Genomic DNA, 144,179 nt, shown 5'->3' with positions numbered 1-144,179 from the left:
TAAAGGGACAGTTTATTTTAACAAATTGCTACACGCCAACAGTGATTGGGATCCCATTCTCCGAACTTCCCTGATACTGTGTGAAGAACATTGTGCCCCTTGAACACTGTGATGTCCCAAGCTGCTTGTAGTACCTTATTGCATGTAACCAGATGTGCAATTTTTTTATTATGGATACTTACTGACACTAGAAGGCATCTGTATTTTTTTTAAATAATATAGGAAAATTACAGGTCCCAACATTATATAAAGCTTATAAAGTAAAATCAGGTGGTTCTGACTGTTGATTTTCAAAACTACTTTTTGATTTATCAGTTTCCTAAATTAGCCAGTGAATGATACTACTTCTTACTGGATAATATGGCTCGGGGTAGGATGGCTTTTAATATCTACACCAGTCATTGTAATTTTTGTATTACATTAATGGGTGCATTTTAGACTTATTTCTGAAACAGGTTATTTTCCCAAGGGAATGGTTATATTTCATTTGATTATTATTCTGTGTATCCCTTTGAAAATTCGGTGTCTTGGCAAATCACTTATTCTGAATGTAAAACTCTTAAAACATTAATGTGCAACTAGCTGAACGCTATATCAGGGTTTTCTTGGCCAAATATGAGCTGCTGCTTTTGAAGAAATGATGCGATATGCGTAGGGCTTCTCAGAAGCTGTTAATGAAACAAGAAATATCTCCATCTTGCTGCCCATCTGATATTGAGAGGTTACTAGTTAAATCTATACTATGCAATATCAAAACATATTTTTTTCAGTTTTGGATTGTTATACTTACTGTTTAAACAAGTTGCTGGTTTATGGAAATCCCCCATGAAAGCTACCAATTTGTGTCGGATCTGTATGTAATTCTAGACAGGAAACACTAGAATATCCAGATTTGCGTGAGCATCGCAAAAAAGCCTAAAACCATTTTTTTAGACTGATGGAATGAGACCTAGAACTATGCCTGAGGCCATTTTTGTTTTAGAAATTGTACATCTAAATAAGTTTGGGCATTTCATGAAATATCTAAATAACTGCAAATTTTGTTGTAGGAATGTGAAGCAAGGAGGGATCCACAAAGATAAAGTCAGTCGGCATAGAGATCTGTCTCCTTTTCAGTTCCGTACAAACGATGCCCTTTTTCTTTATTTTATTTATTGTAAAGAGCATTCCTAGAAACTTAGACGATAAATACCTCATTCATAAATTCATTCTTACAACAGATCTATATGTTCACCTGTTTAAAGCAGACATATAATTATCCGTCATGCCCCCAAAGCTGTGGCTAGTAGGGGAAGAAGAGCTGGCAGGCCCCCTTCGACAACTCTGCAATAGCTCTTTCTGACCCCGCTGACCTGACTAATTTCAGACCTATTTCCCTTCTTCCTTTCCCTATAAAAATCTAGGAAAGGCACATAAGCTCACTACTGTCACAACATCTTGAAGACTCTGCATGGCTTGAGGAGGAGCAATTCGGATTCCATCCTGGTCATGGAACAGAAACCACCCTTATCTGCGCAGCTGATGAGCTAAGGAGGACAATTGACAATGGACAATTGTCTGTCCTTGTCCTCCTGGACCTATCAGCTGCGTCCTATACTGTCAACCATCACATCCTCACATCCAGGTTCTCAGCAGCGGGTGTTGGGGCACCATTGCTAAATTGTTAAAATCATATTTGCACAATCGATATCAAGTCGAATCTCTCCCTCCGTTATGTTCCAAATTCAGAAAAAACAACTTATGGTGTCCCCCAGGGCTCTTCCCTCAGCCCTATTTTGTTTAATATTTACATTAAACTTTTTTTATTACACTCATAAAAACCTCTAACATCAAACTAATCAACTATGTGAATGACACCCAATTAATTTTGTCATTTAATAATAACCAGGAAGATACTATCAGAAACTTTCAAGTATGCATTTTTGATATCCTTGATTGGATGAACTCCAATTCACTGAGATGAATGGAAATAAAACAGAATTTCTTTGCTGTTCCCGAACCAAAATCCCCATGTCCCTACCAGCAAATTTCGGGCCGCTGCCCACGGAAAAGCCTTTGAGCAATTCTGTGATAGTAAGAAACTTGGGAGTGACCATCGACGAGGGTTTGTTATTAGAAAACCAAGTCAATTAAACTACAGGAACATGTTTAGCTTTGATCTGCGCTCTCGGGAAGCTATACCCTCTGCTCGATATACCTGTTAGGTCATTGATCTCCAAAGGGCTAATACTAAGCAGGCTGGACTACTGCAATGCTTTATTGCTAGGAGCTCCCAGCTACCTTTTAAAAAAGTTAGAGTGTATTCAGACCATTATTGCCAAGTTGACACTTAATACACCCCAACAATCATCCGCTACAGAAGCCTTGAAGGAGCTTCATTTACTACCTGTATTGCTAATAGGGTATTACACAATAAAGGGCTAATACCCCTTCAAAACAAGATAAAAAAGTATACCCCCGACAGGAACCTCCGTTCTGCTAATGGTAACTATGCCCAGGAGACCAGGTACAGGAAAATTAGACAAGGGGGACGCACCTTCATCGTGAACGCAGCCCGCTATGGAACATACTTCCAGCCTCTTTGCGATCACATACTGACCTACAAAAATTCAGGAAGGCACTGAAGACCTGGCTATTTCTCCACTAGTGGCCACTGTTTACTTTTCCATCTGCTACATCTTACAAAATAGTTAGCGTCAGGATATCATTTTGGTCACAGTGTGCTCTATAATTAACCCCTACAATACAATATAATACAATTATAGCAAAATATCTCTTTTGTTTTAGAAGTCATGAATTCTGGGTTAGCAATTAAAGAAGAAGAAACGTTTCGGTTTTCCAAATGTTGGTGTTCTTGGTTAGTGTTTTAGTGCTTTATTGCTGATTCAATAGTTGCAATGGCTGTATAATAAGAAAAACAATTTTGAAAGACTATCACAGAAAATATCGACAACCTAACTAGTGCTACCATATAAATAATGAAGAAAAATATTATATTCAACAACAACAATACTGAAAAGAAGAACAAAGAAATACAAATATCAGGACTACATTAACAGTGATGAAACATAACAATATCTATGAAACAAACATATATAAAATCAAAAAATTGACATAATTAAATTACATTCAAAACAACATAAAATATGTGTACACATGCAAAATTAAAACAAAAAACATAAACACATATTGAATTCAAAATGAGCTACTAGCCCTGATAACATTCCCAATGATCTTTACAGGGAAGATCTATCTGCCTGGGGTTTGTACATTAACAAGTTAACATGTTAAATTAGCTGAAATAGTGCTGATCTACAAGAAGGGTGATGGAGCTGAACCTGTTAACTGTTAACTATAGATGCATAAGTCTCATTGACTCTCTACAGAACTTTTTTTTGCATGCTGGTCCTGGCACAAATCCAGGGTTAGAGCACACAGTCCAGTATCTTAAGTGACTGCCAAGCTTGTTTCCTTGCTAATATTAGCACAGTGGACCAGGCTTTTCGCTTCCTCTGCTTATATTGGAAGGAAGTGAGTATCAAAGGTGGGAAATTATATGTGGCCTTTGTTGACCTGCGGACTGCATTCAACCTAGTTCCCCGAGCTACTCTCTTGAGAGTGTTGAAAGAAATGTGCTTACCACACAACCTCCTGAATATCCTACTTAGATTCCATCCTTCTAATGCAGTCCAAGTGAAATGGGGTATGAACAGCCAACTAACAAAGACATTCCCAATCAAACGCGGTGTGAGTCAGTGGTGGGTGCTCAAACCCATTCTTTTCTCACTTTTTATCATTGGGGTGGTTGATTTCTTGGATAGGGACTGGTGTGATGCCCCTAAAATAGCGGAGAAAAGAGTTTCAGTGCTCCTTTTTACAAATTATACTTTATTAATTTCCAAATCCCCCAAAGGCCTCCAATCATTGTTAAATGACTTTGTTAAATTTCTGAAACGATCAGGGTTTGGTGTTAAACAAGGCCAAAACCAAATATATGTAAAATGTAAAACCTAATTTAAAAAAAGTCTGTTTTTAGGAAGCACCTCTTTGCTGCGAGTATCATCTTTCAACTACCTGAGTATCCACCTCACTCCTAGCCTAAATTGGGCACCTCATATTGACAAAGTAAAGCTGGTGTTAATCCAGCAGACTGCCCATATTTCCAAAATACAGAAAAAACTGTGTCAAGGAAAGTGGCCCATCCACTAGAAATCCATTACATCAAAACTCTGGGAGGGCTCTATAAGGGTTGGAACTGTGGGGTAGTGGGAACATAAATTGTCTTATTGCTGTAGGAAATAGCTTTTTAAGATCTCCTTTAAACTTACCCCCCTAGCACCCCTTTGACCCCTTTATACCTGACTTTGCAGGGTATGCCGCCAAATATGGTAACATGGACTGAATTTTAACTGGGGTAGAAGCCTTTTGGGACAAGAGGTGGAATGGCCCCTCTGCCTCTCTGCCCCCTTCCCTGGTCTCCATGGTGATGATTGGGGAAGCACTAAAATATGGAGTGTCTACCCCCGTACTGAGCACACTTGTGCTTGAATTTGCAGAATTGCCTGACACAGGCACCCTGGTTGAAGCTCCAACACGCACCCATGGCAGGCAACTGTGCTCTTCCCATTCCACCCACCCCCATTGGAGCGGGACGCTGGAGAAAGGGCAATATGTTATAGGGAGTCCACTTGCCGTATGGATAGTCGCTGATGACTGATGTACTGACATCCATTGAAGCCATAACTCCTGGTCCACTTCCCCCATGGCTTGTCGTTGAAAAGACTCACTCTGGCCCTAAACTCCTCATCGTAGTTAAGCCAGGCATAGCCCCCCACCTGCAAGTGTGCCCTCCTAATGATATCAATGTATTAAACATCGCCACCGCCCTGTCTGGATACCGTTCACAGTAAACACTAGCATAAATTATAAAAGCGGCCGTCCAGTTTTCTATGGTCTTAGGAACTTTAGGGCGGCGGGTCAACTCCATCTCTTCTTCTTTCGATCCCTCTCTAGCCTGCAGGTCCCTATGTAATAATCGGAACACATCCACATAATCATGGCTCCAAATTCTTTGTCTCGTCCTTTCTGACAAGTGTGTGCCCAAGGTCATGGCCACTCCCATATAGGGTAATTTTGTCCGACCACACCCTTGAACCCCTCTTTGTAAAGTACTAACTACAGACGAAACAGAACTTTCCCCCCATCCACCTCTTGTTGACCACAGGACCCCGTACCCGACCTAGGCATTTCCTGTTGAACCTGGTTTACCTCCAATGGAACATTTGCAGTCCCATCAGCATCACCCTCCCCTGGCACCACACTTGAGCCGCTCACCAAAGGCTGCGTCCACGCAGCCCACCAGTCCTTCTTACCTGAAGGCAGCTGCGTAGCCCTTTGCTGAAATTCCTTGAGACCATCACACTTCTGATGTCCGCCACGCCGCCCCCGATCCGCAGGAAAAGCCGCTCCAGCTCTCTGAAACACATTACAAGACGTGAAATGTCCCCTACCCCCATCTCCAACTCTTGACCGCCTAAGCCAGGAGCCGCATCACTCGACAATCATTCCACTGAAGTATTCACATTTTCTTTATCACCACCATCATATTCACCAATATAGACATCATGTACCATACTATTCTCAACACTGGTGCCTGGCATTGCACCATCCCCAATACCACCATCATTTGTCCCCCAACTGGACACAGGCCGCTGTTTAGCGCGCCGGGCCGATGACCCAAAATCCGCACCAGATCCGCCTCGGGTATGCGCCAACCTACCAAAAGCCGCACCATGCTTCGCTGCAAATGGAAAAGAACTCTGAGAGACAGACCTATCACCAGAGTTCGCTACCAAGTTCCAGCCGTTCCGGACAGGAACCGCCTTAAACTTACCCTTTACCTGATCCATATGTACTCCAGCCAACACCTACCAGGGCATTTCAGCATGTTCAACCCATAACCATTGTCCCTGCTGTGGACCCAAATCTGAGTCAAACTCCACCTGTGGGTGACACGGCGGTGGCCGGGACTCCGGAAAAACCGCCACCACCTCACTGTCCAAGTTAGTAGCTCCCCTGAAACAGTGACCCCCAACCCACGAAGAACTTGCCCCACCACCCCTGCCCAAAAACACACCCTCCTCAGGCAGGAAGTCATATATAAAGCAGTCAATGTTGTCGTCATCCTGCATGGCCTCCACTTCAAAATTCTCTCTCTCGGGGGGCCTCTAGTTTGAGGCAGCAAAACCTCCTGAAAATCTGCGCACTCCTGATTCTGAATGCTGTGAGCAGTCAAAGCTGGCTCTCCACGACCAGCACCTCCAGCCACAGCAGATTCCATTGGTGCAACCTCTTCCTCCTCACTGTCAGTTGGGTAATCCACTAGCGAATTCACAGGGCCCCAAACCCACACCTCTGGCAATTCTGGTGTTATCTGGGCGTCTGTCATCGCTCACTGGGGGTAACCTTCCTGAGAATGCTGCTTCTTTCTGTAGCATAAATACCCTTGGTGACTGTACAGACACTCTGTCTCCAGTGGCATAACACTGCAACATAGTCTCCTCTCTTAAATCAACATGCTGCTGACTGTTCACACCAATGTTGCCGGTTTTTTTCACCTCTCTTTCAAGCTCTCTTCTTAGCCTGAGGCACTAGCAGAACCTGATCACCCCTTAACACACTTGGCGCAGATGCTGAGTGCAGCATAACCTTTTTGCCATGAGCACCCCTTTCTGAGGAGCGCGCTCGTCAAGGCCTTAACGCTGCACTTGGGGCTTCTCCCACATTTACTAACTGGCGGCTTGACATGGGCATACAAGCCGCACAGCGCGACTCACCCCTTCCGCCGCCATTCTCCTCGGGCGCTTCACTTCTTCAGAGCAGTGAACAGTAGCTCCCGGCCACAATAGGTCTGAGCGCCCGACTGCCACCAGCGCACGGACCGCTTCCATCGCTATGTCATCGGTGGACATGGTCTCTCCGCTCCTCCGCTCGAAATTGCCTCAAAAGAAATGCGCCGTCAAATACCAGCTAAAACAGCTGACAGGAACGCCACCGCAAAAACAAAGACGCCACAGCTCCTTCACTCTTGCGAGTGACTTCAGCTCTCCCGCTCCCACCTAGAGCCCACCAAGCCCCTCCCTCTCCCCAGGCTGCCCCAATCGCGTTGCGTGGACCATTCCACTGCGCGAATTATCCCGGGGGACACCGGCTCACGCCAAGTCCCCGGGACCCATTCCTGCACAAAAACATTCCTAAGAGGTGTCTCTCTATACATGCAGCAGAATATAGCACACATGGAAGGAGGAAAACAGGAGGAGAATAAACATAATTCTGCTTGTTACACCTCACCTTGGGAGGCATACGGATTTAGTGCTTCCCCAGGTTTACACCACTTTGTAAACCTGCGGAAACCTCCAACTCAATTGGTGTTGCATGGGAAAGCCTACCTCAATGTCCATGAAACGTCTCCTGGGCACCATAGTGATTCGTGCTGCGTCGCCTCACTCATTGTTTATAAGGCCATTGAGAGCCATGCAGAGCAGCTTTGAGTGAATTCATAAAACAAAATTAGAGCCTTGCATCAGTCATGAATCACTTTATGTGGTGCAAAATTGACGCAGGGTTCTCATAAACAAGCCTCTAGGATTACAGTTGATTTCCAAGTCGGAAATTTGCTGTAATTCTGCATCCACAGAAATGCGTATGGAGAAAAAAGGGGACTTATTTATGAGCCACTGCGTCACTTATGCACCACCGATGCATCGCACATGTGGCGTACAACATGCGCCATGTTGCCCCATATTTACGAAGTGACGCATCTGTGGAGGTGCATCACTTCGTAAACCCATGTGCTATATCATACCATTTCGCTGTGCCACTTCAAGGACACCAATGCTTCAAAACCTTACGCCTGCCTCGTGGCAGGCGTATGGGTGACGCTGGCCCTTTTCACATGAGGCAAGCCCCATGTGAAAGTAACATTGTTGGAGTTGCGTCAGGCTTCTGACACAACTCCAGCAATGCGCCACTTTTTGCACTGACAGATACTTCAGTTATACTGACGTATATATCCTTCCTTGTGAATATGATGCATCATATTGTAAATATGATGCATCATTGGTGTCACAATGAGGGTGCACCGCTGCTTTCACGCAGTGATGCACCACTTCTCGTAAAAGAGGCCCAGGGTATTTAAGTGCGTAAGGAATTTAAAACACAGTGATTGTGCCCCCAGGGCCCTTATTACCAACGTCCTCATAATTCCGATGGGTCCAGGAACAGCAGTTACAGACACTTTCAGAATTTTTTATTTTCAACTGAATTTTCAGCTTCTGGAAGCAGGTGAAAGTCTAGTCAAAATGAGGAATTACCAGGTGAATCACGCCAGAGTCATCGATTTCCATGGTAATTCCTAATTTCTTATTGTTTCCCGGGAAAATCCTACATTTTTAGTGGTCGTCTGTGGTCCAACTTCAAAACCTCCAGCAATGCTGGAATTCCTGGTATTGGTAACTCCATAGAAGGGTACAATCTGACCCATTTCCCTGGCAGCTCATATTGGGACCCTAGATAATTCGGGTGACCTTTGAATGATGGTCTAACGATGCTAGCAGATGCATCTCAACCCTAACATGTTTATGAAAAGCTATCATTCACATCTGGATTCCGTTTTCTGGTTTTTTTTCAGACGTAGTTTTTGAAGGGTTGGCTGTGATTCTTAGGAACACATTTAGCAAGGGGACGAGAATGTTGCTGGTCAGGAATTCTACTTTACATCTCCAGCTATTTCAGAGATATATTTTAATTTGCATTGATGATGTTCTGCTTCATTGCATACTTTATAGAAATAATCGTCTGGGAGTTCATTTTCTAGTACATTAGGAACTGAGGCATGCATGACCTGGAAAGATTGGCCCCATCGAAAATCCAAATAGAAACTAAGGAAGTGATTGAGTCACAAAAGAAAGTTGATTCGCTCGTGTTAATATTGTTTCCTCTGGCATTATCACTATTAACATTACCATTTAAAGTGTTTTGCTTTGAAAGGGAAGAAAACAGGCTACCCAGATATGAGATTTTTGAAATGGCAAAGAATCTGCAAGTTATAGGCTCTCCTATTTTAAAGTCTGCAATAACAAGTTTATGCAGTCCCTCTTTGCTATCAAGACTTTCTTCAGCACTGTAACACACTGAGAGGAAGTGACGGAACCAGGCAATTACATATGCTTACTATCATTATCCTCACAAAAATTAAAGAGCCAGATGCACGAATATTTTTTGGCGGTTGAAAAACGGTATTCAATTCTTTTGCGACTGCAGTGGTGGTATGTACCAACGCCAATTTGCGAGTCACAGACTTGCAAAATAGCGTTTGTGGCTCGCTATTAGTAAGGGGCGTGCCAAGGGTCTAGCTTCCTAATAGCGAGTCCAAATGGTATGCACCATTGTTTTGCGACCGCATTTGCGGTTGCAAAACACTCACAGTTTACCACCTACTTCAAGAACGTGGTAAACCACTTGCAGACAGGAAGAGGTCCCCAGGGGACCCCTTCACCTTTGTGAATGGTTTGGCAAATATTTTTTATGTAAAAAGCAGTCCAGACATGGTGGTTTGCTGACCCCAGCAGGCCACCATCCCTGGGAGTGTTAGCCATTCGCAATGGGGTCGCAAATTGCGCTTGCCTCATGAATTTGATGAGGGATGCAATTTGCGACTCCATTGGGAATCGCTAACAGTGTCGGTGACACTATTGTGCATTGCATTTTGCGATTTGCAAATTGCGTGTCGCAAAGCGACACAATTTGCGAGTCGGAAAATGCTAAATTTTTAAATCTGGCCGAATGTGATTATCCTCCAGAAAATGTTGAACATGTCTATATAAGAGATTTCATGGTCCAGCTAAAGAGTGTTCCATCGTTTTATGTTGATACATAACAAAAACATCTGAAAACATAATTAAAGAGTAGTATGGAAACATCCAAAGCAGCATGCAGAAATGGACACTGGAAAAATAAATATACACTGCTGACAAAAAGATCACTGATAAACGTGTGTTGAACAGCAGTTATGATGCTTTAGAGATTATATAAAAACAACTGATTGCAGACCAACAGTACCACTTGTACTGGTGTTGAAAAATAAGTCCTGGTCCCCAAAATGAATGCCAGTGCCCATCACCTGGAGCCACGTGCAAAAATATTATCAATTAATAAAGTATGCAGAAAGGATTGACGTATTCCTTCTTAAAATACTATGAGGCTCAGTAAAGGGTTGGCTTCTTTCTTATTTAGTTCTTAGGTCTAATTCACTCGGTTGCACTACATAAGTGTTAACATGTAAATTTGGCTGATGAAAGGCATGACTGATCCTTTACCTTTTCTGAATCCAAAATGCATGTCTCACTGCTAACGTTTTGCATTTTTGATATACTGAGGGACCCCCAATGCCAACACTACCTATCTTCCCTTTTTAGGGTGCTCTGCTGCTGGAAGGTATGGCCACTGGATCCAGAACTGAAGAAACTGATAGGTCAACATCTGAAGAGTTCATATGGGGAAGCAATACAATGATGCTTGGGCCTGGTTCTTTTCTTTGGTCTTGCTGGAACTCAAAGGGGCAGGTAGCCCATGGTCCTTAGAATACCCAGGTGTCGCTGAGGATGGGACTAGTTGGGGCCTAAGAGCCAGGTTATGAGTGCTGTGCAATGTTTAGATTGGGTGTCTTGTCATAAGGATTGATGCCACAGGGGGAATGTGATGTTCAGGATGCAAAAGAGGGTCCTCATAATGCTTCCACTCAACCCCCCACAAGAGTGCAAGCAGGGTTTGGTGTGCACCCACATAGTCAAAGTAGTTAAAATGTCACTGCTAATGGGTTTATCAGTCTACTGATACTCTAAGGTCCAAAGTATTGTGAGTGACATCAAAGTTGAAGTGACATAAATTGCTCTTTCAGAATCCTGATGGCTTTTTCTGCAGTTTGATTCCATATACACTTCACCCCTATCCGGAGTAAATTTCTTATGGATGTCATTATCTCCTATCTCCTAAAATCCTTGGATGAGGTGATGGTAAATATTAGGAAAGCCTAAAAGTCGCTGGGCATCAGAATCACAATTGTGAGATCTCCAGGTTAGCAAAGCATTGCTTTTCTTGGGGTGCATGCTAAACCGAGTATGAGGAAGGACGGAACCCAGATGTTGAACTTGCATCGTGTTTCAGATAAAGATTATGGGCACATAATTGTTGTAAAATGGCTGTTATGAGTGTCCATCTTCAGGTTGTGAAAAAGAGTATAACATAAATGTGCATAACAGAGCAGATGTCTAAAAAGTACATTAAAATGTATTAATGAAATACTGGAAGGCTGAGAGGGCATTGCAGCATCTATGGGCATGATTTGATATTTATAGAGACCCTACATGCTTTAAAAAGTGTTGTTCCTTGTCCATCGTACAGCCTGGCTAGATGGTAGTGTTGTATGGCGTTTTAGATTCTGAATGGATTTTCCCGATTCATGCCCTTATATATGTACAATTCACGTTGCACTTATATAGGCACAAGACATCAAGCCCCTATTTAGGCATAGCCCATGCTACTCAGGCATAGCTACTTCCATCCCTTCACCAAACATCACAACAATTTCTTGGAAAACCAGCTTAAGCCATTAGGGACTTCCCCTTGCTTGAATATTGATTTCTACAAGAACTCAGTTAGTTTTACAATGAACATCTATTCCTTAAGGGTTCATTCAAGACATTCATATGTCCGACTTTACGTCAAAAATGGCATTCCTAAACACCGTCAAGGTATAAATATACCTTCACTTGCTATGGCAAAGCTCGGTGGTTCGGAGCAGTTCGATGACCTACTTGCCCGACGCAGCTCGCAACAGCAAGTGCCGAAGGAAGCCAACTCTCAAGGTGACGCACTGATCAGGAAGCTGCCCTCCTCTGCTGACAATCTAGCTCCAGTGTTTCTGACTGCCCTTGCGGGGTGTTGGGAAATTGAATCCCGAGACAGAGATACCAGACCTCCTTCATTCTAAGGTATGGAGCTGATTAGAACCTAGAGAAACCTTTAGCAATTCTTGGCAAAACTAAAACTTAGGCTAAATAATACTTACTTCTTCCCTTGTACTAGACCTAGGTTAGGTAGGCGCATTTTAGAAACATCAGTTTAGTATTTTATTCTATTTTATTTATGTATGTATAATTATATGGCTTAGAAACCATACAATGCTATTACAGTATTATTTCATAATACTATTCCAGCTGTACGCATACTACTTTGCATTGTGTTTAACAATTGTAGCAGTTCACCTCTCTTGCATGAGAAAGAAGACGGTTGTCAGAAACTAATCCCTGCTTGTGTATTCGAGAAAGTTTCTAGTGACCTCTGAGCTAGCTGGCGCTCACTATTAAGTTTAGTATATTCAATAGAGACCTATTGATCTAAGTCAGACGATGAATTACTAAGTAATATACAGAATTTACTTGAATTACACAGTTAAAGGTCTTTAATAAAAACACTCCTACTACTTCTAAAAAGAGGTGGGAGAACACCAAGAAATCTTCTAAAGAGAAGCGTTCTCAATCCTGAGGTAGGTCTCCTCAAAAGGATCCCTCGGAAAGGAGGTATAACCTCAGGACTAGGGATAATTTGAGAAAACCTGATAGATATCAAGATACTGATACACGTTCCTTTCGTACCTTTCCGACTTTGTCACAGAAATCCAAAAGACGGTCAGAACACAAGGAAGAATGCGTGAAGTCCAAAGACGATCAACACATTCAGAAAAGCAAGAAACCTCAATTCACCAAAAAGAAAGTAGCAGGACTAAAATTCAGACATGCCGAGGATCTTGAGGAAACAACTCAAAAATGGGGAATAGGCTCAGACAATGTTGGACAGCGCGCAGAAGTCACCATAGCTCGCAAGAACTTGAAGGATCATCTGGAGACAGTGGACCTGAATGAGTTCATTTAAGTTGAACCTGTAGATACCAGGGTTAGTTGTCCACATAAGTTATATGAAATAACAGTCTGGATGGAGGGGGACATACCAAGAAAGATAAGAACACTCTTTTGGGAGTGACTCTCTAAGGGTTATGATATTCTTCTCACTGAACAAGACTTGACACCACAATGTGTCATGGAGTGTGCCCACATGGCGAAGACATTATTATGCCAGCCTTCTCCAACCACATTCCAATTCATCTAAAATATACTTATGCCAGGAAATGGGCAGTAGCCCAGGCTCCTGCAGTATATAAAAATTATGTAGGATGGCATGAGAATGCTCCTCACTATAAAATCCAATTGAAAAATCAACCAACTGCACAAAGGCAGTACCCAGTTAAGCAAGAAGCTAAAAAACAGGTCAGGGAGATATTAGATCAATTTGAATACCAAGGGGTGATTGAAACATGCACCTCATCAATCATCAATCCTTTGTGTCTTGTCTCCAAACCAGACAATACATATCGTTTAGAATGGGATTATAGACATCTAAACTCTTGTTGCAAAACATTTGCAGTACAAAATGCACACAGTGCAGCAATAATGAATGACATTGTGCGGTAAGAATATAAAACCACATTAGATATTTCTAACGGTTTCTTCTGTCAAAACATTGCACCAGAAAGTAGGTATTTGACCACTTTCTCAATTATGGGGACACAGCGTCACTTCTGTCGTATTCCACAGGGATTCAAGAATAGTCCTGGGTTATTTTCAGCTAGAGTAACAGAGTTACTACAAACGTATGAGATGAAGCATTATCATATGAGGATGACATCTATCAAAGTCAATTAACAAAAATCTAGAATTGCTCACCTCAAAGTCCTATTTTTAGGATAGGAACTTTCACGTGAAGGCAAAAGCTTGGCAGCAAACTTTCTAGCGAAACGTGCACTGCTCTAACCTCCAAAAACACTGAAAAACTTACAGTTGATTCTAGGCTTCCTAAATTTCTGAAGAAAATACATTGTAAACTACACAGAAAGGGTAAACCTCTCTACGACTTATTCAAACCTGATTTTAAAACAGTTAATTGGACACAGAAACACACAGAAATTTAGCAACAAATCATTTACAAACACGCGTACCCGTAGGCAACTTAGTGATCTGAATCATTCCAGGACAATGCAGATCACGTACTTAACTTTTAACAAAGGTAAAAAAAGTACCAATAGCTTACAAATCACATTTGTACACACAAGCAGAAATGAAGTTTACTTCAACAAAAAAAATTCTGACAGCGGTTCAAACTGCAGTAGCAAAAGAGAGAGCCATCACACAGGGTAAGCACATTATGGTCGTTACACCTGTACCTGCCTTAAAGGCAGTGACAAAAGCAAGCATTTCAAATGCTAAAGCTTTACATCCGAGATGGATACAATGGGTTAATACTCTTGCTGCAACAGACATTGAATACGTTTTTGACCCATATTTGAAGACACAAGCATTTCTACGATATGAACAAGAATGTCTTCTGCCTACTGAAATTCTGCCTCTAGAGCAGTATGACTGTATAATTTATACTGACGAATCAGCTCAACCCGCTATGGGGGGTAAACAAGCCTATAGTGCAGCTGCGTGATCGTTAAAGGTCATTGGCGCGATGGCATATTCCGACCAATGGTCACTATAACACAATCTCTAGGAGATTGTACAGCTCAGCGAGCTGAACTACAAGCATTCAAGATGGCACTTGAGAATACGGACCGTGAATTTCTCACACTCATAGTGTGTGATTCGTATTATTGTGTTAAATCTTACAATGAATACTTGCAGAACTGGATTCAAAACGGTTACAAAGATGCAAATGGTGGCACGATCAAGCATAAACTGCTTTGGGAACAAGTAGTTCTGTTACGACAAAGACTACAAAATGCTCATGTGATACATACACTGAGTCATCAACGTGATGGCGTTCACGTTGCAGGGAATTCATTGGCTGATGAAGCAGTGGAGGCAGCTGTGCAAACTGCTTCCGTAGGTGCAACCTCTCGTTCAAAAACGAAAATAGACAGTGAAATAATGCAAGATGTCAATGCTTCAAGCAAAGACAGTGGTAAAATATTACCGAAAGGCTTTCCACTCAAATACTCGTATATAACTGATGCAAACAATGATCTGTTTGCTTGAATCCCTGGAGTAGGGGATAGAGTAATTCCAAACATAGAACATAGATTAGGACTAATCCTAGCAGCAAATGAAGGGCTTGCCTCTGCAAATGCGGGTGTTTCCGCCACAGTGTCATTAATAAAACAGAGATACTGGTGGCTGCACATGAGGAAACAGACCAGAAACTATGTTTTGGAATGTGAAATCTGCCAAAAGATGAAAGTCTCTACAGTAAAACATCCTGCGCAGACGCCCCTGTTAATTTCAGATGAACCATTAGCTTGCATTTTACCTGGACCACTGCTGTCCCTAATGTATAAATATATCATGGTCGAAGTGGATTCGTGTTCAAGGTTCATTTGGATGTGGCCTCATTGCTCGTCTGAGAATAACTGTAGCACAAAATAACAATTGTTGAACACAACCAGTAACCACTGGTAAAAGGTAGGAACACACTACACAATACTATTCGCCTTAGGCATAGGTCACGCAGTGAAACATAAACTAACTAGCATAAACTATACTAGGTAAAACAACCTCCTAATCGTAAAATACATTTAGAGGTATAGAACAGGCATAAAGGCATTACGCAAAAATCACAATAGGCATCAGGTAATTACTAACATAAACAAAAATCACCAATCACCTTGCGCAGAATCACAGTAGGTACTGACCCCAGCGCCTCTCATGGGCCTCAAACGCCCTTTGTCCAACAGTCAGGGCTAGCTGCACAAAGCAGCGACAGCAAAGATGTGCAAGAGTTTGGGGCCTAAACGTGGCAGCTGCTCACTAATTGCTGAGCAGCTGTAAAATGAGCCCTGGCACCACTGTGCCCTCTGAGCCCCTCTCTGGGATTCTAAATGCAATGTAGCAGCTGCCCTCTGCCAGGTGGGGCAGCTGGTGAAAAGAAATGGCACTGATCCTCCTCTGGCCATCAGGGACTGTAAAACCTAAGGCCACTCAGCTGGCCCTCTGACTGCCTTGGCAGCACTCTACTGCCCGTTAATGCCCTGGGGCTTGGGGGAGTGTAACTCACCCCCCTTCTCCAAGCAAAATTCCCCCAAAAGAGCCACGCCAGGCTCTAAGAATAAACAAATGTGCCCCGTGTTGCAGCGGCCCGCAACTGCGGTGCCGCTGTGAGCCCAAAGGGAGAATGGGCACAACTGGGCTTATGAGCCACGCTCGGGGGACTCTAGGAAACCAATGCCCCCAACGTTGAAGCCCGATAGGTTCTAAAAACAAATATGCCACTGGCACCGACAATGTGCCCCCAGCGGCACCAACACCGAGGTGCATTCAGTCCAAAGCAAGGGATGGAGCGCTCTTCTCAGTGAATAAAGGGTAAATCGCTTCTTCCATGTGAAGGCAAAGTTCAGGTAAAGTCTTGGAATGCAGGGGGCAAAGGCTGGGCAGAGGGGTAAGATCACAGGGCCCTCCAGCAGGGAGGCAGTTCCCAGTGGCGGTTCCTCCTGGCGCCCAGCAGCAGCAGGCCCTCCTCAAGTCAGGAGTAAAAGAGAACAACCTTTTACATGGGGTCACAGCCCCTTTTCATATACACATTTCCTTTGTCTCAGGGATGCAGGGCAAGGGGAAAACCAGATGCAACTGGTTCTGGAGCACTTTGTTGTGCTCAGCCCCTCTCCCTATTCACAGGACAGGCTAGGGACATAAGACGCTCCACAGGGGGAGGAGCCAACATTGTGGAGGGAAGGCAAAGCCCTAATCAGGTCCCAGGTGCAACTCCTCCCTCCCATCTACATGCAGATCTCCCTATTCACCACAGGGCAGACCCATCCTGGCTCCTGGAGCCAAGCACACCAGCCAACCCCTGTCACTTACAAGCCAGACAGGCAATTCACATCCACTGAACACAGAAATGCCAACTTCTAAAAGTGGCACTTCCCCACTAGACACATTCACACCATTGCGCAGCATTCATTCTCATGAGTTTGCACATACCAAACTTGCCCCTGCACTCCTCTCACACCAGGAATTACCATGGACACACATATCCCCCATGCATTCCTATGGGAGCGCAGGCCAATCTAACCACACACACTCAGACTGCGCTCGCACTTCACACTGGGACACAGTGCTAAAGTACGCAGAAGCCCAAAACAACTAACATCAGGTCACATTTAAAAGCAACATGTTTAGGGGTGAACCTACCAAAAGGGCCAAGTCCAACAATTAACTTGTAATGCAAAATGACTGAAATTACACCAAATACCCCAAGTCATCATTTTGTACCAAGCGACTGTTGGTCTAGGCGCTTGTGCCTTACTATGATGTTTTTATAACACAAAATGAGTCCTTGTTGTTTAATATGTGTGTGCTAAATTCGAGAACTAAATGATTGATTAGCATTCCATGTATTAAAACTTATTTTGCATAATCATACAAAAGCAAATTACACAAATTGCAGATACAATTATATGCATGAACGTTAGGCACCTCACATAACAAAAACAGGCTCTGGCTCAGTGCTGAGCTAGCCCAACCCATCACGCAATGTCCACAGCGGTTTTCAGCTAATTGTACATGCTTGAACAAAGTTACATGTCAAAATATTATGGGATTTACACAGGGGGTAGGGAACATGGGGGCATATTACCAACAGCAAGCGATAATTTTTGTCTCTAACTTGTTTAGAGACAAAAATTATCGCCGCACATCGGCGATTTTTATCGCAGATAAACCTTGCTATTAACAAGGTTTATCGCAAATGCGATAAAAAACGGCCGAAATGCATGAATATCGCTGAAAAGTCAGCGATATTCATGCATTATCGAGCAAATGCTCTTAGCCATGTTATCCACCTCCCATTGGATAACATGGCTAAGAACTGCTCAGGGCAGGTGTTAGCTTTTGGAGATATTCCCGCTTAGCGCGAATATCTCCAAAAGTTGGTAATAGGAGATAGCGATGTTAGCGACTGTTTTCAGTCTCTAACATCTTGGCACGCCCACTTTGCATCTCATTAGTGATAAATATCACTGACATGCAAAGTGGGGCCCAAGATGGTCGCTATCTCCTACTAGCTGTCGCTAACTGGTGTTAGCGACAGCTTGGTAATAGGGAGATAATTTTATCTCCGCTTTCTTGACTTTTAAAGCCAAAAAAGCGGAGATAAACCCCCTTGATAATATGCCCCATAGTTACTTCTTGCCTTGTGCTTCTACACGTGTTACTGATTGACTTCATGTAAAAGTGAGAACGTTATCAGCACAGACACTAGACGCTGCACCATGCCCCAACATGATAGAGACAGCTTCGTATTTGCCAGCAGGGGGAGCAACACCCCGTCAATAAGTAGTAAAGTCAAGAGATTTTTCAAAACCTATTTTCTCTTTTTAATTTAAAGTGTGATAGTGCCTTATCAGTTTATTTAAGGTTTTTTATTTTTCTCCTTGATCTGGAACTTGAAATTTCTCGCAGAGAAATATTGTTTACGCTGGTTTAATGTCCCTGTCCTGTCCCTTAGTCCAACACTTTCGGAAAGGTGTTTTAAATATTGACTGTTAGAAGATTATGAAAAGAGCATAGTTCAAGTTGTATTACAAGCTTTCAGATCTCTCGGCCTGTCTTCACGTTGGTGTTGCTGTAAACGTGTTATCTAAATAAACTGTTTTTAGTGTACAGAACACACTGCGGAGGTTCAGGTGTTGTGAGACTGCAGAGGTTAATTAACTATTAGAGCCACGGGCAATTTCTGAAAAACAAAACTCGAAATATGTGATACTGGTGAAGTCATCTCAGAATTATGCTCTTATGGGTACACAGGTGCTTGAATGTACGCTAAAATATGAATGATGTGTGTGGCTAGTAGAGTTAAAAAAGATACAACCCATTCTTCTAACCTTCTTAGACAAATTGCAAGACATTTTCAACCCTTTAAAAGTGAACTTCAAATGGCCATCTGATTATTTTTTGTTAGGCCTCTTTCCATTTTGAAGGAAAGGATGTGCTGGTGGATTGAATACTACCACTATGGGGCATTCCACAAAGACATTTCCTCCTGCAATTCTACTTAACATATTTATAAATTTAGTTCTCAAAGCAGAGGCGTCCAGTACACATCTGTGGTGGTAGGATGGAAGGGGGATGAGGGGGTATGGAGGTATATTTATAATTTAAAAAAATAAACATTCACTTACCTCCTCACCGCACTGTTGCAATGTCATCTCTCCTCCACCAAACAGGAAGCAGCCAGGCTCCACTGAGTCAATGTGATTGGCTCCTCTGAACCGATTGCAACGCTGCAATGCTGCATTGTGATTGGTCTGAGGTCCGTAATTTGGTTCTCCTGCAGGGACTGAGGGCCTAGGAATGTTCTCCATACAGGCAGTAATGCTGCCTGCATGAAGAACATGCTAAGCTGCACATGACTGTTTGCCGGCCCGAGAGGGCCTGTCAAAGAATCATGAGCACTTTAGTGCCCACCACTCCTCCCCTGCCCTAACAGCAAAGCAGCCCTGCCCTCATGCTGCCACAGCAGAGAAGAATACAATGATAATAACATCTGGTTATTATCATTTTAATTTTCCTTTCTTTTACACAATGCTCCTCCGCCATATCAGAGGAACGGCCACTGTCTCACAGGTACAGGCATAGATGTCGGGGTTTGGTAGGTTTACCTAGCTGGGCCACCAAGCCCGGGAACAAAAACACAGGTACCCTTCATGTATCCCAAAACAATCTGTTTTTGCAGTGGGGGCACCTGATTTTCTGATCCTGAGCTCCTAAGCCATAAAGGGGAAACCTACCACACCCAGACATCTCTGAAAATTAGACATTGTGCATGGGATCACCACACAGGAACACATTTCCTACCACCCAGTGTTCTCCTTGGTCTCCTGAAAAAAATTATACCACACTTGTGTGGGTGGACCAAGAGCCTGTGACTGGGAAGGGCCAAAAACAGAGAGATTTTGGGAATAGCCTTGAGTGCACTAAGCGATATGTATGTTTTTATATACGTTTTTAGGCTGACTCTGCATTTGACACCCACACAAGCGAGGTATCCTTTTCATCGGGTAATGTAGGGGAATGCTGGGTGGTAGGAAATGTGTGCTGGCGGGGTTATCCCAGCCAGAATTGTTTTATTTTTTTAACTACATTTGAGGTTTGCAGGGGATTCTTGGTTTGAAAACATCAGGGGATCCATGCAAGCCACACCTCTCTGGATTCCCCCAAGAATATAGTTCTCAGAAATGTCTGGGTTTGGTAGGTTTCCCAAGATAGTCGCCTAGCCCAGGATTAAAAAAATTGGGTGCCCCAGTGCAAAACCAGGTGTTTTTGTGATAGATCATTTTAATGTCTCCACAATCCGTTATGGGTCCTTTCCTGTCGCAGGTACTTGGCCCACCCACACAAGTAATATCCAACATTTATCGGGAAAACCTGGGGAAATGCTGGATGGTAGGAATTTTGTGTTATTCAGTGATCCCACAGCTTTCCCACACTGAAGAGTGAGGAAATGTGATTTGTTTAGCTAAATTTGATATGATATTTGCAGGGGATTCTGTATAGGAAAATATTAGGGGATCTATACAAGCCACACATCCCTGCACTCCCCTGGATGTCTAGTTTTCAGAAATGTCTGGGTTTGGTGGGTTTCCCTAGATGGCCGCAAGGCTCGGGACCAAAAACGCAAATGTCCCCTTCCAAAACCAGTTTGTTTTGTGGCAGATCATTATGATGTCTCCACTTTACGTTTTGGGCTCTTCCCTGTTCTGTGTACTTGGCACACCCACACAATTGAGGTACCATTTTTATCAGGAGACCTGGAGGACCACTGGTGGTAGGAAATGTGTGTCAGCCTGGTTCAGTGATCCCACAACTTTCCCACACAGAAATGTGAGGGAAAGTTGACTTTTAGCTAAATTGGAGGTTCGTAGGGGATTTTGGGTGAGAAAACATGAGGCGATCCATGGAAGCTATACCTCTTCCGACTTTCCCAGGTGTCTAGTTTTCAGAAATGCCCAGTTTGGTAGGTTTCCTTAGATGCCCACTGAGCCCGGGATCAAAACCATAGGTGACTCCTTCACAAAAACCAGGTCTTTTGTGATCAATAATTTTGAAGTCTCCACATTAGGTCTTGGACCATTTCCTGTTGCGGACACTTTGCCTACCTACACAAGTAAAGTACCATTTTTACATGGAGACTTGGGGAAAAGCTGGATGGTTGGAAGTTTGTGGATCCCTGCAGATACCTGAACTTTCCATCACAGAAATCTGAAAAAAATTGTTTTGGTTCGCAAAGTTTGCAATTTGCAAGGGATGATGGATAACAGAACCTACTGAGAGCCCCACAAGTCACCCCATCCTTGATTCCCCTGGTTGTCTAGTTTTAAAAAATGTATGAGTTTTCTAAGTTTTCCTAGGTGCCAGCTGATCTAGGGTCCAAAATACACAGCTAGACACAGTGCAAAAAAAGGGGTCAGTTTTCAGAGGAAAAATGTGATGTGTTCACATTGCCTTTTGGACCATTTCCAATCATGGCCAACATACCTGCCCACACAATTGACGTACCATTTTTATTGAGAAACTTGTGGAAATACTGGGTGTGTGGGAGTTTGTGGCTCCCCACCGATACCAGGACTTTTTCTCACAGAAATGCAAGGACATTTTTTTTTCAGAGTCTGAGGTTTGCAAGGGATTCTGAGAAACACAGCCTGGTGAGAGGCCCACAAGTCACCCAATTCTGGATTCCACTGGCGTCTAGTTTTTTAAAATGTATGGATTTGCTAAGTATCCCTAGTTGCTGGCTGAGCTATGGTCCAAAATTCACATCTAGGCAAAATCAAAAAAAAGGCCAATTTTCACTGAGAAAATGTGATTAGTTCATGGTGCGTTTTTGGCCATTTCTTGTTGCAGCCACTGTGCCTACCCACATAAGTGAGGTACCATTTTTATCAGGAGACTTAGGGAAATGCTAAGTTGATGGAATTTTATGGATGCCCACAGATTCCAAAACTATCCATCACAGAAATATAATGAAAGCTTGTTGGTTTTTTACAGAGTTTGAAGTTTGAAGGGATTCTGAGTAACAGAACCTTATGAGAACACCACAATTCACCCCATCCTTGATTACCCTGGGTACCTAGTTTTAAAAAATGTACAGGTTTTCTAGGTTTCCCTATGTTCCGGTTGAGCTAGGGTCCAAAATCCACAGCTAGGTACAATGCAAAATAAAGTCAATTTTCATAGCAAAATGGAAAATGTCCACCTTGCACACAAGTGAGGTACCATTTTTATCAGGAGGCGTAATGGAAAGCTGGGTGTGCATAAGTTTCTGAATCAATAGAGATTCCAAAACTTTCCATAACAGAAATATGATGAAATTATGTTTTTTTTATCAAGGTTTGAGGTTTATAGGGATTCTGGGTAACAGAACCTGGTGGGAGCACCATAAGTCACCCACCCTGGATTCCCCTGGTGCCTTGTTAATTTTTTTTTACAGGTTTGCTAGGTTTCCCTAGGTTCCAGCCGAGCTATGGTCCAAAATTCACAGCTAGGTCCCTTGCACAAAAAGGGTCAGTTTTCACTGCAAAATGAGATATGTACACATTACATTTTGGGCTGATTCCTGTCCCAGCCACTAACTCTCCCACACAAGTAAGGTACAATTTACATCAGGTCGCTAGGTTGGTTCTAAGGCTGTCATTCGTATAGGAACTAATACATCTACTCCTTTCCCGATTACAAGGGGAACAAGGCAAGGATGCTCCTCCTCCCCCCTCTTGTTCGCTCTATATATCGAACCATATTTGAATACTCTAACAAAAGAAACTGGAATTCCCCCTGTAGTGCTGCATCAGTGAGATAAAATTCTCGAATACGCTGATGATGTAGCTATTGTCACTACTGATGTTGCTTTATCTTTACCTAAAATCACAGAATTAGCCAACAAATTTGGCGAATTATCAGGATATAAACTGAATGTTACAAAAACTCAGGTAATCCATTCTTCTGAAGGCAGATCAGAATGTGTTGTATTGGCCTCTACTACTACATATCTTGGTGTTACAATCTCTGCCAAAGTGGAGGATATTGTAGGGCTTAAAGTAGATCCTTTACTACTTTCTACGACCAGTACACTTGACAGACTGAATAATCTGCATCTATCTTTGTGGGGACGTACTAATGTAATTAAAATGATTATTTTTCCTAAATTTATGTATGTATTTCGCACCATTTTTTTTTCTTCGGTTGTTTTTTGCAAATTAGACCAAATTATTTCCAGGTTTTTATGGGGATACCGGAGAACTAAAAGGTCTCTAAAGTGGTGTACTTTACTGAAATTAATGGGAGGTTTGGGGGTTCTGAATTTTCGTTTATATTACTGGGCAATCACATTAAGATTAATGAGTATTTCATTATTTCAAGATTTTAGTTCAGATACAGCCATGACACCATCAATTTACGAAATGCTTATGGGAACAGAAGCCCGACAATGTCTCGTTAAATTTTCAGAACCAAGCTACTATAAAAAACGACATTCAAAATCATGATTTCAGCACAACAGTTATGGAAACAAATTAATAGGAGATTTCATTTTTTGTCCACATTTAATTTTTATACACCTCTTCTGAAAAATCCGCTATTGCCCGAGCTCTTTAGCGATTCCGCGATGATCAGATGGAATACCCTTAAGATTTGTTCACTTGGGTCGATGTATCATGATGATCGATTAGTCTCATTTGTTGAGCTTCAGAAAAAAATGGTATAAACAAAACTGACTTCTTCAATTTCCTACAGATTCGTAGCTTTTTAGAGTCAAAAAATTTACTACATATCAAATCCATGAATAAAATAGACGTGTTAGAAAGCTGCAAGAAAAAAGAACGAATTGCTGTATTATATCGAATGATGTTAGACAAAATTCCTGATGATCTTGAAGCATTTACAGATAAATGGCAAAGAAGCCTAGAGATCGATTGAGTCGATATATCAAGATCTCTAGAGGTGGGATGTAAGGTCTTATTTAACGGATCACTTAAGAGCCAGCATTATATGTCTATCTTCGATTTGTACTATACACCTTTTAAATTATTGAAATGAAAAGCTTTGAAGGGTACAGACTGTAGTCGTTGTGGATTTCTGGCTGCTAACTCAAGCCATATGTTTTTGTTGTTGTTCCAAGTTAACCCGATTTGTAACTAAAGTGCAAGAATTTTTAAATATTATTCTGGAATCGACTGTTGTTTTATCACCTGAACTTGTAATATTCGGAATTCAAACCGATCAAATAGACCAGATGGTTGATGAAGAAGGTTTCATATTTATAGCTATGTCTGCATTCCGTTTTTGTATAACTTTGCGGTGGCTAGATGTCGACCCACCAACGTTTCATGATTGGCAATCCAAATTGTTAAGCATTTATCGATTGGAAAATGCAGTCTATAAACTCAAGGGTTGGAAGAGAAAGATCTATAGCCAAAAATTATGGTCACCTATAACAAACTGGATATAATTATCTTGTTTAGATATTAATTATCGTCTATTTTCTTTTTCTGTTTATGATTTTTGATGAACTGCTGTATTGTAATATACGTATTTTGTATGTATTTTTTATTGTGCAACTTTCCTCTGCCATAAAATCAATAAAAATAAATATATATAAAAAAAGGACGCTAGGTTGGTTTAAGTTTGTGGCTACCTGCAGAGTCCAGAACTTTCTTTTGCAGAAAATGTAGGAACACGTTTCTTTTACAAAGTTTGAGGTTTGCAAGGGATTCTCTGTAACATAACCTCCCAAGAGCCACAAAATTCACCATGTACTTAGGTTTCCCTAGGTGCTGGCTGACCTATGGTCCAAAATTCACAACTAGGCATATTTCAAAAAAGGTCAGTCTTCACTTGGGAAATGTATTGTTTCCATGTTGCGTTTTAGGCCATTTTCAATTGCTGGCACTAGGCCTACCCACACAAGTAAGGTACCATATTCATCGGAAGACTTAGGGAAACACTGTATAGTAGACTAAGGGCCTGATTAGGATATCGATAGGAAAGGCCTCCATACGACTCAGATCCGGAGGGCTTTCTGCGTGAAACATGCCCTGGGACTCCGTACGAGCGAGTACGATGCAGCCCTATGCTTACGGACTCGGTTCGCTCGGACTCCCAATGAACTCAATGGGAACCTGTGTATAGATGCATACACAGGCTCCTATAGCAAAAAGGAGAAGCAGCTGTCCAAATCATGCATCGTACTCTCTCGGTCCAACTTCGGCTCCATAGCACAGCACGATTCAGCTACGAATAAGTCGTACGGACAAGTTTAGGTCCCGGAAATGATTCAGTCAGCGTGTACGCAATCTTTGCATCATACTTGGTCATTCAGACCTGTGTACGATTCGGTTGTAAATAAAGGCCACGAATCGGACCTGGGAAGGCCAAATCTGATTCGGAGGCCTTCCGAACGTTATCGGAATCGGGCCCTAAGTGTTATTACCAGTTGATTTTCTATGAAATTCTTCCTTTCAAATATAAGACAGTGTGAAAAAAAGATGTCATTGTGAACAATTCACATGCTAGTATGGGTACCCACACATTTGAAGATGAGAAATAACAACTGCTCAGAAACTCCAAATGTTATTCCATTTCAGAAATATAAAGGTTTCCTTGATACCTATTTTTCAGTCTTTATAGTTTACCAAATGAATTGTTGTATACCTGGTACTCAATGAAAAACCTTTGCAAGGCGCCACTCAGTTATGGTCTCTGGGTATCTCGGGTTCTCGGTGAATCATCGCCACAACCAGAAGGGTTCAGCAGCATAATGGTATATTGCTTTTTAAAATCTGCCATACCCAGAGGAAGTTACAGATGAAAACGAAGGCACAAATGGCTATGTTTTTTTGACTCAATTTCAATATTTGTTTTATTTCAACTGTTACTCTTGCTAAATTTAAAATGTTGTCTACTTTTCAGAAATGTATAGCTTTCTAGGATCCATTATTGGTTTCACAACCATTTCTATCAATAACTTAAAGGAGGTTTAAAGCAAGCAAAATTGGAAAAATAGGCTCTGTCCCAGTAAAACACCGAAACTGTATAAAAAACTTTTGGTTCTCTGACAAAAGTCTGCCTGTTCATGAAAGCTGGGAAGATCTTGATTGTAGCATCACAAATCCGCCATTGAAACAATGTGCAGGGAAAGAAACAGAAGCTTTTTCTGCTGCACTTTTTCCCCCCAAAAAAACAAAATGTAACTATGTTTTGTCTAATTTCCCAGTCCCCTCCAGGGGAATTCACACACCCTGGGTAATATTTAGATTGCTTAGGATGTTGAAAGAAAAGGCCTCAAATGTGGTGTGAATACTTATGTGGACAAAAGGTTACAGGGGCCTAGAAGCGAACTATCCAAAACAGCAAAAAAAAAAGGATTAGCACATGGGAGAAAAAGGTCTAGCAGTGAGTCTAGCAGTGATAGGGTTAACATTGGGCTCTATGTTTACAAACTACTCTCATTTTGCAGTCAGACAAAGAAAATTAAGGTTGAATTATGCAACAGTCTGAATGAGGTAGAGGGATTGTGAAAGGAAAAGCTGCTGGTTATTATTTTTTGTAAAACTCAACAAAATGTAAATATATGTAAATACAGTTAGAAAAATGATTCTAATGAAATGAAAACAAATGAAATGAGAGTTGCTACCAAATGATGCTTCTTTCATTACATAAAAGAATTGTCCATCTTATCTCCATTAAAGCTACGTGGATCGCGAACATTTGTATTTCTAAAAACTGGCTCTTGGTTCCAAACAGTCCTCCAAAGTTCATACATATAACTCATAATTTATCAGAGTTAATGCATGAGCAGAACAAGTGAGAAAAAAGCATGGGGATCTCTGCTTAATGGTTCTGAAATTTCGAATATATTTAATATAAAAAAATATTGTGTAACTTCGTTACGCTTGTTATGCAAAATTCTTGAAATTACACCTATTACCCCAAATCTCATAATTATGCTGTAGTTGTGAACATTTTCTAGCATAGGAACTTGGGAACAACATCAACAGCCAATCTGCATGCAACTGTTGTCATAAGCCCTTCTGTTGTTATGCTCTTTTTATAGCACACATTTCGCCCTGGTGTTCAAAAAGTTTGTACTAAATTCTAGTACTAAATGATTGATTAGAATTTCATGTATTACACATCATTTTGCACATAGATCTGTGCAATTTTGCATGATTATAGAATAGCAAATTACGCAAATAGCAGTTACAATTATATGCATGCACTTTAGAGACATCACACACTAAAAAAACAGGCTCTTGCTCTGCGCTGAGCTAGGCCAGCCTATAATACTACTTCCCCAGCGGTTTTCAGCTAATTTTGAGAGCTTGAAGATAGTTACTTATCAAAAGAATATGGGATTTTCACAAGGAGTAGTGAACATATTGTCACTTCTCGCTTTGTGCTTCCACACGTTACTGATTGACTTGAATGTAAAAGAGAGAACGTAATCCGCACAGACAGTAAACGCTGCAACATGCCCCAACATGATAGTGACATCTTAGGGCCTCATTTATGAGAAATGACGCATTGCTGCGTGAAAGCAGCGATGCGTCTTTCTCAGTGCCCACTCCTTGCCACATACCTGATGCGTCATATTTACTGTATGACACAAGGATTACAGATACGTCAGAATTTCTGACGTATCTGTATCGCTCAAAAGTGACGCATTGCTGGAGTGTGTCATAAAAGTGACGCAACTCCAGCAATGAATCCTTTCACATGGGCAAGCATAAGATTGTGACGCAACAGTGTCCTAGAAGTGACACAGTGAAATATCATAGATTTATTTTTTTTGCGGGGGAACACCCTCCCTGCATACATTATACCTGACGCAGGTATAATGTAGCGCAGGGGTTTACAAAGTGACACATCTGTTTAGATGCGTCACTTTGTAAATAGTGCGCAACAGGAGGCATGTTTTATGCCGCCGATGTGTCACAAAAAGTGACGAATCGGAAGCGCAAAAATGATGCTCTTCGGGCCTCATTTAGAAAAAGTCACTTAGATGCGTCACTTTGTAAATAGAACGTAACTGGGGGCCTGTTTTACACTACCGTTGCATCACAAAAAGTGAACCAACAGCAGGGCAAACTGACGCATGGCCTCATAAATAGGGCTCCCAGTATTTTGCTAGGAGCAAGCAACACCCAGTCAATAGGTAGTAAACTCAAGAGATCTTTTCAATACCCATTTTCTCTCTTAAATCTAAAGTGCGATTGTGTATTATCATTTTATTCAAGCTGCCTGGGGGTTCTTATTTTTCTCTTTGATATGGGACTTAAAATTTCTCGCAGAGGAACATAGATTACATTTGTTTAATATCACTGCTGTGTCCCCTCAGCCAACGCTGTTCGAAAGGTGTTTTAAATATTGACTTTTCTACAGTTATGAAATGAGCATAGTACAAGTTTCATTACAAGCTTTCAGAGCACTCGATTTGTCTTGGTATGGCTGTAAAAGTGTTACTTACAGTAAGCGGGTTTAGTGTCGAGAACACACTGTGGAGTACCAGGTGTTGTGAGACTGCATTAGTTAATGAACTTATAGAGACAAGGGCAAGTTCAGAAAATCAAAAATCGAAATATGTGATGCTGATATAGTAATCTCTGAATTATGCTCTTGCGGGTACACAGGCGCATTAATTGACGCTAAAATCTGAATGATGTGTATGGTAAGTAGAGTTAAAAAAGATACACCCCAGTCTATGAACCTTCTTAGACAAATTCCAAGAATTTTTCAAACCTTCAAAAGTAAATTTCAAATGGCCATCTGATTATTTCCTGTTAGGCCTCAGGAAAGGATGTGGTGGAGGATTGAATATTACCACCATGGGGCATAACACAAAGACATTTCCTGCTGCAGTTCTACTTAACATATTCATAAATGTAGTTCTCAAAGCTGTGGCATCCAGCACGGATCTGTGGTGGTGGGACAGGAGAGGGGCCAGGGGACAAGGAGGTATATTTATTAGAAAAAGAAAATTTCACTTACCTCCTTGCTGCTCTGTCCCACGTTATCTCCTGAACAGGAAGCAGCCAGGCTCCCTTGTGTCAATGTGATTGACTTCTATAAACCAATCACAATGCTGCAATGCTGCATTGTGATTGGTCTGAGGTCTGTGGTAGGTGCTCAGACAGGGACTGGGGTCATGGCCATGTTCTCCATACAGGCTATAATGCAGCATGCATGAAGATATGCTAAATTGTGCATTAATGTTTGCCGGCCCGAGAGGGCCTGTAAAAAAATCATGAGCACTTTACTGCCCACCACTCCTCCCCTGCCCTGTCAGCAGAGTAGCCCTGCCCTCATGCTGCCACAGCAGGGAAGAATAACATGATAATAACATATGTCATATTATTTTTCCTTTATTTTACGAAATGCTCCTCTGCCATATCAGAGGAGCTGCCACTGTCTCAAAGGTACAGGCATAGATGTCTGGGTTTGGTAGGTTTACCTAGTTGGCTGCCGAGCCTGGTAACAAATACCCAGGCACCCCATATATAACCCAAAACAACCTGTTTTTGCAAAGGGGGGAACCTGAATTTTTGATCCGGGCTTGGAAGCCATCTAGGAAAACCTCCAAAACCCAGACATTTCTGAAAACTAGACATCCTTTGTGGAATCACCATGCCGGAAAACATTTCCTACCACCCAGTGTTCCCCTTGGTCTCTGGAATAAAATTATACCACACTTATGTGGGTGGGCCAAGGGCCCAAAAATGAATAGGGCAGGGAGCTCAAAGCGATATATTTTTTTATATATACATTTTTAAACTGACTCTGCATCCAACACCCATAAAAAATCGAGGTATAATTTTCATCGGGAAATGTAGGGAAATGTTGGGTGGTAGGTAATTTGTGCCGGCGTGGTGGTCCCAGCCGGAAAAGTAAGAAAAATTTGATTTTTTTAAATAAAATTTGAGGTTTGGAGAAGGTTCTGGGTTTGAAAACATTAGGGAATCCACGCAAGCCACACCTCCCTGGATTCCCCGGGTACCCAGTTCTCAGAACTAGCTGGGTTTGGCAGGTTTTCCATGATAGCCACCAAGCTTCAAATTAAAAACGTTGGTTTCCCCGTGCAAAACCAGGTTGTTTTGTGATAGATAAATTTGATCTCTCCACAATCTGTAATAGGCCCTTGTTTGTCACGGGCACTAGGTTTAGATACCGTATAAAGGTTTCCCGACTTATGCCCTTATATAGGCACAATTCACATTGCCCTTATTTAGGCATAGAAATCCAATACTTATTTACGCATTATCCTTGCTAATCAAATACAGGCATGGCCACCTACATCCGTCGATCCACGTCACAACGAGTTCTTGGAAAAAGTCCGCCAAGTCAGGTTCCCCTGCCGATCCTTGTCCGCCCGATATTTTCCGATTGGCAATCCCGATCTTAGAGGACCAGATCTTAGACCTTTTGAACACCTCATTAGCTACTGGATCATTACCAACTACCTTCAAAGAGGCACGCGTCAAACCATTGATAAAAAAACCTGGGGCAGATCCAACCAGCCTGAAGAATTACAGGCCAATCTCCCAGCTGCAAAGTACCAGAACAACATGTACTAAAATCCCTGTCATCCCTCCTGGAATCTCACCATCTTCTCCAGGAGTGGCAAGCTGGGTTTCGTGCCCACCATAGCACGGAACTAGTAATGCTATCAGTATTGGATGAGCTCAGATGCATGGCCGACAGTAAAAATCCAAGCGCCCTGATATTATTAGACCTATCAGCGGCGTTTGATACTGTCGACCATGCACTGCTCCTGGACAGACTAGCCTGGTCCGGGATAAGAGAACAAGCTCTCCAGTGGCTGACAGCCTTCTTATCAGGGAGGACACAGAGGATCCAGTTAGCAGATCAGGTCTCCGAAGTAGGTACCTTAGTTTGTGGAGTCCCGCAAGGGTCCGCGCTTTCCCCATTTTTATTCAACTTATACCTACAACCATTGATAGAATCCCTTGCAAACATGGGCTGTAAAGTTTTTAATTATGCCGATGATACTCAGCTATTGCTGAGTATCGACAATACCATATCGGCTCAATCCTTGGCCCAAGACATATTACGGTTCACAGTGAACTGGATGTCGTCCAACTTATTGAAAATAAATCCAGACAAAACGGAGGTTCTTGTAGTCTCAACTTCTACCTCCCCCTGGAATGATTTGTTCTGGCCACAAGAACTTGGACCTACCCCAAAACCGTGCTCTAATGTAAAGAGCCTTGGGATGAAAATTGACCAGGAACTATCAATGACCAACCAAGTGTCCGCTGTGGTTGGCTCATGCACTAATCTGATCAGGCAGCTACGTAAGCTTGCCCCTTTACTTTCAAGGAGCATGCTTCAAACCATCGTCTCAGCTACGATTGTGTCTAGAATTGACTATGGCAACGCACTATACCTAGGCCTCCCTAAAAATTCCATCAATCGTCTACAGGTCATCTTGAATGACGCAGCTCGTCTGATATTTGGAGTACCTAGGCGGACCCATGCCTCTCCATTACTTTATAGGCTGCACTGGCTCCCTATGAAACAAAGAGTCGAATTTAAGAGCATGTGCATCTGCCATAAAGCAATCCATGGTCAGGCGCCAGCCTACATAAAAGATAGGCTCAGAATCTATGAACCTAAGCGTGCCCTCAGATCCTCCGATTCCCTCCTGCTATCCTGCCCACATTTCAAACTGGCAACAAAAGGAGGCAGAGCTTTTTCAGTTCAAGCTCCCACCATCTGGAATAAGCTACCGGAGGCGCTCCGTAGAGAGGCCAACCTTCTTCGGTTTAGGAAAACCCTGAAAACTTTACTCTTCAAGGACGCGTTTACATCTCCATAGTTAAGTTAACATCCTTTATCTTCACTTCGTTCTCTTGTTGCTGTACCTTGTCAGAAGCGCTTTGAGACCTGTCGGTGAGTTGGCGCGATACAAAACTCAGTTACAAATTACAAATTACAAAAGAGACTCTTAAGCCTTTAGGACTAACCCTTGCTTGGATTATTGTTTTCTTCAAGAACTCATTTATTATGCATGAACATCTATTCCTTAGTGGTGCATTCATGACATTCCTCTGCCCGATTTTTATGTCAATACTGGCATTTCTAAACACCTTCAAGCTATAAATATACCTTCACTTGCCATGGCAAGTCAAGGCTGCATACTTGCATGGCTCAGAACAGCAAGTTCAGAAGGAATTCGGGGCCCCACCTGACGCACTGACCAGACGCTGTCATCCTCCTCGCAGAGAATCCAGCTCCAGTGTTTCTGACTCTCTTTGCATGGTGTTAGAGATCAAGACCCTGAAAGAGATTCCAACCTCTCTCATTCTAAGGTATGGAGCAGACTAGAACCTAGAGGGACGTTTGGCAAATTTTGGCAACACCAATCCTAACCATAGCTAAACTAGACTATAGAAAAACAGCACCTACTTTTTACCTCGTACTACACTTAGGTTCGGTACACTGGGGTAGAACTAGCTAGAAGCACTAGACGAGTATTTACATTTTAGCCAGTGTTATTTATGTATGTATTTTTATGAATATATGTCATAGCTACAAACCATACTATTGCAGTATTATTTTATCTTACTGCTAACGCTGTACATATTAGACTTTGCATTCTGTCTTACAATAGTAGCAGTTCATATCTCTTGCATGAGAAATAAGACTGTTCAATACACCCTTTTTATTGAAACGCCTGTCTTCCTATTTCTGGGTAAACTCTGTAGAAACGAATCATGTACAATTGACTGAGTGAAACTGTCATCTATTATTTCCATGATTCTGAGACTGTTCTGATTCTAAGGGAAACAAAGTTGACATGTTTATGTGGTTGTCAGAAACTAATCCCTTCTTGTTCATTCGTGAAGTTTCTAGTGACCTCTGAGTTAGCTGGCACACATACAAGTAATTAACTTTAATGTACTCGATAAAGGCTTACTGACCTCAGTCTTATGCCACAACTATAGTATATATTATTTCAATGCCCAGAGCCTATCAGGGATATAAGAACACATTACATGGCGCTAAACGGTTTGGTAAGGCACTAATTTAACGCTATATACTAAAGTAACTCTGCCGTGCTTTTCTCAGAGACCCCTACTCATAAAACTCCATAAGACGTCTGGAGTGGGTAAGGATAATATCCACCATCGATGAGTAGGACTAAAATCCTATGTATTAGCTGTTTGGTTTGTTTATTAATATTTTGCACCTTATATTTGTTTCCTTGAAACTTGATATGCATTTTTCACCAAACAATCAGCCTGATTCATGAAGTAAAATTGCGCCAGCAATTGCTGCGAAAATGCAATTGCGGGCGCAATTTCCGTAATCGGCATTCAACATCAAAAAAGCGAATTTGCAAACACATAATAGCGAATTGGCTATTATATTAGCAGAATCCCGGCAGGTGAGCATTAGCGAATCGGAAAATGCGAGAAACCACAGATTCTGTGAAATAAATAGCAAATTCGCAATACAATCGCAATCGGTATTCAAGAAAAAACGCAAATTGCGAAAAACCCAAAAATCGCTTTCTGCGCCGCGCAAAATAAGGACAACTCAAAGCAGGTGGTAACCATAAAAGCCATGCAAAAATTACTTTTAAAAAACCATTGTCCAATCACCAACAGGTTCAGGCCTGACCAATCACACATAAGGACAATCATCAGCAGCAGCATTAGGAGTTCCACAATGCCAGGAATGTACATGGTGGTGAGGCGTCGAAGGCTACAGCGATTAGCACGGAGGAGACGCAGGATCCAGGACAGGATATTCCGCCAGCGGGTCACCTTGCTGGGCCAAACCAGAGAGCAGATATATGCAAAATACAGGCTGAATGGTGAAATGATAATGCAGCTAATACAGGACCTTGACCCCCTGATGCAGCACCCAACAAGCCGTACCAATGCGGTGCCAACACATGTGCAGGTATTGTGTAGCCTGCACCTCCTGGCCTCCGGGAGTTTCCAGGGGATAGTAGCGGCTGCTGGGGGTATATCCCAGCCCACCATGTCACGCTGCCTCCACACTTTTGTTGACGCCATGCTCACTCAGCTACACCGTCACATCAAATTCCCCGCCAGCCAACAGGAATTGGACATGACCAAGCTACAATTCTACAATGAAGTCCATTTTCCACATGTGCTCGGATGCATAGACTGTACCCACGTCGCCATCTGCCCACCAGCTGCCATGGAGTATATGTTCCGCAATAGAAAGTCCTACCACTCCCTCAACATCCAGATGGTCTGCAATGCTAATACATACATCACTGACATTGTCGCACAGTACCCAGGGAGTAGCCATGACTCCTTCATATTCCGGCACAGCGGCCTCCACACACGACTGGTCAGGGGAGAGTTTGGGGAAGGACACCTACTTGGTAAGTACACTTTGTCGACAATGTCACATTGCTAAGATGTAACAGCGCAGCACAGGCAATCACCATCTGCTCCTCTCATTCAGGTGACAGTGGCTACGCCCTCCGTGAATACCTCCTGATGTCATACCTCAACCCTGCTACACCCCAGCAACGGCGCTACAATATTGCACACATACGGACAAGGAATTGCATAGAAAGGACATTTGGCCTGCTCAAGAGCAGGTTCCGCATACTGCACAAGAGAGGTGGGGCCATGTATTACAGTCCTGCAGTGTGCTGCCGCATTGTGGCTGTCTGCGCAATACTACATAACATTGCAACCAAGCGCCGGATACCTGTCGACATCTCTGGCAGTGAATCTGAAGGGGACAACCGGCCACCAGCACATGCGCGCCATGCACGCGGGGAGAACCCAGCTGAAGGCCACAGACGTCGCAACCACATCACAGTGAACAGTTTTTAGTGCACCCTCTTCCATCACCCCACAAATCAATAATGCTTGCAAAATGTAATAATGACACAACGCTAATGTGTGTAGCAAAATAAATGTATTTGTTCAAATCACAAAAAAGGTTTCCGTTCTACTATCTCCCACTAACAGTATTACAGCATACTGCAGTGTCATAGGACAGGGCAGGCTTAAAGTCAATGAATCATGTGTCACCATGTGACCATAGTGACATCCCTGAATGTCGGGCACTCCTTAGGTTCTCGTGGAAATGAGACTCCAAATATAGTTCAAAAGAGAATTTTTGTCATTCATCTTGAATTTAAGTCATTCAAATTTTCATTTGGTAAATGCATCCAAAGAAAATTATCCCAATGCTCCAATGCATTTCGGGCAAAAACGAGCCCTTCATCGGGGAGCCTCTGTAATTAAACCAGACATAGCAATCAGAACAATAAAAACGAAGGTATAAGTGTCAATGGTTAGTGAGGGCTGATCGAGTTAATCAGACATGGAGTGGGTGAAATTAGTGAAACCGAGTGACAGGAAGTTAAAACGAGTGAAATAAACGGAGTGGGTGAAAAAACTAAAATCAACATGAATTAGACCAACGTGCCGGTTTAACTGAGAAAAGTTTAGATGTGCCCAAAAGGTAAACGCGGAAGAAAGTTTAAATGTGCCCAACGGTAGACGAGAAAGAAAAATTACGAGTGAGTTTAGGTCCACGCGTGCAGCGTTTGGCAGCGGTTAAAGATGTTAAAGACCGCGAATGTTTAAGTGACTATAAAGTACGGATTAGACAAAGAATCTTAGAGCTACAACGATTCAGTTACTCACCGTAGATCAGGTGGTCGCGGGATTCAAACGCCGGTATCGGTGTGGGACAGGAAGTGTAGTTAGTTTAGTAGGGATAGAAATGGAGGAAGGACTATCGCGGGGGTGAAAAAAGTGGTGGCCATCTTGGAAAGGTTACCAAACTGGCGAGAATAAACCAAAAGGATACAAAATAACAAAAAGGTTATCAAGAATAATCGCATTTGGGGAAGCAATAACAATTACTTTAAACAAAACATGAAAACTCCAGGCGATCATTAAGACCGGCTGGTTTCATTGTCTGCATAATATAAATCCAAGCCATTTCCCTCTGAAAGAAGTGCTTGTTATTGTCCATTCCTTCAATTTTACGCACTTGTTCCAGAATCAAAAACTTTAATTGGGAAACATTATGTCTGTTTTCGTTGAAATGTACAGCCACATTAGATTTAGTGTTCTGGAGTCTGATGTTGGATTTATGCTCGTTGATACGAGTTTTGATCTTCCTTTCAGTCTTTCCTATGTAGCATTTTCCGCAAGGACATTTGATCATATATACGACGTTAGTTGAGTCGCATGTGGCATCTACAAACAGTTTAATGGGGTTGCCTCTCATTGGGTGGTTAACTGTAGTTCCTGTGATGATATTATTGCAGTTCCCACAATTTTTACATAGCCTTGTGCCTTTAGATGGTGCTTTCTCCTGGTGTTTGCTTGTCAACATTTCTTTGAGGTTGGCACTACGGGTATAAGCGAAAAGAGGTGGTTCTTTAAAAGTGGTACCAAAATCTGGTTCAACGCTCATGATGGGCCAATGTCTTAGAATTATCCGTTTGTATGTGGAACTCATGTTGGAAAATCTGGAAACAAGTACCATTCTGTTATTGATTTTTGGAGGAGTCTTAACAAACAATGGCTCTCTAGGAGTGTCCATGGCTTTCTTCTTGGCACTTTCAATGAGAGTTGGAGGATACCCCCTGGTTAAAAACCTTTTTCCCATTTCGTGTAATCTGATCTGAGTTTGATCAGGGTTAGAGGTGATCCTTCAAATCCTCAACATTTGTGATGCAGGTAAATGTGTTTTCAAGGATCCTTGATGGTGGCTTGAAAAATGCAATGCATTATTGCGGTCAGTTTTTTTGCGGAACAGATCCGTTTAAAAATCATTGGTAGTGATTGTAATCCTAACATCAAGGAAGGTGATGGTTTTATTATCAATCTCCCAGGTAAGTTGTATGCGTTCATTGGCTTGATTTAAAACAGTGAGGGCTTGTGACAAGGATTCTTTTGTGTCCTTCCATACGATGAAAACATCGTCAATGTACCTTGCGTACATTTTTGTGTTGTTGGTCCAGATCGGGTTTTCATAGATATGTGTCTGTTCAAAGTACTTCATATAGATGTTAGCGTAGGTAGGCGCCGCGCAATTACCCATAGAGGTTCCAGACAGCTGTAGATACCAGTCGTTATCAAGTTGGAAGTAGCTTTGATATAAGGTAAAGCCAGCCTGTGCCTGTTATTGTCTAATGTACTCAAGTGAGCCTCCTGCGCGTTCCACCAAGGCGCCTCTGAGGCGCATCCTCTTCCGGGGCTTCTGGACCTGGCGTGGGCCTGGTGCTGCGGCTGAGTGGCGGGATTTGTGAGGCTGAGTGGCTGCTGATATTGGATGCCCCCTCACTAACATCATCACCCCCCACAGTGGCTGGTATTGCTGGAGGGTGTAGTGCCGTAACCGCCGTGGTCAGGTGCTCCAGGACCCTGGTCATGTCCTCACAGCACTAGACAAGTTGGTGCTGCTGTGCTAATGAGTGGCGTGACAACTGAGAAGTTGCATTGGCAGCAACATAATTCGACCTGCTGTAGGAGGCCAGCCGGCTCATGAGTTGATGGTGGCGGCGGCGTGCTGCACTGCGCTGTGTGGTCATCGCAGCAGTGTTGGCCTCCATGGCTGCAGTCATGCGGGCCATTCCCTCACCCACACCTGCCATGGCTGCAGTCATGTTGTCCATGCGCTCCCCCATTCCTGCCATGGCCGCCGTCATGCGGTCCATGCGGTCAGCGACTCCGGCCACATTGCGCCCTATCTTGTGTAGCTGGAGCTGAATGGCACCTTGCTGTCGTGCCTGGCACTGATGTATTCTCAACATGCGTCTTTCGACACTCAAACGCGCCTGCCCCTGTCCATTGCCCCTCCTGCTTGCTGGAGTGGTGTGCTGGCGAGACCTGCCACGCCTGCCCTGCTGGCCTGACACTGTGGCTGGCCGCTGTGTCGCAACTGCCGTGGGCCCAGATGTTGTAGCGACTGCTGGTGGTGGTGTGACAGCTGGGGTTGCTGGTGCGCCAGATGCAGGGGGCTCAATAGTAGCTGGCCTGGCTGCAGCTCTAGGTGGTGCAGCTGTTGCAGGGGGCACAATAGGAGCTGGCCTGGCTGCGGCTCTAGGTGGTGCGGCTGTTGCAGGGGGCACACTAGGAGCTGGCCTGGCTGCGGCTGTAGGTGCTGCACCAGTCGCAGGGGGAACACTGCTGGTGGAGCTGGCTGCTGGTGTAGCAGCGGCAGGGGCTGGTGCCTGGGTTGGTGATGGCACCTCCTCCTCCTGGACCTCCTCATCAATTTGCAGCCTCTCACTGTCGCTGCTTTCGCCTCCACCTGTGAGGGTAAGTGGAGGATCATTAGTTGCATGTATCTGGCAGACGTGCAGTTTCTACATGCATGCTGGGTGATATTCCCTGAATGGCTGTGGCTTTGCGTACTTTGGAACCTGTCTGGCTGCATTGTGGTACTACTACATTGTGGCCACACTACATCTCCCACAATGCTTCAGGGCATTCCCTGATGTGCAACTATGGCATGCCTATGGGACATTAGGGGAGCCTATTTGGTCATGGACATTCATAGGGGGCAGGGTCCCAGTCGCATGCCACTTACCTTGAGTGTCTTGGGTGGTGCAGGATGAGTCGAGACGTGTGAAGCCTATGCAGGCCTCCCTCTCAAGGGTGTTCTCCACCTGGTCCTCCATGGGTGTGTTGGGAGGGACTGTAGGTCCGCCACCTCCAGTGCTCGACGACTCTCCAAGGCGCTCCGCCACCTTCTCTTTGGCACGACCTCGGAGGTCGTACCATCGTTTCTTCAGCTCCTCTAGGGACCTATCGGCCACTCCCACAGAGTTGACAGTGGAGGCAATCCCCTGCCAGATCCTCCATTTTTCTTGCTCCGGGGCCCTCCTGGAGTCTTTTCCAAAGAGTTTTTCGTGGTTTGCCACCACCCCCTCAATCAAGTGTTCGAGCTCCTGCTCGGAAAATTTGAGCTTCCTTTTGCGCCCAGAGGTGTTGCTGGGGCCAGGAACAGGTTCCTCTGACATGTCAGCAATGTAGTAGATGTGTTGAAATCACAAGAATTGCAGCAGCTCTCCCACTAGCTCCCTCCAGGTCTGCCTCACTGTGGTGAATGGGGGTGGGAACTGGCTGCTTCCTGGTTGTGATGTCATCACTGGGCTCGAAATGCAACTTCTCATTTTCCTGATCTCACGAGTTTGCGATCTCGCAAATAGCGATATCGCAAATAGCGATATCGCTATTTGCGAGTTTGCAATCCCGGCGCGGGTAGCCGAAAATAGTGATTTTTCTGCGATTATCGGTAATCGCAAACGGAATTTGCGACCGCGTGCGAATCGCTTTTTTTTCTCGCTAATCTTCATGAATTCAGATTTGCGATTTCTCAATAGCGATTCGCATTTTTTCGCTATTAAGGAATCGCAAATCCCGTTTTTCATGAATCAGGCTGTAAGTCCCAAAACGGGGATAACAATACCATGACCGGTGAGGCTGCAACTGACCAAGTATATAACAGCTTTTATTCGTACAGGTTTTAATGAAACCGATGAGGGTGTTATAAACATCCATCCAAATTTAAGGAGAGCCATCACTCTAAAACTTATAAAACATGGTCTAACACCTATTTATTGATTGATCCATTTGCCTTTTTTTGTACCTTCTATTTATTGTTGTTAATGTATTTATTCTGGTTGTGTAATGATATGATATATATGCTGATTTTTGTTTTATACCTCATTTATCGAAACATCTCAATAAAGAAAATTAAAAAAAAAACATCTAGAGGTGGTAGAGCAGTTTTCGTGATAGAGGCACATGAATCTTTTCAGACAGAGGTATTATTTTCATGGATAGTATTCCGGAAATCAAATACAGTAACAAAAATGTTTCACTTCTACAAAGAAGATGAACCACCTGAGGAATATATTCCTTCAAAGGATGTTGAAATTCCACTCACATACCAGGAGCATCAGCTCTGGCTTAAAGGCACCCTAAAACATTGAAGACATGCCAAATGATGAATTACTCACTCAACTCAAAGAGTTAATAAAAATGTACAGACAATTAGTCCAATATGTAATACAGACTTCAACAGTCCAACCACCATGAACCATTCCAAATCAAACCTCTCACCAGGGGGATACACTAAAAATTACTCCACAGAATTTACACGCAGTCATGGGTAAAATACCCACAAAACGTGAACAAATTCCATTCAGGATAGCTAAAACAATTACTCAAATCGAAACAGTATTTCCTAATACCAGCCCTTATGAGAAAGTCAGAATTCTAACAATCTGTTTACCAATGGGGATAACACCACATCTGGACGACTGCACCACTTGGGGCCCATCGATAAAAAAACACATGCTGTTCCGTCTATTGCGGTGATACCTGATGTCCTGAAACAAATTCAAACGAATACGTGGCAGAGCCTGCTCTGAATTTAGGTATGAAGTTACTGAAAAATTTTGAACAGGTCTCAACAACAATATTATCTAATATTAAAGGAGATGTAGCATCAGTGGCAATAAACCAGAAATGAAGGGAATTTGATGTAACAGAACATCCACACGAACTACCCAGAATGATTGAAAAATCCTAAGAAGAATCAGTTAAACCACAACTGTCTGGAGGTCCTAAGCATGACTCTATTAAACAAAATTCTACCTCTTCTCAAAAGAAGTGGGAAAATACCAAACCACATTCCAAAGAGAAACGTTCTCAATCTCAAGGTAGGTCTCCTCAAAAGGAGCCCTCTGAAAGGAGGTATAACCTCAGGAATAAGGATAATTTGAGAAAACCTGATAGGTATCAAGATACTGATACTCATTCTTCTTGTTCCTCACGTACCTTTCAGATATCGTCACAGACATCTGTAAAAAGAGGACGGTCAGATAAAAAAGAAGAAGGTGTGAAGTTCAATGAGAATCAACACATTCAGACAAACAAAACAAAACCTCAGTTCTCCAAGAACAAGGTAGCAGGTTTGCATTTTTGTGATGTCACGTGGATAAATATTCATCATCTTCTTGGAAATAAAAGTGTTTAGAGAAATGGCCCTCATTAGGATCGCGGACGGACTTGCGTCTGTCCCCGACCCCAGAGCAGGAGGGAACCTCCGCATGGCAATTAGGATGTGGCCGCCACCCTGGCGGTCACATCCTATATTTTTAACATTGCGGCGGGTGCGGCTTCAAGCTGCACCCGCGGCAATGTTAAAAATGCAGGTGTTGCATTTGTATGCAGAAAGAGGCAGGCACTGCGCGGTGCCTGCCGCTTTCTGCATACAAATGCAGGGGGGTACCATAGGTACCCCCCATGTGCACCCCCCACCCCCTTTACCTAGGGGGCCCGCAACGGCCCCCCGCAGTGAAGTTACACATGCTTTTCCACTGCGGAAAAGCATGTTTCCAGGCACATCCTAATCTGGCTGAGGGTGTCTGAGAGACACCGTCACCAGATTAGTGCTTTTCCGCCGCGGTTGTAAGCCAACCGCAGAGGAAAAGCTGCCGACGGAAACCAGGACCCACCAGCCATCCTAATGTGGCGGTGGGTCTTTGGTGGGTCCGCTGCGGATTTTCCGCATCCTCCGGGCCGGCGGTGGCTTCTGCCGGCCCAGAGGATGCAGAAAATCCGCAATCCTAATAACCCCCTTAGTGTGTATTTTACTAGTTATATGTTTTTATTCATTACAGACTTTTTGCTGTTTCTTCATCCCTCTCCCCTCCTCTGTGTGCCCTGATGAAGGTGTGGCCTTAAGACCTGGCATTGCACCGAAACACAAGTTGGCGTTTTTCTCTCCTGACATCTTGTCATCTAGTCTCCGATCCTGTGTTTGGAGACTATTCAGGACACTATGTATGTACAACATCTGGCTACTGAAATATGATGTGTATGGGATGATTGAAGAATGGATGAGTATGTCAGAACTTATGGAGTTGGTGTAAGCTTAAAGAATGTGTGTGTTTGTGGAGCAGTTTGACTGAATGGGGTGTGTGGGATGTTTTGAAGTATGTTGTTGCATATCATTTATTTTTATGTTGTGTAAATTTGGTCTTTTTGTCTGTTTTAAATAAATGATATATTTATACGGAAAAAATAAATAAAATATTACTATTTACTTATAAGTTTTTGGCTCTGACCTAAGTTGTTCTGTCTTGAAGGAACTAAAAAATTATACTACTGGACTATACTCACCAATAGCCCATATACCGTATCGTAAATAATAAGTCAGTCGGCAATGGGGAAGGTTCAATCGTTTATTCTGCAAATACAGGCCCTGGAGCTACAAACTAACGAGTAAGGCAGACAGCTAGGTCTGCCACAGTGGCTTTCATGCAGAAAGCCTAATATCGTGGTTTCAGGGAAACCACATTTAGGAGACAGAGAAACAAAACAAGATGGCTTCGGTCATACCAATAGGTTTAGGCAACCCTAAAGTGAATTGTTCCTAACTTTAATATTACAATGTGAATAATGCAATGCTAACATGCAGTTATAAGGTTATATTGTATATACTAGGGTAATAACATGCATTTATCGTATTTATATCCCCATCAGTCTCTGGTTTCAGTGAGCTTATCCCTGCTGTGTGTTAATCCAGGATTCAATTTGAGACTCATTATAAATTGTAAGGGGCAGACGTTCTTTGTTCTTTGAATCTAGCTGAAGATGAGACCTGCCGAGAACTCTGAGAACACAACTCAAGAATTGAGAATGGGCTCAGACAATGCTAGACAATGCAGCAGAAGTAACAATCGCTCGCCAGAATCTGAAGGAACTTCTGGAGACAGTAGACTTCAATGAGTACATACAAGTAGAGACTGTAGACACCAGGTATATGAAATAACACTCCAAATGGAGGGAGACATACCAAGAAAAGTAAAAGCACACTTTTGGGAGAGACTTTCAAAGGGTTATGATATACTTCTAGCAGAACAGGACAGGCCACCAGAATTTGTCAGGAAGTGCCCACATAGTGAAGACATTATTATGCCAGACTTCTCCAACCATGTTCCAGTACATTTAAAATATACTTATTATAGAAAATGGGCAATTGCCCAGACCCCCGCTTTATATAAAAATCGTGTAGGATGGGATGAGGATTCACCTCATCATAAGATCCAGTTAAAAAATCAACTAACTGCACAAAGGCAGTACTCAATTAAGCAAGAAGTTAAAAAACAGGACAGGGAGATCTTGGATCAAATTGAATACCAAGGGGTGATTAAAGCATACACCTCATCAATGAACAATCCTTTGTTTCCTGTTTCCAAACCGGACAATATATATCTTCCAGTTTTGGATTACAGACACCTAAACTCTTGTTGTAAAACATTTGCAGTAAAAAATGCACACAGTATAGCTTTAATAAATAACATTCTGCGTAAAAAATATAAAACTACATTAGATATTTCTAACAGTTTCTTTTGTCAAAACATAGCACCTGAAAGCAGGTATTTGACAGCTTTCTCAATAATGGAGACCTAGGGTCAATTTTGTCGACTCCCACAGGGGTTGAAGAGCAGCCCAGGGTTATTCTCAGCAAGGGTAACAGATTTACCACAAATTTATGACGAAATCTATCTGACAGACAGTGACCTGGTTAGGCACTTGAACAGGGTGAATACCAATATACTGGGCTTCACCTCTGAGGGGTATAAATTCAATTTAAACAATCAAGAATTGCCCATCTCAACGTCCTTTTCCTAAGATACAAACTATCAAGTGAAGGAAAAAGCCTGGCAGCCAACTTTTTAGAAAAGTGTGCGCTGCTCCAACCTCCAAAAACGCTGAAATACTTACAGTTGATTCTAGGTTTCGTGAATTTTGGAAGAAACATACATTCTAAACTACGCAGAAAGGGTTAAATCTCTCTACGAATTAATCAAACCTGATTTTCAAATCACACATTGGACACAGGAACACACAGATATCCTGCATTCACTTCAAGCAGATATGTTAGCAACAAAACACTTACAAACATGTGTAAACTTTTTTTTTTTGGAAAACCTCTATTTGACATTTCAACCAAGTACAAACACGGGCCTACAACCCCCAGGGCCGGCCGCTAAGCAGTTGCAACACAATAAAACAATCAAAACCCAGACTCAGCATCCCGGGGAGCAGATTCGCCACGTCCACAATGCGTACTGGTTGTAGAACATATCAAGTTGATAACAGGATAAAAAGGTTCCATTTTATAATATAAGATAGAAGGAGCAGGTGCCATATAATATCTCAAGTTGCAAAAAAAAGGGGGGGGCGAATTAACAATCTGTCCACAGTTAAATCATCTTTGTGTAAGTCAGCGGCGTTAAGACATACTATTCAGGATAAGCGAGCGTACAAATACAGTTCGCGCCGGCTAAATGCACGCCCAATAGCACTGAAACATCGCGAGAATTGAGGCACATATGAAACAGCAGAGATGGCCATAAAAATGAACCCGTTACACTGACCCGGAAAAGAAGAAAAGAAAAGGGCAAAGAAAGATAAGAAGAAAAAAGGCTATAGAAATAAAACGAAAAACAAAACTTCCATCCCCCAACCCCCCACCCTGCACCCCTGCAGATGACTATGGCCTACCCCCCTAGCAGCGTGCCTGTCGCCCAAGAACTGGAACCCGAAATATAGGAAGACCCAGAGAAAGACAGAAAGAAAGTAAACCCCACCCAAAGAGGGAAAATGGAGGAGGGCTATCTTCTACGTGCTTCCGGTCTCTCCCCCCTGCCCTAACAATGGAGTCCCCCCGTAACTGTCACATACGAATAGTCTGAACTGGAAAAATATCCCAGGGGGAACCACCAACCCTGCCCCGGACTCCGTTAATCTAATGAAGCAATCCCCTTACTGATACAACCACAATGAACCACCCAAACAACAGTCTCAGCCTTGGCCCCGTCGATCAAATTCGCCGATTCCCTCAGACGAATAAAGCCCCATCATCAAAATGTCAAAAGATACACAGAAGTGGTCGGAACATGGTTCAGTAGATGGAAAAAGAACAGTAGATCCCAAAGTAAGCCGCTGGTACCAACAATGTCCCTCCCCGTCTCCGAAGCCAGGCATTGTCACATCCGCCATCTTGAGAAACCGACCGGGGAGGGGGTTCGACACAATCCAAAACAGTTCACAGTACCAAGTAAAAGGTTCCAGGATAGGGACAGTATTTGAATGTTCCGACAGCTGCAAAACCGGGGATTCCAAAAAAGTAGTTAAGTCACGATCACAGCCCGTTCGAGTAGATCCACTTCTGTAGGGACAGGCACAGCTTCCAGCACAGGGTCTAAGTGCACCACTGGGGCGCCGATCAAAAGGCAAGCTGGTTGCCGGGTCTCAGGCATCGAGTCAGGATTCGGTCTCAGTCCTTTAAGCCCATCTTCCGCCGATAACAGGCCGCAAGTCTGAGCTGCCACAATCGCCTGAAGTGCCTCTAGGGCTGCCAGCACCGTCCGTAATGACGGGCCACTTTGGGCCTGCTCCGCCCAGGTCCATATTTCCTCAGGCATAGTGATGCCCACGGAGAGGCGCCTTCTCCGGGGTAAGATCAGCTGGAGCAGGACTGAGCCATGAGGGACCAACCATCAGCATGCACTAGTGCGCGACGAGACTCCAACCCAAGATGCGCCGGCGATGCAAATGCCGGGCCTCCGAGTCAGGGACCCCCACAACACAGCACCGTGCGTCACTCGTCTCCTCACCTCCAACACAACACCAGGCTGCAGATTTTAGCAAAGCAATCCAAAAATTTCGAAAGTTCCAGAGACCGGACCCTGCCGCCCTCAACAGTCGGCTGTTGTTCAACTCGGACCCGGCTAAGCCAGCACTCGAGACCCCGGCTTCCAGACTGGGTTAGGCCACAAATCGGTCCTCGACGTTACTCCACTCCACAATGTCAGAAAAACTCCGGGATCACACCATCGGAGTGCGGAGTAGTTCACACACACGGATCCGGGGCAGGAAATCAGGATAAGTGACGGGATCTTGGAGCGTAGGACGGAGGTCAGAGGAGCCGGGAGACTATGCGGCCATCTTGCTTGCTGTCGTAGCTCCTCCTCAACACGTGTAAACTTATGCAGCTTAGTGATCTGAATGTCTCTGGGTCAATGCTGATTCACCTATTTAACTTTTAACGAAGGTGAAAAAGTACCATTTGCATACAAATCACATTTGTACACACAAGCAGAAATGAAATTTACATCAACAGAAAAAATTCTGACAGCAGTTCAAACCGCTGTAGAAAAAGAAAAAGGCCCGAGTTCAGGGGAAACACATTATGGTTGTAACTCCTGTAGCAACCTTAGAGGCAGTTACAAAAGAGAGCATTCCGAATGCAAAGGCTTTACATCCAAGATGAATATATAATGGGTTAATTCACTTGCTGCAACTGATGTTGAATACGTTTTCGATCCTTATTTGAAAACACAAGCGTTCCTTCAAAACGAACACGAATGTCCTCTGTCTACTGAGATTTTCCCTCTTGACTAGTACGAATTCATAATTCATACTGACAGATCTGCACAACCCGCTATGGGGGGTAAGCAAGCTTATAGTGCAGGATGCGTGATCATTAAAGGTCATACACCCGATGGCAAATTTAGACCATTGGTCACAAAAACACAATATCTAGGAGATTGTACAGCTCAGCGAGCTAAACTACAAGCATTCAAAATGGCACTTGAACATACGGATCACAAGTTTCCCACACTCATAGAGTGCGATTCATTTTACTGTGTTCAATCATATAATTAATATTTACAGAATTGGCTTCAAAATGGTTTCAAAGATGCAAAAGGTGGCACAATCAAGCACAAAACGCTTTGGAAAAAAGCAGTTTAGTTGTGAGACAGACTACAAAACACTCATGTGATACACACGCTGAGTCATCAACGTGATGCCGTTCATGTTGAAGGGAATTCATTGGCTGATGAAGCCGCGAAGGGGGCAGTGCAAACGGCTTCCGTAGCTGCAATCTCTTGTTCAAAAACGAGAATAGACAGTGAAATAATACTGGCTGTCAATGCTTCAAGCAAAGGCATCGGTGCAGCATTACCTAAAAAATGTCCACTTGTATATAATTGATGCAAACAATGTTCTGTTTGCTCGAATCCCTGGAGTGGGGTATAGGGTAATACCAAACATTGAACATCGATTATGAATAATCCTAGCAGCACATGATGGGGTCGCCTCTGCTCATGCAGGTGTTTCGCCACAGTATCATTATTAAAACAGAGATACTGGTTGTGAGAAGTTGGCCTGATAGGTGATGTCCACTATTCTAGTGGGCACCCTGTATCAGTCCAAACAACCCTTATGGTGATGGTTGTAAAGTCAACCTTATAGACCAGCTATCCTACTGGTAGCATGGACAAAGCAGTCTTAGACTAATAATTCAGAGAGCATGTAAAGCCAATTGTTTTACTATTAATAACCCCTTGAATATCAAATGAAAGGACACCACAAAAGGTATATATCAAATATATATGTATTTATTACTAACACAACCCCTCTGCACTCTTTATGAGCTCAGAGTTCGAGATACAGCACAAGTGACTCAATAAGCATACTATAAGTTGCACAAATACAATTCTGCCCTAGGGGCCTCACGAACCGTATACTAAGTAAGTGGTATAAGAACCACTTCAGAACCGGTGAATAGGCCTAGGGCCTAGGGCAGAGTTCTTCAAACTTTTGAAGGTTGAGCCCCCCAGCTGAATTTTTTTAAATGTCGGGCCCCCCAACCACCTGACAGAAATTTCTGGAATCTGGTACACTACATAATCGACCACCACCCGCATATCCCGGGCCATACCTGGCAAATAATGTTCAAAACAATAAGTGTTTCCTCCTTCTTCATGACTTCCCTCACTACCACTCGCCAAGAATGCACCTCATCTCTCTATAGCACATTTCTGGCAAACATATAATTCTTTTTATAGTGCTACTCATAGTTTCATCATACTTAGGGGCATATGTACAAGCCCCTATAGACGCCACACCGTCACTTTTTATGACGTTATGGTGGCGCTAGGGGCATTGCCGTATTTACAAGGCAGAGTTAAGATACTTAACTTGGCTTAACGCTGCCTTGTAAATAATGTTAGTAAATTCGGGGAAACCCAATAAACCCTTGTAGGCTTGGACAAAATAGATGATTAAAGTAAAGAGTGTCTACAAGGGACTTTGTTCTTAGACTTAGTACATATAATTTAGAAAATATCACTTCTGGAGTTCATAAACTAATTGAACCCGATTGTATCCATAGGATAACTAATGTATTCTAACGTTGTTCGAATGATACATTCAATGAAACACAAAGAGAGGAGAAATGGAAAGAGTACACAGCAAACTGATTATATATGAAAAAAACTTGTATTTGAAAAATCATGGGGATATACAGAATTTAATCAAAAATGTAAAAAGTTATGAAAAGCTGTACATATAAATTAACAGGTCAATTCACAACATCTCATCAACTCCGTTAATCAGTGAAGAAGACTCAATTCATAGATGTAAAAAGGTTTCTTTCAATGCATAAATTCTGAGGAGATGATGTTTTTGGTCGACGTTTCGGTCTTCCTTGTTGTCATCTATGAGACCATCATCAGGACTAGTGTTTTTCAAAAAGACCCGCTTTCATGCTATGCTTAGCGTGAAAGGGTGGGCAGTGGGTGTTGCAGTGGGCGTTCCACTGCAACAGGCACTGATTTTGATGTTGCGCCCTATTTACAAGGGCAGCCTAAAAGTGAGGCAGCGTTAAAATTAAGAACAGGGAAAACCTGGTCTTAAGTTGGCGAAACTAGGAGAAATGCATTTTTTCTCCTCATTTTTGCTTCATCCATGTGTGCTGCCTTGTGCAGCACACATGGTAAAAACAAAATGCCTTGAATTTGTCATCTTTAAAAAAAATCCATCAACTGTGTTTTTTGCAATTTTCACCCCGAGTGTGCTGGGTATACTCAGACGTGAGTCCCAGGCTCTCCACACCACTGGAGTCAAGCTATCCAAGCTGAATGAAGGCTGATAGCCAGAAACCGGTCCTTGGATGCTTGATTCCGGTCTGGGAAAGACATGGCTTGGTAGTTCGGACTGGACTGTTCCCATGGGGCACAGGGTCAGAGCTGATTTGCATATAGCCAGTGTCTAACCCAGGGTGGTGTGGAGTGCAAAAAACGATGGATTTAGCCCCAGATCCTTGTACTGGGGTGAATGTATGACATTGTTCTACATTCTGTCCATCAACTGTGTTTTTTGCAATTTTCACCCAGAGTGTGCTGGGTATACTCAGACGTGAGTCCCAGGTTCTCCACACCACTGGAGTCAAGCTATCCAGGCTGAATGAAGGCTGATAGCCAGAAACCGGTCCTTGGATGCTTGATTCCGGTCTGGGAAAGACATGGTTTGGTAGTTCGGACTGAACTGTTCCCATGGGGCACAGGGTCAGAGCTGATTTGCATATAGCCAGTGTCTAACCCAGGGTGGTGTGGAGTGCAAAAAAACTATGGATTTAGGCCCAGATCCTTGTACTGGGGTGAATGTATGACATTGTTCTACATTCTGTCCATCAACTGTGTTTTTTGCTATTTACAAGGGCAGCGTAAACGTTGTTGCGTGCTTATCTAGGTTCCTGATCGATACTGTGACCTTATGCCCCTATTCGGCTATAAATCCATTTATTCCCTATATTGGCATAACCGTTCAAGTGCGATTTTCTGAAAAGTCATCTCTGGCCTCACACGAACAGAGCCACATTCCAGCATGACTCTCTGCTACTTCCTTTGCGACCAATTAGTGCAATGACAGAGCAGCAGTCACTATCTGATATTCCTAGATAACACTCCGAGTTCTTCAACAAGATAAAAACTTAGCAAACCTGGAAATCCCCGCTTGCTATGTTTTGATTAGTAATGGAACTCTAATGAGCAACTGATAACTGTCACTTCCTAGTGACATCTTTAATTGACGTCTTATGTCCAGCAAACTTGCGTCAAACCCGGCACCTGTCAGGTATAAATATTACCAACGTTGCCTTAAGCATTGCGAGTTCGTTGCCTGTTGCTGATGCCAGCTGCCTGCATGACCCTGTGTTGGTAAATCTAGCACTCTGTCGCTGCAGCCTGCTATCCTGTGGTGGTGAAGCTGCTGATTACCATTATCGCCGCTACAGCGCGAACTATGGTGCAGTACGCTTAAGGAGCTGAACAGCCGTCCTCTGCGAAGACATCCAGCAGACTCCAGCTGCCCGCGGACGCTGTCCCCCCTCCTTCCTCGACGCGCTGAAGAGAGCCGCTGCCTTTCTCGTGCAGAGAAATCCAGTCCCGGCGCTTCCGGTTTACCCTCGCGGGTGACTGGGATATCGAGAGAGACCCCTGAAGGAGATACCAATCCTCCATCATTCTATTCAGAGGTATGGTGTTGACTAAACCCTTAGACGAGAATTCTTGAAACAAACCTTGGCAAAACCAACTTAACTTAAAGCTACTTACTTACTCCCCTTTCACGTGTTAGGCTTAGGTCAGGCACACTGGGGTAGGCTTAGTTAGAAGCACCAGTTGAGTATGTTAGCCTAATGTATATATGACTGTATATATGTTTTATTACTTTTAAACCATTGTATGGCTAAGAAACCATATCAATGCTTTTACAGTTCTATTTCGCAATACTTATCTTACTGTACGTACTTTTTATAATAACAATTATTGCAATTGTGGCAATACATTTCTCTTGTACGAGAAGAAAGACTGTTCAATAAATGTTAACCCTTTATTGACAAACGCCCGTCTCTCTATTCTCTACATCTCGTGAAAGTAAACTGCACTAGACTGACTGAGTGAAATCTATGTCTATTGTTTCACACGACCCTAGAGATTGACTCTTGATCTGAGGAGCAAAGTTGTCATGTTGCACGGTTGTTGGAAAACTGAATCCCTTCTTGTCTGTGCCAAGGAAGCTGATCACTTCCTATGCAGAGAAGAAAGTTTCCAGTGACCTCTGAGCTAGTTGGTAACACAACCCAATTAAGTTTAGCATAGTCAGTGGAGGCCTGGAATATCCGCAGTTCCACGTCGATACTACTGTTTATGTTATTCCAATGCGCAGGGCCTAGTGGGAAACTAGGAACTACACTACAACGTGAGGCAGCGTTAAAACTAAGAACAGGGAAAACCTGGTTTTAAGTTGGCGAAACTAGGAGAAATGCATTATTTCTCCTCATTTTTGCTTCATCCATGTGTGCTGCCTTGTGCAGCACACGAGGTAAAAACAAAAAAAAATCCATCTTATGATTTCTGTGTGTGCTGCATAAAGCAGCACACATGGAAGTGAGACAAATGGCATTTAAAGATTGTTTATGTACCTAAACAATCTTTTCCCTGCACCGAGACCCTTGCACTATGGTGCAATGATGTCTGCATTGGCGCTACACTGCTAAGTGTAACGCCAGCACAGGGGAAACGCAAGGCTGCACCATATTGTTGTAAATATGGTGCAGCCTTCCGTTTCTGATGTGGCGGAGAGAGGCCTTAAACCATGACTGCTAACGCCTCACCCTGCAACTTCCTTGAACATATGCCCCTCAGTTCTTTGATCTGCATGGTACACCTTCTTTGAAGCAGGCATATTAACCCTCTGTACTGTGAGGGTGGCAGGAGTGCTCATGTGAGTGCACAGTGAGGTATGCAACAGTGTGAGAGTAGGGTAAGTGGAGTGACTGCAGGGTGAGTGAGGTGACCATATGAATTTGGGTGTGCATGTTAGTGCAGAGTGGGACTAATGAATGCATGGTTAGTGATGGGCTTGTTTAAGTGAGATTGCAGATTGAGTAGTGAGGGGGACAGGTGAGTGAAGTGTCACATGAGGGCAGGGTGGGTAGTGTGCTTGTGTGGCTGCAGGTTGAGGTACAGGGAAAACCGCGCAAGTGCATTGTGAGAGCAGAGTGATCACTGAGTGCAGGGTGTGAGTGCATGGGGGTCAGTATGAGGGAATTGTGATCGCTGTGAGTGCAGGGTGAGCATGAATGTGAAGGGCGAGAATTTGGAGCAAGTTGTCTGAATGCAGGGTGCATTCCCAGACACTTGCAGTAACTCAGCATGCTATTGGTGGCAGCACAGAGTTTCAGATATGTTAAACTATTGCTATTGAATTATGGCATTAACCAGGGATCGAGGGTGGAGGAAATAAATATTGGGCTGATCTTGCAACAAACTTCCAATTTTATGATTAGGGTTGCCAGCTGATTATTTTGATGTCCCAGGTGGTACAAAAATAAGCAGTCACCTAAAGCTCTTTTTTCAGCACTTATTTGTGCATACTCTGAACAGAAAATATAAATAAAAAGAACGTTTAATTGTATTTTAGGACTGCCTGAATAATATGACTGATAATAAAAGGGAATAAAGACAGAAAAGTCACATCATAAATGAATACATACTTCTTAATAACTCATATTTAGTGTCAAGAGAAGCAATTTGCAGGCTGTTCAAACACATGACTGGAATTTGTCTTTTGGCAACCTAAAACCCTTTTAGCCCTGTGATCATTGCACTCCTGCCAGTATAATTTAAAAAGCAACATTGTCGCCTTTCTGGGAAGAGTTGTCCCTCCCTGGACGGGGTTAAATTCCGAGAGCTGAAATGCTTCAGCTGCAGTGGGAGGCAGGAAGCCTTCTCTGATAAAACTGAAAGCAAGTAAGTAACTGACATTCATTTCTTCTGCAGTGTGAGTCAAGGAGTCTCCTCTGCTCTGAAGTCATCACTTTCAGTTTTAGCAAAGGGGGCTCCTTGCCTCCCACTGCAGCTAAAACATTTCAGCAGTAAGAATTAACCAGGATACCCCCCCCCAACCCCTTATGTGGTAGCCGGGCTGAGACAGCTTCCCAGTGCACACAGCAGCACCCGAGTATTTCACAGGTCTTAAATGACCTTTTTCTTGTTAATGAGGCTTTAATGGTTTTCACCCCTTCTTAGGGCCCCTGCAGCTCTACACTGCTGTTCGTTTGAAGAATCAGAGGACAAAGGTGAAATTTTAGGGAGGAGTGCGCACCCCCCCCGCCCCCCTGAGACGGTGTTGCCCCCCCAGATTGAAGAACGCTGGCCTAGGGAATCGCTGGGACTACACTGAACAACCACAGTTTAGGAAGTAGGAGTCTCACAGGATGCGTGTGCAGTGTCTAAACACACATGCGGGTTCTCATAGACTTTCAATGGGAACATAAAGTTAACAAAGTAGTTGATTTCGGGCACTTACGGGTGGACTGCTGGAAAACCCAGTTAAAGTAGGACACTTGGATAGTTATTACCCACGGGAGCACCGGAGTACTCGACTTACCTCATCCAGGGAAACTGGCGGACTGCTGTGTTTTTCGGACGATACATTGCCCTTGCCTTCCCGGAGATTCGCCTGCTGCCTGTTGTCTCCCCCGCCGACGCCGACGCCTAGCAAACATCAAAGGTGCGGCCGTCGAGCGGGGAGACTGCATTGACCAGAACCACCTGCACCAAGGAACACGTCCCCCTACGCGTCTGGTGACGCTTAAATCCAAGCCTGACCTCCTGCGTCGCGGGACGCGTGCGGGCCGTCTACGGCCGTCCAAGGCAGGACAAGACTGGGCTGGGCCACCCCCCTAACATTTTACCTTCAAGCTGGTAAGACTATACAGGGGGACTTGGAACAAATTACATTGTGTGACTCAGGGTGTTTCGCGACTTAAAAACATGAAATCGCCTCATACCTACATCTTGACTGAAAATGGCCAACCACACTGGGAAGGGGAGGAAGTCTGCAACTAGCATAACGGGGGCAGTATTACAGGTACTCTTGATCATTTCATTACAGGAGCAGCTGTTGTGCTAGAGCGAGAAATAGCCCTTACCGATAAGCGGCTATCTTTGGAACTTACAGGTTCTAAGCGATCCTCCTTGGTGATAGAAGGAATGCTGTCACACCAGATCACGCTGACAGCCTAAGACTCAGTGCAAATAGCTCAAGTTCTTTAGGTAAAGGTCTAGATAGGTGTTTTCCTATAATTTCTGTGAATACTTCGGTGAATATTCCATCTTGTGAAAGCCTATCTTCTGAGGATTTTCACCCTATTGTTCTGACTACCAAAAATGTTTAGGCTGTTGATACACCTAAAAATACAGCTATAAGTCCTAAACAAATGGGTCAAAGAAAGAGGGGAGGGGACCGCCAATTAGGTAGGAAACCAAAAGTACCCAAAATAACAAATAAATTAACAAAGCCTTTTTCCACTAAAGCAAATGTAATATCTAAAACCCCGCCACATGTTTGCCTATACCAACAAATCCTATACCCAACATTAGTCTCCAGCCTTTAACTTATACTACAGCTGCACCTAGGGATGCAGTATGTAGTATATCTCAAGTGGAGCAGTTGTTCAAATCATTCATGCTCCCACTTATCGAGAGACTAAAAGTAATAAATGACAAAATGGATAAGCTCCATAAGGCAACTGCAGAGAACACCCACATGTTGGCGAACCTTGCACCTAGTTTGAAAAACGGGGGTACCTCTGTAGACTTAAGCAAACAGGACAAAATTACTCCAACCCCCACTTGCTTGATTATAACTAGTGTACCTGATGAACTGAGGTTACTAAAAATCAAGGAGGATGTGATGAAGGGAGGCCCAGGTAAAAAAGTTGTCGTTGAGGAAAATAACATAATTTGTAGTCAGAATACCCCTCTATTAACTCTACCATCAATACAGGCTGAGGGGGTAGGACAACTGGTTGAATCTACTAAAAATGTGTCTATTCACCCTGTTATTGATTTACCCCCCAATCTTTACCTTTAGTGCTGGTGTTAGGAAATGTCCCACCCCTCACTGAGGGAGTTAAGGAGGAGTATAACCAGTTAAGAAATAAGGTCGTACACTGGCTGTCATGTAACACTTTAGAAGGCAATATGTCAGGGCATAGTGTTATAATGGTCCGACGGGTGTCTTGGCTGGGCAGGTCGAGAAAATCTAAATGCGGCGATTGTATTGTGATCAATTTTAATAGCCCAGCGCCAGTTGAAAGGATACTGAGGGAAGGTGTGTACCATGGGGGGTCAAGGGGATCGGGCATTGAGATTTTACCATTGGGATTTTTCTATGGGGCATCGAATCTGGTATGATCTGATCTGAGGCTTGGAATGGGTGGCAACACGTTAGGATACCTTATCATAGAACACAGCAGGGTTTGGGTCGATGATGAGTGAGGCCACCAGGCGAACCCAACTGGGGTGGACAGGGATTGCACTCATTCTTTGAAGGGCCAAATAGATTCGCAGCACTCTCTGATCTCAACGAGTGTGACTGACTGCATGGTAATAACAACGTAATTGCCAAAGATTATAATACAAGATATGTCCCGCTTCAAAACCAGAGTATAACTCAGAAAGTGAAAATAGAACGAGGTGATCAGGTAGAAAAGGTCCCAATAGAAGCCCAAAATGCGCCTAACTTAGTGCTGGAGAAAGCTTCCTTTTTTCTTAATAATGCCTTAGATTGTGAGACAAATAGAAACACCTATGTAAATCTGATAAGCCCCTCTATTATTCAAGCAAGCCCTGAAGCTGATGATTGCAAGGTTGTGAAGGACGCAGCATGTGTGGATGCTACTGCTAAAAGGGAAACATCTTTGCCCCCTATTGATAATATTTGTGCCCCGCTAGCTAGACCATCATTACCCCGAGGACCCATAAGGATAGCTTCTTGGAATATTTGTGGCCTGGAGAGCAACATTTCTAATATTGTTTGGGGGGAGTTCATACAGAATTTTGATATATTATGCATTCAGGAAACCTGGCTTTTGAATGAAAAGCACTTGGATGGCTATAAGACCTTTCATATCCCAGTGGTATGCTCTATGCATGGCAGACACAACGGGGGTATCTGTTTATATGTGTCAAACTTTTTCCCCTTATTACCAAATGGTATCTATTATATTATATTCGGGCACGGAATTGCTGGTGGCAAACTTCTATACCAACATTAAAAATGCAGATTTTTTAGAAAAGATGAAAAATTTTCAGGAAGATTTATACTATTTAAACTCAGTAAAAGGAAGAGAAGTAATTTTGGTATGGGGTGGGGATTTTAATATTAGTGTATGTAACTTGAATGCATGCAGATCACGGGAAAATGACTGGGAAGAAAAGGGGCGCTATGAACCATCTTGTACCTACAGACAGAGGGAAAAAATAAATGACATAATGGCCAGATTTGAACTTGGCTTCGCAAATATGATGTGCTCTCGGAAGGTTAAATTCAGCTCGACCTTTATAGCAAGGGGTTTTCAATCTGTTATTGATTTCATTATCCTACCTACCAAATACTCCAACTGGGTTGAAAAATTTGTGATTCATTCAAATGGCCTTAGTGACCACTTGCCCCTTAGTTTGTATTCAAATTTACCTGACTGTAACAACTCCGCCACGAGTCCCTGGCATGGTCGCAAGAAATAGTATTGGCAAGCCAAAATAGCTTTGCATTAAAATGGGGTAAAATGAACCCAATGAAAATTAATGCTGATATTATATCTGTCCCTCACCACCCCTTGTTGTAAATATTTTTGTCCACCCTAAGCGTGGAAGGGTATTCTCAGATGTGAGACCCTTGCTCATTGCACCATCAGGATTCAAGCAAACCGGGCCGAAGACGGCTGTAATGCCAGAAACCGGTCCCCGGGAGCTTGTTTCCTTCCCAGTGTAAGAATTGGCTTTTGTAGTTTGGTTTGCCCTGTTCCCATCATGCACTGGGACAGGAACAGACTAATTTGCATACAGCCAGGTTCTGAAACTGGGATGGTGCAGTGAGCTAAAAAACGGTGTTGGATCTAGCCCTGATCTCTTGACTGGGTGAGAGCTTTCTGCTTAATTCAGAGACTCTGTCCCTCACCACCCCTTGTTGTAAATATTTTTGTCCACCCTAAGCGTGGAAGGGTATTCTCAGATGTGAGACCCTTGCTCATTGCACCATCAGGATTCAAGCAAACCGGGCCGAAGACGGCTGTAATGCCAGAAACCGGTCCCCGGGAGCTTGTTTCCTTCCCAGTGTAAGAATTGGCTTTTGTAGTTTGGTTTGCCCTGTTCCCATCATGCACTGGGACAGGAACAGACTAATTTGCATACAGCCAGGTTCTGAAACTGGGATGGTGCAGTGAGCTAAAAAACGGTGTTGGATCTAGCCCTGATCTCTTGACTGGGTGAGAGCTTTCTGCTTAATTCAGAGACTCTGTCCCTCACCACCCCTTGTTGTAGATATTATATCTAAGGCCCTGTCACCTATCCTGGTTTGTCTAGATGAGGAATCCACTAATGATGAAATCTTGGATGCCTTTGGGCAGGTCTCCGCTGTCATTCAAGACTCCCTCACCAAACCAAACACTAAGAAATGTGACAAGAGTAATGGTTGGTTTGACTCTCAATGTACAAAAGCTAACACTCACCTTAAAGTTGCACTTAGCGCTAAACCTAGGGACTATGGATTAATTAGAGCTTGTAGAAAGACTTATAATCTATCCCGGATCCTTAAAAAAAAAGAAATAAAAGAGATGGCTTGGCAAAATCTGCTGAAGGCTTTGCAATGCAGAGACTGTAAATCGTTTTGGAAGACAGGAAACGCTCCCTACTTTACTAAAAAAGATATTGCGAGAATAGAAGTCGCCATAGATGAAAGCACGTGGATAGACTTCTTTTCGAACGTATACAAAAAAAGAGGAAGGGGAATTGGGGATGCCCATAGAGGCTAATGAGTTGGGCGCACAAGAGCAAGATCATTTCCCGATAGCCATAGAAATTCTATATGAGGAAGTCCTACTTGCAATAAATAACAGTAAAGGAAGCAAAGCCCCGGGCCCGGATGGGATCCCAAACAATATTTTTAAGATGACCACTGAACTTTGGGCCCCAATTTCTACATGTGTCCTTGTGGCCTTTTGTGCTAAAGGATTTATTAAAACCTGGTCCGAATCGGTAATCATACCTATTTATAAAAAAGGGGACAGAGAGAGTCCAGCAAATTACAGGCCTATATCTCTTCTGGATTCTCTCATGAAGATCGCAGGTAGGGTGGTCCTAAATAAACTACAAATTTGGGCAAATAAAACCAACATTCTGAGCCCGGTCCAGTATGGCTTTAGGGGGGGGATGGGCACTGTGGAGCAGGTCCTTAACTTTGTGATGATACAAGGGAAATACACCGGGCAAAAAGAGGATGTCTTTATGCCATATTTGTCGACCTCACAGCCGCTTTCGACTGTGTGGATCATGTTAAGCTGTGGCAAATACTGGAAGAAACTAGGGTGGAACCTGCTATAGTGCACTTCCTTCGACAGCTGTACTCAGGTGCAACTGCAAAGGTGAGACATGGGCTGAGGGAGAATGTACTGGGCCTTTCCGCATAGAGAAAGGCATCAGACAGGGCTGTGTTTTGGCTCCATTCCTCTTCTCCATATATACGAAAGCTTTGGAGGGGGAATTGGAGGCCAACATAGTTGATTACCTAAGGTATGGAAAAAAGCAGGTTGTCTCCCTTCTCTATGCGGATGATGCAGTGCTAATGGCCAGAACTAGGATAGGCGCCCAGAAGGAAATGCTAAATATTCAGAGTTCATGGAATCAAGGGGTCTTAAAATTAATGCTAAAAAATCCTTTGTGATGATGTGTGGGAAAGGACGGGCCAAATGTATGGCCATCAAGGTGGATGGCTTCTCAATTGAACACACTAAAACCTTTTCTTATTTGGGGGTGCTACTAGACGGCTCTGGCTTGTGGGGTCCAGCGGTTAAGAGTAGGACTCTATTGTTTAAACATTCCATTGCGGCATTAATGAATTTTGCCCAAAAATTAGGGAAAAGACCTCCTGAAATTCTCCTAGAAATATATAGGGCAAAATGTAGAAGCATCTCACTTTATGGGGCGGGTATTTGGGGTTTTCAAAATGTAGCGTTGATTCAAACAGCAGAAAACTGTTTTCTAAGATATTTGTTAGCGCTTCCTCAGGGCACGTCAGTTTTCAATTGTCACGCAAAATTAGGTATGGACTTTCTTTCCGACCTCATAAAATTGCAACCAATCTTACTCTGGCAGAGAGTATGGGCTTCAGCTGCGTTGTCCCTCAACCTGGAAAATATTAAGGACACTATGGCCCTGGATAACGTAAAACAAATTCCATGGCTAGAGTACGTTAGGAAAACGTTAATTGATCTGCAAAGGCTGGATCTATATAATAACCCGGAATTGATTAGCGGGCTGTCTAGAAAAGAATTAAAAAGGATATGTATGAACCATTTCGAGATGTTAAGATGTTCGGGTGAACTTACTAAAAAAAACAGTAATTCAACATCAAATGTCCCTGGCCTGTTATGCGATCCAACCCTATTTATCTCTTTGTATTAAGGGCTTTGATAGTTTTATCTTGACTAGGTTTAGATTTGATTTATTTCATCACCTGGTAACTTTTCCGACAAAAAACGATTGGTCTAGGAATTTTGAACTAGGCCCATGTGATAATTTATCATCACAATCTACATTTCATGTAATCCTATTCTGTAAGCATTATGACAATGAACGCAGAAGATGGATTAAACATTACTTGAGACAGGGTTTTTGGCGGCAATGTCTACCAGCGTATTTAAGCCTACAGCAATTGGAAAACCGAAAATGTATTATGATCATGATTGGTTTTTTAAAAAGTATTCTGAGGAAACGGAATTCTATAATCTGTTAATTTTTTAAATGCTTTCGATTGACAATGTACCAATTTAATAATATTTTTAAATGTTTTTAAAAATTTCGTTGTTATTTATTATGAAATGTTGTATATATTTGTCGCTTTTATGATTTTATTTACTGTTAAAATCGAATAAAGCAATTCTGATCGTGATTCTGGGTGCATAGGTGTTTTTTTGTGTCGGGTTTCGTCGTCGAATCCTGTGGAGAACTGCACAAAGATGCTGCAGGCGACCAGGAGGAAGATGTCCGGTTGAATCCAAGGATGGGTCAAAGCAGTGAAGAACCTAAAAGCAGAGGGGACAGAATCTGGGTCACAAGTCAGTGACCGGGAAGGAACCAGGAAGGAACCAGGCGATGTCTAGCTGCAAACAGGTGAAGAAGTGAAGCTTGTCTCTGCAGCCACGTGGACCAGGAGGCGTTGACGACAACCAGGAGCTGAATACAGACTGTCCCACAAAGGATCTCGCTGTTGGCGGTATCAGCTTTCAGATTGGAGTCAACAAGCCTTGACAAGGGCAACCCACGTAGGAAGATCGGCTTCTGTTCAGACCAGCAAGGTCTTGGGAGCTTCCCCTTTACAGGAAAGCAGAAGCAAGCCCAGAACAACCAGGCAAGCAGTGTTGTTTTGTAAAGATGTCTTCAGGAGGGCTACTAGCTAGCAGGCTAGCAACTGCAAAGATGCATCAATGAAAAATGCAAGAGCAGGCCCCACGCTGAACTCGTGGAGTGTGGGGGGATGAGCTTCGGTGCACTTCTGGCTCGGGTTTGGGGCTTCGCAAACCCAATTCACAACTTTGAGGACGGCTCACAAGCTGCACAGTGAGCAAAAAGCAGGGACTGCAGGTAGTCCGGTCCCACGTCTCTCGTGTCCCCCACGGGTCTCAGCTTTGCTGTGGATGTGGGTTGGGGTCAGAGAAGTCTGAAAGTCCAGAGGCTGCGATGCTAAGTCTTCGGGCTCTGGTGGGAGCGTCGACAAAGCAAACCAGCAAGTCACTGATGGTGCCTGTTTGCACAGGGTGGTCACTCCTTGACCACAAGGGAGATTCTTCAGTCTTCTAGTTGCAGTAGAATGTCAACGGTCCAGATTTCCGTTTCAGAGTTTCAGTTCAGGATAATCTAAAGTCTCTATACTCAGCTCCTAGCTTTATACCAATCTAAGGGGCTGGATTACCTGCTAGGTCCCTCCTATGGGTGGAACCTGGGAAGGGGGTGGTTATACCCAGCGACTGGTTTGAACCGGTATATGCATGGAGCACCTTGTGTGCCCCAGGTAGTATCTCATTTCATTCAACCCACCCTACCCCAATACACTATAGCCTGTCTGGGGAGGTGCTAGCACCTCCCAAGGCAGTAAATCTATTCTCCAAGGCTCCCAGGTGCAGGAGGTCAGACTTTTGTCTGTGGCAGCAGCATCCATTTTGTGATGCTGAGGCTCGGTTTAACTTTAACTGGGTAAAAAAGCTACAACTACATGTCTTCTCCCTCTAGAAGGTTGGAATGCTACCCCCGTTACCAGAACTGGTGAGGGGGTAGTATTCCAAAGCGTATGACACTTTACACAACATGTTTTGATAATGCAAACCAAAGTTAGCATTAACCGCGAGGATTATAATGCACTTAAGAGTATATGGTATGGCTATATCATAGAACAGCTATAAGGACATGGTTTCGAAAGTTGCAGACAGGCTAAGCTCATGCTAGAGCACCATCTCACATAAAACCAAGCACTCTGCCTTCAGGATTGTCAAGGCCTGCCATAGGGGAGACTTATAGGTATATATGTGTCTATATGTAATGGTAGGTATAGGGATACTATATCTAAGCAAGGGGTGATTACACAACCTTGCCCCAGCTGAGTGATCAGCCAGTTGTGTCAATGTGGATGGCGAGCCGGGTTGACATAATACATGCTGCAGCCCCTGGTAGGCCTTGGATGCACCTATGCCATGGGTACCTATGGTACACTATACAGGGGCTCACAAAGGTGGCCCAATACCCAATTAGGTATGTACCTAAAGTACATGGTATGAATTAAGAGAGAGAACAGCTGGGCTGTGGGTCGGATTAGCAGGCCCACATCCACACTAAAGTCGAGAAACCAGTATATCAGAACAAAAAGTGGGGGTAACCAATAGGAAGCAGACCCTACTCTCCTACACTGGTGGCCCAGCATTAGGAAGCAGACCAGAAACTTTATTTTGGACTGTGAAATATGCCAAAAGATAAAAGTATCTACTGTTAAACGTCCTGTGCAGACGCCCATGTTAGTTTCAGATAAACCATTAGCGTGTGTTTACCTGGACCACTGTGGTCCCTTACATAGGGATGGTAACTATAAATATATCATGGTCGCAGTGCATTTGTGTTCAAGGTTCCTATGGATGTGGCCTTAGAGCTCAGCTGATGCTCGAACTGTTATAAAAGATTTGCAGGTCTTTATCGGCACATACACAGTTGGCACACTACATTCTGACCAGGGTCCTGCGTTTAGTTCTCGAGCTTAAAAAGAAGAAATGGCCAGTTTGGGCATTGCATTGCGGTATTCTTCTCCATTCCATCCTGAGGGAAATTCTGTTGTTGAAAGAAAAAAACGGGACATAAAGCAGTCTATAACAGCTAGGGTATTAGGTTTGGGTGATGGGTGGGTTAAACATCCTTATGGAGTCCCATGATCATTAAATAATTTGCCAAGAACTTCTCTAGGGGGTGTCACTCCATATGAGGTCCTATTTGGTACTAGAATGTGAATACCGGACCTTGACATGAAGGGCACAGTGGTGAAAAATAAAGAATTTGATATCAAAGATTGCTTGGCTGTTTTACAGGACTTTTATGGACTAAGATCGAAAAAAAGCAACACGTTCCTGAAGCCAACCACCACTGGGAAAAACCCAGCTGTCCCAGAAAGGCCTGTCTGGATCCCAAAGCTTGGTGATCTATTTATTTATTTATTTATTTTTAATATTTGTAGAGCGCAGCATTTACCCTTGGGCGTCTTGGCGCTAATAAACCAGTTATTTGTGACAGTCTACATGAGAAGGAAGTGATCATTGGGTGAACAGCCAGGTTTTCAAAAGTTTACGGAATTGGAGGAGAGAGGAACTTTGCCTGATGTTTAGGGGTAGCGTGTTCCAGAGCTTAGGGGCGGCCACCAAAAAACGCCGGTCGCCCCAGGTGACAGTTTTAGTGCGAGGGATGACCAGTTGATTGAGAGTCGCTGATCGTAAGACTCTATTAGGTTTGTGTTGTTGTAGCTGTTCTTTCAAAAAGTGAGGTCCTTGATTGTTAAGTGCTTTAAACACAATACAGAGGGACTTGAAATGGATTCTTTTTCGCACGGTGAGCCAGTGGAAGTCCTTTATGTTGTTGGAAATTGATTCATATTTTGTTTTGCCAGAGAGCAGACGTGCTGCTGCATTTTGAATAGTCTGCAGTTTAGTGATTACTCTGGATTGAGCATTGAGGAAGAGACCATTACAATAGTCCAAAGAGGAAAGGACAAGAGAGGTGACCAGTGTTTTGATGGCTAAGTCAGGAAGAAAAGGACGTATTTTCCTGATCATCTTCAGTTTCAGGTGTGCTGTGGACACCGTTTTGTTGGCATGATCCATGAAATTTAGGCCCTCGTCGAAGATGATACCAAGGTTCCTGACTCTAGACAGAGAAAAGATCACGGACAAGCAGGAATTTGGGCCTTCTTACCAGTACCTGTCCTAGCAATCCACGGTTCAAGAACAGTACTTTTTCCACCCCTTGCTGGTAAAAAAGAGAAAAGATTTGTGTCCATCGACCTGATCAAACCACACTATGTGTCCGATACTAAGCAGTAGGCCAAGCGGACTCTGACAATGTAGCAAACACTCTCCTCTAGACACAATCCAAGAGGTTCAAACTGAAAGACTCATCACCTTGGAAGATTCTACAGTAAGAAAGGAAGGACTAAGCAACAATGCTATGGAGCACACTCCTCTTGAAACCCAAATAACAGTTCGTCCTGATACACCTGCCTACACCAACATAACACATGCTCAACTGGTTCCAGTGATTTCAACGAATCTTGATGCAATTCCTACCATTGACAGAAGTGCCTCAGGCTATTTCATTAACTTTGATGCATTTTCTGAGGATCCTAGAGAACCTGAAACTACGCCAGCACAAAGAACTTTCAAAGAACAAGCAACAGATTTTTTTCATCTCCTGAAAAAGACTTATCTGGTTTCACCATGGATTGAACTATGGATTGTTTTGGGAATATTCTTCTTTCTACTTTGGTTAGCTCTGGTAATAACTCTGTGTATACTGATCAATTGAAGATATATTGAAACGGACACAGCAAGTAAAAGAGTGAACTTACTTCTCCAGCCACACAAATCATCCCATCATGAAGCAAGAGACTTGTCAGCAGTGAACATCACAGCCGTTCCTATAATAGATGGTATAGTTTGGGGCAAAACCGAATATGACATTCTAGACCCGTCTGAACTTTTGAAGATTCCACACTTATTTAAAATGTATTTAAGTGACTTTATTACCTCTAGTATCTTTTCTGATGATTTGGACTCTGAGACTTTCAATAACATGAAGTCTGATCTAGAAATCTCTGCAGTATTCACAAATCATAACAATACATTTTTTCATAGTCTGATGAACCCTTCAAATATTCATAACCACTATGGCCATCATTTTCTGCATAAGACTGCAACACCTAGGAATGTATTTATGTATAACCAATGGGAACATTGTCCTACACCTCTAAAGCGTAGCTCAAAACCTTTTGCAAAGAAATTTCCATATTTTTCAGGGTTCAACTTGTCAAATCCAGAAACGTGTTTCTTTTAAAATATGAACAAGACAGGAACATAAAATATGTTAACCAATACAAAACAGATTTATTCTGCGGCCTTCATTACCCAACTGTCTAGACAGGGTTTCGACTTTTGGAAAGACAACATTGAGACAAAATCTGTCTAGGGTACAAAAGATTGGCAAGTGCAGGGGGTAGAAGCTTTGTCAGAGCCTGTATCATCCCTGAGCAAATTATGTTTTTGAATGACACTGTCCAACAAATGGCTTGCAATGGGATAGCCAAGATCAAAGACATGAACACTCCCTCCATACCTGCACCTGCAAGTAATAGCACTACACTGGGGCCGGTCGACGTACATACTATTTTGCATCACAACAGATCAGATCCAGAATGGAAACAATAGTTGCTCTGGCCCACAGGCTCAAACAACTGTCAAGATCGATTCCTGAACAAAACACAAGGTTTCACCATCAATAGGCTAGACCCAAGCTATGTTCAAATATAGCATTCAGGGGTAATAACAACATACAGTGTAGGGAAACTTTGCCTTGATTGGCTACAGAAAGCTACACTAGAGGATGTGAAACAACACTTATCTTTACTTCAGGAAGGCGCAGACCTTAGGGAATTATTGCTAGATCCAAGAAGACCGTGTCAAAAACGTTTCATATATGCAAATATCTACGCTGCTTATAATGAAATATGGAAGGTTACCCAAGCAGAAACTGCAGAAAGAATATGAGAAATTGATTGTATTCATTTAGAGAAATCTCTCGCTGTAGTAACAATGGGTTAACAACTCTGTCATCCAGGATATATTCATTGGACAACATTTTATCATCTGCCATAGACATTATGGAATAAGACTTGGTCATGTTGCAACATGGTCAGTCTCAACTAGATTCTATCATGCTATTAGGCTGAATGCTATAAAACCTGCATGCAGGCTATGTGCATAGGCGTTTAATCAACACTATGTCACTGTTTTCAGAAATCAATCTCACTGATAAACAGATCAAACTGGCACAAAGGGGAGCAGACTATACGGTGCTGAGCATTGAAAAACTGGAAAAATTACCATTCAAGGTGGCAGAAAAACGAGCTACTAAGTGGATCATACATGGTAAAATTACTCTGCCCGTTACAACTTTCCATTTTCAGTATTGCCTAAAACATATACCAGCAGGCAAATATGAAAGGTTGGGTAAAGGATACCTCAAGACATCCTGAGATTTATCTTACACACACAGATGTTGGAGTAGGGGGCGTGAAATGTTTCTTAGCGGTACAAACTGTGAAAACGCACAAAGCAATTCTCTCCTATGCCAGGGGATTAATTTACTCGGGACCTGTAATGGTTCCACTACAAACTTATCCTGCCACCTGCAAGGTTCACCGGCTGCAGTGATTAATCCAATTTTTGGACAACTTTCAAATGGAAGTTACCTCATGTTGAATATTTTCAGCTGCTGTGGCATGTTGCCAGGTATCCCATATCTAGTAACGGTTACATCCAGGGTCACTTGTTATATGCAAGTCTTGTTCCCCCAAATAGAGAACAGACTTCTTTGAAACACTTCCAGAGACAATATGTCACCTTGACAATAACAATTGTTTTATGTAAATTGCCATGAAATGGTTTAGGCTTTTTTCTTCTGTATTTACGAGCCATTTCATAATGTATACACTCATTCATTTAGCATTCAAATGCCAACTTATGCTTAGAAAGAACCATTGCTTTAATATAAACAGGAGCATTACATTTTATGCATAGCAACATTTTAATGCAGTTTTTATAATATATTTTAGATATGTTTAGCATGTTTAGAATGTAGTAATGTCATTCATATGAAACTAGAGTGGGTGTTGTGTATCGATTTAGATACCGTATATAGGTTTCCCGACGTATGCCCTTATATAGGCACAATTCACATTGCCCTTATTTAGGCGTATAAATCCAAATATAAATCCAATCCTTCTTTATGCTAACCAAGTATAGGCAGGGCCATCTCCATCTGTCCATCCACATCACAAGGAGTTCTTGGAAAACCAGACTCTTAAGCCTTTAGGACTTCCTCTTGCTTGGATTGTTGATTTCTCCAAGAACTCATTTATTATGCATGAACATCTATTCCTGAGAGGTTCCTTCATGACGTTCCTCTGCCCAACTTTTACGTCAACACTGGCATTTCTAAAGACCTTCAAGGTATAAATATACCTTCACTTGCCATGGCAAGTCATGGCCTGCACTTGCCACGGCAAGTTCGAAAGGAATTTGAGTCCCTGCCTGACGCACTGATCAGACGCTGTCATCCTCCTTGCAGAGAATCCAGCTCCATTGTTTCTGACTCCCCTTGCGGGGTGGTAGAGATCAAGACCTGAAAAGAGATTCCAACCTTTCTCATTCTAAGGTATGGAGCAGACTAGAACCTAGAGGGAATTTTGGCAAATCTTGGCAACACCAATCCTAACTATAGCTAAACTAGACCTCAGAAAAACAGCACCTACTTCTTACCTCGTACTACATTTAGGTTAGGTACTCTGGGGTAGAACTAGCTAGAAGCACTAGACAAGTATTCACATTTAACCTGTGTTATTTATGTATGTATTTTCATGAATATATGTCATAGCTACAAACCATGCTATTGCAGTATTATTTTATCTTATTGCTAACACTGGTCATATTATACTTCCCATTCTGTCTTATGATTGCAGCAGTTCATATCTCTTGCATGAGAAATAAGACTGTTCAATAAATCCTTTTTATTGAAACGCCTGTCTACCTATTTCTGTGTAAACTCTGTAGAAACGAAGCATGCACGATTGACTAGGTGAAACTGTTATTTATTGTTTCCACAATTCTGAGACTGTTCTGATTCCAAGGGAAACAAAGTTGTCATGTTTATGCGGTGGTCAGAAACTATCCCTCATATTCAAGAAGTTTCTAGTGACCTCTGAGTTAGCTGGCACACACACAAGTAATTACGTTTATTGCACCCGATAGAGACATACTGACCTCAGTCCTATGCCACAACTATAGTGTATATTATTCCAATGCGCAGAGCCTATCAGGGATATAGGAACTACACTACAAAGTGAGATACAAATTTTATCGGGAGACCTGGGGAAAAGCTGGGTTGTAGGAAATTTGTGTCAGCCTAGTGATCACACAACTTTCCCACACAGAAATGTGAGAAAATGATGTCTCCACAATCCATTATGGGCCCTTCCCTGTCGCCAGTACTAGGTCCACCCACACAAGTAAGATACACATTTTATTTGGAGACCTGGGGAAAAGCTGAGTTGTAGGAAAGTTGTGTCAGCCCAGTGATCACACAACCTTCCCACATTGAAATGCGAGTACTTTTGACTTTTTTTTTACCTAAATTTGAGGTTTGCAGGGGATTCTGGATAGAAAAACATTAGGGGATCCATAAAAGCCGTATATCCCTTGACTCCAACCATGTGTCTAGTTTTCAGAAATGTCTGGGTATGGTAGGTTTCCCTAGATGGCCGCCTGGCCCGAAACCAAAAACGCATTTGCCCCCTTCCAAAAACAGGTTGTTTTGTGACAGATAATTTTGATGTCTCCACAATACGTTTTGGGCTCTTCCGTGATCTGTGTACTTGGCCCACCCACACAATTGAGGTACCTTTTTTATCGGGAGACCTGGGGGGTCCACTGGTGGTCGGAAATGTGTTTTGGCCTGGCCCGATGAACCTACAACTTTCCCACATCAAAATGTAAGAAACACTTGATTTTGTTGCGAAATGTGAGGTTTGCAGGGGATTTGGGGTAGGAAAACTTTGAGGGATCCATGCAAGCTACACCTCCTTGGACTCTCCCAGGTGTCCAGTTTTCAGAACTGTCTGGTTTGATAGGTTTCCTTAGAAGCCCACCGAACCTGGGATCAAAACCATAGGTGACTCCCTGACAAAACCAGGTCTTTTGTGATCGATCATTTTTAAGTCTCCGCATTAGGTCTTGGGCCATTCCTGTTGAGTGTACTTTGCCTATCCACACAAGTAAGGTACCATTTTTATCTGGAAACTTGGGAAATGATGAATGATGGAAGTTTGTGGCGCCCCATCACTAAAATGTGAAAAAATGTGTTTTGGTTTGCAAAGTTTGAGCTTTGCAAGGGATGATGTGTAACAGAACCTACTGAGAGCACCACAAATCACCCCATCCTTGATGCCCCTGATTTTCTTGTTTTAAAAAATGTATGGGTTTTCTAGGTTGTTTTATGTGCAGGCTGACCTAGGGTCCAAAATACACATCTAGACATATTGCAAAAAAGGGGTCTCTCTTTGGTGGAAAAATGTGATATGTTCACATTGCGTTTTGGGCCATTTTCTGTCATGGCCAATAGGCCTGCCCACATAATTGAGGTACCATTTTTATTGGGAGACTTGTGGACATCCTGGGTGTGTTGGAGTTTGTGGCTTCCTATAGATTCCAAAACTTCCATCACAGAAATGTAAGGATTTTTTTTTTACAGAGTCTGAGGTTTGCAAGGGATTCTGAGAAACACAACCTGGTGAGAATCAAACATGTCACCCAATCCTGGATACCCATGGTGACTAGCTTTAAAAAATATATGAGTTTGCTGGGTATCCCCACTTGCTGGCTGAGCTAGAGTCCAAAATCCACAGCTAGGCAAATTGCAAAATAGAGTAATTTTTCACTTACAAAAATGTGATATGTCCATGTTGCATTTTGGGCCATTTCCTGTCAAAGCCACTAGGCCCACCCTCACAAGTGAGGTACCATTTGTATCAGGAGGCACAGGGGAAAGCTGGGTGTGTGAAAATGTGTGGCTCCCCGGAGATTCCAAAACTTTCCATCACAGAAATTTGATGAAATTGTGTTTGGCAAGCAATTCTGGATAACAGAACCTGGTGAGAGCACCATAAGTCACCCCATCCTGGATTCCCCTGGGGCCAAATTTTTTACAAATGTACAGGTTTGCTAGGTATCCTTGGGTTCCGGCTGGGTGAGGGTTCAATATCCACAGCTAGGTACATTTAAAAAAAAGAGGTCAGTTTAAACTGCAGAATGTGATATTCCACATTGCATTTTGAGCTGATTCCTGTTGCAGCCACTAGCTCTCCCACACAAGCAAGGTACAATTTTCATCAGGAGACTTGGGGTAATGCTGGGTTGGTGGAGGTTTGTGGCTCCCTGCAGAGTCCAGAGCTTTATTTTGCAGAAAAGTTAGGAACACATGTTTTTTTACAAAGTTTGAGGTTTGCAAGGGAGTCCCTGTAACAGAACCTACCAAGAGCCATACAGTCACCACATACTGAATTCCCCTGGGTATCTAGTTTTACCAAATGTATGGGTTTGCTAGGTATCCCTAGGTGCTGGTTGAGCTGGGGTCCAAACACAACAGCTAGGCATATTGCAAAAAAAGTTCAGTCTTCACTAAAAAAAGTGATGTGTCCATGTTGTGTTTTAAACCATTTCCTGTTGCTGGTACTAGGCCTACCCACACAAGTGAGTCACCATTTTCATTAGAAGACATAGGGTAACACATAATAGTAGACTAAGTGTTATTACCAACTGAATTTCCATGCATTTCTTCCTTCCAAATGTGAGACAATAAATCATTTTGAAAAATTCACATGCTAGTAAGTGTACCCACAAATTCGGACACGAGAAATAACCATTGCATGTTATTCCGATTTTTAAAATACATAGGTTTTCTTGATACCTATTTTTCAGTCTTTATAGTTTGCCAAATGAATTGCTGTATACCTGGTCCGCAATGAAAAACCATTGCAATGCGCAGCTCAGTTATTGTCCCTGGGTATCTCGGATTCTTGGTGAATCATACCCACAACCAGAAGGGTTCAGCGGCGTATTGGTATTTTGCTTTTAAAACTCTGTCATACCTAGAGTAAGTTACAGGTGAATATGAAGGCACAAATGACTATGCTTTTTCGACACAATTTAAATATTTTTTTATTTCAACTATTACTTTCTACAGGAAAATCTTGAAGGATCTACACAAATGACCTCTTGTTAATTTAAAAAATGTGTCTATTTTTCCTAAATGCTCTCCAAAATCCAATATTGTTTTCACACCCATTTCTACCAATAACTAAAAGGAGGTTGAAAGCACACAAAATAGGAAAAATAGACCATGCCCCAGTAAAACACCAAAACTGTATATAAAACTATTGGTTCTCGGACAAAATCTGCCTGTTCATGAAAGCTGGGAAGATGTTGATTTTAACATCACAAATCTGTCATTGAAACAATTTGCAGGGAAAGAAACGGACACGTTCTTTTGCTGCACTTTTTTTCCTCTTAATAACAAAATGTAGTAATGTTTTGGCTAATTTCTCGGTCCCTGCCAGGGGAATCCACAAACCCTGGGTACCTTTAGATTCCATAGGATGTTGAAAGAAAAGGACTCAAATTTGGCGTGGATACCTATGTGGACAAAAAGTTACAGCACATCGGGGAAAAGGCCTAGCATTGATAGGGCTAACATTGGACTTGATGTTACTGAACTCCTCTCATTTTGCAGTCAGAGACAGGAAAGTAAGAGGAATTATGAAACCCTCTTGCTAAGGTAGAAGGATTGTGAAAGGAAAAGCTGCTGGATGTAATTTTTTAAAACACTGAACAATACGTAAATATATGTAAATACAGATAGAAAAGCAAAAATGTTACTTTTTTTAGTAATCTGTTGTGGAATGGAAACAAAGATTTTATTGGGATCAAACCAAATTAAGCGAAACTGTCTGCACAAATGTAGTGACCATTTCAATAGAAAATGTGCTGTCTTTAAAAACAACACAAACAAATGATGGATGGAATGCTGAATAAATCCTACATTCACCCTCAGTCAAGAGATCTGGGTTAAACCCATTGTTCTTCTGCTCACCATGCCAACCCAGTTTTGACCCAGCCATATGTAAATCAGTCTTAACTCTGTTCCTGATGAGTACAGTCCACCATAAAATGCCAAGCCAGGTCGTCCTTGGACCGGAAACAAGCATCCTGGGATCGGTTTATGTGTATTACCCCTCATCAGCCAAGCTAACTTTAATCAAGTGGTACAAAAGGGGATTGTGATGGACTGAGCATGTGAATCAATCAAACACTCACACCCAGTCAAAAGATCTGGGTTTAATCCATCACCGTTCTTTAGCCCACTCTGCCACCCCAGTTCAGACATAGCTCTTTGCAAATCATTCTGCTCCTGTGCCTCATGGGAACAGTCCAGCCTGAACTGCCAAGCCATGCCTTCCCTGGACCGGAAACAAGCTTCCGAGGACCGGTTTCTGGCATTCCAGCCGTCTTCAGCCCGGCTTGCTTGAATCCAGTGGCAAAGTGAGCAAGGGACTCACATCTGAGCATACCCTGCCACACTTATGGCGGCCAAAAGCGGTACAAAAGGGGGTGGTGATGGACGGAGCATCTGAATCAATCAAACACTCAAACCAAGTCAAAAGATCTGGGTTTAATCCATCACCGTTCTTTAGCCCACTCTGCCACCCCAGTTCAGACATGGCTATATGCAAATCAGTCTGACCCTGTGCCTCATGGGAACAGTCCAGCCGAACTGCCAAGCCACATCTTCCCTGGACCGGAAAAAAGCTTCCGAGGACCGGTTTCTGGCATTCCAGCCATCTTCAGCCCAGCTTGCTTGAATCCAGTGGCAAAGTGAGCAAGGGACTCATGTCTGAGCATACCCTGTCACACTTATGGCGGCCAAAAGTGGTACAAAAGGGGGTGGTGATGGACGGAGCATCTGAATCAATCAAACACTCACACTCAGTCAAAATATCTGGGTTTAATCCATCACCGTTCTTTAGCCCACTCTGCCACCCCAGTTCAGACATGGCTATATGCAAGTCAGTCTGACCCTGTGCCTCATGGGAACAGTCCAGCCCGAACAGCCAAGCCATGTCTTCCCTGGACCGGAAACAAGCTTCCGAGCACCGGTTTCTGGCATTCCAGCCGTCTTCAGCCCGGATTGCTTGAATCCAGTGGCAAAGTGAGCAAGGGACTCACGTCTGAGCATACCCTGCCACACTTATGCCGGCCAAATGCGGTACAAAAGGGGGTGGTGATGGACAGAGCATCTGAATCAATCAAACACTCACACCCAGTCAAAAGATCTGGGTTTAATCCATCACTGTTCTTTAGCCCACTCTGCCACCCCAGTTCAGACATGGCTATATGCAAATCAGTCTGACCGTGTGCCTCATGGGAACAGTCCAGCCCGAACTGCCAAGCCATGTCATCCCTGGACCGGAAACAAGCTTCCGAGGACCGGTTTCTGGCATTCCAACCGTCTTCAGCCCGACTTGCTTGAATCCAGTGGCAAAGTGAGCAAGGGACTCACATCTGAGCATACCCTGCCACACTTATGGCGGCCAAAAGCGGTACAAAAGGGGGTGGTGATGGACGGAGCATCTGAATCAATCAAACACTCACACTCAGTCAAAAGATCTGGGTTTAATCCATCACCGTTCTTTAGCCCACTCTGCCACCCCAGTTCAGACATGGCTATATGCAAGTCAGTCTGACCCTGTGCCTCATGGGAACAGTCCAGCCCGAACAGCCAAGCCATGTCTTCCCTGGACCGGAAACAAGCTTCCGAGCACCGGTTTCTGGCATTCCAGCCGTCTTCAGCCCGGCTTGCTTGAATCCAGTGGCAAAGTGAGCAAGGGACTCACGTCTGAGCATACCCTGCCACACTTATGCCGGCCAAATGCGGTACAAAAGGGGGTGGTGATGGACAGAGCATCTGAATCAATCAAACACTCACACCCAGTCAAAAGATCTGGGTTTAATCCATCACTGTTCTTTAGCCCACTCTGCCACCCCAGTTCAGACATGGCTATATGCAAATCAGTCTGACCGTGTGCCTCATGGGAACAGTCCAGCCCGAACTGCCAAGCCATGTCATCCCTGGACCGGAAACAAGCTTCCGAGGACCGGTTTCTGGCATTCCAACCGTCTTCAGCCCGACTTGCTTGAATCCAGTGGCAAAGTGAGCAAGGGACTCACATCTGAGCATACCCTGCCACACTTATGGCGGCCAAAAGCGGTACAAAAGGGGGTGGTGATGGACGGAGCATCTGAATCAATCAAACACTCACACCAAGTCAAAAGATCTGGGTTTAATCCATCACCGTTCTTTAGCCCACTCTGCCACCCCAGTTCAGACATGGCTATATGCAAATCAGTCTGACCCTGTGCCTCATGGGAACAGTCCAGCCCGAACTGCCAAGACATGTCTTCCCTGGACCGGAAGCAAGCTTCCGAGGACCGGTTTCTGGCATTCCAGCCGTCTTCAGCCCGGCTTGCTTGAATCCAGTGGCAAAGTGAGCAAGGGACTCACGTCTGAGCATACCCTGCCACACTTATGGTGGCAAAATGCGGTACAAAAGGGGGTGGTGATGGACAGAGCATCTGAATCAATCAAACACTCACACCCAGTCAAAAGATCTGGGTTTAATCCATCACCGTTCTTTAGCCCACTCTGCCACCCCAGTTCAGACATGGCTATATGCAAATCAGTCTGACCCTTTGCCTCATGGGAACAGTCCAGCCCGAACTGCCAAGCCATGTCTTCCCTGGACCGGAAACAAACTTCCGAGCACCGGTTTCTGGCATTCCAGCCATCTTCAGCCCGGCTTGCTTGAATCCAGTGGCAAAGTGAGCAAGGGACTCACGTCTGAGCATACCCTGCCACACTTATGGCGGCAAAATGCGGTACAAAAGGGGGTGGTGATGGACGGAGCATCTGAATCAATCAAACACTCACACCCAGTCAAAATATTTACGTTTAATCCATCACCGTTCTTTAGCTCACTCTGCCACCCCAGTTCAAACATGGCTATATGCAAATCAGTCTGACCCTGTGCCTCATGGGAACAGTCCAGCCCGAACTGCCAAGCCATGTCATCCCTGGACAGGAAACAAGCTTCTGAGGACCGGTTTCTGGCATTCTAGCCATCTTCAGCCCGACTTGCTTGAATCCAGTGCCAAAGTGAGCAAGGGACTCACGTCTGAGCATACCCTGCCAAACGTATGGCGTCCAAAAGTGGTACAAAAGGGGGTGGTGATGGACGGAGCATCTGAATCAATCAAACACTCACACCCAGTCAAAAGATCTGGGTTTAATCCATCACCGTTCTTTAGCCCACTCTGCCAACCCAGTTCAGACATGGCTATTTGCAAATCAGTCTGACCCTGTGCCTCATGGGAACAGTCCAGCCTGATCTGCCAAGCCATGTCTTCCCTGGACCGGAAACAAGCTTCCGAGGACCGGTTTCTGGCATGAATGGGCCCTCTAGTATACATCCCAAACCTGTGACATTCAAGGAGACAATCTCGGGAAATGGGCACCAATACTGCAGGAGACTTGGGTTGGAATTTCATGTTACGTTCCTTAAGTAAAATTCCTGAAATTATACCAGTTACCCCAAGTCTCATGAGTATACTGCATTTGTGACCGTTTCTTTTACCATAGGAGCATTGGAGCAACACCAACAGCCAGACTGCAAGCAACTCTTGTTCCAGGCACTTTTAATCGCATCAAATGCATCCAGGCATTCAAAATGTTTGCGCTAAATTCTAGTACTAAATGATTGATTAGCATTTCATGTATTACACATACTTTTTTGCACATGTTTGTGCAATTTTGCATAATTATACAAAAGCAATTCACACAAATGACAGTTGTATGCATGAACTTTGGACCCCTCATACACCAAAAGAACAGGCTCTGGATCTGCGCTGAGCTCGGTCAGCCCGTCACACTATGACCCCAGCTGTTTTCAGCTAATTTTGTTGGTGTGCTTGTATAAAGTTACTTATCAAAAGAATATGGGATTTTCACAGGGAGCAGTGAACGTACTGTCACTTTTTGCAGCAGCACAACACCCAGTCACTAAGTTGCAAGTTCAAGAGATCTTTTCAACACCCATTTTCTCTCTTTAATTTAAAGTGTGATAGTGTCTCGTCATTTTATTGAAACTGAGTGGTGTTTTTTTCTTTTTCTCTTTGATCTGTGACTTGAATTTTTCACAGAGGAACATCAGTTGAACTTGTTTAATGTCACAGCCATGTCCCCTCTGTCAACACTTTTTGAAAGGTGTTTTAAATATTGAGTGTTCTACGATTATGAAAAGAAGATAGTGCTAGCTGCATTACAGGCTTTCAGACCACTCAATATATCTCCACGTTTGTGCTGCTGTAATAGTGTTACATAAATCAACTGTGTACAGTGTATTGAACATACTGTGAAGGTGCAGGTGTTATGAGACTGCAGTCGTTAATTAACTATTTGAACTGAAGGCAATTTTAGAAAAACAAAACTCGAACTGTGTGATGCTGGCAAGGCAATCTCAGAAGTATGCTCTTATGGATACAAAGGCACTTGAATTTATGGTAAAAATGAAAGATGTATGTGGTAAGGAGAATAAAGAAAATATACACCCCTTTATATAAACCTTCTTAGGCAAATTGCTGGACTTTTCAACCCTTCAAACGTGCTTTAAATTCTTGGAGGATCCACAGATCTGCAGCAACCTTTTTTTTTTTAAAGTGCAGTTACCTTCACTTGATTCTCCTCCTGGGTGGACCAGGCCCAAGGGGGATTTCATAATAATATTATGGAGGAAGGGGGTACATGTGACCCTTCTCTCCAGGCCAATTTTGGTCCTGGACCCCATTTTCTGGGACATAGATGATATTGATAGGGTGAGAGGAACCCCAGGGCCCCAGGCCGATTTGGGCCCCAGGGACATCATTCCCCAGGGCCAGGCCAAAGTTGGATAAGAGGGAGAGGGCATGCATCCCTCATCCACAGGCCGATTTCGGCCATGTCACCCAGGGCCCGGTTATTGAAATAAATTGGGAGGAGGGCACTTAACCCACCTCACATGCTGATGTTGGTCCTGTTGACCTCATTCCCAGGGTAAGTGGGTGAAAGTGTTAGACTCTGACGAGAGCGGTCCAAAACATCATTTATTGCTTGCGGTTATTGCAGCAAGAGAAGTCCTGTCATGCCCAATGTGCTGGTGTGTGGTGCCAGCAGACACCTATTTACACATGTAGCAGCTCAATCATTTAGCAGTGAAATTGCCTAAATTCAAATGTGTGTTAATCTAAAAAGGAATAAGCAAACCCAGGTTTAAGGTGGTGTCACCATATTTGCATGAGAGGGCTAATGAATGAGAGCTGAAAATGGACAGGAAAATGGTATGCATTGATGACTGCATTCAAAGACTAGAAATAACATTAGTATAATGAGACAAGAACAATAAGAAATAATCTGAAATAAAAGACATGGGGAACATTTACAAGGGAATGGAGGAGCGTGGTGTTAAGCACAAAATGCTAACACCATGCTCTGCCATTCTGAAAAATGCAGGGATGAGCCGTATTTACAAAGATACAGCACATCCAGGTGTTTCCCTAGCAATGGCGCTAAATTAAGCTGCCTAGCGCCAATGCTGGTAACGTTGCACCATGTCGAAGGGTGGCTGCATTGTTTGAATGATTGTTTATGTACAGGAAGGTGTCCCTTCCTGCACATAAACGATCAGAAATGGTGATTTGAAACTTCTATGTGTGCTGCATTGTGCAGTACACATAGATGTTGCAAATCATCATTTTGTAATGATTGTTTATGTGCAGGAAGGTGTCCCTTCCTGCACATAAACGATCAGAAATGGTGATTTGAAACTTCTATGTGTGCTGCATTGTGCAGTACACATAGATGTTGCAAATCATCATTTTGTAATGATTGTTTATGTGCAGGAAGGAACACCTTCCTGCACATAAACAATACATTATGACATTTTGCTGTTTGCAGTACAGAGACCTGAACTTAAATCTGTAGTTTTTTTGCTCCCCATGCCATTCCAGTTTAAACCCAGCGACATGCAAATCAGTCCTGACTCTGCAACCTATAAGATCAATTCAATTCAATTTAATTATAATTCAATCTATACTGCCAGGCCAGGACTTCCCACAACCAGAAACAAGCATTATAGAACTGCTTTTGTGGTTCACCCCTCATCAGCCAGGCTAGCTTGACTGCAGTGGTATGGAGAGGGTGGGACCCATGTCTGGGTATACCCGTCCCACTCAGGGTGACAGATGCAAAAAGAACAATTGATGAACGGAATGCAGAATAATGTCAAACATTCACTCCAGCACAGAGATCCAGGCCTAAATCCATAGTTTTGTTGCTCCCCATGCCATTCCAGTTGAAACCCAGCCTTATGAAAATCAGTCTTGACCCTGCTCCCCATGGGAACAGTCCAGCCTAAACTGCCAGGCCGGGCCCTTCTTGGTCCAGAAACTAGCAACCTGGGACCAGTTTCGGGGGTTTACCCCTTATTAGCCAGGCTAGCTTGACTCTAGTGGCATGGAGAGGCCAGGACCCACATCTGGGCATACCTGTCCCACACAGGGCGACGAATGCAAAAAGAACAATTGATAGACAGAATGCAGAATAATGTCAACCATTCACCCCAGTACAGAGATCTGGACCTAAATCCATAATTTTTGCTCCCCATGCCGTTCCAGTTTAAACACAGACGTATGTAAATCAGTCTTGACCCTGCCCCCTATGGCAACAGTCAAGCCCGAATCGCCATGCCAGGTCCTCCCTGGACTAGAAACAAGCATCCTGGGACCGGTTTCGGGGTCTCAACCCTCATCATACAGACTAGTTTGACTCTAGTGGCATCGATAGCACAGGGCCCACGCCTGGGCATACCCATCCCACTTGGGGTGACACATGCAAATATTGATGGATAGAATGCAGCACAAGCCCTGTTGCCAGACTGTTGAGTGGGTGAAAGGGCTAGAATTTGACAGGAGCCATCCCAAACATCATTTAGTGCCTGCTGTTTTTGCAACAAGAGAATCCCTGTTGCCCCATGTATGCTGGTGTGGGGCGCTAGCAACACATATTTACAGACGTAGCAGCTCATTCATGAAACGGTACACCTTCCTGAACATAAACAATCAATCATGGCATTTTGCTCTTTCACTGTGTACAGCACAATACATCACACATAAAAACAACAAAAATTACAAGAAATAATGCATTTCTTCTTGTTTCGCCATGTTAAGACACGATTTCCCCTGGTCTTAATGTTGGCGCTGCCTCTTATTTACACCACCCTTGTAAATCGGGGTCAGCATCAAAATCAAAGGGTGTTGCAGCAGAACGCCCACTGCAACCCACATTGCCCACCCCTTTCATGCTAAGTATCGCATGAAAGGGTGCTTTATTTACAAGGCGGCGTTAATCCACATTGAGTAGCTTAACACAGCCTTATCCACAGGAACGTCGTTAAAAGTTATATTTGTTGTGGTGATAGGGGCTTGTAAATATGCGACAAAGTATGCACAAAACTGGGATTAGATGCATGATTAACCACTGTCGCAAATAACAGTAACACATACTTTCACAAAAGTATTTTGTGGACAGAAGCATTTTTTCGAAACAACAAGGGGACCCAAGTAAAGTCAGCTAGGGACCTCGTGGTTCGATTATTTTACACTACAATGGTCCCTAGGGATAAACAGGGATAGCCGTACATCATGAATATAGACCCAGTCAGTACTGTATTAAGTAACCTTGTCCAGACGTTTAATATTTAATCTTGACAATTATTTAAGAAATGTACACAATAAAAAAAAATACTGAAAGTGGGACACAAGCCTGCATCCTACTACAGAACCAAAAAAAACAACAAACATATAGAGAACATTTAAGGGAGGCTCAGGCAAAGCACACGGTTTGTTATAGAAAACATTATCAATACATAGGAACACCTTTACATAGTCAATGCTAGCATTACAGGCATTGTTGAAGGTATTTTATGGTGTAGACGGTGTTTTGATCCATGTGAACAATGCTTGGATCATCATCAGGACGTTGAAATAGGCATGCCTGTGTATAAGGACCTTAGAATGCCAGTAGGGCGAGATACCGATAGAATGCAGTTGGTGCCACGTTCGAGTGGCATGGAGCGTGAGATTATCTCGATGGCGGCTGTGGCAGATTGTGGGGGCGAGGCGGGAGCCATAGGTGTGTGCTCCGGTGGCGCAACGGCCTCCATGCAAGTGAACTGTTCCGGCAGTATGCAGAGAGTCAGCACCAATGGTATATGACTCCCTGCATACTGCTGCAAGGACAATCTAATTAGGCCATTGCGCCGCCATTCCCGTGTCTCCTACCACGAATCTCGCTCACTCAAGACCAGAAGAGTTCACTACAGCAAATAATCGGGAAGACGCTTCCTCTGCTTCACATGACTGGACGTCACCAGGGACATATGTTTCCAGCCCTGGGTTTGTCGTTTACAACCTGGTCATGCATTCTGGGAGTTGCCCATTTCAACTGAATCAAAAGTTCTAACACACCTGCAATGCATGATTTCTAAAAGGAAATCCTAGGAATGCAACACTGTGTTCCTGGTGAGTCATGAAGCAAGTTAGATCAAATAAACAACAGGGACAAAATGAACTTAAAGGACGGTGCATGGACCTCAAGAAAACACCAAAAACACACAGAGTTTGAAAGATGAAAGTCTACTGAGGAAACAGAACACAGGGGATGGAAAGGCCGTAATGCAGGCCACTGCAGCCTATGCAAAGGAATCCCCGCCCCAACCATTCAGGGGATTCTATTCAGTCTAAAGTCAATGAATGATTTGGATATATGGGGGACTCAGGGGCATTGTGCAGTGGGGTATCTTTTTGCTTTAGGCCCCTGGGAGAAAAACCTAGACCTGTGCACCACAAACGAAGAGTAAAGGAATATAATGAAGAAAGGAGAATCAGTAAAATAAAAAAAAAGGGGAATGATGAAAGGAAATGGACTCAAAGTACAGCAAGTAACCTGAATATGACGAGAGGGACAGAAAAGGGTAAATACAAAAATAAAAAATCTGCCCCAAAAAAATATGAAACATTAGTTTGCAAATTAAACGTGAGTTATCCTAACCTTGCCTACAAGGTATTCTGCCTTGGAATTTTTGCACAGGTGTTTTCAAGAGCTAAAGAAGAAACATAAATGGTAGTGTGTGGCAGGATTCTTCATACTGAGTCCCTCGGTTGCTTGTGGAGCTCAATTTGCCCCAGGCCTGTTTACACTGCACACTTATGAATCAAGCAGTGTTTCTAAAAGAACGGCGTCCTCCGATTACACAAAAACATGTGGTTTACCTCTTCTAAAGGGACGGTGTGTAATGGCCACACATGCAGCACAAAGAAATACAAAGCCTGGGTTATCCTGCACGAAGTCAAAACTGAGTTAATGGGGCACCTTCAGCAGCTGTAGACTGAAAGGGGGCCGCATTGAAGGGGTTTGCGAGGAACTGCAGCAAAGGGACATAATGATAGCGTTATTTCTTTCAGCATGTACAATCTTGATCGCTAAATTGTTGTTAATACACAAATAATTTGAGCAAAGACGCTCACATTTCCTGTTAAATAACTCCACTATATAATTTTTTATTGTGCTTCAAACAGTAGCTGTAACTAACTGTAACTCACAGGTGACAATACTACTTAAATTACAGTCTGTGGAACTGCTGAATACTAAGTACCCTCTCCTAGGGAGGGGGTGCAGGCGATGATGCTTCTAGGTGAAGAGAAAAAAAAGGGGGAACCCTTGGGGGGACATTCCTGGACATCTGACCCTCACTACAGCAGAAAATTGGATTGTGGGTGTGTTGTGCTTCTTATTTGACAAACCTAAACCCAGCACTCTCAAGGGGTGGTAAATGCACTGCTGCACCTTTAAATAACATACGTAAAATAGCACTCCCGAAAGACAAGGCAACAAAATAAGACCCAGCACTCTCTTAAGGCGAGGCAAGAAAGCAAATTCAGATGCATTTAAAGTGACACACACATATTTATTAATCCAACATTTTAAAAAGGAAGGGAACATATATATCGGTTAATGCAGGCTCCCAAATATCAAGTAACTTAGGCACAGAATAAGAATGACATGTAGCATATATAGATGGAGTACAGAAACTAAGAAATTATATACACAAAGTAACACCACACCGATCGTTCACTTGACATCATTGCCAATACAAGCTGGAGGAGCCCATTGACAGCCAGGCAGGGCTCATGATCGGGACCCAAATCCCAAATTCTCCTATGACGACACGTCTGCCTCACAAGTGACCTATTATCTGCCTGCCAAAATCCCCCACCTTTAATACCTTTTACTCAACATGAAGAAAAGGTTCTAGAAACCTCCCCTCCCTTTCTTTTGTTACGGAAAATTTGCTGACCGTACTGGTCTGTGTCAAGTTCAAGACAGAAGCTAGCCAGGCCCCTGTATTTTGATTCAGAGACAGAGCTGTATATTCCACACATTTTGCAGGCAACAACTTTTCTCTGAAAAGTATCAAGCACACATCCCACACAACATGTTCACATTCACTGTGATCGGTGAAGAGAGAAAACAAGCAAAGAGCAAAAACCTCCCCTCCCCGCTTCGCAGCTACGTACAAGCACAACAATTGGAGGGGCATATTATCAAGAGGGTTTATCTCCGTTTTTTTGGCTTTAAAAGCCAAGAAAGCGGAGATAAAATGATCTCCCTATTACCTAGCTGTCGCTAACACCAGTTAGCAACAGCTAGTAGGAGATAGCGACCATCTTGGGCCCCGCTTTGCATGTCAGTGATATTTATCACTAATGACATGCAAAGTGGGCGTGCCAAGATGTTAGCTACTGGAAACAGTCGCTAACATCGCTATCTCCTATTACCAACTTTTGGAGATATTCACGCTAAGTGCGATTATCTCCAAAAGCTAACACCTGCCCCTGAGCAGTTCTTAGCCATGTTATCCAATGGTAGGTGGATAACATGGCTAAGAGCATTAGCTCGGTAATGCATGAATATCGCTGACTTTTCAGCGATATTCATGCATTTAGGCCGATTTTTATCGCTTAGGAGATAAACCTTGATAATCGCAAGGTTCCTAAGTGATAAAAATCGCCGCAGCTCAGCGATAAAAAAATCGCTGCTAGACCAACATAGCGATAATTATCGCTAGTTGTTGGTAATATGCCCCCAAGTTTGTTACACAAGATGGAGGCACCACAGAACATGGAGTCAGTTATATAAAATGGAGTCAATGGTCAATATATAATTCTTAATAGCATTACAGGGTGGTGAGAGCAGAGGGGAGAGGATGCTGTTGTTGCAGTCATTAGAGGAAATGAGCAGGAAGACTGGAGCCACAGTATGTTATGTATGCAAGCACAGTGGGTGTGGGAATACAAACATATTAATTTGAATCAACAGTAGGGTTTATTCAAGAAAATAAACTCATTTGTGAGGTTTAGCCATCCAGGCCTCCTGTGTGTGTGTGGGGGGGGGATCTGATGGGAGACGGGTTGCATGCAGCCTGTGAAAATAAACAATATGGAATTAGAGCAATATATCTTCTAAAAAAAGTCACAAAACAGTTGAATATGGAGTCGGATATCAAAGCCATTAATTTTGTGAAAAAAGCACAAAAAAAACGATTTAAGAATAAAACAAATATTCACGCATTGTAATAAGAAATATGTAAACAACAGCACACAAAGCAAAAAAAAAGTAGGTTGACACACCAACTCAGATGGATATGAATAGTGAGGCCACAGGAAACTGAAAAGAGATACACATAACCTACAGAGATCAGCTGCATAGTGCCCTAGTGCTCCTCCCTGAACCCTACCCTCTTTAACGTCCAAATGCCCTCCCTCATGGCCATCCTCATTAGCCATGGACTCAACATTGTCTCTTACACCACCCAGCTGATCCTCTCCCTCACAAATGAACCCTCAGCGGCCAGAATTAACTTTCACAGCAGAATGAAGGCTGTTGCTACCTAGATGAAAGACATCTGCCTCAAGCTCAACTTGGACAAGACTGAAGCACTCATCCTTGGACCCACCTCATCCTTGGACCCACCCCCTCAACCTAGGATGACTCCTGGTGGCCCATCACACTAGGAACCCCTCCCGCCCCTATGGTCTATGCACGCAACTGCATCATACTGGACTCCTCACTCACATTGTTCCTCCAAATCAACAGTGTTCTCATCCTGCTTCCATAGGCTCCACCAGCTTCAAAAGACATTCAGATTAATCCCCACAGAATCCGGAAAGACGGTCACCCACAAACTCACCAAAAGCAGACTTGACTACGGCAACACACTCTACGCTGGTGTCACACAGAAACAGCTCAGGAAACTGCAAAGCGTTCTAAACGCCACTGCCACACTGGTACTCAACATCCCAGCTGCTGCCACATAACACAACACCTCCAACAACTTCACTGGCTCACAAATCAACAAGAGAATCACCTTCATGCTCCTTACACATGCCTACAAAGCACTCCATGATGCAGGACCTGAATATCTGAACCACCACCTTGCATCAGGCCTGGGCGTAGTTTTCAGAGTTTTGCTACACGGAACTCTGTGAAGTTACAAAAAAATTCAGGAAGTTCAATGAGTGGCGGAGTGCAGTGCGAACTGCAGTATGCGCTGGTATTTCTGCCGCTCAGGTATGTATTCTACCCAAGCTGCAGCTCGCGATCGCAAACTAACTGTTCGAAATCGCAAGCGGGAAACAAACTCTGCTGCACTTCGAGATAGGCGGAGTTTTCTGCACTGTGAGAGCTCCGTGAAGTGTACAGTGCAGAAAACTCAGCGAACGGAGTGAAGTTCACTGCCCAGGCCTACCTTGCATTCCACACACCCGCCTGACAAATGCACTCCGCCAAAATTGCCCTGGCCTCCGTCCCTTAGATCCACAAGACCAAAACTGGAGGAAGATGCTTCTCCTACCTCGCCACCCAGACCTGGAACACCATGCCGGTCACCCCAGGCAATGCACGTCATTGACCCAATTCAGGAAGGACTTCAAGACCTGGTTCTTCGACTGAACCTCCACACCCAGACAATTGAGCAAACCCCCCAGCACCTTGAGACCCACATGAGTGAGTAGGCACACTGTATAAAACCATGATTGGGTAATTGATTGACTGAAGGGTGAACAGCCTGCAACCAATAGTAACTGAGGAAAGCAAACTGGTAAGCACACAGACCAATCAGAAGTGATGTCAGAATGTAAGTCCTTTTTAAGAAATATTAAATAGAATAGATTTCACAAGCACAGAGCATGCACTGTGGGAAACCTAAAAAGTGGGAGGGGGTATGCAGCCCCTCTCCCCATGTAGATTTAGGCCCTATGGACCTCATCACTCAGGGATTGGCTCGATTAGTAATGGGAAGGGGTCTGATTGGCCCCATCACAAGGCCAATTTTGGTCTCTGGTACCCCACCGTATGTGGCCCAGTGCAATTCGAAAAAAGAGGAGGGCATGCAGGCACCCTCCTGGAGCCAAGAATAACCCTAGGGAACCTAACTCTAGGGCCAAACAGTTTGTCTGCTCCCAGCTGGTGGGTGTTTTAAAAATGTTTCCACCAGCTGGGAGTGGAACTTAGGTCGTTTACCCTGCCTGCAGTAATGCGGAAAGGGAAACTGATCTGAATATTGCTCCTGCTCGATATCAACCTATACAGGGTGGTTGCAGTTGGATTAACGTGTGGTAATTAAATATAACTTTACCTTACAAAAACATTGAAATTCACTGAAAACAAAGGTAACAGGTTCTTTACACATAGAAAATAGCATTATAAAAATATTGAAACTCACAGACAAAAAACAAAGGCCACAGGCATGTTACAGTTAGGAAATAGAATGTGAAAACCCTTCGAAGTTCACAAAAAAACCAAACGTTACAGGGACATTATATTTAGAATCAGATTTTACCCCAGGAAACCCTTAGAAATTCAGCAGTTATAGTTACAGTTATTCCAAGTAATTACAACTAATTCCCTAAGGTAACTATAACTCGTGTCCTCACCATGCACTGCTAATTACCCCCACTTATTAAATCACATCATTTATACTATCCCTGCAACATTTGCTGTAATATTTTTGGTTAGAAAGCTGTGCACCAAGAGACTGCGAGTTATATTTACCTTATTGCACGAGTTATAGGTACTTGAAATAACTCTTACTATAACTGATGAATTTCTTTAGTTTGGTGTGTTTCATGGTTGAAGGCTTGGCAGCCAATCAGAGCTCTGCAGATCTCTGCACAAGCTTACCCTTATTCGCGAAGGCTTTACAGTAGTAGATATATACACATTTGGATTCCCTTTAAGTTTATGTGCTACCCACCTCCCCCATTTAATTAAGGCAGCAGATTGGGGGATGGTGTCCCCCGGGGTTGAAATCAGCCAAGAGATGGGGTCACCCAGCCCCACTCTCCCATTCATTCATTTGTGGCCGGGCCCCATGGGATGGGACCCTCGAGGCTGAAAATGGCTTGGGGTGGGGGCCACATGGCACCCTCTCTGTTTTAACTAGTAGTACGTAATGATCTTCTAACCCCCAGATCACGTTTCCACTTGATTTCGGTGATGTCTTATTGATGCAGAGGAATACAGGAACATCTCCACCAAACAAAGAAGCACTGTTAGACCTGTCTGCCCTTTGGGTAGTCCCTCCTATTTATTTATTTATTTATTTTTGTCCCCTTTTTGCCCCTCAAAACCCTTGATTTTTATGTCCACTTAATTTTTGCGGTGTTGTCCTAGGGGTTAGGTGTTCTTTGCCCTCATGGTCCTTTATCTCTGGGCCGAGGTGTCCTTCCTGACTGAAAACTAGGAGGTATCTAAAATAGTGGCTATTAACTGCCACAACTGCCAACTCAGGGACTAGGCCCATAGGGTAGAATAGGAAAGGTTCCAGAACCTTCTGGTCTGTTCTGGACCTTGGGAGCTAAGGGTATAAATAGGACACCTGTAGGGCGACCATTTTGTCTTCTCAGAGAGGGACAGCTGGAGTATAGGCTGTGGGTCTGGAAGGGGTAGGGCCTTCATAGGGTGGACTACTTTTCAAGGGTTGCCTCCCTACTGGGATCACTACCCCCATTCCTGTTGACCTGACCTAGTTAGTCCCGTCCTGCTGACCCTGGACAGGAAGTTACCTTAAGTTGGGTGAGGGAACTGACCCCGGCTAGCGGTGAAACATAGGAGATCCCTGCTGAGGGGAGGGAAGAGAGAAATACCCCCCTCTTCCCCTTGTCCAGTATGGAGTGCTAGCTTGACCCTTGCAGAAGTTAGAGGACTGGGGCCCAAAAGCGAGAGACTTCATCTCGACCCCCCCCCTCCTCTTTGACTGTTGTGCTATCTGCTGCCTTCGTGTAGTTGTGACCTCTCACCTGCGTCAAGAAGTGCAGCCGGAGATTACACCCCCCCACCTGTGAAGCCCGAGGTGAGGAGAGTTGGGGCTCCGGTGGGTGTTCCGCTCGTCCTGTAGCCATTGTGGACGGGCCAGGCGGGGGATCGTTGGCGCTGTCGTGATAGCGTGGCTGAGTGGAGCGAAGCGCCAACCGAGCCTGAGGCAGCGCGCTTCTGCGCATTCTCCAAGCGGAGACTACTTTCCCTGTCAGGAGGGGCCTAGGATCGTGCAGGCCAAAAGGAGAGCCACTTCCTGTGCCAGTTGTATGGAGCAGCCTCCGTTTTGGGGCCTCTACTCTCCTGCGCCTGAGCAGTAGTGCCGCCTGTGAGGGAAACGACGAAGGCGGCCTGAGGCGGGATTCGGGAGGAGCGAGCTTCGGAGGCAGTCCTAGTGCGACCACTCCTCGGGGTTGGCTTGTGTAAAGTATAGCCGGGCCTTCGAGGAAGGCTGCTTCTGGGGAACAAAGGAGCCCACTGAGGAGAGCTGATCCTCTGGGCTGGAGCAGTGTTCAGGAACAGTCTTCATTAGCCTGTCACAAGTAAGGAGTGATTCAGAAAAGGGGGTGGTGATGAACAGAGTGTCTGAATTAAGCAGACCACTCTTACCCAGTCCAAGGATCAGGGCTTGATCCATCACCGTTTTTTGGCTCACTGCACCAACCCAGCTCAGAACTTGGCTATATGCAAATTAGTCTGACCCTGGCCCAGTGCATCGTGGGAACAGGGCAGACCAAACTACCAAGCCAATTCTTATACTGGGAAGGAAACAACCTACCAGGGACCGGTTTCTGGCATTTCAGCCGTCTTCGGCCCGGCTTGCTTGAATCCTGATGGTGCAATGAGCTAGGGACTCACATCTGAGTATACCCTTCCACGCTTATGGTGGACAAAAATGATTCAGAAAAGGGGGTGGTGATGAACAGAGTGTCTGAATTAAACAGACCACTCTTACCCAGTCCAAGGATCAGGGCTTGATCCATCACCGTTTTTTAGCTCACTGCACCAACCCAGCTCAGAACTTGGCTATATGCAAATTAGTCTGACCCTGGCCCAGTGCATCATGGGAACAGGGCAGACCAAACTACCAAGCCAATTCTTATACAGGGAAGGAAACAAGCTACCGGGGACCGGTTTCTGGCATTTCAGCCGTCTTCGGCCCGGCTTGCTTGAATCCTGATGGTGCAATGAGCTAGGAACTCACATCTGAGTATACCCTTCCACGTTTATGGTGGACAAAAATGATTCAGAAAAGGGGGTGGTGATGAACAGAGTGTCTGAATTAAGCAGACCACTCTTACCCAGTCCAAGGATCAGGGCTTGATCCATCACCGTTTTTTAGGTCACTGCACCAACCCAGCTCAGAACTTGGCTATATGCAAATTAGTCTGACCCTGTCCCAGTGCATCATGGGTACAGGGCAGACCAAACTACCAAGCCAATTCTTATACTGGGAAGGAAACAAGCTACCGGGGACCGGTTTCTGGCATTTCAGCCGTCTTCGGCCCGGCTTGCTTGAATCCTGATGGTGCAATGAGCTAGGGACTCACATCTGAGTATACACTTCCACGCTTATGGTGGACAAAAATGATTCAGAAAAGGGGGTGGTGATGAACAGAGTGTCTGAATTAAGCAGACCACTCTTACCCAGTCCAAGGATCAGGGCTTGATCCATCACCGTTTTTTAGCTCACTGCACCAACCCAGCTCAGAACTTGGCTATATGCAAATTAGTCTGACCCTGGCCCAGTGCATCAGGGGAACAGGGCAGACCAAACTACCAAGCCAATTCTTATACTGGGAAGGAAACAAGCTACCGGGGACCGGTTTCTGGCATTTCAGCCGTCTTCGGCCCGGCTTGCTTGAATCCTGATGGTGCAATGAGCTAGGGACTCACATCTGAGTATACCCTTCCACGCTTATGGTGGACAAAAATGATTCAGAAAAGGGGGTGGTGATGAACAGAGTGTCTGAATTAAGCAGACCACTCTTACCCAGTCCAAGGATCAGGGCTTGATCCATCACCGTTTTTTAGCTCACTGCACCAACCCAGCTCAGAACTTGGCTATATGCAAATTAGTCTGACCCTGGCCCAGTGCATCATGGGAACAGGGCAGACCAAACTACCAAGCCAATTCTTATACTGGGAAGGAAACAAGCTACCGGGGACCGGTTTCTGGCATTTCAGCCGTCTTCGGCCCGGCTTGCTTGAATCCTGATGGTGCAATGAGCTAGGGACTCACATCTGAGAATACCCTTCCACGCTTATGGTGGACAAAAATGATTCAGAAAAGGGGGTGGTGATGAACAGAGTGTCTGAATTAAGCAGACCACTCTTACCTAGTCCAAGGATCAGGGCTTGATCCATCACTGTTTTTTAGCTCACTGCACCAACCCAGCTCAGAACTTGGCTATATGCAAATTAGTCTGACCCTGGCCCAGTGCATCATGGGAACAGGGCAGACCAAACTACCAAGCCAATTCTTATACTGGGAAGGAAACAAGCTACCGGGGACCGGTTTCTGGCATTTCAGCCGTCTTCGGCCCGGCTTGCTTGAATCCTGATGGTGCAATGAGCTAGGGACTCACATCTGAGTATACCCTTCCACGCTTATGGTGGACAAAAATGATTCAGAAAAGGGGGTGGTGATGAACAGAGTGTCTGAATTAAGCAGACCACTCTTACCCAGGCCAAGGATCAGGGCTTGATCCATCACCGTTTTTTAGCTCACTGCACCAACCCAGCTCAGAACTTGGCTATATGCAAATGAGTCTGACCCTGGCCCAGTGCATCATGGGAACAGGGCAGACCAAACTACCAAGCCGATTCTTATACTGGGAAGGAAACAAGCTACCGGGGACCGGTTTCTGGCATTTCAGCCATCTTCGGCCCGGCTTGCTTGAATCCTGATGGTGCAATGAGCTAGGGACTCACATCTGAGTATACCCTTCCATGCTTATGGTGGACAAAAATGATTCAGAAAAGGGGATGGTGATGAACAGAGTGTCTGAATTAAGCAGACCACTCTTACCCAGTCCAAGGATCAGGGCTTGATCCATCACCGCTTTTTAGCTCACTGCACCAACCCAGCTCAGAACTTGGCTATATGCAAATTAGTCTGACCCTGGCCCAGTGCATCATGGGAACAGGGCAGACCAAACTACCAAGCCAATTCTTATACTGGGAAGGAAACAAGCTACCGGGGACCGGTTTCTGGCATTTCAGCCGTCTTCGGCCCGGCTTGCTTGAATCCTGATGGTGCAATGAGCTAGGGACTCACATCTGAGTATACCCTTCCACGCTTATGGTGGACAAAAATGATTCAGAAAAGGGGGTGGTGATGAACAGAGTGTCTGAATTAAGCAGACCACTCTTACCCAGTCCAAGGATCAGGGCTTGATCCATCACCGTTTTTTGGCTCACTGCACCAACCCAGCTCAGAACTTGGCTATATGCAAATTAGTCTGACCCTGGCCCAGTGCATCGTGGGAACAGGGCAGACCAAACTACCAAGCCAATTCTTATACTGGGAAGGAAACAAGCTACCAGGGACCGGTTTCTGGCATTTCAGCCGTCTTCGGCCCGGCTTGCTTGAATCCTGATGGTGCAATGAGCTAGGGACTCACATCTGAGTATACCCTTCCACGCTTATGGTGGACAAAAATGATTCAGAAAAGGGGGTGGTGATGAACAGAGTGTCTGAATTAAGCAGACCACTCTTACCCAGTCCAAGGATCAGGGCTTGATCCATCACCGTTTTTTAGCTCACTGCACCAACCCAGCTCAGAACTTGGCTATATGCAAATTAGTCTGACCCTGGCCCAGTGCATCATGGGAACAGGGCAGACCAAACTACCAAGCCAATTCTTATACAGGGAAGGAAACAAGCTACCGGGGACCGGTTTCTGGCATTTCAGCCGTCTTCGGCCCGGCTTGCTTGAATCCTGATGGTGCAATGAGCTAGGAACTCACATCTGAGTATACCCTTCCACGTTTATGGTGGACAAAAATGATTCAGAAAAGGGGGTAGTGATGAACAGAGTGTCTGAATTAAGCAGACCACTCTTACCCAGTCCAAGGATCAGGGCTTGATCCATCACCGTTTTTTAGGTCACTGCACCAACCCAGCTCAGAACTTGGCTATATGCAAATTAGTCTGACCCTGTCCCAGTGCATCATGGGTACAGGGCAGACCAAACTACCAAGCCAATTCTTATACTGGGAAGGAAACAAGCTACCGGGGACCGGTTTCTGGCATTTCAGCCGTCTTCGGCCCGGCTTGCTTGAATCCTGATGGTGCAATGAGCTAGGGACTCACATCTGAGTATACACTTCCACGCTTATGGTGGACAAAAATGATTCAGAAAAGGGGGTGGTGATGAACAGAGTGTCTGAATTAAGCAGACCACTCTTACCCAGTCCAAGGATCAGGGCTTGATCCATCACCGTTTTTTAGCTCACTGCACCAACCCAGCTCAGAACTTGGCTATATGCAAATTAGTCTGACCCTGGCCCAGTGCATCAGGGGAACAGGGCAGACCAAACTACCAAGCCAATTCTTATACTGGGAAGGAAACAAGCTACCGGGGACCGGTTTCTGGCATTTCAGCCGTCTTCGGCCCGGCTTGCTTGAATCCTGATGGTGCAATGAGCTAGGGACTCACATCTGAGTATACCCTTCCACGCTTATGGTGGACAAAAATGATTCAGAAAAGGGGGTGGTGATGAACAGAGTGTCTGAATTAAGCAGACCACTCTTACCCAGTCCAAGGATCAGGGCTTGATCCATCACCGTTTTTTAGCTCACTGCACCAACCCAGCTCAGAACTTGGCTATATGCAAATTAGTCTGACCCTGGCCCAGTGCATCATGGGAACAGGGCAGACCAAACTACCAAGCCAATTCTTATACTGGGAAGGAAACAAGCTACCGGGGACCGGTTTCTGGCATTTCAGCCGTCTTCGGCCCGGCTTGCTTGAATCCTGATGGTGCAATGAGCTAGGGACTCACATCTGAGAATACCCTTCCACGCTTATGGTGGACAAAAATGATTCAGAAAAGGGGGTGGGGATGAACAGAGTGTCTGAATTAAGCAGACCACTCTTACCTAGTCCAAGGATCAGGGCTTGATCCATCACTGTTTTTTAGCTCACTGCACCAACCCAGCTCAGAACTTGGCTATATGCAAATTAGTCTGACCCTGGCCCAGTGCATCATGGGAACAGGGCAGACCAAACTACCAAGCCAATTCTTATACTGGGAAGGAAACAAGCTACCGGGGACCGGTTTCTGGCATTTCAGCCGTCTTCGGCCCGGCTTGCTTGAATTCTGATGGTGCAATGAGCTAGGGACTCACATCTGAGTATACCCTTCCACGCTTATGGTGGACAAAAATGATTCAGAAAAGGGGGTGGTGATGAACAGAGTGTCTGAATTAAGCAGACCACTCTTACCCAGTCCAAGGATCAGGGCTTGATCCATCACCGTTTTTTAGCTCACTGCACCAACCCAGCTCAGAACTTGGCTATATGCAAATTAGTCTGACCCTGGCCCAGTGCATCATGGGAACAGGGCAGACCAAACTACCAAGCCAATTCTTATACTGGGAAGGAAACAAGCTACCGGGGACCGGTTTCTGGCATTTCAGCCGTCTTCGGCCCGGCTTGCTTGAATCCTGATGGTGCAATGAGCTAGGGACTCACATCTGAGTATACCCTTCCACGCTTATGGTGGACAAAAATGATTCAGAAAAGGGGGTGGTGATGAACAGAGTGTCTGAATTAAGCAGACCACTCTTACCCAGTCCAAGGATCAGGGCTTGATCCATCACCGTTTTTTAGCTCACTGCACCAACCCAGCTCAGAACTTGGCTATATGCAAATTAGTCTGACCCTGGCCCAGTGCATCATGGGAACAGGGCAGACCAAACTACCAAGCCAATTCTTATACAGGGAAGGAAACAAGCTACCGGGGACCGGTTTCTGGCATTTCAGCCGTCTTCGGCCCGGCTTGCTTGAATCCTGATGGTGCAATGAGCTAGGAACTCACATCTGAGTATACCCTTCCACGTTTATGGTGGACAAAAATGATTCAGAAAAGGGGGTGGTGATGAACAGAGTGTCTGAATTAAGCAGACCACTCTTACCCAGTCCAAGGATCAGGGCTTGATCCATCACCGTTTTTTAGCTCACTGCACCAACCCAGCTCAGAACTTGGCTATATGCAAATTAGTCTGACCCTGGCCCAGTGCATCATGGGTACAGGGCAGACCAAACTACCAAGCCAATTCTTATACTGGGAAGGAAACAAGCTACCGGGGACCGGTTTCTGGCATTTCAGCCGTCTTCGGCCCGGCTTGCTTGAATCCTGATGGTGCAATGAGCTAGGGACTCACATCTGAGTATACACTTCCACGCTTATGGTGGACAAAAATGATTCAGAAAAGGGGGTGGTGATGAACAGAGTGTCTGAATTAAGCAGACCACTCTTACCCAGTCCAAGGATCAGGGCTTGATCCATCACCGTTTTTTAGCTCACTGCACCAACCCAGCTCAGAACTTGGCTATATGCAAATTAGTCTGACCCTGGCCCAGTGCATCAGGGGAACAGGGCAGACCAAACTACCAAGCCAATTCTTATACTGGGAAGGAAACAAGCTACCGGGGACCGGTTTCTGGCATTTCAGCCGTCTTCGGCCCGGCTTGCTTGAATCCTGATGGTGCAATGAGCTAGGGACTCACATCTGAGTATACCCTTCCACGCTTATGGTGGACAAAAATGATTCAGAAAAGGGGGTGGTGATGAACAGAGTGTCTGAATTAAGCAGACCACTCTTACCCAGTCCAAGGATCAGGGCTTGATCCATCACCGTTTTTTAGCTCACTGCACCAACCCAGCTCAGAACTTGGCTATATGCAAATGAGTCTGACCCTGGCCCAGTGCATCATGGGAACAGGGCAGACCAAACTACCAAGCCAATTCTTATACTGGGAAGGAAACAAGCTACCGGGGACCGGTTTCTGGCATTTCAGCCGTCTTCGGCCCGGCTTGCTTGAATCCTGATGGTGCAATGAGCTAGGGACTCACATCTGAGAATACCCTTCCACGCTTATGGTGGACAAAAATGATTCAGAAAAGGGGGTGGTGATGAACAGAGTGTCTGAATTAAGGAGACCACTATTACCCAGTCCAAGGATCAGGGCTTGATCCATCACCGTTTTTTAGCTCACTGCACCAACCCAGCTCAGAACTTGGCTATATGCAAATTAGTCTGACCCTGGCCCAGTGCATCATGGGAACAGGGCAGACCAAACTACCAAGCCAATTCTTATACTGGGAAGGAAACAAGCTACCGGGGACCGGTTTCTGGCATTTCAGCCGTCTTCGGCCCGGCTTGCTTGAATCCTGATGGTGCAATGAGCTAGGGACTCACATCTGAGTAGACCCTTCCACGCTTATGGTGGACAAAAATGATTCAGAAAAGGGGGTGGTGATGAACAGAGTGTCTGAATTAAGCAGACCACTCTTACCCAGTCCAAGGATCAGGGCTTGATCCATCACAGTTTTTTAGCTCACTGCACCAACCCAGCTCAGAACTTGGCTATATGCAAATTAGTCTGACCCTGGCCCAGTGCATCATGGGAACAGGGCAGACCAAACTACCAAGCCAATTCTTATACTGGGAAGGAAACAAGCTACCGGGGACCGGTTTCTGGCATTTCAGCCGTCTTCGGCCCGGCTTGCTTGAATCCTGATGGTGCAATGAGCTAGGGACTCACATCTGAGTATACCCTTCCACGCTTATGGTGGACATAAATGATTCAGAAAAGGGGGTGGTGATGAACAGAGTGTCTGAATTAAGCAGACCACTCTTACCCAGTCCAAGGATCAGGGCTTGATCCATCACCGTTTTTTAGCTCACTGCACCAACCCAGCTCAGAACTTGGCTATATGCAAATTAGTCTGACCCTGGCCCAGTGCATCATGGGAACAGGGCAGACCAAACTACCAAGCCAATTCTTATACTGGGAAGGAAACAAGCTACCGGGGACCGGTTTCTGGCATTTCAGCCGTCTTCGGCCCGGCTTGCTTGAATCCTGATGGTGCAATGAGCTAGGGACTCACATCTAAGTATACCCTTCCACGCTGATGGTGGACAAAAATGATTCAGAAAAGGGGGTGGTGATGAACAGAGTGTCTGAATTAAGCAGACCACTCTTACCCAGTCCAAGGATCAGGGCTTGATCCATCACCGTTTTTTAGCTCACTGCACCAACCCAGCTCAGAACTTGGCTATATGCAAATTAGTCTGACCCTGGCCCAGTGCATCATGGGAACAGGGCAGACCAAACTACCAAGCCAATTCTTATACTGGGAAGGAAACAAGCTAGCGGGGACCGGTTTCTGGCATTTCAGCCGTCTTCGGCCCGGCTTGCTTGAATCCTGATAGTGCAATGAGCTAGGGACTCACATCTGAGTATACCCTTCCACGCTTATGGTGGACAAAAATGATTCAGAAAAGGGGGTGGTGATGAACAGAGTGTCTGAATTAAGCAGACCACTCTTACCCAGTCCAAGGATCAGGGCTTGATCCATCACCGTTTTTTAGCTCACTGCACCAACCCAGCTCAGAACTTGGCTATATGCGAATTAGTCTGACCGTTGCCCAGTGCATCATGGGAACAGGGCAGACCAAACTACCAAGCCAATTCTTATACTGGGAAGGAAACAAGCTACCGGGGACCGGTTTCTGGCATTTCAGCCGTCTTCGGCCCGGCTTGCTTGAATCCTGATGGTGCAATGAGCTAGGGACTCACATCTGAGTATACCCTTCCACGCTGATGGTGGACAAAAATGATTCAGAAAAGGGGGTGGTGATGAACAGAGTGTCTGAATTACGCAGACCACTCTTACCCAGTCCAAGGATCAGGGCTTGATCCATCGCCGTTTTTTAGCTCACTGCACCAACCCAGCTCAGAACTTGGCTATATGCAAATTAGTCTGACCCTGGCCCAGTGCATCATGGGAACAGGGCAGACCAAAGTAAGCCAATTCTTATACTGGGAAGGAAACAAGCTACCGGGGACCGGTTTCTGGCATTTCAGCCGTCTTCGGCCCGGCTTGCTTGAATCCTGATGGTGCAATGAGCTAGGGACTCACATCTGAGTATACCCTTCCACGCTTATGGTGGACAAAAATGATTCAGAAAAGGGGGTGGTGATGAACAGAGTGTCTGAATTAAGCAGACCACTCTTACCCAGTCCAAGGATCAGGGCTTGATCCATCACCGTTTTTTAGCTCACTGCACCAACCCAGCTCAGAACTTGGCTATATGCAAATTAGTCTGACCCTGGCCCAGTGCATCATGGGAACAGGGCAGACCAAACTACCAAGCCAATTCTTATACTGGGAAGGAAACAAGCTACCGGGGACCGGTTTCTGGCATTTCAGCCGTCTTCGGCCCGGCTTGCTTGAATCCTGATGGTGCAATGAGCTAGGGACTCACATCTGAGAATACCCTTCCACGCTTATGGTGGACAAAAATGATTCAGAAAAGGGGGTGGTGATGAACAGAGTGTCTGAATTAAGCAGACCACTCTTACCTAGTCCAAGGATCAGGGCTTGATCCATCACAGTTTTTTAGCTCACTGCACCAACCCAGCTCAGAACTTGGCTATATGCAAATTAGTCTGACCCTGGCCCAGTGCATCATGGGAACAGGGCAGACCAAACTACCAAGCCAATTCTTATACTGGGAAGGAAACAAGCTACCAGGGACCGGTTTCTGGCATTTCAGCCGTCTTCGGCCCGGCTTGCTTGAATCCTGATGGTGCAATGAGCTAGGGACTCACATCTGAGTATACCCTTCCACGCTTATGGTGGACAAAAATGATTCAGAAAAGGGGGTGGTGATGAACAGAGTGTCTGAATTAAGCAGACCACTCTTACCCAGGCCAAGGATCAGGGCTTGATCCATCACCGTTTTTTAGCTCACTGCACCAACCCAGCTCAGAACTTGGCTATATGCAAATTAGTCTGACCCTGGCCCAGTGCATCATGGGAACAGGGCAGACCAAAGTACCAAGCCAATTCTTATACTGGGAAGGAAACAAGCTACCGGGGACCGGTTTCTGGCATTTCAGCCGTCTTCGGCCCGGCTTGCTTGAATCCTGATGGTGCAATGAGCTAGGGACTCACATCTGAGTATCCCCTTCCGCGCTTATGGTGGACAAAAATGATTCAGAAAAGGGGGTGGTGATGAACAGAGTGTCTGAATTAAGCAGACCACTCTTACCCAGGCCAAGGATCAGGGCTTGATCCATCACCGTTTTTTAGCTCACTGCACCAACCCAGCTCAGAACTTGGCTATATGCAAATTAGTCTGACCCTGGCCCAGTGCATCATGGGAACAGGGCAGACCAAACTACCAAGCCAATTCTTATACTGGGAAGGAAACAAGCTACCGGGGACCGGTTTCTGGCATTTCAGCCGTCTTCGGCCCGGCTTGCTTGAATCCTGATGGTGCAATGAGCTAGGGACGCACATCTGAGTATACCCTTCCACGCTTAAGGTGGGCAAAAATGATTCAGAAAAGGGGGTGGTGATGAACAGAGTGTCTGAATTAAGCAGACCACTCTTACCCAGGCCAAGGATCAGGGCTTGATCCATCACTGTTTTTTAGCTCACTGCACCAACCCAGCTCAGAACTTGGCTATATGCAAATTAGTCTGACCCTGGCCCAGTGCATCATGGGAACAGGGCAGACCAAACTACCAAGCCAATTCTTATACTGGGAAGGAAACAAGCTACCGGGGACCGGTTTCTGGCATTTCAGCCGTCTTCGGCCCGGCTGGCTTGAATCCTGATGGTGCAATGAGCTAGGGACTCACATCTGAGTATACCCTTCCGCGCTTATGGTGGACAAAAATGATTCAGAAAAGGGGGTGGTGATGAACAGAGTGTCTGGATTAAGCAGACCACTCTTACCCAGGCCAAGGATTAGGGCTTGATCCATCACCGTTTTTTAGCTCACTGCACCAACCCAGCTCAGAACTTGGCTATATGCAAATTAGTCTGACCCTGGCCCAGTGCATCATGGGAACAGGGCAGACCAAACTACCAAGCCAATTCTTATACTGGGAAGGAAACAAGCTACCGGGGACCGGTTTCTGGCATTTCAGCCGTCTTCGGCCCGGCTTGCTTGAATCCTGATGGTGCAATGAGCTAGGGACTCACATCTGAGTATCCCCTTCTGCGCTTATGGTGGACAAAAATGATTCAGAAAAGGGGGTGGTGATGAACAGAGTGTCTGAATTAAGCAGACCACTCTTACCCAGGCCAAGGATCAGGGCTTGATCCATCACCGTTTTTTAGCTCACTGCACCAACCCAGCTCAGAACTTGGCTATATGCAAATTAGTCTGACTCTGGCCCAGTGCATCATGGGAACAGGGCAGACCAAACTACCAAGCCAATTCTTATACTGGGAAGGAAACAAGCTACCGGGGACCGGTTTCTGGCATTTCAGCCGTCTTCGGCCCGGCTTGCTTGAATCCTGATGGTGCAATGAGCTAGGAACTCACATCTGAGTATACCCTTCCGCGCTTATGGTGGACAAAAATGATTCAGAAAAGGGGGTGGTGATGAACAGAGTGTCTGAATTAAGCAGACCACTATTACCCAGTCCAAGGATCAGGGCTTGATCCATCACCGTTTTTTAGCTCACTTCACCAACCCAGCTCAGAACTTGGCTATATGCAAATTAGTCTGACCCTGGCCCAGTGCATCATGGGAACAGGGCAGACCAAACTACCAAGCCAATTCTTATACTGGGAAGGAAACAAGCTACCGGGGACCGGTTTCTGGCATTTCAGCCGTCTTCGGCCCGGCTTGCTTGAATCCTGATGGTGCAAAGAGCTAGGGACTCACATCTGAGTATACCCTTCCACGCTTATGGTGGACAAAAATGATTCAGAAAAGGGGGTGGTGATGAACAGAGTGTCTGAATTAAGCAGACCACTCTTACCCAGGCCAAGGATCAGGGCTTGATCCATCACCGTTTTTTAGCTCACTGCACCAACCCAGCTCAGAACTTGGCTATATGCAAATTAGTCTGACCCTGGCCCAGTGCATCATGGGAACAGGGCAGACCAAACTACCAAGCCAATTCTTATACTGGGAAGGAAACAAGCTACCGGGGACCGGTTTCTGGCATTTCAGCCGTCTTCGGCCCGGCTTGCTTGAATCCTGATGGTGCAATGAGCTAGGGACTCACATCTGAGTATACCCTTCCGCGCTTATGGTGGACAAAAATGATTCAGAAAAGGGGGTGGTGATGAACAGAGTGTCTGGATTAAGCAGACCACTCTTACCCAGGCCAAGGATCAGGGCTTGATCCATCACCGTTTTTTAGCTCACTGCACCAACCCAGCTCAGAACTTGGCTATATGCAAATTAGTCTGACCCTGGCCCAGTGCATCATGGGAACAGGGCAGACCAAACTACCAAGCCAATTCTTATACTGGGAAGGAAACAAGCTACCGGGGACCGGTTTCTGGCATTTCAGCCGTCTTCGGCCCGGCTTGCTTGAATCCTGATGGTTCAATGAGCTAGGGACTCACATCTGAGTATACCCTTCCGCACTTATGGTGGACAAAAATGATTCAGAAAAGGGGGTGGTGATGAACAGAGTGTCTGAATTAAGCAGACCACTCTTACCCAGGCCAAGGATCAGGGCTAGATCCATCACCGTTTTTTAGCTCACTGCACCAACCCAGCTCAGAACTTGGCTATATGCAAATTAGTCTGACTCTGGCCCAGTGCATCATGGGAACAGGGCAGACCAAACTACCAAGCCAATTCTTATACTGGGAAGGAAACAAGCTACCGGGGACCGGTTTCTGGCATTTCAGCCGTCTTCGGCCCGGCTTGCTTGAATCCTGATGGTGCAATGAGCTAGGGACTCACATCTGAGTATACCCTTCCGCGCTTATGGTGGACAAAAATGATTCAGAAAAGGGGGTGGTGATGAACAGAGTGTCTGAATTAAGCAGACCACTCTTACCCAGTCCAAGGATCAGGGCTTGATCCATCACCGTTTTTTAGCTCACTGCACCAACCCAGCTCAGAACTTGGCTATATGCAAATTAGTCTGACCCTGGCCCAGTGCATCATGGGAACAGGGCAGACCAAACTACCAAGCCAATTCGTATACTGGGAAGGAAACAAGCTACCGGGGACCGGTTTCTGGCATTTCAGCCGTCTTCGGCCCGGCTTGCTTGAATCCTGATGGTGCAATGAGCTAGGGACTCACATCTGAGTATACCCTCCCACGCTTATGGTGGACAAAAATGATTCAGAAAAGGGGGTGGTGATGAACAGAGTGTCTGAATTAAGCAGACCACTCTTACCCAGTCCAAGGATCAGGGCTTGATCCATCACCGTTTTTTAGCTCACTGCACCAACCCAGCTCAGAACTTGGCTATATGCAAATTAGTCTGACCCTGGCCCAGTGCATCATGGGAACAGGGCAGACCAAACTACCAAGCCAATTCTTATACTGGGAAGGAAAAAAGCTACCGGGGACCGGTTTCTGGCATTTCAGCCGTCTTCGGCCCGGCTTGCTTGAATCCTGATGGTGCAATGAGCTAGGGACTCACATCTGAGTATACCCTTCCACGCTTATGGTGGACAAAAATGATTCAGAAAAGGGGGTGGTGATAAACAGAGTGTCTGAATTAAGCAGACCACTCTTACCCAGTCCAAGGATCAGGGCTTGATCCATCACCGTTTTTTAGCTCACTGCACCAACCCAGCTCAGAACTTGGCTATATGCAAATTAGTCTGGCCCTGGCCCAGTGCATCATGGGAACAGGGCAGACCAAACTACCAAGCCAATTCTTATACTGGGAAGGAAACAAGCTACCGGGGACCGGTTTCTGGCATTTCAGCCGTCTTCGGCCCGGCTTGCTCCAATCCTGATGGTGCAATGAGCTAGGGACTCACATCTGAGAATACCCTTCCACGCTTATGGTGGACAAAAATAATTCAGAAAAGGGGGTGGTGATGAACAGAGTGTCTGAATTAAGCAGAACACTCTTACCCAGTCCAAGGATCAGGGCTTGATCCATCACTTTTGGATGCCGTAAGTGTGGCAGGGTATACTCAGACATGAGTCCCTTTCTCACTGCACCATCAGGATTCAAGCAAGCCGGGCCGAAGAAGGCTGAAATGCCAGAAACCGGTCCCCGGTAGCTTGTCTCCTTTCTGGTGAAGAATTGGCTTGGTAGTTTAGTCTGCCCTGTTCCCATGATGCACTGGGCCAGGGACAGACTGATTTGCATATAGCCAGGTTCTGAGCTGGGATGGTGCAGTGAGATAAATAACGGTGATGGATCAAGCCCTGATCTTTGGACTGGGTAAGAGTGGTCTGCTTAATTCAGACACTCTGTTCATCACCACCCCCTTTTCTGAATCGTTTTTGGCCACTATAGGTGTGGCAGGGTATACTCAGACATGAGTCCCTTTCTCACTGCACCATCAGGATTCAAGCAAGCCGGGCCGAAGAAGGCTGAAATGCCAGAAACCGGTCCCCGGTAGCTTGTCTCCTTTCTGGTGAAGAATTGGCTTGGTAGTTTAGTCTGCCCTGTTCCCATGATGCACTGGGCCAGGGACAGACTGATTTGCATATAGCCAGGTTCTGAGCTGGGATGGTGCAGTGAGATAAATAACGGTGATGGATCAAGCCCTGATCTTTGGACTGGGTAAGAGGGGTCTGCTTAATTCAGACACTCTGTTCATCACCACCCCCTTTTCTGACAAGTAAGGAGTGAAGCGGGAACTGTTGGGGGTCTGAGGTCTTCCTCCTAGAGAGGTCCCAGAGAGGAGAGTCTCCCCCCATTTCTTCTAACCCTTGACTGAAAGCACAGAGAATAGAGGCGGGAGAAAGTTCCTGGCACACAGTGGAGTACTGATGCATCCCTATTTCTTTGCAGAGTTAGGGGGAAGTTCTTCAACCTAATTGGTGTATTGACGCCCTGATTCAAGTTGCCAATGACATGTCTTCTAATCTGTGCCTCACATATAAGCCAGAGATTGCTTAGCAAGGGAACCTCAGTATAGATGGTAACCCTTTGGTTCTTAGGAGTATGGTACCAGAAACCCTCCTCTTGTAAGTGCAATCCATTGTTGTAGGAGGTGCCGATTTTGAGTATTAAAACAGTGCATCCTATGTAAAATCTCTGCAAGAAGTTGAAATGCTAAGAGGTTGCTGAACTGAGTTCTACTAATGTTACAGGATATGTTTGGGGAGGTCAGGTCAAGATGTACAGTGTATTAAATTGGTGAACTACAGAAGAGGGAGAAAAGCTAACAAAGTATTTTTATAAAACAGCTCGTATTTTTCGAAAACTGGTGTAGTGTCCTTATTTTTGAGTGGATGGATGTTATGTTATTGAAGGGTGTGACGCAAACTTAGCACAGGTTCCTTGGAGTTAGGCCTTTCCACTTATTGCCAAGCTACCCGATGTGACTTGGGATTCACTAGGTCCAACATGATTGGTGTCTAGCGGTGGGATACGAACTGTGTTTGCGTCTACTCTGAAGTAACAAAGCATACCCCACAGGCCTATACCTGGAGTTTTCTCCTGGCGGACTTCCCAATTACTACTTTTGCTTTTTCTAAATTCATTTCTGGTGGTGGGTGGAGTTAGCTTCAAATTGCCCCTTTTGCATCCATTCTTTTTGTGTGGTTGTCCCTACATTGCTCTTTAGCAAAATGGAATTTGCTCTGGAAGAACTGGAAACTTATTCTGCAGCCCAGCTTAGAGACTTTTGCCAAAAGATGGGATTGTTCTTTAAGCGTGGTGCCAAGAAGGGGGAACTCCAGACCAGTTTGAGGGCGTGGGTGGCAGCACATGGAGAAGGGAAGGAGGAGGAAGAGGGGACGGACCGGGACACAGTCATAGGGGTAGAGGGATTGTTCCATCCTGAGATGGGAAACCTACTTCCAGGACCAATGACCTACTCAAGGAGGGGCAGTAGTGTCTCCGGAGGAAGCTTGACCGAAGCTGAACTAACAGACAGGAGGGGAAAAAGGCAGCTGAATTGGGAGTTAGCCAGGTTGGAACAGGAGAGGGAGGAACAGAGGAAGGCTCATGAGTTAAAACTTAGGGAGCTAGAGCTCAAGGCCCTACAGTTAGGACCCTCCAATTCTCCGAATGGTGGCAGCGAAAACAAAGAATTAACCATGGAATCCAGACCCTACCTACCTAAAGACATAGTTGCCAGCTACAGCCAAGGGGATGACATAGCCAAGTGGCTGGCTGCCTATGAGGTCTCCTTAAGAGCCAATGGGATCCAGGAGAAACACTGGGGGGTGGTTTATACAAGAATATGCCTCCTATTGGTCGGGACACATTATTGGCCCTGGAACAGGAAGAGCAGACCCACTACCCCACCATGAAAGTGGCGTTAATTAAAAAGTTTGACTGACCCCAGAGAAGTATCGCCAAAAGGTCAGGGGGAGTCACAAATTAAGTACCCAAAACTGGGTGGATTTCCTGAACTATACAAGGAAGGCATTGGAGGGCTTGGTACAGGGCAGCGAGGTGAAGGACTATGAGGGGTTATATGACCTTTTTCTCAAAGAGCACCTACTCGAGAAATGTTTTCCCGAGCTGCGTCAACACCTGGTGGACAGCAAGCTGACCAACCCCCGGAAGCTTGCAGAGGAGGCGGACATCTGGGCAAGTACCCGGGTGTCCTCAAAGGGGACTGGAGGGGATTCCCAAAGGGCTGGACAGATCGCCCCTCAGAATAAGGAGGGGGGAGATAAAAAGCGGGAGTTCTCTAAAGGTCCCCAAAACAGTTTCCAAGGAAAGGGAACAGGTTTCACCCCTAAGGCTAACCCACCCAGAAACCCTCATCCTGGCCAAAGCCAGCAGCCAAAGGTTGTCCACTGCTTTGAGTGTGGTGGTGTTGGACATTATAAGGGAGATGTTAAATGCCCAAAGAGACCACCCCCTCCCACCGGAGGAAAAGCCCCGGGAGTAGCTAGTGTAGCGCTCGGGGAGGAGTTGCCCTTGGATAAGGGGGGTGAGTAGGCGGGTGTCACCTTAGTGTCCCTGGGAGATCAGGAGATGGTTCCTAAGATCCAGGTGCCCCCAAATACTACCAAGTACGGGCAATGGATCACCATCAATGGCCAGAGAGGGGAGGCTCTGAGAGATACAGGAGCCAGTATGACTATGGTAAGGAGTCAACTGGTGTCTCCAGAGCAGGTGATTCCCAATGTACTCCACCCTGCCGCGATGGCTGACGGCAGAATGGGCCACTACCCTGTGGCCGAGGTTCCCTTTGAGTGGGAAGGGGTTGCAGGTTCACTTCGAGTTGCCGTAAGCCCTGCCGTGCCAGTCGATTGTCTGCTGGGGAATGACATGGAGCACAATGCTTGGAGAGAGGTGGAATACCGGACTCATTTGGAGATGCTGGGTACACCTGACTGGGCCTGTGTAAGCACAAGGTCTGCGACTGCCCAGAGAGGGAGTTCGCCTGGGCTGGAGCCTGGAACAATGGCCCAGCCCGCTGCCAAAAAGGGACAGACTCGAAAACAGGAGAAGCCTGCTTCGGCTTCCACGCCCCATATGACAGATCGGCCACCTGCGGTGGTGAGCCAGGAGTCCGTGGAGGGGGAAGTAGTCTCCTTGGAGGACTTACCCATCCCTGCTGAGTGGCATGTGGAGGGAGGGCCTACCAGGGAGGAGTTCTGTAAGGGCTAGAGGGAGTGCCCTACCCTTAAGGGACTAAGGCGACAGGCCGAAGCCCAGGCAGCAGGGAACGTTGCAGGACACTACCACATTTACTGGGAGGACGGACTCCTCTACAGTGAACCCAAGGTACCTTTACCCGGTTCATCTAGGGCCTTTGGTAGTCCCTCAACGATACCAAGCCTTTCTGTTAGAATTGGCTCATGAAATACCCTTGGCAGGACACTTAGGTCAGGACAAGACCTTTGCCCGGCTTGTCCCCTACTTTTACTGGCCTCAGATGAAAGTGGCGTCTGACACCTACTGTCGGACATGTGTATCCTGTCAAGCTAGTGGGAAAACAGGGGTGAAGCTGAAAGCTCCCCTGGAACCACTACCTGTCGTTAGCACCCCCTTTGAAAGGGTGGGCATCGACATTGTGGGGCCATTGGATCCACCAACTACAGCTGGTCACAGGTTTATCCTGGTTCTGGTGGATCACGCCACGCGGTACCCAGAGGCAATTCCTCTGAGGACTGTCACTGCACCTGTAGTGGCTAGGGCCCTGATGGGGATCTTTACCCGAGTGGTTTTCCCCAAGGAAGTTGTGTCCGACAAGGGACCAACTTCATGTCATCATAAATGCGGGCAATGTGGAAGGAGTGTGGAGTGACCTACCGGTTCACCACTCCCTATCACCCCCAGTCAAATGGACTGGTAGAAAGGTTCAACACGACCTTGAAGGGCATGATCAGAAGTCTGCCTGAGAGCCTGCGGAGGGAATGGGACGTCCTCCTACCCTGTTTGCTATTCTCCTCCAGGGAAGTGCCACAGAAGGGAGTGGGCTTCAGCCCCTTTGAGCTTCTGTAAGGGCACCCTGTACGTGGACCTCTCAGCCTGGTAAAGGATGGATGGGAAAAGTCTCCCAGGAAGTCTCCACAGGATGTGGTGAGCAACATGCTGGCCTTCAGGAGCCAAATGGCTAAGTTGTGGAAGCAAGCTTCTGACAACTTGGAGGCCAGCCAAGCAGTAATGAAGGAATGGTATGACCACAATGCTCACCCGGTGGAGTTGGAGCCTGGCCAGAAAGTGTGGGTGATGGAGCCTGGAGAGCTAAGTGCACTCCAGGATCACTGGACAGGCCCATTTGAGGTATTAGAGAAGAAGGGTAAGGCCACATACCTGGTGGACCTTAAGACCCCTCAACAGCCCCTACGGGTGCTGCATGCTAACCGCCTCAAACCCCACCATGAGAGGCCCGAGGTCATCTTGATGATGGTGACTGATGGAGGAGAGGAAGCGGAAAGCGAGCCTCTCCCGGACTTGTTTTCGTCTCAGGAAAAGGATGGGTCGGTGGAGGGAGTGATTCTCCCCCCATCCCTAACTCTTGAACAGCGGGAGGACTGCCGCCAGATATTGGAGCAGTACTCTTCTTTGTGCTCCCTTGTCCCGGGAAGGACTCACCTGTGTACCAATGATGTGGACACAGGAGACAGCCCACCAGTGAAGTCCAAGACCTACCGGCAGTCAGACAAGGTGAAGGCCAGCATCCACGGTGAGGTTACCAAGATGCTGGAGCAAGGGGTTATTGAACCTTCCAGTAGCCCCTGGTCCAGTCCAGTGGTTTTAGTACCAAAAGCTGCCCCACCGGGCACCACTCCAGAACGGAGGTTCTGTGTGGATTACCGGGGACTGAACTCAGTTACCAAGACTGATGCTCATCCGATTCCTAGGGCGGAAGAATTGATTGACCGGCTGGGAGATGCCCAATATCTGAGTACCTTTGACCTCACTTCAGGGTACTGGCAGATCTCCCTTACAGATGGAGCAAAAGAAAGGTCAGCTTTCTCCACGCCTCAGGGACACTTCCAGTTCTGCGTGATGCCCTTTGGGCTCAAGAACGCCCCTGCCACTTTTCAGCGGCTGGTGAACCAGGTCCTCTCCGGAATGGAGGGGTTCTCCGCTGCTTACCTGGATGACATTGCCGTCTTCAGCAGGATTTGGGAGGACCATTTGCATCATTTGCAAGCAGTTCTCCAGGCCCTGAAACAAGCTGGCTTGACAATCAAGGCCAGCAAATGTCAGATTGGGCAGGGGTCAGTTGTGCACCTAGGTCACTTGGTGGGTAGGGGAACAGTGCAGCCCCTCCAGGCAAAGATTGAGACAATCATGGCCTTGGAACCCCCCAAGACTCAGACTGAGGTTCGAGCTTTCCTGGGCCTCACAGGTTACTACCGTCACTTTGTGAAGGGGTATGGCACTATTGTAGCGCCCCTCACAGAGCTTACATCCAAGAAACAACCTCGACGGGTAGTCTGGACAGCGGCTCGTCAGCAAACCTTTGAGAAATTGAAGCAGGCGATGTGTGCAGCACCGGTCCTGAGGGCCCCAGACTTCTCCAAGGAGTTTATTGTCCAGACAGAAGCATCAGAACATGGCATTGGGGCAGTGTTATCGCAACTCAATGAAGAGGGTCTGGATCAGCCTGTAGTCTTCCTATCCCGGAGACTACTTCCCCGGGAAAAGAAGTGGAGTGCAATTGAGCGGGAAGCTTTTGCGGTGGTGTGGGATCTGAAGAAGTTGGGCCATACCTATTTGGCTCGCACTTCCTGGTTCAGACTGACCACCGACCCCTTCGTTGGCTGATGCAAAGGAAGGGGGAAAATCCCAAGTTGTTGAGCTGGTCCATCTCCCTACAGGGAATGGACTTCCGGGGGGTACATCGGCCTGGAGTGGACCACGCCAATGCAGACGGTCTCTCTAGGTACTTCCGCCTTAGTGATGAGGACTCCCAAGGGGTTGGGTAGCTCTCCCCACTTTCAGCTGGGGGGGATGCGTGTTAGACCTGTCTGCCCTTTGGGTAGTCCCTCCTATTTATTTATTTATTTTTGTCCCCTTTTTGCCCCTCTGTCAAGACCAAGCTACGTCGTCCCTTACCTTGTCTGAGCAATCTTCTCTTGGAGGACGTAGAGGATTTCGCAGAGACGCAAGGGACCAACTTCGCAAACATCTAAACATAAACTTGCTGATCTAAATTAACAGCTAGATTAAAGCTAGAAATATGGGAGGAGGGCCGGTACTGGACATAGGCGTGAAGTTAACTTGCTGTCGACCTGCGAAACAACAAGCAACAAGGACTTTTATGATTAACTGGTCCTTCCCCTTGTGATTCCTAAGAAAACTAGCTAAGAGACCTTCTAAGCACTGTATTCTACCTAGACTCCTACCTGCGATTCAGTGTTGCTCTATCCTTGTCCAGTATTTCTTTATCTTGAGGGTGAGAGTCGTCTAAATCCTTGAGAGGGGTTCCGTGGCTTAAGGTACTTGGTTATAAATAGCTGAGAAACAATGAAAACAAGTATATAAATAACCTTCCTGCAACAACTCTTACTCAACCCCTTTGCTACGTGACTTACTTGGAAATGATTTTCATTTCAACTGAAAATAGTTCTCTCAAACTTCTCTTGTGTTCAAAACTTGTTGTCAACACAAAAGAGGAAAAGGATACAAGACTACCTATGCCTTTTTCAAAAGTGAAGGCTAGACAATTCTAAACAAGTCTTCAAATAACATCACATTAACCTCTTGCAATGTATACAAATTCACTTAAATAATCAGGATACATTTTCCAATAACACGTGCCAAAAATGTCTTCTAGGAGTTCTAAAAGAAAGTCCGAAGTTTTCTTTCAACCTGAAAAGAATTACTAGTTCCAAACTCCCTTGCTTGCGTTGGGCACCAGATCAGATTTCCAAAATGTACTTATCTTTCTGTCTCGTGTCGCTTGTTGGTCTTTCAGGTTTCAAATTGCCGGGATTGCCAAGCTGAAACAGTCTCGCCGCCTAATCCAAGCCTTGGGGTAAATCTGCAATGAAACCCTTCCAGCGCGATCCTTGCTCGACGGATTCCAGAAGGCAAAGCGAGTTCTGGAACTCTGGGTGCGGTTTAAATAGCTGACCGCACCCAGAGAAAATAGTGCGCACGTTTGCGTAAAGCTAAACGTGCCAATGCTCTTTCTGCAACCTTCATGAAACATGCTTTTAGCTAAACTCGCGCAGCCTTCGAAAGCAATTTACCAAATGCTCATGCTGCCAGATCTACCAGTTACCAAGCAAACTTTCGAAATACTGCAGGGTTACGTGTTCACCTAAACGAAATGAAATAAGTGCCACTACATGTTTTTACCATCAAAGCTTCACAAGTATCTTTACTGTACATTAAAACACTTCACACTTTTAGGTCGTGCAGGTGCACGGTAATGGGCTGGGATTTTTTAGACAATGCTTCTACGGAGGACCAAGGCAAGAATCGTGACACCCTCAAAACCCTTGATTTTTATGTCCACTGAATTTTTGCGGTGTTGTCCTAGGGGTTAGGTGTTCTTTGCCCTCATGGTCCTTTATCTCTGGGCCTAGGTGTCCTTCCTGACTGAAAACTAGGAGGTATCTAAAATAGTGGCTATTAACTGCCACAACTGCCAACTCAGGGACTGGGCCCATAGGGTAGAATAGGAAGCTTCCAGAACCTTCTGGTCTGTTCTGGACCTTGGGAGCTAAGGGTATAAATAGGACACCTGTAGGACGACCATTTTGTCTTGTCAGAGAGGGACATCTGGAGTATAGGCTGTGGGTCTGGAAGGGGTAGGGCCTTCATAGGGTGGACTACTTTTCAAGGGTTGCCTCCCTACTGGGATCACCACCCCCATTCCTGTTGACCTGACCTAGTTAGTCCCGTCCTGCTCACCCTGGACAGGAAGTTACATTAAGTTGGGTGAAGGAACTGACCCCGGCTAGCGGTGAAACATAGGATATCCCTGCTGAGGGGGAGGAAAGAGAGAAATACCCCCTCTTCCCCTTGTCCAGTATGGAGGGCTAGCTTGACCCTTGCAGAAGTTAGAGGACTGGGGCCCAAAAGCGAGAGACTTCATCTCTACCCCCCTCCTCTTTGACTGTTGTGCTATCTGCTGCCTTCGTGTAGTTGTGACCTCTCACCTGCATCAAGAAGTGCAGCCGGAGATTACACCCCCCCACCTGTGAAGCCCGAGGTGAGGAGAGTTGGGGCTCCGGTGGGTGTTCCGCTCGTCCTGTAGCCATTGTGGACGGGCCAGGCGGGGGATCATTGGCGCTGCCGTGATAGCGTGGCTGAGTGGAGCAAAGGGCCAACCGACCCTGAGGCAGCGCGCTTCTGCGCATTCTCCAAGCGGAGACTGCTTTCCCTGTCAGGAGGGGCCTAGGATCGTGCAGGCCCAAAGGAGAGCCACTTCCTGCGCCAGTTGTATGGAGCAGCCTCCGTTTTGGGGCCGCTACTCTCCCGCGCGTGCGCAGTAGTGCCGCCTGTGAGGGAAACGACGAAGGCGGCCTGAGGTGGGATTCGGGAGGAGCGAGCTTCGGAGGCAGTTCTAGTGCGACCACTCCTCGGGGCTGGCTTGTGTAAAGTATAGCCGGGCCCTCGACGAAGGCTGCTGCTGGGGAACGAAGGAGCCCACTGAGGAGATCTGACCCTCGGGGCTGGAGCAGTGTTCAGGAACAGTCTTCATTAGCCTGTCACAAGTAAGGAGTGAAGCAGGAACTGTTGGGGGTCTGAGGTCTTCCTCCTCAAGAGGTCCCAGAGAGGAGAGTCTCCCCCCATTTCTTCTAACCCTTGACTGAAAGCACAGAGAATAGAGGCGGGAGAAAGTTCCTGGCACACAGTGGAGTACTGATGCATACCTATTTCTTTGCAGAGTTAGGGGGAAGTTCTTCAACCTAATTGGTGCATTGACGCCCTGATTCAAGTTGCCAATGACATGTCTTCTAATCTGTGCCTCACATAATAGCCAGAGATGGCTTAACAAGGGAACCTCAGTATAGATGGTAACCCTTTGGTTCTTAGGAGTATGGTACCAAAAACCCTCCTCTTGTAAGTGCAATCCATTGTTGTAGGAGGTGCCGATTCTGAGTATTAAAACAAGGCATCCTATGTAAAATCTCTGCAAGAAGTTGAAATGCTAAGAGGTTGCTGAACTGAGTTCTACTGATGTTACAGGATATGTTTGGGGAGGTCAGGTCAAGATGTACAGTGTATTAAATTGGTGAACTACAGAAGAGAGAGAAAAGCTAACAAAGTATTTTTATAAAACAGCTCGTATTTTTCGAAAATTGGTGTAGTGTCCTTATTTTTGAGTGGATGGATGTTATGTTATTGAAGGGTGTGACGCAAACTTAGCACAGGTTCCTTGGAGTTAGGCCTTTCCACTTAGTGCCAAGCTACCCTATGTGTCTTGGGATTACCTAGGTCCAACAAGCACTTACTTCATTTAGTCAAGAGGCAGTACACCTGTTTGATAGGGATTCACCTCTTTGTAGTCTCATCATCTTCTCTTGATGAGGATTCCTGTTATCACATTTTTATGAATAAAGATGCTTGAAGAACAACTACATTATTGAAATTACATGCACATAAAGTCACTTGAGATATTACCCTGTGGTCCTTTACGCAGTTGAATTGCAGAATATGCATGAGACATTTACCCAACGAGTTAGCATTTACAATTTAAACAGATGAAAGTACTCCAGTTGGGTAGAAGCTTTTGGCAAACTGGTGACTCTTCTGGGGTAAAATGAGTTTCCAGTCTGGCCCAGGAGCACATTTCACAGAAATTAAACTTCAATGGGAAGCACTTACGAATATAAACATTGCAGGTGCCACAGTTGAAGCTCCACTTCAGTAAAGTACAAACATTCATAACTACTTGGGCTTGGTGAAGGCAACTCAAATGTGTTTCCTCTCAAATGACACATTGTAAAAAATCTGAAATCCCTAATCGAGGTGAATGCATAGTTAATGGAGAGCAATCTGATCTTTTGTGTCTTTGATAAGTGGTTCATTTTCTTGTCATCATACCCTAAGAACGCAAACTCCCAAACTCCATAATGCTGTAGCAGGAATTCTGCTCCTACACAGAACTGTGCATAGAGACTTGGAACCTCAGTGAATTAGGGTGTGCCAAAACTCAGCTTAGTAGCCGAAATCCCCTACCAGACTAGCAATCAGTGTCTAATTGGTTCTTCCATACCCCCAATGATTAGAAAACCCAGAACATGGAACTTAGAATACCTCAGGCAATGTGAAACACATGAACACTCTTTCGATATACCCTCATGCTTGTCCAAAACGAGGAGAAAATGAAGACACGTGCAAGTTTGAAATATTTATTTCTAATGCTGTGTTCTCAGGCGCAGTATCTTAGCTAATACAAGCAGACACATCATAAGCAACAAGATTATCAGCATATTACTATTCTATAAAATAAAAAAGGAGAAAGCATGTTAAAATGCTAAATGGAAAGAGACTAGATTACACCTAGATTTCACGCTCCCTTGCTATTAGGTTATTTTATATCTACAGAAGGTCTCTTGGGTTTACAAGGGCGGCCCCATTACTCCGGTCCTAGTAGAAATGGATCACATAATTTTCTACACCAGCTCTCTGCATGCAAATGTTCTCCGAAAGTGTGTGTGCATGCCTGCGTAGTGCATTATTAAACGCGCCAAAATCAGAGGTGGCCACAGCTGCATATATGTTATGTTTAGAACGTGCGCTGATCAGACCGAACAACAACCACTGTGTTGAAATAACCTTGAAGGCCTCGGCACTCACTGTTCAGACAAAGCTTACCAAGCCAAGCTGCTAGTATAAAAAAGCATATTATTCTTGTGTGAAGCAAAACAGTCCTCTAGACTCTAAACATTTTTAATAATGTGTGCTGTGTGCAAAGGCAGCTGAAAGGAAAAATGGTGTTTAAACTACTAATAAGCTCATGCTAACTTAACACACTGTAAATGCAAGGGTCAACCTCATGACAATGCTACTCATATACCCACCCAAAGATATACACAGGGACTCACACATCCACTCATAGACCCACACAGCTACTCACACACCAACTCGCAGACCCACACGGACACTCGCAGACAGACTCACAGACACTCAGTCACCCACACACCTACTCACGGACCCACTCAGCCACACAAAAACCCAATCACATTCCCATAGTACCACTCACAAGCCCAGTCACAGACCAACAGAGCCACTGACACACTTCCTTACAGACCCACACAGGCACTGACACACCCATGATCAGACCCACTGCACCACTCATATACCCACTCACAGATACACACAGCCATTTACACACCCACGCAGGGACCCATAGCACCACTCAAAGACTCAGTCATAAACCTACACAGACATTCACATATCAAACAGAGATCCACACAGGCACTCGTACATCCACTCATGCCCACACTCAGGTACTCACACACCCACTCACAGACCTAGAGTACCTCCCCTATACCCACTCATAGACAGACAAAGGAACTCACACACCTACTCACTGACCCACACAGCCATTCCCACACTTATTTGCAGATCCTTAGTGTCACTTAGAAACCCAGACACAAACTCACACAGGCACTCACACACCCACTCACAGACCAACACAGGCACTCCCAAACCCACTAACAGACCCATAGCACTGTTACACTCAAAGACACGCACAGCCACTCACATACCCACTCACAGACCCATAGCACCACTCAGAGTCCCAGTGACAAACCAACACAGGCTCTCATACCCACTCACAGCCCAACATAGCCGCTCACACACACACTCACATACCCACACAGGCACTCACACACCCACTAATAGACCCATAGTACCATTGACACATCCACTCACAGCCACTCACACGTCCACTCACACACCCACTCTCAGACCCATAGCATCTCTCTCAGACTCAGTCACAAACCCACAAAGACATTTACATACTCAAACACAGACAAGCGCAGGCACTTGTTCACCCACTCACAGATATACACAGTCACTCACACACCCACTCAGAGACCCACACAGCCACTCACACGCCAACTGCAGACGCATAGTGCAACTCAGCAACCCAGTCAAATAGCTACATAGGCACTCACACACCCACTCACAGTCCCACATATGCACTCACAAACCCACTAACAGACTCATAGCACCATTCAATCAATCAGGGAATTGTAAGCATGCTACTCACCTGTGAGGGTCCCAAGGTGCTGTGAGGGCGCCGCTCCATTCAGCCAAAGTGCCAGGTCTTGAGCGTTTTCCTGAAGGTGTTCAGGGAGGATGCGAGTCTGATGTTTGCCGGTAGCCCATTCCAGGTCTTGGCTGCATTGTGAAAGAACACTCTTCCCCCTGGTCTCACTCTGAGAATGTGGGGGGTTTCAGCCAGTGCGAGGCTGGATGATCACAGGTTTCTTTTGGGTATGTGGAAGTTTATTCTGTCGTTGAGGTATTTGGGTCTGTTGTTATGCAGGTGTTTGTAAGCATGGGTGAGTATTTTGAAGGTTGCTCCCTTCTCCACGGGAGACAGTAGAGTCGCTGTAGGAATTGGCTGATTGTGTGTGTCAGTGGATGCCAAGGACAAGTTTGGCCGCGGTGTTCTGTATTGTTTACAATTTGCGGAAAAGGGACTTATTGATGCCGGCATAAAATGCGTTGCCAAGGTCGAGTTTTCTGGTGATGAGTGCGGGGGTGACTATTTTCCTCGACTCAGGGGATCCATTTGAAGGTCTTCCAGAGGATGCGGAGGGTGTTGAGGCACCTGGAGGTTACGGCGCTGACCTGTCGGTTCATGGTGAGTGTAGAGTCGAGTACGATACTTAAGTTCTTGGCATGGTCTGATGGGATAGGGGGGCTTCTGTGGGCAGGGCCACCAGGCATTGTGCCATGCTGAAGGGGTGGTTCTGAGGATAATAAATCAGTCTTCTCAGTGTTGAATTTTAGGCAGCTGTTGATCATCCAGACAGCAAGTTTTTGCATTCCTCTTTGGAAATTGAGTTTTGCGGTGGTGGGTTCTTTGGTCAGGTAGAGGATGAGTTGTGTGTGTCGTCGGCCTAGGATATGATGTTAAGGCTGTGTTGTCAGACAATGTCTGTGAGGGGGCCATTCCACTCACAGACACACACAGCCACTCACACACCCACTGACAGACCCATAGCATCACTCAGAGACCCAGTCACAAACCCATATAGACATTCACACACCCCCACACAGACCCACACAGGCACTTGTATACACAGTCACAGAACCTTCTGACAGACCCATTGCACCACGTACAGACACAGTCACAAACCCACTAAGCAAACTCACACAGACCTGCACAGGCACTTACACACCCACTGACAGACCCACACCACCACTCACACACTCATAGCACCACTCAGGGACCCCAAAACAGATCCACATAGGCATTTCCACACCCACTGACAAACTCACACAGGCACTCACACACCCACTTAAAACCTATTCAGCCACTCACACATCCACTCACAAATCAACACAGCCACTTAAACACCCACTCACAGACCCATTCAGCCGTTCATACACCCACTCACCAACTTATACAGCCACTCACATACCCATTCTTAAAGTCTACAGGCTACAGTTAGGAAATACAATAAAAAACATTGCTCTTCACTGAAAAACAAAGATCACAGGTATGTTATAGTGCAGAAATTGAATTTTAAAAACTTAGACATTTTCTGAAAAAACAAAGGTTACATGGACGTTATAGTTAGGCTCAGATTTCACTCGTATAAAGCCATAGAAATTCAGCAGGCATAGTTGCCTGGTGAAAAAAAAGAGATGGCTCTTATTAAAGGGATTGACTTTATTTACATCTAGCAAAAATTTGCTGGGTATCCCTTGTGGGTGTAAATCAATCTATTCCTGCATATTACTCTGTGTAAAAAATCTTCAGTAAAGAAAGAGTCTGAAGCAAGTGTTCCAAGGTGTAATTTGGCTTTGAAGTTTAGGAACGCAAACAAAATTCTATTTGAAGATGCAATGAGCCTATGTGTAGGTGTCTTGAAGGTTGTATAGTCCAGTTTATGTTGTTGGAAAGACTCTGATCAGGTGCCATTTTTGCAGCCTCCGATATTTGAAATTTTCATGGCAACAGTGCAAATATCTCTGTAGCTCAAAGAATGAGTTTTTGTGAATTGAAATATTGAATTATGAACAAAATGTTCAAAATAATTATTCAAGTTGTAGGCTGGTAAGGGCTAGTTAAATAGAGAATTTATATTTGCCCATATATTTACTGTCACAATATTTTGGTAGTTGATATTCAAAATAGGATATTTTGATATGTTCGATATTTTGATATGCCATCAGGCGTAGCTCTAGGCACACAGGAGATTATGCTAACTATGGCTAATTACTAATTTAAGTGAGTTAGTGCAGAATATCGTCTCAGAAAGACCTCTTATGTTGAAACTACAGACTTCTCTTATCTGAGTCCTGACTCATGGGCCACCGGGAAGGGGCATTGCCCTAAACACGAAAGGAAAAAAATCTGCACTTAATTTCTGAATAGCACCAAGAAACCTACAAGGATTTTTTCCTCCAGCCTGCAATGTTTATTTATTTTCTGACATTGCCACAGAAACCTATAAGAATTTGTTTCCTGCTGCCTTCATTGTTCATTTATTTATTTGTAGTTTTATATAACACATATAAAACGCAGAGGCATAGGAGCTCTTTGAAATGAACATTCGGAGACAGAGTAAATAGTAATGTACTGCAAAATGATCAATGGAAGGTGAAAAGAACATCAACAAACAAGGCGCTCTACAGTGAGCCTTGAGAAAAATAGTAATGGCATGGTGTTTTACAAAGAGCAATAGGAGGCGATAGAAGGCAGCATGGCACTAAACAGGGTGCTACTAAAATGCAAGGTAATTTACAGTGAGTCAAGAAAGGTATAGCAGATGGGGGCTAGCTGGCAAGTGAGTTAAGGTTGGACCAGAAGGTTAAGAATCTGGTTGGGGAACATTAAGGACCATTTTAGTAGGGATCTGCACACTAGCACATGTTTTAAGGTCTGCTTGAAAGTTTCTGGTGAAGGATATCTGTGATTTTTCATGGAATCCAGTTCCAAATTCTGGCAGTGATTCCTGAAAAGGACTGGGAGAGAGTGTTGCGTTTTTAAGTTGCAGTGGTTTAAAGAATAGGGAATCTGCTTCTGAAGGAGTGGCTTCCCCATATAGGACATGCTTTTTTGCAAGATACTGTAGTGTTCCACCATTGGTGGCTGGTGAAGTTTGAAAGTGGTAGGGCACCATATGAGCCCATGCATTCACCAATGGAGTGAGGGCAGTGAGTGACAACAATAGACCCAAAAGGGGTGGGAAGTTAAACCTGCACTGTGTCCTTAAGTTAAAATCATTGTTTCATTGATTGGATTTCTCCTCATGTTTGCACAGCTAAGTACACTGAAGCCAGATGAACATTGTAAACCAAACATTGCATATAACATATTTATGTGAAAAGAGATTGCTTGTTCTGTAAAATTACATTTTTCATATATTTAAGTCATCAGCCACCAAAGTACACTGTGATGAAAATCTGTACGTACACAGAGAGAAAAGCTAAAGATACATGTAAAGGCTGAAGCCTCCATAGGCAGAGAGTCTTGCATGCAGGAACATGTGCTATTGTTTGACCAGACGAGCCGAAATTGTTAAAAATGGCACAGATTACAATCCCTAATTTTAGTATATGACATGTGCATTTTACTAAACTCTTAAAATGTAACACATTGCACAGATTTACATTTGTAGGATAAATATTACAAAACTGTACAATGTCAAAACAAAAAAGGGACTCTAAATAAGGAGGCACACTAATAGGTGCCCCAACATAAAAAGGCTGTCTCCATTAATTTAACCACCAGAAAATCTGCAGCCAGGAGTTATGATTTTAGCTGCAATGGGGCAAGTTTGGTCTTCATTTGGGACATCATTTGCTTTTTTAATTTCATGTTTTATGGGTGTCAGCACATCTTATTTTTATTATTATTTTTATTAAATACCTGGTGCAATCAACAATCAATACAATACATAAATACTTCATTTAGAAACACATTATACACAAATTAATTATCACAATAAAAATCAGTCAATATGTAAACAGTAATCAGGCTTTCGCTACTAGTAGACTTAAAAAATATATACACAGCGTTACTGCACAGGTATCAGAGTCAGTGAGCAAACAGTTAAAAAAACATAATATATTAGCATAAGGCCGATTTATAGACGGGAATCACTCCAGCCCTTAATAGGGCCCAGATGTTCTGCCCCACCTCCCTCATTCTCCTACCTCTCTGAGATTAGAGGGAGTATTCGATGTTATGAATCGAATCCTCAAGAGTCTAGAAAGCCACATCTGAAAGGAAGGGACCGAAGTATCCTTCCAGCCTGCAGCCAACAAGCTTCAGAGAACTGCTATACATATACAAACAAAAGCTTCCTCCTCCTTATTCAAACTCAGGTTGCAATCGGTTCTGATTATCATTAGGGTAGGAGATAGGTTGATCTTAACACCTAGCAGCCCCTCCCGGCATTTTTCAATCTCAGCAAAAATCGTGCTTAACTTATTACAGTAGTAAAACATGTGCCCCTAATTAGCAGGTCCCTCGTGACACCATGGGCATTTATCGTCGTCCCTCTTACCCTAATCAAGTAGCTTGGCTGGTGTAAAGTATAAGTTAAACACCGTTTTGTAGTGTTGAGCTCTCAGATTCGTAGAGCAGAACAGTTTCCCAGCCAATTGTAGCGCCTTATCTAAGTCCACATCCGAATTCCCTAATTTCAACATCCAAGAGGTCTCAACCTTATCCAGATCATCTTGCATTGTTGAGATTAGTGCTTTATATATTATATTGATTTTAAAAAGCCCTCTCAACACATACACGAACATATTGATTTTACCTCCTAGGGTAATCCGTGACCTAATACTCGATAATGTTTGATAAATTTGTAAGAACTTAATGCCTTGATTAGCTGAAATTTCAAATATCCGATTAACATCATCAAAACTCATTAAGTTATTCCCTTAGAATAAATCCCCTAATCTTCTAATTCCTTGATGCTCCCACGATCTCCACAATATATCGTTGCTAAGGTGTGGAAAAATACTGGAGTTCCAGAGCGGTGTATAATAATTAAGTTTCTGGATTGCCAACGATTTCTGAATGACTTTCCAGACCCTCCAGACGCTGTCCAGTACTTTATACCGCTTTTTATTATGACAGCGTCTGTCAGTCTTGCGCAGTAAGAACCCCACAGATTCTCCACCTAAAAGCACTTCAAAGATGGATGGGGGTTTTGCATTCCCAAACGGACAGTCAGACAAGTTTGTGGCACAATCTAATAGTATCACCATCTGACTGAAGAGACAAGCCACAAGACAAAATCTAATATTGGGGACAACCAGCAGAATATTGATTTGGTCAATGTATCAACTAGGTGTCTTTTAGTCTATTTGAATGTGCAACTGTAATTGACAAAAGTGGAGTCGTAAATTTGTCTGTCTCAAATTATGCTATTCATAGTTATAAACTGTCTTATCACCTCTTGGTGAAATACATGTGATACATGTTTTTTCACATGTAAAAATAATTGATTTTATTATATAATATCTATATGTTTTCTTTTGATTTTAAATTTGTATAATGAATTGTGAATATACAATGTCCCTTTTTTAATAAAAGTACTAAATGTAATATTGTATTGTGTCACACTAGTGATTAGCTCCCTTAGAACATTAGGATCAAGGGAAAATAGATATTTTCTGTTTTGGTTATAAGTACTTTATTTCCCTTGACAGCTCCAAGGGGTCCCTCTCTTATATTTTCTGCTACAGTTGTTATAGCCAAATCATCAGCATAAGCCAGCAGCTTGGTTTCAAACCCATTACAAACCACTGGCTTAATACCCTCAAACCCTAATATCCTTCATACCAGTGGATCGATATACAGGGCAAATAGGATTGGCGAGCAGGGCACCCTTGTAGAGTCCCCCGAGAAATATATATCTCATCTGAGCTGCCTCACGTTAATTGAATTCTGGTTATTAGATCAGCAGACATACCTTTTCTAGCAATCATTATTTTAGGGCCAAAGCCCCACCTTTCCAATATCCCCCACAAATATTTCCATGTGACGCGATCAAATCCCTTTTCCACGTCCAGAAGGATCATGGCAATCCGTCCCCCCGTGACAGCCTGCACATCAAAGAACGTGATGGCCAGCCTGATATGATCCGTTGTCCCTCGACCCGGGATAAACCCATGTTGCCACGGTGAAAGCAAACCGCCAATGACCCCTCCCAGTCTTTTAGCCAAGGCCATAGCATAGATTTTAGTGTCCGTATTTATGAGGGATATTGGACAATACGAACTCGGATCCTCCTTAGGCTTACCCGTTTTGTGAAGGACAATAATATTTGTTTCTTTCCAGGAATCTGGAATTTTTACTAGAGCAAATTATGCCATTAAATAAATCCAACAACAGGGGAGCTATCACAGCCTGTAAGCATTTGTATAATTCAAGTGGTATTCTGTCTGGCCCTGTAGCCTTCCCATGTGGATAACTCCTGCAATGCTTCTACCACTTCACTTAGTGCCAGATCATAATCCAATGCCACTCTATCCTGCTCAGCCAAATTGTGACAGAAATCTTCAAATGCCAAACTAGCAAACTCTGCCCTGTCCTCTTCCTTATAAAGTTTTTGCTAAAAAAATTCTTAAAAACCTTACGGATATCCTCTGGCTCCACATACTCCTGGTTACCTTCATGAATTTTCGTTATTATACTTCTACTATAGCCCTGCCTGATCCTTAATGCAAGAGGTTTACACGCCTGCTCTCCTGTCCCGTACATCCTACCCCTGTGTATTTGGTAATCATCAGCGTTTTTCTGAGCTATCCACTTATGTAATTCTGCCTTAATAGCCAGTATCTTCTGCTAACTACCATTGGCCTCCTTGCCACGTGTAATATCCCTCAAATGTTGCTCTTCTGCCCTGCCAGCTGACCCATCAATTTCTCTTGCTCCTCTCAACCCTCTTTCCTCAGCCTAGCAGAAAATCTGATCGTCTCCCCTCTCAACGCCGCCTTAAAACAGTTCCACACACTATTTCGGGATACACTATACCTATTTATATCAAAAAAATTTGGGCCCAATTCTTTGGATCGTCTACGAATTTGGGATCCACTAGCAATCTCCTCTCAAAAGTCCATCTGGAACGAGAGTTAGTAACCTTATCAATTTCTTATAATAAAATTAGTGGGCTACGGTCAGAGATCACTTTTGGTCATTTTTTAATACCTCCTCCCCACGCCTCCGTAGAAGAAATAAGAAAGTAGTCCAGCTTAGTGTACTTCCTAAAGGGGCATGAAAAATAGGTGAACCGTGGATTATGAGGTTCTTTATACCCCCACACATCCAACATACTATGTGATTTAATTAAGGAACACAAGGCTCTAAATAAATACCTTGGGCTTACGGCCAGCATAATTTACATTAATGTTGATATCTATGCGATCTGTAGAGATATTAAAATCACCACAAGCTATGAAGGGGCATGGCCAGTTCAATAATTCTACCTCAAGTTTATCAAACACCTCCGGTTCATTATGATTGGAACCATAGATTGTACACAGTGTAAACCCAACCTCAAGTTCCACAAAAGCCCACTAGCCCAAGGTATCTGCAAGGCAGCGTCTAGCGCCACCAGGACTGGATTTAGCCTGTATTGCCACCCCTCTAACAGTAGACGTCTGTGTGGAGCGTACCAACAAATCAAACCCTTCAATACTTAACAAATGCTTTTTAGCCCAGGGTAAATGAGTCTCCTGTAAACAAATGATGTCTAACTGATTTGACCAGGCAAAATGCCCCAGTCTTTGTCTCTTACTCCAATCATTCAAGCCCCCTATATTAATTCAGCAGATCTTAAGCTTTCCCATTGTTCTCTAGTAAGATAACAGCTGACCATTGTCTCAGCCGAAACAATAATTTACAAACGATACATTAAACCAAACAAAAACAGCATAGCACCAGGTAAGTTCCTTTTCTCCCTTTTTATCCCTCCCTACCTAGTGAAGTACAAACCACCACCCCCTTCCCCTCTGCCCCCTCCCCTGTGTGAACCCCCCACCCCACCCTCACCTAGCTCGATTCGCCCCTCCACCCCATAGGGACGCTCAGACCATAGTCTGTGCATGTGATGTGCAGTGGATCTTTTAAACATAATATTGACTAGGTTATAATAGGACCTTATAACTACCACAAAAAGAAGAAATCTCAAACCACTCCAATTCTGCAATACCAACTCTTTTCTCCCCACATCCTATCTCATAACCTCCCCCCGGATTTCTTTATATACACCAGTGAACATAATCCATCCCCCCACCCAGTGAGAAGCAGCAACAGCAGCTTTATTTGTCCAGGGAGTCCGGGTACTCTTTTTGCTTTTATCTCTGATGAAAAGTATTACATAATCCCCTGATTGATCACTTTTAGTTGTGCTGGATTAAAAAGATATTACAGATAAGGTGGTCCTAGACATAGATTTCCACACACAATTATTCAAATTTTTTTTACTCAGCTCAGTTGTTATTCACACCGGAAATTGATTCCTAAAGTGAAAAAAACAAAAACATAGTAGCCCAAAAACACACAGGTGTCCGATACAAATAAACACAATCAATTTCTTGTTATCGTTATTAAAAGTAGAGGAGAGAACTCTACCATTTATTCATAATAAAAATCTCCTCATATGGCAGTATACAAATATACAATATCCACAATTAGGACAGAAGGGGTTACGGAGAAAAAAAGTGCGTAGAGTGAATTTCTTGTGCTCGTGCAAAGGATAGAAAGGACCAAGCGGTCAGGTATGATCATAGAGAAATCTGTTGGCTTAGATTTAGACAGAGCCAGCCCTCAAAAGTTAGTTCGTAAAGGAGTTGTAATTGTCTTTACAAAGGTCACTTCGCTCAGATGGTTTTTTGGTCTTCAAAGAAGGGTGGATGGGCAGGGGCATAAGAGATGCCGGCTCACTGTAGGGAAAGGATGACATCTAAGCCAACAGATTTATTATGAATAAATAGTAGAGTTCTCTCCTCTACTTTTAATAACGATAACAAGAAATTGATTGTGTTTATTTGTATCGGACACCTGTGTGTTTTTGGGCTACTATGTTTTTGTTTTTTTCACTTTAGGAATCAATTTCCGGTGTGAATAACAACTGAGCTGAGTAAAAATTTTTTGAATAATTGTGTGTGGAAATCTATGTCTAGGACCACCTTATCTGTAATACTCGATACCCAGGTCCTAGGACTCATTTTGGGTTACCCCATATATAATAACGGATTAAAAAGATAGGCCTGGATCTTTCTGTACTGGAAAGGTTTTATAAGCTGCCTTATTCTCCAGCGCCTTTCTACTGTTACATGGCAGAAGTCGGGGCGTACAAAAAATTAGACCCCTCCGCTGCATCTTTTAGCATCAGGCCTTGCTTTGTCAGAAATAGTTTGCCGCATGAGAAAGATCCCCAAAAAAACTAATATAGCCCGTGGTCTGTCACCCTCCTTTGCTGGTGTTCAAAGTTTAAGCGGAATGCAATGCCCTCTTTGGATTTCTGCTGCCCAATTCCACTGCAATAGTACGGGAAAAGCTGCCTTAAAAAGGTCAACTGTATAACTCCTAGTGTCCGACCCGTCTAAGCCCTCCGGAACCCCCAGCACTCTGAGATTGTTTTTTCCTTTGTCTATTTACAAACTTTTCTAGATTCCATTGTATGTCTTTAATTTGGGTACCTTGGGCCTCCACCAGGGTTATTGCACATGTTGCATACGCGTCCATAGCCACTTTTCTCTCTTCCAGGTTCGACACTCTCTCTCCCATATTTGAAAAAGGCTTTAGAGAGCTTCCTTACAACCCCCTGCATTTTCTTCATCCCCGCCTGAGCTTTTTGGCTATCTTGTTGTGTTTCCTCTCTGTGTGCCAGGATAGCTTGATGTACTCTATCCAGTGTGGAGGGGGGAAGGAGGGGAGGGGTACCATCCGCTACCTCCGGTACTTTACTTGCAGAAAAACCTGAAAGCAGAGTGGCCGATGAATAGTCCCATGTCAGATATTTCCTCCCTCTGTTCTGCGTGCCATTTTGCCCCAAGGATTTTTTGGCTGTTAAGAGGCGCTCCTCATCACTATCCTCAGAGTCTGACTCTAAGCTACTAGCCCCCTGCGACGTGCTCATAATGTCATCCGACCATTACGCTCCGTCCGAGACAGAAAAGAAACAATCACTGGGCTCTTTCTCCACTTCACCCTTATCTTTATACGATTGCAGCTCAACTGCTACAATCAGTTAGTTACATTCTGGCACAGCAATCATTGCCTGCTTTCTGTTCAGATTCTCCTCTTCCTCTTCCTGAGCCCGGGCTGGTCCGACCATTTGCTTATCAATAGTCCCATTCTCCTTGCTGTCATTCACCTTGCCGCCAGAACTACCCTTTTCGCCAGTACCAGAATCCTCTGTTATCACCACATTATCCGATTGCTCAGGCACTGCAACTGCCTCCACAGCAGCAGGTGGTTCCTTTGTTCGCTGTAGCAGCTCCGCTACTGAGGGACCAGCAGGGGCGGTTCTTGGCAGTTACTCCACCTCTCGCTCTCCTGAGCACCGGCGGGTCTGGACGATAGCAGCTGGTGCGGGCGTCCGGGGGAGTTTTCCGGGTCCAATGCGGTCTCACCGCAAACCTTTCGAGCGGCTGCTGCCGCTGCCGCCTTAGACGCCGCTGCACTTGTCCCCACTTTCGGGGACATCCCCAGACCTCCCCTCGCAAGCCGATGAAGTAGCCACAGCAGGTAATCTTCGGTGCACCGCCTAATTATTTGCGGCACCGCTCCAGCTCGATGTGTACACAAGGATTTATGGGAATATAGCATCAGAGGCAGGGGGGGGTCCTGAGGAAACCTAATGGAGCAGTTTCCTCATCTTCAAACGGGTCCTAAACACAATAAACAGCCCACTGCCTACTAGCACCGATGTCGACCTCCTAAGCGGCCGCCATCTTGCTCCGGTGATTCACCGGGTGTCAGCAATTCTCAAATTGAGGAACAAGATAAACATATGTCTTATAAATAGCCCCCATATTAAATTCATACTAAACAGGGAACATCCTCAAGCAGATTACTGTAACGGTTTTATCTTTTTCCTCCCCTTGTTTCTGCAGAGTGACATTCTAATAGACACACAAAACAGGTCAACCACACGTAGCCCACAACACGTAGAATTTAAACATTTTCAAGTGCCATCAATCTTTCCCAGTACAAGTTCAAGTTCGGGCATTTATATAGCGCACTATTCACCCAGAGGGTCTCAAGGCGCTTGGGGAAGGGGTTCATTATTTGTCGAATAGCCAGGTTTTAAGTTCTTTTCTGAAGGAGATGTGGTTTTGAGTAAGGCGGAGGTGAGTGGGGAGTGAGTTCCAGGTCTTGGCAGCAAGGAAGGAGAAGGAACTGCCACCCATGGTGGATTTTCGGATGCGCGGGACTGCGGCGAGGGCTTGATTGGATCATCTTAGTTGGCGGGTGGGTTTGTAGAAGGAGAGTCGCGTGTTGAGGCATTCGGGTCCTAGATTGTAGAGGGCCTTGTGTGCGTGGGTGAGAAGGCGGAATGTAATTCTTTTGTTGACGGGAAGCCAGTGGAGGTCTTTTAGGTGTCCGGTGATGTGATCTTGGCGAGGGATGTCTAGTATGAGTCTCACTGATGCGTTTTGGATGCATTGGAGTTTTTTCTGTAATTTTGCTGTGATTCCGGCGTATAGTGTGTTACCATAATCCAGTCAACTCGTGACCAGTGCGTGGGTGACAGTCTTTCTTGTCTCGAGGGGGATCCAGCGGAAGATATTTTTGAGAATGCGTAGTACGTTGAAGCAGGAGGATGAGACTGCGTTGACTTGTCTGGACATCGAGAGAGAGGAGTCTAGGATGAAGCCAAGTTTATGAGCATGGTCTGTGGCTGTGGGTGCTGTGCCCAGAGCGGAAGAACACCAAGAGTCGTCCCAGGCAGAGGGGGAAGATCCTAGGATGAGCACCTCCGTTTTGTCTGAGTTGAGTTTTAGGCGGCTATGTTTCATCCATTCGGCTACTTCTTTCATGCCTTCGTGAAGATTGGTTTAGGTGGTGTTAGGGTCTTTGGTGAGGGAAAGGATTCAGTGGGTGTCGTCGGCGTAAGTGATGATGTTAAGGTTGTGTTGACGCGCAATGGAGGCGAGTGGGCTCATGTAAACGTTGAAGAGGGTGGGACTGAGTGAAGATCCTTGTGGTACGCCACAGATGACTTCAGTGGCCTCTGAGTTGAATGGGGGAAGTCGGACTCTTTGAGTTCTCCCAGCGAGGAATGAGATGATCCAGTCCAAGGCTTTTCCTTGTATGCCGATGTTGCTGAGGCGTTGTATAAGGGTGCTGTGGCAGACTGTGTCGAAAGCGGCGGAGAGGTCAAGTAGAATGAGGGCTACAGTTTCTCCGTTGTCCAGTAGTGTTCGGATGTCGTCAGTCGCTGCAATGAGGGCGGTTTTGGTGCTGTGTTTGGCTCGAAACCCGGATTGAGATGGATCGAGGGAGTTGTTGGATTCAAGGAAGGCGGCGAGCTGGCTGTTGACGGCTTTCTCAATGACTTTGGCCAGGAATGGGAGGAGGAATATGGGTCGGTAGTTTTTAAGTTCAGAGGGGTCTGCTGTGGGTTTCTTCAGAAGGGCGCTGAGTTTGGCGTGTATCCAGCTTTCTGGAAAGGTGGCAGAGTTGAACGAGCAGTTGATGACATCAAGGAGATGGGGTGCGATGATGGAGTCAGCTTTGTTGAAGATGTGGTGGGGGCAGGGGTCGGTTGGCGAGCCAGAGTGGATAGAGTTCATTAGGCGGATGGTGTCTTCAGTGGTGATTGGGTTCTAGGCGCTAAGGTTGTTAGTTGGCGGAGTAGGATCTGAGGGGGGTGGGGAGGGTTGATCGCTGGGAGTGTTCTTGAAGCTGTTGTGGATGTCGGCAATTTTGTTGTAGAAGAAGGAGGATAACGCATCGCAGAGGTCTTGGGAGGGAGTGATGTTGTTAGATGCTGCGGTGGGGTTGGTGAATTCTTTGACGATGTTGAAAAGTTCCTTGCTGTTGTGAGTGTTGTTGTCGAGACGATCCTTAAATGCTGATTTCTTGGCGGATCGAATCAGTTGCTGGTGTTTGCGGGTAGCTGCCTTGAGGGTGGCCATGTTGTCGGTGGTTGGGTTTTTTCTCCATGTTTTCTCCAGGGTGCGGCATAGCTTCTTGGATTTTTTAAGGTCATCATTTAACCAGGGAGCCTTTTTGCTGGCTGGTTTGATCTGGTGCTTTTTCAGGGGTGCTAATTCGTCAGCACTGTGGGTGATCCATTGCTTGAGATTGGTGGCCGCTTGGTTTGGGTCCAATGAGAGGGTGGGAGGGTTTTGGTTGAGTGATGTGAGGAGTTGGTCGGAGGTGATTTTGTTCCAGTTTCTCCGAGGAATAGGTTGTGGGTGGTTGTGGGTCAGGGTGATTTTGTAGCTGAAGTGAACACAGCTGTGGTCCATCCAGTGGAGGGCTGTGGTGCGATCGAAGGAGATGTGCTTGCTGGAGGTGAAGATAGGGTTGAGCGTGTGTCCGGCTACATGGGTTGGGGTGTCAACAAGCTGTTTGAGTCAGAGATTGGCCTGGTTGTCCAGAAGGGTGGTGGTGTTGCTGTCGTGTTTGTTTTCAAGGTGGTAGTTGAGGTCTCCCAAAAGAATGTAGTTCTCGGAGGCGAGGGCATGTGGGCTGACGAAGTCCGTGATGTCATCGCTGAATTGAGTGCGGGTACCTGGAGGCCTGTAGATGAGGGTGCCTCTAAGTGTGGTCCTAGGGTCGGTGTGGATCTGAAAGTGGAGCTGTTCGGCGGCTGCAAGATTATCGTTGGAGCTGGTCGTGATTTTGATGGTGTTCCTATGGATGAATGCGATGCCTCCTCCTGTTTGATTGGTGCGGTCTTTTCGGATAATCTTGTAAGCGTCCGATATGGCTATGGCGATGTCGGATGCTGAGATGTGTTCATCCATGTTTCTGTAAGGAAGGCGATGTCCGGTGACGCAGTGTCGAGTAGGTCCCAGAGTTCAGTTGCGTGTCTGTGGACCGAGCGGGTGTTAAGCAGGATGCACTTCAGGCGGTTAGAGTCGGAGCTGTGTATGGAGGAAGTGGATTTGGTGAGGGTCCTGAAGCAGTTGAACTTGCAGGAGAGGCAGGCGAATGGGGCGTGGGTACGTCCTGGGGTGGCTTCGCAGCATTGTGGTGTGCGTCCTGGGTTGAGGGCGAGGAGAGTAGCGGCATCATATGTGACTCTAGTGGGTTGGGTGCGGCAGGGACCAGGGGGACAGGCGCTGGGCGCGGTCCAGGCGCGGACGGGCGTAGGCGGGCTTACCTTTGCCGCACCTTCGGCGCGCATGGGGCGCGACTGCTGCGCGTGAAAGCTGCGCGCATAAGCATCTGTCATAAATGGATAGTGGAGGGGGAAGGGCGAGGGAGGGGCAGCTGGGAGGCGGGATCTGTGAGGATATCCGGTCAGGGAGTCAACAACAACAATCACAAAATGTCTGCCAGCCAAAGCGGACCAGGATTGAGGGCACAGTCAGAGTCGACGTGATGTAAAAGCCAGTGCACAAAATTAAGCGCTACGATGCAGATGCGATGTTTAAACAAATCAATATGCAAACAGGCAATACGATGCAGATGCGATGTTTAAACAAATCAATATGCAAACAGGCAATATGATGCAGATGCGATGCTTAAACAAAGCAATATGTAAACAGGCAATTAAGCGCTACGAAGCAGATGCGATGCTAGATATGGCAAAAGCAGAAGTCGAAGCGAGGCAGCAGATCGCAGTGAGTTGGTCAAGCGTTACGATACCACCAGGCAGGTAGGGCGGGGATCAGCTTGTGGAGCGGCCGTCTCCGTTTGAAACAGGACGGTCAAAGAAAGGCTGACCCTCGCCGGCAGTTCAATCATAGTCATACAGTGTTAAAGTGCAATTTGTTGACCTCCATTTAAAATAAATTAATTAAAATACTTGCTGTGCCTCGCACTCCTGAGTGTTAGATCGCTGCTGCTATGTATTTTAAGTACATCATAGAATCATACCACTGGAGCCTTTGTGCAGCATTTTATGAACAGTCACAGAGCTAAACTGTTAAGAAGTCTTTAATGTACCATGTTTGGCCTCAGTGTCTATCCAACGCTTGCACAGCTCGTCAAGGTAGATGGATGGGGCCATTGAGGCATGTTAACTGCACCACAACTTGTGATGATGCTGTGTAAGGGTGAGGAGTCAAAGCGACAGTGAATTTAAGCGTTGCTTTCATAGGTGGCACATTAGTTTTGAGTAGCACTTCTCCATGGTCCAACCTGGAGACGACGAAAGATTGTGTTACATTTCTAAAGTCTAGTTCACAAATTATAGATAGGATAGCGTGTAGCAGTTTGAGCTGGAATAGGGATTATAAGTGGAGGGGTTTATGTGGCATTGTAACTTTAGGTTTTTGCTAAGAATGATTCTGAGATTTGGTCAAATCAATGATTTATGGGTTTCAGTTCAAAATATTGGGAGAATCAAACCAGTCTTCGAATACAAACAGACTTTCTGGGGTAGATGAGAAAGATTTCTGTCTTCAGTGTTTTTAGCTTCAGGTGGTTCAGGAATAGCCATGATTGCAAGTTCTTTAGAGATTGGTCCAGTTGTAGTATTTCTTCAAGCAAGGATGCTTTTAGGTAAAGTTGAATATCATCACTTTAAGATGGTAGGTAAAGTTGGATAGATTAAAAGGAGAGGACAGAAGTTCGAAGGTTGAAGATGGCAAGAGGGAGTATTGGTCCTTATGGGACCTTGTGCAGTACAGGGGCATAATTTGATGGTGAGTTTCTCTTGATTAGTTAGCAGTGGATCCCAAAATAGAAGTGGAATCGCTTTAAGGAGATATCACTTATTTCTATTGTTTATTTGAGTGTGCAGGACATTATGGTTAACCATAGCAAACATCACCAATAGATCAAGGAGTACTAGAATACATGAGCGTCCTTTGTCAAGGAGTTGGAGGGTATCATCCACAATTTGTAACATGTCTGTTTCAGTGCTCCAAGCCGGCATAAAGCCTAACTGAAGTCTTTTGAGTAAGCTGAGATCTTCAATAAATTGCTTCAATTGGACAGTGACACAACTTTCCAGGATCTTTGCAGAAAAGGTTAGATTGGGTAAAAGATGATCAGGTCATCTGGATCAGTGTTAGGGTTCTCAGCTGTGGACTAACCTGTGCCATCTTAAAAAAATGTGAACCTTCACCTAATGTGATAGAGTACCTGATTTGATGGGCCCAGAAAGGGGTGATAAATGTGTTGGAAAAATAAAATTATACTGGATGGGATCAGATCATTAGAATAGGAAGCTGGTTTTGAATTCATTATGATTTTTATGAATTTGCTTATCTCTGAATCCCTATCCATCTTAAAGTCCAGTTAGCATTGCTTTTTTGAATATTAAAAAGTGTGGTCATTCACCTTATTGGAGAAGAGTGACTGATCGAGCTATTTATTTTTTCCTAGAAGAGTTCAGCCAGCTCTTTGCCTTTTTCTCTAGAGGAGTTTGTGTTGATTTGAGTTTGTGGGCCAGTTTTCAGTTTAAAAATATCAAACATTTCCTTCCATGTTTTCTAGCCTGGACCAATCGCATCATAAAAAGTAAGGCTCATGGAGCCAGATGTATGGCCTGTTTTTGCATGCGTAAATGGGTTTGCGAACCCGTTTGCGCATGCAAAAACCTATTGGGCCATGTACATAGCCTATGTAGAGAGTCACAATTTTTTTGGGACTCGCTAAATAGGTTTTGCAACTCGCTATTTGGAAGGGGTGTTCCTTTCCAAATAGCGAGTCTCAAAACCATGTACAAATGTTTTGCGACCGCAATTGCGGTGGCAAAACACTTGCAATTACCACCTACTTCAAGTAGGTAGTAATGCAATCGCAAATAGGAAGGGGTCCCCATGGGACCCCTTCCCCTTTGCAAATGCATGCAAAATTATTATTTAAGGCAAGGCAGTGGTCCCAGGGACTACTGCCTGCCCTTAAAAAATGGAACACAAATTTAAATATTTTTTGGCAAATGCATCCTGTTTTCCTCCAAGGAAAACGACCTGCATTTGAAAAAAAACACTTTATTTAAAAGCAGTCCTAGATATGGTGGTCTACTGAGTCCAGCAGGCCACCATCCCTGGGAGGGCTGGCATTTCCAATGGGCTCGCAAATTGTGAGAGACTTATTATTATTAATGTGCCTCGCAATCTGCGACCCCATTGCGATTCGCAAACAGTGTTAAACACACTGTTGTACATTTCATTTAGAGCATCACAATTTGCGACATGCATTGTGTCGCAAATGGCGAGGCGCTAAAGGACATGGTCGGACATCTGGCCCTTGGTTCAAATATTTTGTTATTGTATTATTCATACCGTTTTCTTGATATATGATTAGAAAGGAGATTCAAGGCAACTGATTTTGTATTCATCTTCATTCTTGTAGATGTAGTTGTCTTGTGTGTTTGTTTAGGTCCAAGGAAAACCATTGATGTGAGTTCTTTATTGTTGCCTCTTGAGCACTGGGGGAGCCATCTCTTCCATTAGGATTTCCATGGTATTATTGAAGTAATTAGTCAATTGTGCTATTGTGCAATGTTTGGTAGACATATGTAGATGAAAGTTGAATTCCACAATATTCATGTGGTTTTATATCCCTTCTGTTTCTGATTCCTTCTTTGAGTCTACCAATTAAGGACAAAAAGAAATGGATGAGAAGGTAGTTAGACCAGTTGATAGGTTGTGTATAGTTAATGGGAATTTTATCTGTCTTTGAGTGTGAATCCCTTGGTGTTCATGAGTTTGTTACAGAACTGTAAAATGTTGTTGTTTAGGATGGTGTTTAGTTGAGCTATGTCACAGTCTGTTTAATTGTTCCAGTTTAATTGGAAATCACATTCAAGAGTGATGGTCAGTGAACAAGTTCTTGGCTTAACTTGAACTCCTGTCATTCTTCAATGAAAAGGGGAGTGGTATATGAAGTAAACCTTATGGGGATTAGATTTGGGGTCCCAGAGATGAACACCAAGGCATTCCAATGAGGAGCAATTTCTAATAGGGACACATTTGATTTGAATAGATGTTCTGTGGTGACATCAACCCTGCCACCTAGTTGACTATCACCGCAGTGGTGTACAATGCCAGAGTCAGGGAAGAACCTGTAGGTCAATCAGTTCAGATGAGATTTGAGTGAGCCAAGTGAAGAATATGATGCCAGAGTGTTAGGTCTGAAATTCTCATTCAAGCATGGCACTCGTTTCATGCTAAATTAGGTTAGCAGTGTGTGGCTAAATAGACACCATTTGTATTCATGTTATGCAACCCACTGAGTTATCCCCGTAATGTGCAGGTTTCAGTTAGCGAGTGTGACTCCATTTTACATTTTGTAATCCCTATTAGACTGCTTAGACTGGGCCTGAACTAGGCCTCATTACTTGCATTGCTTGCCTCTGCAGACCATTGCATTTCGTCATTATTTTCTCTTCTGTTCAAGGCAGTTACTCGACTTACTAATGAATAGGTCATTCTGCCCTCGCATACCTATCCAAGTCTGTAGTTCTGCTCCCCCATTATTAAAAGACGCTGAGGCCCAGCATGGCAACCTTGAGTTGCGAATAACATGTGCCCATCTGGCAGGTGGTAGCCCAGGCCGGTAACTTTCCACTGTGGGCGTGGTTGGAGGTTGTTGGGAAGATTCATTATGTGTTGTAGTCCAGTGGGGGGCCAGTCCCTCGGCAGAAATATTAGGGTGCAGGTCAAGATGGATTCCTCTGCAGAGTATTGATAATAAAATGTATGTTTGTATTCATGACTGTCTGACAGACTCTTCATTCTTGGGAAGGCATAGCAGTTGGTTGTAAGTAACCCGGGTGGCCCCTAAGGGCCTCTTCCATTAGGTTGATGCTCAAACAGGGACCACCCAAGGTGACACCACTCATCTGAAAACAGGTTGCAGGGTCTGGGTTGCGTCTGGTTGGTGGGCGGATCGAGGTACTCCACACGATCAAGCTTGGTTCTCGTAGCTGCCCCGCCCATCTGATCAGGCGACTCCTCATCTAGTGGTCACCGACTGGGGTCCTGAGAAGGCGGAACCGTGGACTTGGCCGTTTGGTCTGAATAGTCGGCAGTGGAGAATAATTTGACTCGACCTGAGTGCACCAGGTGATTGATTTGATTCTTGGGACAATGGCACCATTCTTGAACGGCAAAAGCCTGAGGGCTGTGTCTTGATACAGTCTTCTGACTGTCTTGGTGCAGTTCTTTGAATGCCTTGCTTGAAAAGCACAAGCCGATGGGCTGTGTCTTTGTACAGTCTTTTGGGCTGACTTGATTTGAACTTGGTGGGTTTGCAGACCCTTTTTGAAAGACACAGAGTGTTTGTGAACAATCTGACAGGCCAAATGGTGATTTGGTCTTCTCTTGAAAAGGTCTGGGGCTAGAGCCTGTCTTCTTGAACTTGGTGCAGTCTCCGGACTGCAGTGGATGGTTTTCAAACGGTTTTGGTTTTGTTCTTGAACAATTTTTCTCTCGTCTATTTTTTCTTTTAATTTTTTTGTTGGTGTTATACTTGTCAGTTGGGACAGGGTATGTGTCTTATATTAAGATGCCTTGTTTAAGTAAGTTAGGATGTTTTGGATGTCGATGTTGTTCTACTGATAATCAATTGAAAAAGAGCCAGCCTGCGCCTCCGGAGGGTTCTTCAAATTGCGACGTATACGTCAAGCATGGTATTGGCCCTGTTATGTTTAGCACGTTGTGCATAAATATACGAGGGACAATGCTGAGCTGCAATGGCCACTTACTGGTTTGTTCGAAGAACAAAAATGTAATTTCCTGCAGGAGTATGGCAGAAAGAAGCAAAGCAAGGGCGTATGAGTGCAGAGAAGAGCCCCAGAAGAGACAGTAGCACACTATAACACAGAAAGCAGTTGCCTATGAAGAAAATGGCAGAAAAGGGCATAGAATGTGCAGATAGAAAGTTCTGATTACAGACTAATAAATGTTATGTTACTCGAGACAAAGGTGACAATTTTGTTGAAGAGCTACTGGATTCTCATCCCCTGCCTCCGTATGCCCCTGAATGAATGAATTCCACAGTTCCAACATCCCAGTCTTCAGCCTCTAGTGCCGCCCTCTCTAGTGTTTCTGTTTCTTGCACTACTGACACAACCCTGGCCTCATTTGCTTCTCCTCGACCTGCACCAGCCACAGGGGCAGGAGCTGTTAGCTTTCCTGTCCTGTCCATTGGTTTTGTCTCTACTGCTACACCCCTTTTCACCCCTACAATACTGTCCCCCTGCATGATAGTACCTGTCTCTGCATCTGCTCTTTCCCCATTGGGTGTGATACCTCAAACATTGTAAAATGTCAAAATGCATGTGCATGTGCATGGGATGAATGAAGCGAATTGGGCAGCGCCGCAAGACCACCCGGAGAGAGTGTTGGTGCGTTCTGCTGTGGGTGATGAGAAAAAGGAAATGGTGGCGAACAAAACAGCTCAGTGGTCTCGAAATGCAATTTATAATGTGGAAGATGTGTGGAGTGTGATGAAAGATTATGAGCCCTTCATACAGCAGTATGCTCTTAGGCACATGTTGGCCATGTTAATAGAACTCTGGGAGCAGTGGTTTCAGGGTGTTGCACCGCAGATCATCTATGACATATGGGACAGGGTATATGCTACAGGTATGACTCCCAATGAGGTTTTTAGCAACGTAACAACATTAGTGGGTTACAGAGGCAGATTGGTCCAAAAGTTCCGAAGACAGGGCCACAGCACCCCATGAGGGAGGTCCATTCCATTTACCATCCTGAAATACCAGAACTGCGTGACTCCACGGACAACGTAATTAGATCTCGGGTTGATGCTCGGTTTCAGGACCAGCGGATCTATACTCCTTGGAAAAGGAGTGAAGTCCTAACACTAATGAGCCAGCTGCCAGACCCTCGAAAAAACTCCACTGCATATTATAAAGAATTGACGGAGGCAGCCTCCTCCACAGTGATGACATAAGCTGATATTGAGTTGTTCTTTGGTCTGCTGGTACTGGTAAATATATGGAGGCAGGTACATACGCAGGATCATGCACTGGAGTTGGGTGGCACCTAGGATAAGGAGCATAAGCCCAGTGACAAAAGAAAGCGGAGCTCCTAGCTTTGCCAGGGCGTAATATCACTGACATGCACTTCCTTATCCCGCCGAAGAGAGTGGTTTTGGATAAGTTGACTGCATGTCATCAGTAGAAGGATGACAGTGGGTCTGATTTCTTTACCATATTTGAGGGGGGGGTTTAGATTTTAGTGGTCAGGACCTGTCACAGGAGGGTGGTGTTTTTTTGTTTGTTAACAGATTTGTCACTAATTTTCTTCCTCAGATCGCAACTAGGTTGCAGGCTTCGGAAAGTACTTGGATGACCTAGTTAATACAGGGGATATGAATAGCTCTGTTTACCATTCACTGGTCTCGGGGGCAGCTCTGCCTGGCCAAAATAATGTGTCAGTGTTACAGTCCACCGGCAGGGCATGAGAAGAACACTGATTCAAAGAGCTATGATCATGGATGCGGGAGTGAACTACAAATCCCATGAACCTCAGCGCAATGACGTTTGTGACGTCATGACGCACACGAGGCATTCTCGTCTTAATCGCTTCCAGGGCAGTTGGAGGCTGCCGCTCACTTTCCCTGGAGGAGACGCGCTGTGAGTAGAGGCTGGTAAGAGTACTCTGGCACGGACCTATATTTACAGTGCATTGCTCAGTTTCGTATGGTGGCAGTGTGGGGGTTCAGTACTGCTTGTATTGTTACTCTGTTGAAGGAACCATTGCCGGTTCTTGCGGAGCAAACTTGGTCTGTGGTGCCCTACTTCCGGTACTCTCTCAGACGGAGAGAGTTGTGTTGCATTCCTAGGATTCCCTCGCCCACTTGCCTCATTAACTGTTCTTTGGTTGGTAGGAGCAAGCCTCTTGAACCCGTTTTCCCTGTTGGCAAGCTACCTTAGCTCTTGCAGGGAAAACGCTCATCCAGCATTTCTCGGAGGGCAGGATTGCCCAACACGTTTTCCCTGTTGTCGAGCTACCAGAGCTCTTGCAGGGAAAACGCCATTTACAGCAGGATTGCCCCACTCGTTTTCTCTGTTGGTGTCTATTGTTTCATTATTCACACTTTTATCTACAAACTCACTGCCAGGAACCATTGGTGGCTCAGCTATTTTTTGTTGGGATTGTCATGCAATTAAAGTTGCCAAGTTGAATACAGCCATATCCAAGAAGTATTGGAGCTGCAGGCTGGACTTGTTTTCACGTTACTTTTGCTGAAACAGTACACTGTCCTTGGGATTCATATTGGTTTTCTTTATATATCCAGCAGAAGGGGTATAGCGAGTGAGCAAGAGGAAGGCTCTTCCACACCCTTGTCTCAGTCTACAGGATAGTTGTATTGGTATGTAGAAATGTCTGTATTCCAATCCTTACTTGATGCTACCTGTACCAAGCAAGTACTTATCATGATGTTCTTTCTTTAGAGCTAGCTGCATACTCCCATTTGCGTGACACTCCCTGAGGTGGCAGAGAGAAGTTTCTTTCTTTACTGGTACTACTCTTAGTTATTCAGAATCTCCTTTCAGAGGGGTCGGGTCGAATAGGAAGTTATTGTATATACTGCTATTATTTATAGTTGTTTCTTGATTGTCATTACAGGTCTCCTCTCTGCTGTCCCCTTCCTACCTTTCCTCCGCTTGACCACTCCAATAATTCTATGTATACCAATTCAGACCGTGCTGGTGTCGAGAGGTGGAGCATTTTTTCCAATGTACTATCCTCAGGATTCCACGCCACGACAGTCAGTAGGCTTTTCAGGCATGCCGGTTGTTAGCCCCATTTCCAAACCTCTTGCTTTGACTATTGGCCCCTTCATGGTTGATTCACGATTTTTATGAACATCCAACTGTGGGGAGAATATGTTGGGATTGAATTTGTTAAAAAGGTTACATGCAACAATATTCTGTTCTCTTGATGCATGACCATTGGACCACAGGTGGCCTGTGCAAAGCAGTGTTTTGCAAAAGATGCTACCCTTCCCGCAGAGTTCAAGAATGTGCCACAAATTGTGGGCTACAGCGGACACAGACGTGGGGTTGCTCCAGAACCCACCGGTCTCTATCCAGATAAAGGACAACACCCAATTGCCAAATCATTCCCAGTACAAGATCTCACAGGCAGGGAATACTCTTTATTACAAATAATTCAGGATTTGATTAAGTCTGGTGTGGTTGAAGATACAGTGGAGAATGTGTGTAATAGCCCTATCCTTCTAATTCTTAAAAAGACACACTTGGATTCTTCTGATGGCCTATCTAGAACAAAAGCTTAAAGCCCATAACCCGTCAAGATCACTCAGATCATCAAGTAAGTCTCTGCTAACTGTTCCTAGGGTCCGTACGGTTAGAAATGGTGATAGGGCTTTTAGTAAAACTGCCCCCGAAGCCTGGAACTCTCTGCCCCTCCAGATCAGGATAGAACCCGATCACCTGAGTTTCCATAGACATCTTAAAACCTGGCTTTTTTAGCTTCAGCCTACATTTCCTGTTTTGTGCTTCTGTCAGGAGGATCTACTAGCGCTCTGAGACCTTTGTGTGATTTACGCGCTCTATAAATGCATTTTTACTTACTTACTTACTTTTTATTGTGTGATAGACCTTAGAGAGGTATACAAAATAGTGATCCCCCAGTACCCTGTGGTCCAAGACATTACCACGATCTTGACAATGATTCCCATGTCAGCTAAATTATTTTCCATGATCGATTTAAAGAATGCTTTCTTTAGCATACCAATCCATAGAGATAGCTAACATCTGTTTGGATTTGCAATAGCCGGTCAGAGGTTTAGATTCTGCTGTGCTCCACAAGGCTATACAGAAAGTCCTAGTATTTATAGCCAAGCTTTGAAAACTCAATTGAATTATTTGGAGCTTTCCCCTGGTAATGTGCTGTTGCAGTACGTTGACGACCTCCTTGTGGCTTCGGACACTGAGGATAATAGCAAACAAGCCACAGTTAAATTATTGTTGCATTTGGCACACCATGGACACAAGGTGCTACTTTCGAAATTTCAATATTGTAGACAGGAAGTCACCTGTTTAGCTCACCTACTGTCGAAGGAGGGTTGCAGCAAACACCTGAACGCATAGCTGCTATTACTAATATGCCTGTTCCTAAGACCCAATGTGAGGTACGCGTGTTCATTGGGATAACTTCGTGTATTAGGCATGAGCGGGAAATCTGCTACGCTCGCGGATTTTGCAGATTTTTGGGAAATCCGCAATCCGCGGATTTTGCGGATTTCCCGCAAAATCCGCAAAAAACAAATCCACGAGCGTAACAGGTTCAAAAGTTGAACCCCCACTCATGCAACTATTTTACAATGGCGCCAGCAAGCTGCCAGCGCTGTTGTAAAATAGTTACAAAGTTAGCTTGCACAGGAACCACTAGATAAAACGAAGCAGGTGCTGCTTTATTTTATCTAAGTGCTTCCTGTGCAAGCTAACTTTGTTACTATTTTACAACGGCACTGGCAGCTTGCTGGCGCAATTGTAAAATAGTTACAGGCAGCTCACTCAAGGGACCCCTGCGCCCTTCGGGGCGATTGCATAGTAACACACACATGGTCGCTCGAACTAGTTGATGCTCAAATTCAGTGACTCATTCATTAGCCCAAAAACAATCGCGAGCGTCTTCGAGGCTGGACAGGTGTGCCTCTTCCCAAATCTACTGTGGAAAATCAGCTGTGATGCTGGGTAGAGGCCTTTGCATCCTTGACTTTCATGAGCGCAATCCCCGTGCTGTTCTGTGACCAGGAGCTTCTTTCTCTTCATATATGTGTTCACACGGGTTGCTGCAAGTTCGCACGCGTTTTGTACAATTTCGCAATTTGCGAAATTGTACAAAACCCTCGCGAACTTGCAGAAACCCGTGCGAACATAAAAAAAAAAAATCCGCGCGGATTCGCGGATTTTGCGGATTTTGGCAATCCGCAAATCCGCAAATCCGCAAATTCGTGGATTGCCAATCCGCAAAATCCGCTCATACCTAGTCAGCACTAGATCCCTAATTATTCCCTACTAACGAAACCCCTTCTTTACCTGACCACCAAAGATGTGCATGAACCCCTGCCTTGGACATCTGCATGCCAGCAAGCTTTTGAGCAATTAAAGGTTGCACTTTGCTCTACTCCTGCGCTTGGTACTCCTGATTACCAGAAGCCTTTTGTGCTCTATGTACAGGAGGCAGATGGTTGCTTGCTTTCTTTTGCAACACAGGGTTTCGGTGGGCAGAAAGCACCCTAAACGCCAGGGATTATTTTTTTATAGGCATGGGGTGGGGGCTGATTAGAATGGGCATCAACCCTACCCCCCTAAAGAAGGCAAAATTCTTTCTGCCCCCCCCCCCAGCAGGCAGATGGGGGCAATAGCCCCTGATCTGTTCTCCATGGTGCAGAAAGCGCAAAAGGCACCATGGATTTTTTTTTATAAATGTAGGGGTGGTGGCTTCCCAGAATGGGCACGGTAATTCTCCAAACAAAAACAAATTGCCACAGTCTTTCTGCCCCCCAGGGAGGCAGAAATGGTCAAAAGCTATGTATCTGCCCCGGGAGGGGGGCAAAAAGCTCAATAGGCATAAGGGAATATATATATTTTTTTTAATTCAGGGGTGTGGGCTGCCCAGAATGGGAATGCCAATGCCCCCACCACATCCCAAAAATGCAATAGTCTTTCTGCCCCCCCAGGAGACAGATGGGGGCAGTAGCCCCTGATCTGCTCCCAAGGGGCATCAGAGAACCCACTAGGCGCCAGCGATTATGCTGGCTTTTTATATGCGTGGGGGTGGGTGCTGTCCAGGATGGGCATACCAATGCCCCCACCTCAAAACAAATAGCAACACTCTTCCTGCCCCCATTGGGGGCAGATTGGGGCAAAAACCCCACTAGACATGGACTTGTTTTTAGCAATGTGCCTACCTTTGCATTTTTGGCCCTCTGGCAGCCGGCACATAGTGAAACCTAGCAAACCTGTACATTTTTAAAACTAGGCACCAAGGGGAATCTGGGATGGGGTGACTTATGTGCCTTCCACCAGGTTCTGTCACCTAGAATCCGTTACAAACATCAAACTTAGTTTTATAAAAAACACATTTTACTAACATTTCTGTGATGGAAAGTTTAGGGATCTGCGTGGATCCCCACAATTCCACCCACCATGCATTCCCCAAAGTCTTCTGATACAAATAGTACTTCACTTTTGTGGGTAGACCTAGTGCCCGCCACAGGAAACAGCCCAAAACACGATGTGGGCACACCACATTTTCACAGTGAAAACTGACAGTTTTTTTGCAAAGTGCCAAGCTTTAGCTTTTGAGCCCTAGCTCTGCTGGCACCTAGGCAAACCTACAATACCAATACATTTTTGAAAACTAGACACCCAGGGGACTTGCGGATGGGGTGACTTGTCTGGCTCTCACCAGGTTCTGTTACCCAGAATCCCTTGCAAACCTCAAAGTTTGTAAAAAAAAAACACTTTCCTCACAATTCTCTGATGTAAAGTTCTGTAATCTATGTGAAGCCACAAATGTTAACCAACCCCGCATTTTCCAAAGTCTTCCGATAAAAATGGAACCTCACTTGTGTGGGTAGGCTTAATGCCCGCAATAGGAAATGGCTCAAAACGCAACTTGGACAAGACATTTTTACAGTGAAAACTGACCCTTTTTTTCAAATTACCTAGCTGTAGAGTTTGAACACTAGCTCTGCTGCCACCTAAGAAAACCTAGCAAACCTATACATTTTTTAAAACTATAAGCCCAGGAGAATCCAGGATGGGGTGACTTGTCTGGCTCTAGCCAGGTTCTGTTACCCAAAATCCATTGCAAACCTCAAACTTTGTAAAAAATAAACCATATTTTCCACACATTTCTGTGATAGAAAGTTCTGGAATCTGCGTGCTTTTACAAAAATCCACCCACCCGCATTCCCGAAAGTCTTCTGAGAAAAATGGAACCTCACTCGTGTGGTTAGGCCTAGTGCCTGCAACAGGAAACAGCCCAAAAGCGGAACATGGACACACCACAATTTCAGTGTAAACTGACCCTTTTTTTGAAAAGTGCATAGCTGTGGATTTTGAACCCTAGCTCTATAGGCACCAAGGGAAAGCTAGCAAATCTATACATTTTTGACAACTAGACACCCAGGAAAATACAGGAGGGGGAGATTTGTCCGGCTCTCACCAGGCTCTATTACCCAGAATCCCATACAAACCTCAAACTTTGAAAAAAAATACGTTTTCCTCGCATTTCTGTGGTGGAATCTGTGTTGATCCACCCACCCCACATTTCCCAAAGTCTTTTGAGAAAAATGGTACCTCACTTGTGTGGGTAGGCCTAGTGCCTGTGACAGGAAACGGTCCAAAACTAACGTGGACACACCATTTTCACAGTGAAAACTGACCCTTTTTTGCAAAGTGCCTAGTTGAGATTTTAAACCCTAGCTTGTTGAAATGGTATCTAGGACCCTAATTAAATGTTCCCGATGTATGCCCTTATGTGGTTATAACAAATCATATCCTTATAAAGGCATAAAAATCATATCCATATTTAGTAATAGCCAATGCAGTCCAAATACGGCAAGGCTACTTCTTTAGACTTCTAGAAAGTACAACGCGTTCTTTAAACAAACCAAACCTCCAGCAACCCGGGAATTCCCCCTGCTTTGTTTTGATTTGTCCTAGAACTCCTGCGAGTCTTGAAAGAACTGCCAGTTCTTAGTGACAGTTCTTATTGACGTCTTATGTCCAACCTTACGTCAAACACGGAACCTTCCAGGTATAAATATACCAGCATTTGCCTTAAGCAACACACAGTGGTTTGGAGCAGAGCGGCTATCTACTTACCCAAAGCCCAGCTGATGCGAGTGCCAAAGGACGCCGTCCCTCCCATTTGACGCACTGAGAAAGACGCTGTTTTTTGTCCTGCCGAGAAAATCCAGCTCCAGTATTTCCAGTCACCCTTTCGGGTTACTGGGAGATCGAGTCCTGAGAACGAGATACAAGACCTCCTTCATTCTAAAACCAAGGTACGGAGCTGATTAGATCTTTAGAGAATTCTTGATTCAGATTCTTGGCAAAACTAACTTAACTTAAACTACAACTCCCTTACTCTTTCCCACGTACTAGGCTTAGGTTAGGTACACTGGGGTAGGCGTAATTTAGAAGCACCAGTTGAGTACGTTTAGTCAACTTTTATCATTGTATGTAATTGTATATATTTTACCCGTTTTAAGTATCATATGACTCAGAAACCATATCAATGCTTTTACAGTATTATTTCATAATACTCCATTTACTGTACGCACTTTACTTTATGATAAGTATTGCAATTGTGGCAATCCACTTCTCTTGCATGAGAAAGAAGACTGCTCAATAAATAACACCTTTTATTGAAAACACCAGTCTCTCTATTTCTCTGCACTCTGCTGAAACTAAGCATGCACGATTGACTGAGTGAAATAGCTATCTATTGTTTTCACACGACTCTGGAGATATGCTCCTTATTCTGGAGGGAGCAAAGTTGTCATGTTCATGCGGTTGTCAGAAGCTAATCCCTTCTTGTCTAATCAGGGAAGTTAACTCCTCCCTGTTCATTCGAGAAAGTTTCTAGTGACCTCTGAGCTAGATAGCATACCTAATTAAGTCTAACATATTCAGTAGAGACCTAGTCGACCTCAGTCCTACGTCTAAACTGCCGTTTATGTTATTCCAATGCGCAGAGCCTATTGGGAATATAGGAACCACACTACATGGCGCCCAACGTTTGGCAAGGCGATAATCTAACGCAAGATACTATAGTAACTCAGTCGTGTTTTTCACACAGACCCCTTTTTCCCGTAAAAACTCCAATAGACGTCTGGAGTGGGTGAAAGGTTAATATCCACCAGAACTTAGTAGGAAGAGATTCCTATGTACTAGTTTTTTGGCTTAGTCAACGTTGAAGGATACAGTGTTCCAAAATATTGTGCACCTAATCTTTGTTTCCTCAAAACTTGCTCTGCAAAAACTTTCATTAATTAATGTAAAATAACGGCGACAACAACTAAACCGGTGGAGCCGCAGTAGATGCGAATCAACCGTGTGCAGACCTTACAGGGTTTAATGAAGATAACGACCCAGATGCAATAATCATCCCGGTCAATATATGAAAAAACATAACTATAAAACTTATAGAGAATGGAGTAACATCAAGAGGTGGTACGGTCGTATTTGTGGTAGAGGCACATGAATATCGTCAGACAGAGGTATTCTATTCCTGTACAAATTTTCCAGCTCACATGCTGTAACACATAATTTCCACTACTACAAAATAGCGGAATCTCCAGAGGAATACTCTCCTTTCGAGGAAGTTGAAATTCCACTAACATACCAAGAGCACCTGCTCTGGTTTAATGGCGCCCTAAAACATCAAAATCACATTACCAGGCTCGGTCCACTAGGTAGACCAGGAGCCACATGGCGGTTCTAGCCAGCTACACACCACACCCGACATTGAAACAATGTCAGACAGAAAACTTTTGGGTCAGTTAAAACAACTAATTAAAATACATAGACAATTGGTCCAATATGTCATGCGGACTTCAACAGTCCAACCTGCAATTAAAATTCCACAAAATACCCCTCAACAGGGGAACACAAATAAAATTACACCACAGAATATACAATCATGTCTTGGTAAAACACCCGCAAAACGGGAACAAATTTCATTCTGGTTAGCTCAAAAAATCACTCAAATAAAGGCAGTATTTCCAGATACTACCCCTCACGAAAAACACAGAATTCTGACTATCTGTCTCCCAATGGGGATCGCACCACATGTGGAGGACTGTGACACTTGGGGCACAGTCTTTGCTTCTATCTACACAAAAACACATGGTGTTCCGTCTATGGCGGTTATACCAGACGTACTAAGACAGATCCAAAATGAATACGGTCCAGAACCTGCTTTAACTCCGGGTATGAAATAACTGAAAGACTTTAAACAGGTCTCGACTATAATATTAGCCAAGATAAAAGGAGAAGCAGCATTTGTGGCGATCCGCCAAAAATTGAAAGAGACGGATATAGCAAAACCACCTTTTGAACTTGCTAAAATAATTGAAAAATCCTATGAAGAGTTAGGTAGAGATAGCTTGGGTGGTAAACCAGTAAAACCCCAACTAATTGAAAATCCTAAAAAGACTTTCATTAAAAATAATCTCAATTCCCAAAAAAAGAATTGGGAGGGTAATAAACAAACCACTCCAAGAGAAAAACAGTTTCAGTCCAGAGGAAGGTCTTCCCAAGGAAGAAATAAATCT

This window comes from Lissotriton vulgaris, chromosome 4_1 (genome assembly GCF_964263255.1).
Source record: "Lissotriton vulgaris chromosome 4_1, aLisVul1.2, whole genome shotgun sequence".
NCBI classification, from domain to species: domain Eukaryota; kingdom Metazoa; phylum Chordata; class Amphibia; order Caudata; family Salamandridae; genus Lissotriton; species Lissotriton vulgaris.
Note: the sequence above shows the minus strand (reverse complement) of the source record.